The sequence below is a fragment of the Theropithecus gelada genome, chromosome 20 (genome assembly GCF_003255815.1).
Source record: "Theropithecus gelada isolate Dixy chromosome 20, Tgel_1.0, whole genome shotgun sequence".
Classification (NCBI taxonomy): Eukaryota; Metazoa; Chordata; class Mammalia; order Primates; family Cercopithecidae; genus Theropithecus; species Theropithecus gelada.
The window spans coordinates 18,844,009-18,988,187 of NC_037688.1; positions in this window are offsets into that span (position 1 = coordinate 18,844,009).

The following is a 144,179-nucleotide window of genomic DNA, read 5'->3' on the forward strand; positions in this document are numbered from 1 at the left end:
TCGGTGATCTTAAATACAGTGTTATGTGTGAGTAACCAAGTCCCATCCAGACACAAGCAGCCATAATCAGAAAGAGACCCTGGGAAAAAGGAACTGAGTACCAGTGGAATATCTGAGCCTGGAGTGAGAGAGGCACCAACAAAGCCGATCTGACAAAATTCTGTGGAAACATCAAGTGTCATCACGTTCTTTCAAGTTTACATTTCTGTGGTAGAATAACACCAACACGATACAATTAAAATCCATTAACATTTTTAAGAGAATATCTTATGATCCAGCGATTGTCTAGCCAGACTCAATTCTAACAATCTTTCTTACAATTTATGCTGTAGCAAACTTGGTCTGCGGCTTTCCCAAATGCAAGTTCTTTTTCTGTTTTTTTGTTTGTTTGTTTGTTTTGTTTTGTTTTGTTTTCTTGGTGATTTTGCATATATGGCTCCATACCTCCAATTCATGACCCCTACCTCCTATGTCTCTGCCTTCCAGAATCATTCGAAAGTTCTCTCTGATATGAAACCTTTCTTGGACTCTTCAAAGCAGATATGGGGATTTCTGTTCCATGTTCCCAAGACATATTGTATTAATTTATCATGACATGGTGTTGCACTGTGTCTAAGTATTACAGGACTATGTTTGGTCTACATGCATCATGTTGACATCATAGAAAGCACCATACTCTCTATAAAAAAAATTGTCTGTTGGTCCACTCATCAGGTCACAATTTAGTGTCAGCCAACACTGTGTTCTACCACTCCCATTCTTTTCCTAGTGGCAGGCGTCACTACTCTATCCCGCAGATTTCTACTGAGTCAGGACACACAGTTTCTGACTCCTTCACAATTTAGCACTAAAGACAGGACTATCAATCCATTTTAAATGGCCCACCAGTTAAGACTAAAATTACTACAATTAAAAAAAAAATAACAAACATATATCAAATACTATGTACTTTATGTTATTATATTTGAAGCTATTTGCTATAGCTGGAGAAATGCCAAATACCATTTTGTCTTTGATTGATTAAAGTGTGTAGTTGCTGAAATTATTGTTTAATCAATATTTAATCAACGTATCTTTCCTGAAGTTCTTTTTAACCTCTCTTCTTCCTACCTGCCTACAAAGCACATTGATTCTTAAACACCAGTGTTTTAAAGAAACTTTCTATAATATTTGTAGATATGAGACATCTTCTCTTTTTTAACATTTATTTTAAGTTCATAAGTATATGTAAAGTTTTGTCACATAGGTAAACTTGTGTCCTGAGAGGTTGCTTTACAGATTATTTCATCACCCAAATATTAAGCCTAGAACTTGTTATTTTTCCTGATCCTCTCCCTTCTCCTACCCTCCAGCCTCCAAAAGGCCCCAGTGTGTGTTGTTCCCCTCTGTGTGTCTCTGTGTTCTCATCATTTAGCTTCCACTTATAAGTGAGAACATATGGTATTTGGTTTTCTGTTCCTGCATTAGTTTGTTATCAATTTACTTACTGGTTATGTCGACTGTTAGGACCAGTGGGAAGCCCATGGAATTTCTAGAACCTCCTAGTACTAAAGGACCTTATAGGAAAATACAAGTGTGTTCAACTGACAGATTGCCTCCTTCAGGTGAGGTCTATGTTCATGCCATGTACAAGCTTAGCTTATTCTTAGAGGGTAATGCAAATCCTCTTCCAGACTCCATTTCTAAATAAATACTATGCCTAGCCAGCCTTAAGACGACATCTCTGAATCCATGCATTTTAGCATACAGATACATGGCCTGGCAATGTCGCCTACAAGAAGGGTTCCTCTGCTTATGGATAGTATTGATGTAGGATTGAGGTGAATTGTCCCTAGACCACATGCCTTTTGTTATTTCGACCGTGGGGGTGCATTTGTCCATGACTCCATATCTGTCCTAGTTTAAGGTAGCTAGCAACCACAAAATAGCTAAGAAATTCATTTGTGCTCAAATAATGACCACCAACAAAAGCCCTTCAGAGAACTGATTTTAGGTATAATGTGGGTCCATTGCTTATACTAATTGGTGAACCAATAATTCCTATAATTCCTTCTTGTGTTTTAAAGGCAAGGAAAAAAGGATTACATTCACTACAGATGAGGTATAAAATCTCTGGAGACTACCCCTTGCAGAAAGTGGAGAGTTTTATTATTTTTCTTAAAAAGAAGATAATTTTTAAAAATCTGAATCAGGAATATTGCCTGTCTCTACTGAGTAAAATCATTGGATAATTGTCCAACCTGTAATACTAAATAGTTTTTACTTTTAACTAAACATTATGTATAATTATTTTTATATATAGGAATATATAACATGGTAATATATACAAATTCTGAAAACTTGTGTTTTGAATTACTTAAGCACTTAGGAAAGAGTTTGAATATGTTCCTTGAAAAGTAGAATTCATGGAGTTTATTTTTGGCCTTTTATGACTATATTTTCCATTGATGTGTTCTCTAAAACTGCTTTGTTATGCAATAGATAGAAAGCACATTCTGTTGCCAGGGGGAAAATGTAATTATTGGACAATAACGCGAAGAAACACAATTCAAAATGTAACGTAAGAAGGTTCTTTATTTCTGTCAATGTATTCCTAATGGAATCAACTACACATTAATTCATACGAACATTGTAGACCCCTTCTGCCAGGACTCGTGTCTTGTTTCTTGTCAGTCCCCTCCTACTCCATCCACCATGTGCCTTTTTGGCATCACTTTTTGCATCACTTTGCACCCTCAGCCATGGGTTTTTATTTTCAGTCCGTTGGTTTCATCTGGTTTTCTCTTTGATAGAGTTTAAAAGAAGGGTTTCTAGCTCCTCCAGTTTCTTCCAATGTGATTTTTTGTAAGAAAAACAGTTCTCTTTTGATAAAATTGTCCCCTTTTATAGCATAAATCTGGTATAAGCATTTCTATAATCCAAGATGTGTATGATCCCAAAATTGAAGTAAGGAGAGGGAAGATGAGATGAATACCTCAGAAGAATGTAAAAGAACCCTACCCTCTACATGAAGTTAATGTTAACACTGATTACAGTGACACATCCAGTATGATTGAGAGGCTAGAAATGGTTTCTCTCCAACATCAATTATAGTATATTAATTGTTTCTATAATTACATTATTTCAACTGCCTAAGAATATAACTATGTTAAACAGTTTCTGAGATAATCCAACATACTTTTTGATAAAACTGCCAGTTTATAAGCAGTTGGTATCCAGCAGGCATCTCCCAAGCTTTCTGGCACAAAAGTGAGTATCTATTGAATGTCATCACTGTCGTGGTAGGTAGTAGAACATTGATTGAAAGATTTCTGGAATTGTCTTTCCCTCTGCTCTTAAGGGTGGTCCAGTGGTCAAGAATAAAGATGAGTCTGAAGCAGTACTTATTCTAGAACACAAGCTGATCCAAACTAGCCAAGCACTGAATTTAGTAAAGGCCTAATATATAATATTTTTATAAAATGCTTATCACAAAGAAATTCATGGTAAAGCATGTGTGAAGGACATTGATACCTTTTTTGAAAACACAAGGAAATAGAAGAGAGAGGCAGTGATTCACCCTGTCTGCATGGAGAAGGAAAGCCACCTGAAAAAAAATAAGTGACAAATTCATTATTACCTAGGTTCAGAAGCATACACAGAAGTCATCTGGGTATACAAAGCAATAGAAGATGTGTGCATTTGCACTCTATAGGTAATGGGAATACTGGCTTCAAAGGTACAGATGGGAAAAACATTAACCTGTGTCCTGGGAATTCTAAGTTGTTTAGAAATGAAGTAACAGGTTGGGCATGGAGCCTCACGCCTGTCATTCCAGCACTTTGGGAGGCTGAGGTGGGTGGGTCACGAGGTCAAGAGATCGAGACCATCCTGGCCAACATGGTGAAACCCGGTCTCTACTAAAACTAAAAAAATTAGTTGGGCGTGGTGGTGTGTGCCTGTAGTCCCAGATATTTGGGAGGCTGAGGCAGGAGAATGGCTTGAACCCAGGAGGCAGAGGTTGCAGTCGACCAAGATCACGCCACTGCACTCCAGCCTGGCAACAGAGCAAGACTCTGTCTGAAAGAAAGAGAAAAAGAAAAACAGTACCAAATGCATATGGAGCATTGGGGAGTATGTGTTGAAGAAAGAACTGTGGTCCCCTCTCCTCCTACTTAATAAAGAGAGAGAGCTTGAAAATCAGGAATAAGAACAGAATTAAAAAAGAAAAAGAACCCTTCCACTTTATTTTTAGATTATTGATGATGATAGTGATAATTGCTTGCTATAGAATCATTTGCTCAAAAAATTTTTCATGGGGAAATAAAATGGTAGGGCTGTCGTTGATGTTGAGTGGAGACAGTTACATCTCTCCTCTGAAAGTCTGTCATCTCCTTCCCACTTCCAACATCACCACTATATGAAAACTCCCTCTGACTGCCAGAAGCATCTTCTTCAACCTCTTGGGCTTCTCCAGAGCACAGTTTTACATACACCCTTCAGAACAAAACCATGTTCAGACTCACTTTTCACATTGGGGAAATGGATTAAGAAAAAGAACTTTAAGGAATAAAAATCCAGGCATTGTGTGAGAGAAGCCCCAAGGAAAGTTATTGAAAACTTAAAGCATAAAACTAGTAGTGCCAGGGTAGGAAGAAAAAAGTAGATAGTAAGCAAAATGTACTGGATTTGTGATATTTAGTGAAGTTTAACTTTTTGTAGTGGTGAACAAGAACTAAATAGAAGAATCTAGGCTATCTTTGCAGTTCCTGGCTTGAGGCAAATGGTAGTGTAATTAACCTACTTGCTTGGCCAATAAGAAATGGGCATTTCCTTTTGTTATTTTTTTTCTGCCAAGAAAATTTAAAATTCTCTTTAGTGAATGCAATCAAATTTGCATATTGATTTATTTTATTTTTTGGGGTTACATTAAACGGTTTCTTCCTGTTGAGCAGGCACCGTTGCTCACCACAGACTCTGAAAAGACTGCCAAGAGGCATTTGCGTATTTAATGTTCCTTCAGTTCAAACATACTTAGTCATAATTAAACTCGGTTGAATGGCTTTTAAAAGAAGTTAGTTGTTAATATGATTGGCAGTTTTCTGTGCCTTTGACAAGATCTAATGAAATATGCCTGTGTGGTGTGCAACACTGACAAATGCGGAGATTTATCTTCTGTGATCTCTATCTAATGTAAATGTGATTATGTTGAATCCTTTGTTTTCAAGAGGTACGTTATTACTTCCCATTATCTAAGTAAGAATGATAAATGTTCAAGATTTTCCTTAAATATAAACAATCTCGAAATTAGTATTCTTCAACTACTTTTAAAAAAGTAGTTGAATATTAAAGTGAGTATTGTTTTGTAGGAGGAAATAAAACAGACAGACATCATTTTGTTTCTTCAAAAGAAGCATTAAACCATTATATAACAGTGGTTTCAAATTCATGAAGAGGAGAAAGAAGAGACTGAGAAACTGACACTACAGGCATTACTTTAGGGTAACAAGCATTTAGCTTGCTTGCCACCACTAAATGACAACCTTGTATGTTTGGGAGGTACTAGCTTTCCAGTTCTCTTCTGATGAGTGGGTCACAGGACTGAAAGCTATATGCCATATTCTCCAGCACTTCTAAAAATACATGAAAATAGCTGGGCCCACTGGCTCACACCTGTAATCCCAGCACTTTGGGACGCCGAGGCAGGCAGATTGCCTGAGGTCAGAGTTTGAGATCAGTCTGGTCAAGGTGAAACACCACCTCTACTGAAAATACAAAAAAATTAGCCAGGTGTGGTGGCATGTGCCTGTAATCCCCTTAGCTACTCGGGAGGCTGAGGCAGGGGAATTGCTAGAACCAGGGAGGTGGAGGTTGTTATGTAACACGGCTATTATAAAAGGAAAGAGACCAGCTGGGCATGGTGGCTCATGCCTGTAATCTCAACACTTTGGGAAGCTGAGGTGAGCAGATTATCTGACGTCAGAAGTTTGAGACCAACCTGGCCAACGTGGTGAAATCCATCTTCTAGTAAAACTACAAAACTTAACCGGGCATGGTGGCAGGCGCCTGTAATCCCAGCTACTCGGGAGGCCAAGGAAGGAGTTTTCTTGAACCCAGGATGTAGAGGTTGCAGTGAGCCAAGATCGCACCACTGCACTCCAGGCTGGTGACAGATCGAGACTCCATCTCAAAAACAAACAAAAAAACCAACAAACAAACAAACCATGAAAACATATACATCTTCGAAATAAACTTGCAACATGATTATAAATTGTTCTTTATTGTCAATGGTATTACTTGCATGAAATAGAAATATCTCTTCAAAATATCAGTATAGTTAATGCATTCTACGATTTTGAACAATTTAATTCATCTTCTTTTCTTGTCTCAACAAATTTGCTACTGGATTTCTATGCTTTTACCTTGCTCTGTTGTCTGTCAGCTTAGCTATGGCCAGTTGCCTCCTGCTCTGTGGCAAGAAAGGTGACTGACAAGACATTACTGAACCTAAATATCCAACTTTCTGCTAAGTTTGAGTTAAAATGGCAGACATTGATTAATTATAGAAGTAATGGCACGGCTGTTCACCCAACACCCAACATAAAACCTGGTCCAGGATTTTGTATGCCTCATTCTAACTAGGCTTTGGATTTAAAAGAATTGACAAGACAAAAAACATGAAGCAAGTGGTCATGTTCATTTCTTTTCTATTTCTTTAATTTAATTTAATTTAATTTAAAGTTCTGGGATACATATGCAGGACATACAGATTTGTTTGTTACATAAGTCAATGTGTGCCATGGTGGTTTGCTGAACCTATCAACCCATCACCTAGGTATTAAGCCCCACCTGCATTAGCTATTTATCCTAATGCTCTCCTTCCTCCCACCCCCCCGATAGGCCCAGTGTATGTTGTTCTCCTCCCTGTGTCCATGTGCTCTCATTGTTCAGCTCCCACTTATAAGTGAGAACATGTGGTATATGATTTTTTGTTCCTGTATTAGTTTGCTGAAAAGAATGACTTCCAGCTCCACCTATGTCACTGAAAAGACATAATCTTGTTCCTTTTTATGGCTGTGTAGTATTCCATGGTGTATATTACCACATTTTCTTTATCCAGTATATCACTGATGGGCATCTGGGTTGATTGCATGTCTTTGGTATTATGAAGAGTGCTGCAATGATTTTCTTTCTTTTCATAAGGAGCACCAGCGCATATATTGAATTGCTTCTTTATTCATCTATTTATTAAGCCATGTTCAATCAAAGCAGAAACCAAAACAAAACACTTAAGGTTCTTCTATAGCAATGGTCTTTAACTGGGGAGGATTCTACACCCAACCATTCCCCACTCCCCCAATAAGACAACTGGCAATGTCTGCAGACAACTTTGATTATCACAACTGGGGAAGGGAGTGATACTGGCATCTGGTGGGGAAAAGCCAAGGATGCTGTTAAACATCCTATAATGCACAGCACAGCTTCCCACAACAATCATCCAACTCAAAATGTCAGCACAGCCATGACTGTGCAACCTGGCTCTCTGGGTCTATCTGTTTCAACTTTCCACTCCCAAAGAAGTTGTGGTGTCAATGAGATATGTAGTTTTTGAAGAAAGGCATAGGGAAGATTCAGCAGGTTTTCTTTTCAATCATCTTGTACCCTTGGTCTTTTTCTTTTTCCTTTTTTTTTTTTTTTTGGTGGTGGGGAATGTGTGTGTGTGTGAGATAGAGACATTTTCTCTATACTCTATTTCTGGGCAGTTTTTGTACAGTTTAAGTGATAAAAAGATTTAAAATATTTATAAGAGTACTTGTCATGTGTTTTAGGTATTTTGCCTCTACATATCATTGCAATTATTAGCTATTAAGATGGTCTTCACTGTCCTCCAATACATGGGTTACAATGCAGCATTTACTTATTTTTATAGAAATTTATTGTAGTTGTATGATTCAATATTTGATTTCAGTCTCTCCTGTATTAAATAATAAGCTCCAATAGGATAGGAACCATTCCTGTTTTTGCTATTTTGTCTCATGTATCTTGCACAGTTCCTATATAACAGGCACCTAATAAATATTCACTGACTTAGAGTGTCAGTAAATCAACAATAAATTATGAAAACCACTGAATAAGGGAAAGAAGGAAAGAATTTGAAAGGCAATGAAGATCAGGAAGAAAGAATGTAGAAATATTAATCAACAATAAATATATTTTAAAGATTTAGGTAGTGTGAAAATGACCCTAGTCAAGGCACCTTGGTGCTTGAATTTGATTTCCAGTTTGAACCTGTAATAATTTCATAACTAAGGGCAAATTTTATAGCACAGAAAATTGTGTTTTCACATTTGAGACTTTGCATATTAACCCATGGTTTTTGAGAATCAAACAGCACAGTAGATATAAATATTCTTTTTAAATTGTCAAATGCATAGAAATATTGACTGTTCCAGTGTCATATTATTTGAAATTATGCAAGACACTGCAAGCTCCTCAAATTACAGATGAGGATGCTAAAATACAGAGAAATGGGCTGGAATATCTTTAGAATCCCTGAATCTAACATTCTGTAATCTTTTACTAAATAATACTAACATTGGTATAATACCAGAGTTTTTCAAATCTCTTAATGGAACACACTTACATAAAATGTACTATTTAAAAAGAACACTCCAATGGAAAACCTTAAATTTCCAACAAATTTTTAAAAATGTATTTTATTTTACATAAGATACTGCTTTGTTAGAGATGTACAGCAAGAAAATAGCTTGATAAATTAATAATTTCTCTTTATTTGCTTATGGGCAGCCCTTGACCTAGTCAGAATTAGGAATGAAAGAGAAAGAACTAGAAAATGTTAACATGTTGTGACTTCCAAATTAGGCTTTTGAAAAACAAAATGGAATACTTTTAGTGTAATTATGATATAGAATTTATTCCATTTATAAGATCAGTTTAGAAGGGGAAAAAAGAACCAGGCTGTCCTTCTTTTAGGCCTTGGGAGAGACTTGATGAGGGTAAATTTAGTTTGCATTGGAAATTTTCTAGAAAAGGATGGGGAAATACAAAGACTGTGGAGACAGCAGCACGAAGTGCTGAGCACAATTACCTGAGCTGAGTTCTAAGAAAGCCGAAGTTATGCCTTCAGTCTCCATTCCAGGAGGTCATCATGGCCCCGGAGGTGGGGATCAAAGCCAGCATGCCTCCTGAGGCTAGGATTCTTTATTTCAGTGCAGCCTCATCCTCAGTTGCCTACGTATTGCTAGTGGATGGTCCAGATGAAGTGACATCATGCATTCTTCAAGATTTCCATGCCCATCAGAAACAATCCTGTTCCAACTGTTCTGTGTGAATACACACCTGCTCATGTCCTAGGGCACTTGTAAAACCATTTCTATGGTCACGGCATCCATAAGACAGTGGCTGAGACAAAGGAAAGCCCCACCATTCTATGTGGGTGGCACTGAACATCACAGGAAACTCATCCTTTGTAAATACTACTCGATATGATTTCAGCTTTCTGAGACGTTCTTGTTTCAATGTGGGCATGTCTATGCAAACCTACCCAAAGTCTGAGATAGCTGAGAGGTCCAAGAGGCTGATAAACAGTTTCTCAGCAAGAAACATGTAAGAGAGAGTTAAGAACAGAAGCCATGTTGTGACTTGGGCAACAGTGAGACAAGATGGTGGATTCCTATGTCCTTAATCTGCCAGAACCAGGGATTATATACCTTAGAGGAGGGGCACACGTGCTTCAGAGGGAATGGGTAAGATTTTGCCCTAAGGGCACGATTTAGGGCAAGTAAAGTGTCCATACAAAAAGAACAATAAACTGCAAATTTCAGAGGCATTCCTGGAACTCAATTAATCAGAAATCAATATGGCGGATTAAAATTCAAGATGGAGTTGCTTTAACCTTCAGTGTCCTATAACCCTCCAAAAAAAACCTAATTAAATATGGTTAGCATGTTTACAAACTTATTTTCTGTCTCAGAGCAATTCTTCAAAGAACCCTCCTACAGAAATACTTTTCCTCAGAAATACTTTTCCTGTTTGGAAAAATGTGGAACAAAATAGTTCCCTCAGCAATTGGAGCCATCAGTTCCTGATGCTGGTTGCCAGTACTACCGTTGATATCTCAGTACTCTCGCTTGTCCAGCTCTCTGTTCCTGATGCTTTTCTTCCTTACATCTTTACTGAAATGTGTATTGTTTTGTCTTTAAAGCCACATGCCACAGTTTTGTGAAAAAGGACCCTGCTCCATTTACCCATATGTTGGAATCCTAAGAACAGTATTTTCCAAACTGGAATCAGGAGGCCATGGATATTAGCAATGAAATTGAGGACTCAACAAACAATCTTCTGTATTCCACAGCCCAAATTAAAAAAAAAAAAAATTATCATAGCTACTAGAGGATCGTTCCATCTTCGGGGCTATATTCCAGAGTGTTTTAGGGTATATATGAGAGTTTTATAGAGAAGTGCCACATTTTCTGTTTTAGCTGAAGGACGCAGTTATTTTGGAGAGAGCTAGAACTTTGTAACACCGAATTTGAGATTAAAATTGAGATTCTTGTATCCTGGATGCAGATGAATAGTCTGTTTCATCTCATCTATTGAAGCATATCAGTGACTACAGATCTCAGAGCCAAAACAAGGCGGTTGGAGGGACAATAATTAGAAACTCTCTTTAGCAAAAATATCACTTGGATTTTTGGTTTATTATTCCAACATATACTGTGATAGATAGAATAACATGCTCATGATATTTTATGGCTCATCTATCAAGAGGAGCTCATCTATTTTCCTAGGCCTTGACTATGAGCTGGTCATAGAAGTTGTTTTGACCAATAGAATGTGGTAGAAGTGATATCTTTCGACTTTTGAAGCTAGACTTGAAGATCCTTACAGCTGTGGTTTTCATCTCTTCAAACCATGATCCTCATATTGTGCTGTGAATAAGACTAAGATGGAAGTCCATGTAGAGAGGGAGGCCCAGTAATTCCAGCCATTCTGTCTGCCCCAGCTAAGATCTCAGACTTGTGAGAGAGGCCCCTCAGACCATCCCTCTCCCTCTGAGTCACCAGCTGGCTGAATACCATGAATGAGCACAGGTGAGACCAGCAAGAGAACTGCCCAAGCAACTTTAGAATGATGAAAACAATGGGTTGTTGTTTTAACCCATTTAGTTTTGAGGTGAATTTTATACAGCACTGGCGAATAGAAAATTGTTTGCAAAATTAATCTTATTAATAAAAGAAATATTTTTAAACATGGGCAAAAGAGATGGGGAATTTAAAAAGACATTTTGAAGAGACAAATGCTGATGATCCCTGTTTCACAAGCCACTTAAATATTAGAAGAGGAAAAAGTGTACATCATCAAAATGCAACTTGGGACAAGATTTTGGCAGAAAGTCTAGACTGAAAAGGAAATGTACAATTACACTGAGCATGCATATTCATATGCTTGCCATAACATAAATGTATATAGATAGCTATTTTCTAACATATATAAATACAGGGTGTTTTGACAGATTTGACAGATATGCATACCTGTATATCTATTGCTATCAGTGTTTTTAAAACTAGTATGATGGATGTTCATTTACTGCATTTCATTATTTTTTAGTCATAGTATACCCAAAGAACAACCGCATCTCGTTTTTAAAATAAGCAAACAAGTTTTGCTTTCCTGTTAACCTCTGACAGTGCAAAGTAAAATGATTCATTAAATACATACTCTATGATTATTTATGAGATGCTAACTAGATGTGTGATGTGCTAATTATTAAGAAAATGCACATTTGGAACATCTCCAGGTGTCTCTCTAATTTCCCTTTTTTCCCCAGGTGTAGTTGCTCTCCCTCTGAAAGAACTTTAGGGTATTATACAATTTCTGCAGTGCACTAAAAGAAGTTCAAGAATAAAACTCGAAAAGCCATTATACATTTTAGTTAAGATAATAGTGACTGAGTTAACAAAATAAAAATAAAATAATATTTGCTGTGATGGGGAATGAATGCTCATAACATTCTTTAAATAAAAAAAGTTTATCACACAGTGTGAACAGTATGACCCCAATGTTGAAAAAAGACAGCGTAAAAAGCTCAGCAAAAACATAAGATTACATGTTAAAACAGCACTTCAAATATAGAAATTAATTGTTTTAAGTATCTTTCTCTCTGTTTTTGTAATATTTCCAAATTTTAAACATAATTGTAGGTTGAATATCCCTTTTTCTGGTCTATTTTCACTTCCTTTGGGTAAATACCAAACATTGTAATTGCTGGGTCATATGGAGTTTGTTTAGTTTAGTAGGAAACTGTCAAACTGTCTTCCATAGTGGCTGTGCCAGTTTTTACTCCTACCAGAAAGGAATGAGTGTTCTTGTTGCTCCAAATCTTCACCAGCGTTTGTTGTCAGTGTTCCAGATTAGAGCCATTGTAATAGGTGTGTACAGGTATTCCATTGCTGTTTTAATTTGCATTTCCTTCATTATATATGATGTAAAACAAAATTTAATGTGCTATTTGTATGTGTATATCTTCTTTGGTAAGAAATCGAGTAAGATTTGTAGCTCTTTTAAGAATTGTGTTGTTTTTGTCTTTTTATTGTTGAGTTTTAAGAGTTCTTTATGTATTTTGAATAATAATCCCTTATCACCTTTTTCTGCAAATATTTTCAACCAGTCTGTCATTTTTCATTTTATTCTCTTAACAGTACCTTTCACAGAGCAGGAGCAGGATTTTTTATTTTAATGAAGTCTAGCTTATCCATCCTTTTTTTCATAGATCATGCTCTTGAAAGATAAAGTTACCGCCAAACCCAAGACCATCTAGGTTTTCTTTTTTTGTTGTTATCTTCTGAAAGTTATATAGTTTTGTGCTTTACATTTTGCTCTATGATTTATCTTGAGGAACTTTTGTGAAGAGAAATGCTAGGTCTGTGACTAAGTATTTTATTTATATGTTTTGCATGTGCATGTCCGGTGATTCTAGCATCAGTTGTTGAAAGAACTGTCTTTGCTCCATTTTATTACCTTTGCTCATTTGTCAAAGATCAGTTTACTGTATTTATGTGGTTCTATTTCTGGGCTTTCTATTTATTTCTGTTGATTTATTTGTCTTTTTTTTTTTTTTTTTTTTGCCAATGCTACACTGTCTTGGCTACTGTAGCTTTATACTGATCCCTACCCTGAAATTGGGTAGTGTCAATGCCTCAGTTTTGTTCTTTTTCAGTATTGTGCTGACTATTTTTAGCCTTTTGCATCTCCATATACACTTTAGAATTATTTTGTCAATATCCACAAAATAACTTGGTGGTACTTTGATTGGGATTGCATTAAAAGTATATATCAAGCAGGGAAGAACTGGTCTCTTGACAAGATTGAGTCTTCCTATCCATACACATGGAATAACTCTATTTGGTTCTCTTTTTATTTCTTTCATCAGAGTTTTATAGTTTTTCTAATGTAGAGCCTGTACATATTTTCTTAGATTTAAACCTAAATATTTCATTTTAGAGAGTGCTAATGTAAATAATATTGTCTTATTAATTTTTAATTTCATTTGTTCATTGCCAGTACATAGAAAAGCAATTGACTTTTGTATATTAACCTTGAGTCTTTCAACGTTGCTATAAACTCTTAATAGTTCTAGGAATTATATTGGTTGGTTCTTTTGGATTTTCTACATAGAGGATCATTTTGCCTTTAAACAAAGAAAGTTTCACTTCTTCTTTTCCAGTTAAATATATATATGTTTTCTTATCTTGTCTTACTGCATTAGCCACAACTTTCAGTACAATGTTGAAAAGCAGGGGCAGGAGGGGTTATGCTTCCCTTGTTCTTAAATTTAGTGTAAAAGTTTTTAGTTTCTCATCATTGAGTATGATGTTAGCTAAACGTTTTTTGTTGATAAACTTTACTAAGTTGAGAAAGGTTCTATCTAGCCATAGTTTACTTAGATTTTGTCTTGAATACGTATTAAGTTTTGTCAAATGATTTTTTGCATCTATTGATGCAATTTTTCATATTTAGCCTGTTGATGTGATAGATTACACTAATTGGTTTCTGTAATGCAAGGTTTAATTCTAATAATTTTGGAAACTTTAAGTTTGTTTCTGTAATTACCTAACTAATGTATGACGACTATTAGTGCATTGACTGTAAGTTCCATGAAGTCAGGACAATGTTACTTTCTGCTCATGATTTGTCACCAGTGGCAAGCAAAAAATTTGAAAGGTGATAGATAATCAATAAATAGTTGTTGAATAAATGTATAGGTTTTAAAATGAGTTAATTAATGAGGCATATTTATGACTTGCTAGTAGTACATTTACAATAGGTATTATGAATGTTCTCACCCTTGTCTTTTAACAAAGTAGAATGTAAATGGCATCTATTTGAAAGATAAATTGTTAACTGATATTGGTACTGAATTTTTTTATTAATAAAGAATTTGAATGAAGATGTTTGTTTGGAAAGTTGTTCAGAGTCATAGTAAAAGTATATGTGGTAAATACAAGTTAAAGCAGAAAAGAAAGGATCAATATATGTTTTTTGATATAAAAATGCAGGCTAATCAGAGCTTAGATTTATCTAGATAATGAGATATGAAACAAAGGAGGGTTTGGAATAAAAATTTGAAGCAAGTGTACTGACAGCAGGTTTTATTGAGAAATACGGTATTTTATATTGAGGGTTTACCATTCCCTAGATTGTAAATATGAGACATTGTTCTATTGGGTAATAAGGAGCTAGGGTCCTGCTAAGATTGTACTAGAAAAATTGCAAACCAAGCTCATGGATAGGACACACAGTACCATTTTTCCCTGGGGCTTGAACCTTCAAAATATCAGTAAAGCCTTTTGGAAGAACAAGACTAACCACTGCACCGTGATGGTGTTTACAAACCTCTCTAACAATTTTATTGATTTGATTGATCATTAACTGAAACAACTCATTATTTAATAACACTGACTTGTTAGTTTAGTCAACAATTGAGGCCTTAATAGCATGTATTTCTCTAGCCAAATATTTCATGGTCAAGGAGAGGACAGAAAATTCTGGGCTAGAAAACACTTTGAAGAGCAGTCACCATTGGCTTTAAACGGCAACAAAATCCAGGAAGAAAGAAGTTTTCTTCCTAAACTTTTTATGCTTAATTTCTCCATCTTTCCCCTAGATTATCTTAGATATTCTGCTTTGATGCTTTCCACCCAAAGTGTAAGTTACCTGGAATGTAACAAAGAGAATGACTGTTGGTTCCAACTAAGAGAAAATAAGGCCACCACAAGTACTGCGTAGGAGAAAAGAAGATGAAATATAAAATCATAATTCAGGGATCCATGTAAGCCAATTGAGATGAGGTAATTATTTTTAAAAAGAAAATAAAATACTAAGAAATAGAAAAGGATTCACAAAAGTAAATATTTGAAGGTAGTGTGACTGATTCCCAAGGGAGTATTCAGTAAGCATGAAAGATTGAGAGCTGTAATTAGACATGAACTGTGGGAGAAAAATGACAAGTTATTGGAAACAGGTACATCTACACAGGGATGGAATGATTACATATTTGAGAGACTTCATCGATCTTAGATTACCAACCAGATAACAATTGTCAGGTGTTTTTTGAAAGCATGAACTCTGAGGTCAGAATGCCAAATCAGTTCCACTATTTCTTGCCCATTGCTTTGGGAAATTATTATATACCTCTCTTTGCATCAATTTCATCATCTGTTAAGTAGAATAATAATAGTATAATAATAGTTTCTAACTCATAGGACTGTTGAGAAGGATCCGTTAAATGCAGTTTGTAAAATATGTATACATGCTTATAATAGTTGGATGCTAAGTTCCATCCGTTTACACTTAGCTCTTGTTACTGAACACAATTATATGCAAGACTCTTTGCTAAGATCTTTCTCTGTCCCCAGAGAATGACTAGCTTTGGAGAACAGTCGACTGATGTCTTGATGGGAATTACTAGTTAACCCCTTTCATTTTCCCCTCAAGTCAGCTACTATGATGTCTCTTAGAGGTCCCCAGTAGGGCTGAACTCCAGTTGTGATAGTAGTTATCTTCCCATTAATACAACCTATGTTGGTTTCCTGCCTCTTCTAATGTCACTTTTACATGCCTTCACTAGTATGCCCTGAAGTCATTTTCCAAATAAACTGCTTGATCTCAACTACTTGTCTTAGGGTCTGATTCTGAGGGGACCCAAAGTAAGACACTGATTAGTAAATGTTAGTGACTATTATTACCTATTGGAATACATTTGATTCATGTTGAATTATGTTCTGTGCAAATTTTCTGGAAAACGTATTGCTCAGACAAAGTGTTGATTACTTTTCTTCTTTCTGCCCTTAAGGACTCAAGGATTGATATAATAACATAGGTATTTTCAACTTTTTTCTTAATATTCTGGATTATTTCCCAACTTCTCTACGGGAGACTTTGTGATATGATTCAGAGACAAACCAGGTAGGTATGCCAGCTGCACATTTTTCCAGGAGTCTTTTATTTAAATCTTCCTTTTGTTTCTGTCTTAGCCTGTATTCCCATGAAAGATGGCTCCAGACACTTCAGAAGGATTGCTGGTTATTTCGCCATACAAACCATACTCTCCCTGTCTCCGTGAACCTCCACTGTAGTTAGTGACCACGAGCATTTCTGAAAATTATATCAGACAGATAATCACTCATTCAATGGGTGGCTCTAGAGGCACTATTAAAGCACATGAAATCAGGAGTAACATGACAAGAAATCCAGGTGCTAAGATTTATCTGTTTGTTTATCTAAACAGCCAAACAGGTATATACCTGATGTTGATAGGTAAAAACACTGTAAGAGTTCAGGAAGGATAACTAACTCTGACTTGGAGGTACTGAAAGAACAAAGAGATTGGACAGGTGCAGTTGGCTCACGCCTGTATTCCCAGCACTTTGGGAAGCTGAGGTGGGTGGATCACTTGAGGTCAGGAGTTTGAGAAGAGCCTGCCCAACATGACAAAACTCCATCTCTACTAAAAATAAAAAATGAAAAATAAAAATAACCAGGCATGGCAGCTCATACCTGTATTCCCAGCTACTCGGGTGGCTGAGGCATGAGAATTGCTTGAACCTAGGGAGCAGAGGCTGCAGTGAGCAAAGATGGCGCCACTGCACTCTAGCCTGAATGACAGAGCAAGACTCTGTCTTAAAAAAAAAAAAAAGAGTTTGCGTGTCAAAGATTGAATAGGAGTTTGCCAATGAATAAACATCGAAAATTGAGACTCAAAATAGAGTTAACAGGTATATAAAGGCCCGGGATTTTGAACACTTGTGGAGAATTTCAGTGAGGCAGAATCACAATCACATGTGTTGTGGTAGAAAATCATTCTTGAGAGAAGGAGAAGGTGTTCTAGGCTAAGGCCATGGATCTCAAAGATTAATACACATGAGAAAACCTCAGGACATGGTAGATCACAGATTACTGGGCCTTACCGAGACTGTTTCAGTAAATTAATAACTTACGTTTTTAACAAATCTCCATTTGATGCTGTTGCTTCTGGTCCAAGGAAGAAGACACTTTGAAAGCAACTGTCCTAAAGCAATGTTGTGCATTTTATCCTGTAGGTATTGATACTGGCAGATATTAATTTTAATCATGCTTTCCAGAAGCATATAGATTAATTCTAATCCCTCTTTTACCACATCTTCAAGATTTTGAAAACCGCTTTCCTATAGCAGCTAAGTCCACTTCCATCCGGAATAAATTTAGCTTGTTCCATGAAATATTCTTACCTCCCATGGCTATCAGAACACTTACTATCCTGAGAATGCCCTAGTTTGTTTTAAAACATAACTAAATATAGTGCCAAAAACATCACATGGTATTTTGCATGTGATATGGCCAGGAAAGATTGCAAGGAGATGAAGTTTGCCTTTAGACAGACCATATGCTCTTACTGATGTCGTCTAAACATGGTGTATTATCTGATTTAGCAAGAACAAACTACTATTTAACATTGTGCTTGTTTCATCAAAAGCCCTGGGGATTTCCTTCTGCAGGAGTGTACTTGATGACAATTAGGAGGTGAAAAAGTGTCTTTTCTATTTATGATAACAAATGGTTTTGTTTACTTCTGTATTTTCAACATCGAGAGAAATGCCTGGCACATAAGAAGTGCTCAGGAAATATTTGCTAAGTAAATTATGAAATGAATGTCAGGCCTTAGCTCATGTGTTTGCAAATCTCACCAGAGTATTTAAACAGTATATCCAAATTAGACTTTTTTTCTCCATTCACTAAGTGTTGCCGTGAGAAATGGCTTCATTGAAAGCCTCATTACCTCCTTCCCCTTTTCTTATCTGCCCACTCACACAGATGCTTACATGAAGTACTTAAAAAGATTTCTGTCTTCATGCTTCTTCTATGATATCTTGAGAGTCATACAAATAACAGTATTTGGCAACGATGTCAAGTATTCTGTTAAATATGTTGAAATACTGATTATTTAAGTCAGTGACCCACCTTTCGTATATTTTTCTCCTTGGTTCTAAATATAGTTCCTGAGTAAAATGAATAAGATAAGAATTTGAAAGTAAAGGCGCAGGCCGGGCGCGGTGGCTCATGCCTGTAATCCCAGCACTTTGGGAGGCCGAGACGGGTGGATCACGAGGAGATGGAGACCATCCTGGCTAACACGGTGAAACCCCGTCTCTACTGAAAATACAAAAAATTAGCCGGGCGTGGTAGCGGCGCCTGTAGTCCCAGCTACTCGGGAGGCTGAGGCAGGAGAATGGCGTGAACCCGGGAGGCGGAGCTTGCAGTGAGCCGAGATCGCGCCGCTGCACTCCAGCCTGGGCGACAGAGTGAGACTCCGTCTCAAAAAAAAAAAAAAAAAAAAGAAAGAAAGTAAAGGCACCAGCATCATGTGTGTTTATGTTATATACATTTTAAAAGTTGTCTTTACTTCTTCTAAGAATCTAGTAAGGAAATTATTTCTATTCCCATCATATTAATAAGGAAATTCAGGCTGAGAGGCATTCGGTAGATTACAGTTATATGGCTATGAAGTGGAGGATTTAAATGGAAAGGATAAGTAGATTATAGATACATTCACATCGTTTATGTCTTGACTAGTATTGATAGATAGAACTTCTACCTAAGGATGACTATAAAAATAAGCAAATGGAGATAAGAACACTTTTTTTTTTTTTCCTAAGACAGAGTCCGGCTTTGTTGCCCAAACTGGAGTGCAGTAGTGCAATCTCGGCTCACTGCAACCTCTGCCTCCTGGGTTCAAGTGATTCTCCCGCCTCAGCCTCTCAAGTAGCTGGGATTACACGTGCCTACCACCACGCCCGGCTAATTTTTGTATTTTTAGTAGAGATGGGAATTCGCCATGTTAGCCATGCTGGCCTGGAACTGCTGACTTCGGGTGATCCGCCTGCCTCGGCCTCCCAAAGTGTTGGGATTACCGGTGTGAACCACCACACCTGGCCCAAGAACACTATATTAAATGAATCTGTTGGTGGAAGACCCTCTACCTTCATTAGAAATGCTCTGAGTAGAGACAATTATTAAAATTTGGGGAACAATGCTTTTTAAACCTTATCACACATTTAGTACTCTGTTAGAGACTCAGAAAAGGAAGAATAAAATGTTGTTGAGATATTAGGTTGTTGCAAAAGTAAAGTTCTTGTCATTGAAAGTAATGGCAAAAACTGCAATTACTTTTGCACCAACTGAACAGATGAGTGGAGAGACACTCCCCATAAAAGGAATAGTTGTAAATAAAATACAAGGCAAAAATACAACTGGAAGGGGTAAATGAAAGAGCATGAAGAAAGACAATACGTTATAAATCTTAGAAATTGTTGTATATGTACTATATATAGATACATATATATGATTTTACATGTAATTGGTTATATGTGTGTGTAAGATTTGTAATTCCAAACTGAAGAGTAAAGGAGAAAAATAGTGATGTTAAAAAGAGTAGTGAGAAATGCATAAAAAACTCAGCCCAAAAAGGTAAAAAAATATATTTTTAAATGAAACATTTGGAGCAATGGAAAACAGATTGAACGTTGCAATTCTATCTTGCAGGTGGTGTTTCACAACGGGAAAATGGAGGGAAAGGTGTAGAAGCAGCATTTAAAAAGGAATTTAAGTTTATGTTTCCACAAATGAGGAAAGGCATTGTTTTCTAGCTCAAAGAGTTTCACTGAATCCCATGCAGCATAAACACACAAAAAAGTTTAGCCTAGACACATCCGAGTGAAACTATGGATTAGAGGAAATCTTATGATTTGCAGTAAATAAGGAATGATTATTGACACGGTGCAGTCGACTAACAGCTGACTTCTCATCATCAGTAATAGATACCAGAGCATGGTATGATAATATCTCTAAGTGAGCTCAGGAAAAACAAGAGATATATTAGTAGTTTATTCTGTCTTTCATTTTGACAGTTAAATGTATTTTTGAGAGTTAAGTAAATGACATCCATTCAGGAATCCTCAAAAAGAGAAATATAAAGAATGCACTTGAGTAAGAATAAGAGGAAATCCAGAAGGAAGTGAGACAAGATAGGAAAAAGCTGAGCAGAGCTAAAGGGGCTAATATTTTTTATGATTAAAAAAAGTAAAACTAAAGTTTCAAACAACAATAACAAACTATTACAGAAATTCCTAGTGCTGAAAATATGCTAAAATGTTTACCATGCTTCGGTCAAGGTTAGAAATACCAAATGGCTAGTTTTGTTGAGAGACTTTTTTTTTCAGTGTAGTGTTTTTAAAGCAACATATTCACTAAAGAATAGAAATTCAAACTTATAGAACATAGAAATGAAGAAGAACACTAAAATTTTTAAATCAACAAATGATATAGGAGAAAAAAAGTGAAGACAAAGAATGATCAACAGGCATCCCTAGTATGTGTGTTACATCAAAATATACAAATAATTATAATTAGAATAGTATCACGAATTAGAACCAGAAATGTTCTGATTAGATTTTCAAAGAATTCAACTATATTATGTTTCTAAGACACATAATATTTCAGATTACACAAGGCAGTAAAAATGAAGAGCTGGAAAAGACAGTATTCATATAAACATTAACTAAATATATCTACAGAGACAATATTAATATCATAAAGACTGAAGTTTAGAAAACAGCATTAATAGAGATAAAAGATGTGAAACTTCTATGTTCTCCACTGTAAATTTGTAATTGAACTGTTGTATATTTATAAAATAGAAATACTATTAATCAGTAAAAACGAATAAAATATATCAACACGGATAAATATCCAATATAATTCCGTGCAGGAAGAAAAAGAGATTAATGCTATGTACAGTATTATATAAAGTTAACAGCATTCAAAATACTGGTAATATGCATGTGCATACTTGAGAATGGTAAACACAAATTTAGTACAATGGTTACCCTGCAGACAGGGACTCTGATAAGAGTTTAATTACAAAATCTTTGAAACAAATAAAAACTCTAACAAAGTAGAGATAAGATAGTAAAATGTATTTTAATATATCAACACTTTGTGTGTATATGCATGCACGTATGTGTGTTTGTGTGTGTGTGTTGGATGGAGTAAGGACAAACTTCCTATTTGAATCTTCAACATATGTCTCTCCTGAGACTAGGATACCAAGCCATAATTAGCAATCCAGGCCACTAGGCAGAGGAATGAGGAAATCAATATGCGAAACCCCTTTCTGTAGGGGTTTCAACTCTCAGAGGCAACGACTTGAGCTTTGCCGAGCTTGTTCGGCCCTTTACTAACCTCCCTTCTGCTCTGATTATTCTAGGCAGCTCATTCCCATCAGTCCCCCTCCACACAGAGCTTCTCAGCAATAACACAAACCCAGTTTGCATCTGTCAGGCTCTGCCTGAAAAAGTCTAAATTCATACAAATGTCACTTCTCAGTCTGTAAAACCCAAAGAAAGGTTCTTTCATTCAACAGATGGGCCACAGGCAAATAGTGAAAGAAGGGGGCCTGATGCTTTCCTGTTTCAGTAAGGTAATTTCAGTAATTTACTCTTACCTCCAAAACATTTGTTTTTCTTTTCTTTTCCCTTAATATTGGTGCTTACTTTCCCTCACGTGGCTTATAAATAGAACAATGACAACCTTATTCAGATGGTATCAATAGAAAGACAAGATGGTGTATTAGAAAAAGCTCAGACTTCGGTATTAAGTCTAGCTTTAAATCCTGGATCATCCGCTTGACAGCTGGGCGTTTGGGAAGTTGTTTTTCTCCCAAGCTAAAGAGTCTTCAAGTCTTACTGGTTCTGCATGGTCTGACTGTTCCACTACCTAAGACGCGTCTCGCTCCAGATTGCCCCTTGATTTTCAGTTTTTCTGCCACAACCATTTACATTTCCTTTTATGCTTCTCCTTGCCACAGTGACTTTGTGCAAGCTCCAGCTCTGCTTGGAATCACACCCATCTCAAATCTCACTCCACTTCACGAAGGTAACCCTTACTCTTTCTTCAGACTGTGCCCAATCACCATTTTCTCAAGAGCACCTTCTGCACCTGGGTACATTTCTTCTGTAACATATTTTCAGAACCACGTATCCATTAAAATATTACCAAACCAGTTTTTCAGTGCTTATTTTATTAAATTCTGTCTGTACCAAATAATGATGTGAAACTAGGAGTGGAGGAACCATTTTTATTTCATGCTTCCAGCACTTCACTGTTCTTCAGAACTAGTCCTTCACTCAAAACTTAACTGTCACTTGAAAGCACAATGTACTACCTGCCTCTTACAGGTTCTTCCAGGCTGAGTGTGTTGGAATAGTGAAGAATCAAGAGTTAATTCCTGTTTCCAGAGCTCAGAAAAAGTCCAGAAATAATAGTGTGAATGCTTTCACTAACGAAAACACCCAGTTTGCTTTTTAAAAAATTAAACTTTATTTTCAAGTAGTTTTAGATATCTAGAAAAGTTACAAATATAGCATATGCATTCCCATATGTCCTACACCCAGGTTCCCTTGTTGTTAACAACTTACATTGCTATGGTACATTCGTCATAACTAATGAATCAACATTAATATGCCGGTGTTAAAGTACATGCTTTATTAATATTTGCTTTGTTTATGGCTATGTATTTTTTTGTTGTTCCTGGATCCCATCCAAGATATCACATTACTTTTTTTTTTTTTTTTTTTTTTGAGACAGAGTCTCTCCCTGTCACCCAGGCTGGAATGCTGTGGCATGATCTCAGCTCACTGCAACCTCTGCCTCCCTGGTTCAAATGATTCTCCTGCCTCAGCCTTGCAAGTAGCTGGGACTACAGGTGCCTGCCACTACGCCTGGCTAATTTTTTGTATTTTTAGTAGAGAAGGGCTTTCACCATGTTGACCAGGCTGATTTCGAACTCCTGACCTCAAGTGATCTGCTCACCTTGGCCTTCCAAAGTGCTGGGATTTGTTACAAGCGTGAGCCACCGCGCCTGACCTCACATTACATTTAGTTCTCATGTTTCTTAAGGCTCCGCTAGGCAGTGACAGTTTCTCAGTTATCGTTTTTGATGACACTGACAGTTTTGAGGAGTACTGGTTAAGTATTCTGAAGGATGCTTTTCAATTTGAGTTTGATAGTTTCCTCAATCAAACTGGAATAATGGGGTTTTGGGGGAGGAAAACCACATAGAGGAAGTGTATTTTTATCACATTACATCAAAGCTACATGCTGTTGATAAGTTGACACTGATCATCTGGCTGCTTCTTGACTAAAACGTTACTCCTTTCTCCCTTTTCCAGACTGTACTTTTGAGCAGGAAGTTGCTGTGCAGTACACAGCAGTACTGATACTGAAAAGTGGGGAATTCAGCTTCACCTAGTTGAGGGTCAATAATATATCTAAATTATGTTCCATTCTTCTGCCTGGAAGGTTTGTCTCTTTTTCTTTAATTATTTATTTATTTAGTCATGTATTTATATTGGTATAAACTCATGGATATTTATTTGTTTTCCATATTGAAAACTCTGGTTAATTTGTACTAATCGATACAGCTTAAGAGCACTGAGATATTTTTACGCGTACCCAGAGCCAACATTCCACATAACTCCGTAGTCCACAGTATCACAGCACATCAAATCTGCTCAAGATAACTTTACATCATAGCGCACTGAAACATACCAAGGTATACTGGCCTGACTTCAGAAAATATTTATAATTCTTCCTTCCCCCCGTATTAGACGGATAAATTTTTCATCCTCCTCTTTCCTTTTTCTCTGACTTTTTATTGCTGCACAACAAATTACCCCAAAACTTAGTGGCATAGTTCTGGCACTTGTTGCGTTCCTGAAATGGGATTCTGTGAATCTGGAATTCCAGCTGGGCACAGCAGAGATGACTTATTTCTGTCTCCCTGTATCTGCAACCTCAGCTGGAAGACTCAAACCCTGGGCGGGGAGACTTTTACGTATACAGGTTGGAATTACCTTCAGCCTTGTTCACTTAGGTGTCTCACAATTCATGCTGGTTGTTAGCTGGGAACTCAGCTGAGTCTGTCATTTAGAACAACTATATCTACCCTCTCTACATGGTCTGGGATTCCTCATAATGACAACTAGTTTGCAAAGATGAGCTTATCAGAGAGAGAGACAGACAGACAGACAGGCAGACAGGCAGACAGGTGGGAGAGGTGTCTCCTTTCATAACCTAGCTGAGTTGTCACATAGTGTCATTGATTTCCATGATACCTGATTAATTAAAGCAGTAACAAAAGTATACCCAGGTTCTGGGGGAGGAGACATAGATTTCACCTTTTGATGGACATAGGAAAGTATGTGGATTTAAAATAGTTTTATAGCCATTTTCAGAAAATAAAATCTAGCACTCCCTCTTAGAATTGCTTGCTAGAACCATTTGGGTTCACTAGATGCTATAATTCTGATTTTATGGTGCCTATTGGCCAAAATGTCCAAATGCTTAACTCTTATCCAACACCCATTCCTTAGACTTGTGTTATTTTGTTTAATCCACTACCACACTTAACTAATCATGCACCCTCCAAGTCTTCCTTCAGTTTCCACCTGTATTACCCTACTGCATTGATGCCCCAGAGGGCTTCTTATCCAAGAACATCATCACAGCAAAAAAAAACCAAAAAAAAGTCATTAGCAATAATTTAATAATTTTTAAATGTAGCCAAAAATAAATGAGGGAATAGACTTTTATAAGTAGTTTTTAAGTGGAAAAATATTACCAACAAGTGGGAAAAAAAGTCTCTTACTGACCAGAGAGGCACAATAGGCATGCAGTATTGGAGGATGACAAAGGAAACTTAACTGACCTTCACCCAGAAAACCCTACTGTGAGAAAATGAGCTATTTAACTTATTGGCAAGAAGACGGCAATCTTGACACTGTAATATTAATGGCTGTGTAAAATAAAATTGGAGTGAAACCGTGAACATACATAATCCAGACCAGTGAATTAATGCCAGTAAGAGGTTAGAATGCAAATCATTGGTTTCCCCCAAAACCTCTAGCAAGTATATCACAAATAAAACTTATTTTACATGGCTAGAGAATTAACAGTAAACTGCTTATATAAATCACAGGAGAAATGTCACTTTGTAAACGAAAGATATTTAGCTGTATGGATATTCCTCTTGCCCGATTTCTTTGCTTCCTACTGAAACTGAAAACACATGAAAAGCTTCCTGCTTCAACAGTGATGCTCAATATTGCTAATGCTCCTATTAAAGTCAATTTTACTTTGAAGAATTTTAGAGATCTTCCAAATACTGAATCTTCAAACTGCTTGAATGAGGACACATACACGAATCTGAAATAAACTCTGAAGCTTTCACACATTAAAGACCTTCCTTCTTAATTTAGACTTACCTTACACCTCTGGATTCACTTTACTATGGCTGTTCCAAAATATATTTATTCTGTAATTTTCTACTAGTGGTTGGCATTTCTTCAAAGTGTTTGTTAAAACTTTAAATTGTATACTTGTATATTTAAGCAATTGAAAAATAGTCTTCCCGAAGTTGTTATAGCCTGTAACAATTCCACCATGAGATATACACGCACAGGCATGCACGTGTATGCAGGCAAGTACGAGTGTATGAGAGACTAAATATGTTTGTGTGTATTTATACATACACTCCCTTTATGTTTATATGTACACATACAAAGAAATATAATACACGTACATATGTGTGTGTGTGTGTGAGAGACAGTAAGAGACACAGATAGAGTGAAGCTGGTAGAAAAGTAAAATAGCTTTGCTGGAGTTTTGTTCAGTATTGTTTTCTAGCTCGTAGAATAATTCACAATGTAAGTATTAATATAGCCAACAAATTATTTAAGTTTTTTATTTCTAGAATATAATTTGTTCTTTATTGCATTGTATGAATAAAGATTAATTTTAATAAAATATATGAAACTCCTTATAAATGAGGATATTGGCATAACATTGCCATAGATTCATGAAAAATGTCAAATTTGGGCTGTATTATTGTTGCCAAAATTTTAAAAATAATTTTTATAGAATTGATTTGAGATTCATTGTTGGTATATTCTGTCTCATTATTCAACCAAAACGCATTCAATTTTTAAAATTCAGAGAACAACCATCTGGCATGTTTTATTTCATAGTATTTAAATCCTTTCATTATCCAATGAAATAAAATTCCTGTGTAACAGTTGCAAAGTCTTTAAAGTGTATATTTTACAATCATTGATAGATTGTTTTTAACCTATCAAAATGTTATTATCTAATCTCAACTCATATTAAATATAGCAAACAACCATTTTCTTTAACATTCTTGTGTTCTAAATAATTTATATATTAAGTTGGTGCAAATGTAATTGTGGTTTTTCCCATTACATTCAATGGCAAAAAATGCAATTACATTTGCACTAACCTAATAGATATTTTAAAACATGTGTACGTATGAATATAAATGTATACCATGTTTTAGAATTGTTTGTATAAGAAAATCTAGTTAGGATTGAAAATATCTAGTTAGGATTGACAATGCATTACATATGGTATATGTATTGATATACATTTTTAAAATATTTTAAGCCTGGAAGTGTTTTGTGAAAAACAAATTGAGCTTCTGGAAGTTTCTCAGTCCACTGAACTTTTCCTCATCCTCTAGGCAACATTTTAATTTGAAATATTTAGTAAGTTCAGTTTTATGACTGTGCCACAACACGAGCAATTTTATTGAAATAGAAAGTGAAGAATAAAAATATTCAATAATTATTTTATTGATGTGGAGGGAATGAATTATTCATGGTTTCAAAGTATCTGTGTATAATTCTAATTACCTGCTTTTAAAGGATATGAGATCCGCTGAAAGTACATTAACAATTTTGATTGAACACCTGCTATCTGGTAGAATATAGCAGGCATTAGAACCAAACTCCACTGTTTCAGTGTGTATGAATGTGTGCAAATGTGTGCGTGTGTGTGTTTCTGATTTTCGGGGTGATCACTATATACTGTGCTTTGTTGGCATCTGATATCATGCTTTGATAGTTGCAAAAATAGGTCATTCAAGGTGATATAGCCAAATTATTCCTGACTCAAATGCATTATGCATTTTCTAACTATCTCTATTCATTTGTAGCTGTGACATATATTTTGAAGCATTAGAAATGCTTCCTGAGAAGGTTTCCTGAGACAAGGACTTGCTTATACACTTCTGCATTATTTTCAGTGACTACTGGATAGAATTATAGTCCTATGTCTGCTATTATCCAGGTGTGAACCGAGAATTTTGGACTCAATGTCCTCACCCCCATCTACATCTGTAGGTCAGCTGCTATCACAGTGGTAGCACTACCATCCGCCTAGTTAATTGACCAAATTATTTAACTCAAAAATTTCAGGATCAAAGTTGGCTTAAGGAAGCTGGCAACACTGAATTAGGTGACAGTTCTAGGCAATCCTACTGCCTTTATTATTTTTAAAATTTCTTCCCTTTCTTCATATCCCTCTGCTGGTAGCCTAATTCATTGGTATTTTCATGGGAATTTTACTGAAATTGCAGCCCGTCTTGCTATTCATGTTTCTTATCTGTCACTTCTTTTTCATGTCCTATTCAGGGTGGTAAATTTGGTATAGTGGGCGCTTTTCATGCCATCCTCCTTTCTGAACCCTTGACATTGCAGAGTCCTGGCTTTAGGACAGTCTCTTAATGTGACTTACAATGTCTACAATGTCTTCTCTGATTTTTTTTTCTATGTCTCTGCCTTATTTCTCAGCACGTTTTCCCATGAATTCTATGATCTCATTTTATCAAACATCTAGTTTTCCTGAGTGACCATACTTTCTTTTCGCTAGGCCCTTATACTGTTACTTCTTTCACTGTGAATACCTTACTTCTTACTCTCAACTAAAAAAAACCAAAAATGTATTTGTCCAAATAGTAACTTGTCTGCACATTTGAATGATATCTAATAAATTAAATAAGAATTATGTGAAATTCAGATTCGGTTAAGTTTTAATTAAAAAAAAGATTACCAGTTTATCGTAGTTTATGTTTCTTGAATTTTCTCATAAATTATGTTTGTCCATATTTATAAACATAAGTGAATTCTTAAAAAAAAAAACTCCTCACTCTGCTTTTCTATCATGACAATATATCAGAACTATAATGAGACAGGTTGTCTAGTATTTTAGACACAGTTTTTACTGCTTAACTCTGAAAACAATAAAGATCCATCACTTTTCTCTAGGATAAAGCCACAAATGTTTCTTTCTCATAATTGGTAAAAAAAATAATTAATGAAAAACGTTTTAAAAAATACTCAGACTTTTAAGGAGAAGAAAACTTATGGGGGTAGGAGAAGGAAAGAAAGAAAGTCACGAACACATCTGATGTTTACTCTATGAGTTGAAATAAAAAGAAACAAGTCAATATTTGGATCAACCTTTGGGGATATGAGACAAGGATAATATTGCACTCTTTGGTAAGGAAATGTGCTTGTAAAATTTTATCTGACAGTTCAACAATAGTGCTTCAGTAACAAAAACCTAGTCTTAGCATCTGCAACATTTGTGTAGACACTTTATATTTTTTTTCTATAATTTTCACAACCATTTGACAATTTAGAGGTGCATCTCCTTTTCCAGCTGTGAATCTGAGATTTTGCTTTATTAAGTCCCAAAGCCATGTGACAGAACTTAAATGTGAACCCAAGAAATGTTTTCTTCCCTATTGCTCCATACAGCATTTTACTTGACTGACCATATTACGCGATCACACACACACACACACACACACAGAGTAAATAAGACATTGAATGATGAAATATTCAGAGGCAATATGTTAAATACTCTCTCAAAATAACCAATAAACAGTTTAAAAAGGCAACCACTAACATATTCATCATACCCTATATTAATATTTTATGTGTCTACAATTCAGTTAAATAAATTATTAGTAAATTTCGATTAGCTACCGGGTGCTTTTCATGTGAGAAAACAGGTGCTCAATAATCCTATTAATATTCTGGCATAGGTTCATCAGTATCGATATGCGTAGGTGTTTACCTGTTTTTTGTGGACTTTCTGAACTAAGTAGGCTTAAATCACTACTTGTTTGTTGTAACTAGAATCAAATGTAATTATCCCTCTTCTGGTAGATACAAATAACACTGGGGGGAGGAAACAGGGATCACGGCGGCAGCAGGACTACATCGCACCTCTGACTGGAACAAAGCAGCATATGGAGGCTCGCATTACGAATTTTTGCTTCAGAATAACTGTAGGAATAAATCAGGAAAACTGAGAGGAGTCACAGACCTCATGAAGGAAGCATACTGCTCCTGCAGGACCAGGGAACACCTCAAATACCGTGGATGCCCACACTGTGAAGGTGGGAGAGGGAGATCATCCACACTTGAACACATACCCTCACTGGGGAAACTGAAGGCCTAGATTATGGGAGAAGATTTTGACCCTACCAGGAGCTGAGTCAGTTTAGAGAGCTGAGTGAAATACAAGCGTAGAGAAAGCAGCGGGAAAAACCCTGGTAGCTCACTGGGTTCCTTAGCAACCCGTTTCTGCCTGGCGTTACAGGGGTCCTCTGGGAGGGCTCCAGAGATGCTGGGCAATGCCCAAAGGGAGAAAGAAATCTCCAGCTGAACTTTGCAACAATTTGAACTTATCAAGAAGCCTCCTGGCCAGAACTCGGGGGAGGGCATGAATATGGTGTGCAGACTCCACAGGCTGGGCAAGAAGGAAAGCCATACTTGCTTTCACAGCTGGGAGGTGGGTATCCTGGTGCAAACTCTCAGCCCTGCTTGCCCACCGCCTGGAAACAGACTCAGTGCTATTGTGGGGAATGTGGTGGGAGTGACACCAGCCCTTAGGATTGTGTGGGAGCTGGGTGAGGCCTGTGACTACTGGCTTTCCCCCACTTCCGTGACAACGTGCATGACAAAGCAGAGTCAGCCATAATCCTCCTAGGAACATAGCTCCATTTACCTGAGAATCTCAACCTCATCCCCCATGGAAGCCACAGCAAGACCAACCCAAGGACAGTCTGAGCTCAGACATGCCTAGCCCTGCCCCCACCCAGTGGTCCTTCCCTACCCACCCTGGTAACTGAAGACAAAGGTCAGATACTCTTGGGTATTCTAGGGACCTGCCCACCACCTGTTCCTCCCCATACCACCACAGCTGATGCTCTCTGGAAAGCGCCACCTCCTGGCAGGAGGCCAACCAGCCCAAAAATAGTGCATTAAACCATCAAAGCTAAGAAACCTCAGAGTCCATTTCACCCCCCGCCACCTCCACTGAAACAGGAGCTGGAATCCATGCCTGAGAGACCCACAGGGTGTTCACATCACAGGACTCTGTACAGACAACCCCCAATACTGGCCCAGAGCCTGGTAGACCTGCTGGATGGCTAGATCCAGAAGACAGACAACAATCGCTACAACTCAATTCCCATGAAACCACATCCATAGGAAAAGAGGGAGAGTACTACATCAAGGGAATACCACGTGGGACAAAAGAATCTGAACAACAGCCTTCAGCCTTAGACCATCCCTCTGACAGAGCCTACCCAAATGGGAAGGACCCGGAAAACCAACGCTGATAATATGATAAAACAAGGTTCTTTAACACCCCCCAAAAATTACACAGGCTCACCAGCAATGGACCCAAACCAAGAAGAAATTCCAGATTTACCTGAAAAAAGAATTCAGGAGGTTAGTTGTTAAGCCAACCAGGAGGCATCAGAGAAAGGTGAAGTCCAATGTATGGAAATCCAAACATTGATACAAGAAGTGAAGGGATAAATATTCAAGGAAATAGATAGCATACATAAAAAACCAACAAAGTTGAGGAAACAATGGACACACTTATAGAAATGCAAAATATTCTGGAAAGTCTCAGCAATTTCAAATAAAGGAATGTTTAAGTACATTATGGTCTACTCACATATAAAGCATATCTTATACTGATGCTAGTGAAGAGCTCATAAAAATCCACTTTATTATTTTGCATTTAAAAACATAAATATATGTATACTTTCATTGGTAAATATTGTAAAACATTAGCTAGTATGTCATTGTATGATGGACTTACGGACTTTTAAAAATTATTTTTAAACAATCGAAGTAGAGTTTTTAGTAAATATCCACTTTTAATTAATAAAGAATATTTTATTACTTAAATATAAATTTAAAATTTTCAATTAGAATTTGAGAGCTCAAGGCTACAATGAGAAAATTTTATTGTATGATACAAATAATCATAAAAATTAAAACAAACACAAATTTTAAGGATTTTCATAGAAAGGTATCTTTATTCATGTTGTCATAATCATTGTAATTTCCTGGAATTATATATTATCTCATGGATGATATGGCCCTAAAGTTAAAGCTCTTAGGCTTCAGGCTTCAAAATAGTATTGAGAGTATCACGAAGGCCAGGGCAAATCATGGAGACTTCTTAATTAAAGTGATTAAAAATCCAGTTAATAAGCAGCTTCTTATTACAAAAACATGGAAAATAGATGATCTCTTATAGCCACTATTTCTATTTCTATGTCACTCTATCTCTTTGAAGCTATTTATATATAAAATTGAAAATTTGTTACTTATCATTCCACATCTCCAGAGCATAGCTATTCTACTGCTTCGGGAAGTAAAGTTGGATGAAATTCAATTTGAGTTTTTCTGTATTCACATTTATAATAACGTCTTTTTCATATGGAAGAAAATTCTAAGTATAAAACAGAGTTTTAATTTTATTTTAAATGTTTTAATTCTGAAGCATTTCAAATTAAAAAAAAAATGTAACAGAGATAACCAGAAGAAATATTATGCAAGTTACATATGTGCTTTCAAATTTTCAAATAGTCACACTTTTTATTTTCTTAATAAAAAGAAACAAGTAAAATTACCTTTAATAAAATACTTTATTGATCCAGTGTTAAAAAATTATAATTTTGACATTTTGACTTTTCAACCATCTCCATCAATGTAAAACTATTAAGATGTGTCACATTTTTTGTACTAAGTCTTTGAAATCTGATGTGCATTTTACTCATACAATTTATCTCACTTTGGACTTGTCACATTTCATGTACTCAATAGTCGCACGTGGCTCATGACTACAATATTCACCAGCACAGAATAATACAAACTCATAGTCTTCATCCATCGCATAGATTTTAAAAACAAATAAATAAATTATTATATAACAAATACATAATTTCATAGATATAATGTAACACAAATATATATAATATATAAATATATTTCTTGAGAGAGAGAGGTTCTTGCTCTGTCACCCAAGCTGGAGTTCAATGTTGATCATAGCTCACTGCAGCCTTGAAACCCTGTGCTCAGGCTCACTGTAGCACTGAATACCTGTGATCAAGTATTCCTCCCATCTCAGCCTCCTGAGTAGCTGGGACTACAGGTGTGTGTCACTACACCGGGCTAATTTTTGTTATTTTTATTTTTCTTGTATAGAGGGAGTGCCTCACTATGTTGTTCAAGTTGGTCTTGAACTCCTGGCCTCAAGCGATGCTCCCACCTCAGCCTCCTAACATGTGAAATTATAGGTGTGAACTACCAAGCTCAGCCTAAGCCTAAAATATTTTAATTCTTTGAAGAAAAATACGTGAAGAAAGAAATGGCAAAATGTTAACACACTGCAAATAAAAAGGAAGCCATCAACCACCTGGCTCTGGCAAATACAACAAACTGCATTTTTATCTCATCTTTTTAGTAGTTAATAAGTACCTTGACATTCATGTATCCTTTCATTTTTCAAAAATATTCAGAATGTATTGTGGTCTTGTTTTAAATTTTAAGCGATATTGACATTGTTATACTTGTGGTGTTTCAGTAAGAATAATTTCACCTGTAAGGCTCAGAAAAGCTAAACTCTAGTTGGCTATTCCAATCAGAGATTCTTCCCTCTGAAAAACTGTTCACATGGCTTGAAGTCCTAAGGTAAGGCAAGTTTAAGTAGGTTTATTTAACAGCTCACTTTCATTTACAGAATCACATTTTGTTTTCTCTTCTTTGAAATCTAAAACTTTGATGATGTCTAAAGTGTTGCCAGCTGTGTCCTGAGTGAAGAAAGTATGATGGGTGGTGGCAGCTGAGCCTACAGCATCCCTTGTGAAGGTCTGACAGTTGAGGAAAGACAGCTTTTGGGACTTTCTCTCGGCAGAGCAAGAACTCTTCCAGAATACTGCGGCACACCCTAGCTCTCATTTCATTTGCCATGATTTGTTCACATCAGCTTTCTGAGCATATCATTGCCAAGCAGAAATATTACACCCTTAGGTTGATCAGGTTCTTTTTTGAGGCTGACAGACACAAAAACAGGCACATTGTTATTAATCGGGAGAGTGATGAAAGCGTTTCTGAGGAGGTCATGGTGATGTCCACCACTATGTAATGAGAGTCCGGACTTTCTACTTTTCAACCACCTCCATCAAAACAATGGTGTATACTCATTCTCCAGTTGTTAAAACAACAACCAAAATAAGCATTGTTTTCATCCAACTCCCAGAAAAGAGACAGTGCTAATTCTTGTGAATCTATTCTCTAATTACAAAGTAACCAAAATTTTACATAATAACAATGTAACATTTGGGTTATCACACTTGATTAGGTTTAAAAAAGACTTTAAAGAATGAATGCTTAACTACAGAGTCTTCTACAATTTATCTTTTCAATCATTTTGTCTGAATCTATGCATTTCCATCTTTATGGCTTTGCTTATGCTATTTTCACCCTCGGTATCATTTCTGTTTGGTTTTATCAGAATTTTGTAAGTATTTTGAGATCCAGGTAGAACGACAGCTCCCTTAGGAAGATTTTTCAGTTGTAAACAATGGAATTTTTCTCCCAGAACACATTGTTAATACTTCTTTTTTAATGGTTTACTATAATTTTGGGCAGAATGTGAAGTTGGGTATTTGAACTTTGAATATTTTTTTAACTTTCGTACTAGAGAAATTGTCTCTTTTCTCAAGTTGCTACCTGTGAGATTATTCATATTTCAATCCACCATGTCTACTCAAACATGGTAAACTTCTACTAAATATCTTCTGAATAAATGGGGTTCAACATGAAGATGTAATGATCAATGGGAAAAAATGACACTTCTCTCTCTCTCCCTCTCTCTTTCTCTCTTTTCCCTTCTGTCTCTCTCTCACAAATGACAAGTAATCCCAGCAAAATCATGAGACCCAGATGCGAACTGAGAGTTCCAGTTGCATTTGAATTTAGTGATACTTCTTATGGGTTATTTTCAGGAATTATTGAAAGTCATATTATTGCAAGAAAAGTGCAAGTAAGATCTAGTTTAATAAAGTCCCGTGCATAATTTCTGAACTGGTTAGTCAGTTAATTCGCTTTTGAAATTTGGGAACCAGTGATAAAGTCCTGATAACTGATCACTTGAAGACTGAACTTTGAAATTTGGATTTATTTCACTCTTTAAGAGGGGAACCAACGAGCAAGGTAATTAAAGAAGAAGGCAATATGTTGAAGGTAATGTGTCGCTGCTCATTTTATCCCAAATGGCTTTAAAATAGAGGTAGAAAATGGTGTTATAAATACTTTATTGGCTTTCCATACCCTAAAAGCCCAATTCATATCAATCATTTCATTAATTAAGGCTGTGATAGAAAAAAAGTCATTTAAAGAGATAATTGTCTAATTTTGTTCTCTTGTCACAGAATTTACAAAATATAATATTTAAATAACACCATCTACATTGCCCTTAGTCTATCAAGTAATCATTATATAAAATATAAACTGGCAGAAAATAAAATTTGAATAATGCAATGTTTAAAATTTAAGGCATACATCAAAAAAAGTAGCATACATTTTCAAAATAGTAACTAGCTTTTTAAAAACACGTGAGCAAAGAGCAAGTGGGAATGGGAGTGGATAACCAGCATTGAACCTTCTTTTTGGCCTATGCCTTGGGCTGGCATGATAGGCAAAGGCTTTCTTATCAGAAAGATAGCAAGAATTGCTGGCTTCTATCCAAACCACTCTGCTCTGTTTACATTCTTCATTCTCCAGACCTCCCGTTGTCAATGTTTACCATTTTGTTTTCCCCAGTCTGCGATTAACCTCTTTGACACGTAATTGGTGTTTCCCAGTTCCTGGGACCACAATTGGCTCACCAGAATTAGTGAAAGTTGCCCTTCCTTACCCCACCTGGAAACAGCACGATGAGTACATGCTTAGTGCAAATTAGATAACAGACACCCCTTCCTCCAAGTGAACCTAGCCCTGCTGTAACCCGTGTTTGACCCATTTCCAAGGGTCCTTAGATAACGAACCATCTAAACATGTATATAACAACCTTACTAGTTCCTGATCCTTATCTATATAATCTTTGCTGTACGATGTTAATTGTTCCTTTCGGAAAAGACACGTTCATAGATGAAATGTCTTCAGCTGCTGTTCTAGGCTAGCTATTGCACAGATACGCACATTTATTTTTCCTAAATCATTTTTCCAAATCTAGCTCTCAAATGTTCTTCCTTCCTGCTTACATTCCCTAAATACAAAATTATATCCTCTAATTTCTCTATTTGTTCCATCTGTTGAGTAAACAAGAATATTTCCTATTGATATCTTTATACAGAAAAAAATTTATAGCAATACTTATACCAAAAAGTTAACAGTGTTTCTTTTGTTGGTGGCTTTTCTTATTAATTGTTTTTAAAATTTTTTTCTTTAATGGACATGTGCAAATTGTGTAATGCATTTACAAAAACTCTTCTCAGTTTAAGAAAGTAAATAAATAATAATCATTTTTAAATGCTTACTGCTCTCTTTGAACTCCAAACAGTTTTATTATTATTATTATTTTAATTGTAAGACTCCAAAATTTAGAAGTAGAGGTACAGTTGTTAAAATTACAGGTATGGCCAGGCGCAGTGGCTCACGCCTGTAATTCCAGCACTTTGGGAGGCCGAGGCGGGCGGATCACGAGGTCAGGAGATCGAGACCATCCTGGCTAACACAGTGAAACCCCGTCTCTACTAAAGAATACAAAAAATTAGCCGGGTGTAGTGGCGAGCGCCTATAGTCCCAGCTACTCAGGAGGCTGAGGCAGGAGAATGGCGTGAACCCAGGAGGTGGAGGTTGCAGTAAGCCGCGACTGTGCCACTGCACCCCAGCCTGGGCGACAGACCAAGACTCCGTCTCAAAAAAAAAAAAAATTACAGGTATGACCTCAGGCTACATCAACCTGAGCATGGAGTTGAGGTGCACTCCAATAAAGGCATGGAAAAGGAGGTTTAAAAAACATATTATCCCAATCAGAATTGGGGGAGTCACATAACCTGAGAAGAAAGAGAGGAATTATTTCTTTTTTGGCAGAAAATTTGTGTCTGCTGATATAAGTTGGCCATTATCTAAACTACCACTCTGGTATTACACTGGACAAAAATTAATAAAATACTTTTCTTATTACAACAGTCTGTTGACAAAAAAAATAATTAACAACAAAGAACCTGTCTTACCTGCCCCCCCAATACTGAATTGCATTTTTTTTCCTCCACTAGCTCTTGAAAATTAGAGATACTGAGGGGGAACAAATTCTCATAGATGGGTGCCACTCTTAATCAGAGTCAAACCTTGGAAGCTGTTTCAAATTAACCATTTTCACAGTTTTCAGCAGTTTTGTGCTTTGTCTAAGATTTTTATACATAATGTTGTGTGGTCCTTTATCTTGGAACACCACTTATTAAATACCTATGGTTTGCTGGATAATGTGGTGACTAACATTTCTGGAGGACCTCATAGGATAGTGGAGAAACAGACATGTAACAATGCCAGTCATATTAACCACAGTAAATACCCGTGACAGAGGAAATGAATAGGTCACATTGGGAGTTGAGAAAATGGAAGTCACAGTTCTTTTCTTAATACCACTTAAGCACTTGTGGGGAAGACGGGGATTAGACACATGAAAGCACAATCAGCTTCTGCATCTTTTGTGCTGAGATTACAGTGCAGTGCCATTGTTTCCTTGTATCCTCATCCAAAGGCTCATGGCTAATTTATATGCTTGATTGAAAGGCAGCAAAAGCTTGTGCATGCATGCAATGGATAAAAGCCTAGTGTTGCCAAAAACAAAACGAAACGAAAAACACCAAACCAAATAAAGTAAAATAAGAAAGAAAAGAAGGAAGAAAGGAAGAAGGAAATCAGAGCCTTACAGTAGGCACAAAAGCTTAGCTCTGCAAGAATGTTAAACCCTATTTCATTTCTCTGTCACTGAATTTAAAATGAGATTGGAGAAGGACTGTAAGTGTTGAGAAGAGTGAAGCAATTTCAAGTGACAGAGTTCAAAAGAGGTGGTTATGCATTTCTAAATGGGTACTGAATCTCCTTTAGAGATAGTTTGCACTTAGAAATAAAGAGTTCAGTTGAGACGGTCACCTAACTTTCTGGAAAAAATGGCCTATGCAAATTGACCATATCTTTTACTGAAAGCCATGATCATAGTAATTCTAGGTTTCATTCATTTAACATTCCACAAATATTTATGGAATGTCTACAGTGTGCTAGGGGCAAGGAGAGCAAAGCATAATATTTCAATATCTCTGTGTAATTAATACCCCCAAATTGTATATGTTAATGAATAACTCTCAACAGCTATAGACAAAAATGCTAATACTGATTTTAAATGTATATTTCATATATGTGTGTGTATATATATGTACATATAATGTGTTATGTATTTATATGTTATATATATCAGATAAAAGACTGGCCATATGATTTTATAAGCAATAATTTCCAGTAGAAAATGACAAAAATGACTTATAGAAGGGTATCTAAAGAAAATCATGTGTTCTTTTGCCAACATCCCAAAACAGATGTTGTTTTGTACTATGACTTAATAACCTATTTAATAATTGTGAGAGATATATAGAAAAAAATGCCACGACTATGAAAGTAAATATACAGAATTAACCTACAACTAAGTCCTCAATTATTAATCCCATTAAATTTTTTTGCCAACTGCAGTTGTCTACTAAGTTTTACTTTCATTTTACTCTCAAAATAGTGTAGGGGTTAGGAAGAGTAAACATTCTTATCAATATTTTACATACATTTTGAGTTCCGAATGGTAAGACGTTTATCATTATTTCTAACTAGCATTCTTGCCTCTTTGGGCTGGTACAAAAATCATCATTTTTACTTTGGGATATCACCCCTACCTCATTCCTTTCCACCATCCTTTCACTCATATATTATCTCTGTCCAAATGGTCCTTGTTTCATTACCTTGTTTCAATTTTTGTCCTACCCAGACACTGAAGCCATTTACTTATTGATGAATTAGAATATTTTATTCCCTGTCAACAATGATTGTGTCAGAGATAGGCACATGATGGAGCACTCATGGTATTCCATCACATTTATTACAGAAATACTGTGAAAGAGGTCTTTATTTCAGGAATTGCAAGCTCTGAGAACTAGATAAGTCAAAACCTGCCAACAGAACACAATATCTGCAGAATGAATTTATACCAGTTGCAAGTGATACAACTGGTACTATTTCAAACGTAGAGAGATAATGCTTGCAAGTGGATCAGAACATGATATATGAACACAATTTTGTACTGTTCATCTCTTAACTCTGCTTTTCTTTGTGTTGGATCTATTGTCAAGCAACTCTCCCTTTCTCCTTGGTGGCAAAATCACTGTCATCGGTTTTACACTTTTTATCCCATTTTCTCAGCATCCCTCAAAGAAAGAACATGTATCTTCCTAGCATTTTCAAGTTGGACCTCAAAATGGAATCTCATAGCCCTGCCTTAGAAAGCATTTTTATTCCAGAACCAATCACTGTGGGTGAAGGCTTGAAATAACATATAGATTTACCATATTCAGATTAGGTGTCCACTCTTGATTCTGGAGTTTGAGCTCAACCTCACTCAAACCACATGGATAGTGGTAATTTCCAGAATCTAAAAATGGTGCCCTTTCCAGATAAAGGGAAAAGGGGTAGTGTCCTGACAGAAATAACTTAAGTCCATGTCAGAAATCAATTCAAAACAGAAATATGTAGAAAGAGACTCTGGATTTTGCAACAGGTGACCCTGGATTCAACTATATTTAAATTGTTTATGTGTCAATGATTTGATTTTCTTTGAGCTGATTTGAATCAGGTTTTTATCATCAGAAATCTAGAAGCTTCTTTGATGTAGGGCTGAAAAGGAGATACACGCCAATAGGGTACTTAGGTTGAGAGATGTAATTTATTTGTTTTTATTCATATAGAAAAGCTGTGCTGTGGTTAGCCTTTGTTTTGCAATTTACTTTTGCTGCTCAATGTGCATCCTGCAGCTGCCTCTAATTGTATTTTTACAAGTACTTTATATAACATTATATTATATATATTCAGTTTTTATTACATAGACTTATATGATTTACTCTCATTTTTTTCCTTTTTGAAATGATATCTGCCCCAATAAACTCATGTTACCCTCTCTTCTGACTCATTTGACAGTAATATTCCAAACTCAAACCCTAAAAAATGGAGATAGTGAAGGAAAAGGGAAGAGACTTTAAAAAAAAAAAACACTTTATTTGTTACATCAAAATTGCTACTTGGAAACATTGCATTTTTCTTCTTAGTGAATATTCTTTCCATAGGTCTTAGGTAGGGTTTTCTAGAAGAAGACACTGAGATGAGAATTAGTGTTCAAAGAACATGTTAAGAAAATGCCTCTGGCCGGATGCAGTGGCTTACCTCTGTAATCCCAGCACTTTGGGAGGCTGAGACGGGAGGATCACCTGAGGTCGGGAGTTCGAGACCAGCCTGACCAACATGGAGAAGCCAGGTCTCTATTAAAAATACAAAAATTAGCTGGGTGTGGTGGCACATGCTTGTAATCCCAGCTACTCAGGGGGCTGAGGCAGGAGAATAGCTTGAACCTGGGAGGTAGAGGTTGCAGTCAGCTGAGATCGTGCCACTGCACTCCAGTCTGGGCAACAAGAGCAAAACTCTGACTCAAAAAAAAAAAAAAAGAAAAAGAAAAAAAGAGGAAGAAAATGTTCCCTAGAAAAACCAGTAAAGAAATAAGTAAAACAGGACAGGGAAAGGAATAAAGCCAAGAAGAGATTCAATTCAGGCAGTCCCAGTCCCAGCCGGATCCTTCAGGGAAGCTCTGAAGGATAAATTGTATCTCAGAATTATCCCAACTGGAAGAAAGGGAGCTGGGTGTCAGTAGTACTTTTGTATCAACCAGTCATTGACTAAGAACAATGCCTCACTGGGATGCTTTGTGATATGTAAATTTCCAGACAGGTCTACCTTTGTGGATGAGGATGACAGATTGCCTCCAGTCATTCCAAGGATACCCTCTGAATAGCCAGACACAGACATCAGAAGCAAAAGTACCTATAAGCTAGAGGAGAGGACCACAAAACCAATAAAGTATTTCATATATATATATATATGAAAAACTTTAAACAAATTCTGAAGACACTACCTCAGTGTACAATGTCAGAAGGCCACACAACTCCTCTTGCTTTATTCAGGGCACAAAGCTTTTGGATACGTGAAATGAGTCAACCTTTCAGAGAGATTGCTGATGAAGGATATCTCAAATAAAGGTGTTTTCAGAGCTTCAACCATACCCTTGGATCCTTTACTGAGCTCAGCTTGCATGAGTTCCCTGGAAGAGTGGTGGGGCAATTCTAATTCCCACCTTCAGAACATTCCTATAGATGTCACTTCATGTGGATTCAAGTTAAGAGCCCAGGGAAGGCTCTCGAAGATCCAAAGATTAAATGCACAACCCTCTCCATTAAGAAACACACACACACACACACACACACACACACACACACATAAATGTTACTGGGTTTCCATTTTCTCTGGTCATCTTTCTACTGCCATCTCCATCCGCTACTTCTTGTAGCTCTCTTTTTAATCCTAAAATTTATCTTTAAGCTTGCCTTGGCTTTTTTCCCCTGAGTCTTCCTAGAGCCTCTAAATTCTCTGTGACACATGTTTATACAATACGGTGCATGTATTTACATTTATAGGTATTAAAACGATATATTTTACCAAGGAAAATGTTGGCATGCATAAGAGTGATATAAATGAGAAAAAGTCGTATCAAATCTAGGCTTGTGGGAAGGGAGGAACACAAAGATTGGAAAAAGAAGATGACAGTCATAATACACTTTTTTTTGTTTTGAGATGGGGTCTCACTGCATTGCCCAGGCTGGAATGCAGTGGCATGACCTTGGCTCACGGCAACTTCAACCTCCTGAGCTCAAGTAATCCTCCCACCTCAACCTCCTGTGTAGCTGGGACTACAGGTGCATGCCACCATGCCTACTTAATTATATCTATAGGTATATCTATCTATCTCTATCAATTTATATCTCTCTATACAGATAGAGATTTTGTTTTTTGTTTTTGTAGAGATAGTGTTTTTTCATGTTGTTCAGGCTGTTCTTGAACTCCTGAACTCAAGCCATCTGCCTGCCTCAGCTTCTCAAATTGCTGGGATTACAGGCAGGAGTCACCACGTCCAGCCCTGATACACTGTTTTTAAAATAAATCTTAAGTGTGGATTTGAGAGGATTATCACAAATCTGACGTAGCCATTTAGGCAAAAAATGCTATTAAAAGAAAAAATATTAGCATCACTAAAGTCCTTCTTATGATCCTCTTCATTATTTTCTCTTCTCTTTAACAGTGTTGTTTAAAGTATTATATTATGTATTTTATATACAGTACAATATTAGTTTACAGAGAGGTACATGTATACTTACATACTTTATACATACAAACATCATGTGCACATATATGTACACAAATACCTGTATTTTTGTTTGAGAAATCAATATCAGTTTGTTAGACATTTGAAGATATTAACTACATTGCTATCTAATTCCCTTTATCTTGAATGAGAAGAAAAAATCCATTTTACTGTCATTCTTTGAAGGTTACCCTTATGATTTTTTCATTGTCTTTTATTTTCCTAAAGATGCTATAATCTTGTAGTGCACTCAGATGACTTAGAATTAGTAAGAGTACTTGAATATAGATGTGAATATCTTTTATCAGTTTTGGAAACCCGATAACCACTATCTCATATGCCCTTTCCCCAATTTTCCACTATTCATTCTCATTTTGTGCTTGAGTTTGGTCTTTTTCTGGCACTTTTAAATATCACTAACTTTCTCTGCAGGATTACCTATATGTTTTCAAATTATTTAAGTCATTTTAATTTTTATTCCATGGACATTTATTTTGGATTTTAAAATTTTTTGGATTTTTCATTTTTTTTAGTATATTCATTAAAAGTATTTTATTATCTTGATCAACTGTGGTTTCATTCTTATTGTCTATTTTTTCTCCAGAATGTGGTAATATATTTTAATATGTCTGGTGATCATTTTAATTTAATTTTAAGTTCCAAGTTACACGTGCAGGATGTACAGGTTTGTCACACAGGTAAACACGGGCCATGGTGGTTTGCTACACCTATCAACTCATCACCTAGCTATTGAGTCCAGCATGCATTAGCCATTTTTCCTGATATTCTCCCTTTCCCCATCCCACCTGCAGGGCCCAGTGAGTGTTGTTCCCCTCCCTGTGTTTCCCTCCATGTGTTCTCATTGTTCAGCTCTCACTTCTAAGTGAAAACATGGGGTGTTTGGTTTTCTGTTCCTGCATGAGTTTGCTTAGGATAATGGCTTCCAGCTCCATCCATGTCCCTGCACAGGTCATGATCTCATTCCTTTTTATGGCTGTGTAGTATTCCATGGTGTATATGTACCACAATTTCTGAATGCAGAGTTTATCTATCTTCAATCTTTGAGGCTACTGACCTTTGGATGGGTTTTTTTGTGGGAACTCTTTTGATGCTGTTGTTGTGTACTGTTTGTTTGTTTTTCTTTTAACAGTCAGGCTCCTCTTCCGTAGGGCTGCTGCAGTTCGCTGGGGGTCCACTCCAGACCCTGTTTTCCTGGGTCCCTCCCACCCCTGGAGGCATCACTAGTGGAGGCTGCAAAACAGCAAAGATGGTTGCCTCCTCCTTCCTCTGGGAGCTCCATCCCAGAGGGGCACTGACCTGATGCCAGTGGGAATGCTCCCGTATAAGGTGTTTGGTGACCCGTGTTTGGGGGTTTTGTCCAGTCAGGAGGCACGGGATCAGGGACCAGCTTAATGAAGCACTCTGGCTGCCTCTTGGTGGAGGGGGTGCACTGCACTCAGGGGAATCACATTCATCTGGACTGCTGGGATTCCTCAGAGCCAGCAGGGGAAAAGACTAAGTCCACTGATCCGCACAGACCGTGGTCATCCCTCCCCCAGGGGTTTTATCCCAGGGAGAACAGAGTTCTGTCCATAACCCCCTGGCTGGAGTTGGTGAAATTCCTTCAGGGACGCCCTACCCAGTGAGGAGGGATGGGGCCGGGGCCAGCCTAAAGAGGGAGTCTGACCACCATCTGCCACAGTCTCTGTTGCATTGTGAGGAATTTCTTCTGGGTCCAAACCACCCAGTTTTCTCCGGCACCAGCAGGGGAAAACAGCAGACTGGAACCGCAGTGATGGTGGCCACCCCTTCCTCCGGGAGTTCAGTGGTCTTAGGCAGTAGGTAGCCAAAGGGATGGCAGCTGCCCCTCCCCCCAGGAATTTGGTAGTCTTAGGCAGTCTCCAGCTGAGTGTCCACTGAGATTCTGCACAGCACGGTGCTTGGGACTCAACACCCTGGTGGCGTGGGCTCACGAAGGGATCTCCTTGTCCACAGGTTGCACAGATCTGTGGATAAAGCATGGCTTTCCAAGTGGGTTAGCACAACCACTCACCGCCTCCCCTTGCTGGGGGTAGGAGCTCCCCTTTCCCCATGTGGCTACCAGGTGAGCTGTTGCTCCGCTCTACTTTTACTCACTCTCCATGGGTGACACCAACTTCCTAGTCAGTCTTAAGGAGAGAACCTGAATACCTTAGTTGCCAGGGCAGGATTCACTGGCTGTTTTTGTTCTCGGTGGGAGCCTCTGACTGCACCTGTTTCTAGTCGACCATCTTGGCCCCTGCCTGCCTGGAATTGAGACTGTTTATTTAAAATGTACAGACAAGTTGAATCTCTGTATATTATTTTCTTCCAATGTGTTTTCATTTTTCTTCTGGTATGTATCTAGGCTTCCGTGTACAAGTTATTCTAGAATTTTGATCAAATCATAGTTTTAGTGATTAGGATGATAGTATATAAAGCTTCTATGGGCAACAAAAAATGTAAAAACCTTTTCTTATTTTTGGTCTCTAATCTCTTATCCTTGTTCCATGGCTGTATGAGTCTAGCAAAAGTTTTGCTTAACCTTAAAGCTTCTTACCTGCCACCTTTACACTTAGCAATTGCCTGGAGAGGAAGTGTGGTGATAATACATCAGTTTCACCTTTCTTGCTCTGCTCTTTTTCCGGAAGAAAATTCCCTACAAATTCTCATTGCCTCGGTAGCTGTCTTATATCTTCAAGTTAATTAAAAATATATTTGTCTAGATTTTCACAGTGGAAAGATTGTTCTGAAAGATACTAGCCTACTATTGTCCAAGGGAACTCTTAATATGTTTCTGTAAAAGGAACACATTTTGGAGGCCTGGGAGAGGTCTAAGGAAGTGGGAAATCCACAGAACCTCTTTTTTTCAATTATCTAGAATCCACGTATGACTTCAATTTATTCTACATGATTGGAAATTAACATATATAGAGAAATATATTTTGTTTTGTGTGTCTAAAGCAACGTAGAGAAAGCAATCTTCTAAAAAATATGGTATACGCACTTATAAGTGGGAGCCGAATGATGAGAATACATGGACACATAGAGGGGACAACACACACTGGGGCCTACTGGAGGGTGGAGGGTGGGAGGAGAAAGAGGATCAGGAAAAATAACTAATGGGTACTAAGCTTAATACCTGGGTAATGAAATAATCTGTTCAACAAATTGCCATGACACGAGCTAACCTATGTAACAAACCTGCACATGTACCCCTGAACTTAAAATAAAAGTACAAAGAAAATGTTATATTGGACAAGACTCAAATAGCTATAAAGGCATTAATCCTTACTTTCTCTTTCTTAGGAATCTGTCAAAAGAAATGGAGATTTATGGTGCCCTTTTGGTGAAATTTAAAATAAATCGCTAAAATAATATAAATGATTATATTAAATGCATGAATTTTGACAATATTGTGAATTAATTTATTCAGCAAATATTTGCTGATATTTTCCAGGGACCATTTAAGCAGTAGGAATACACCTGTATTAATAGTGATTTTTATTTTCTATATTTTGTAATTCTTTGACATCCAGAGGCCTCATGAAACAAATGGACAGTGCCCTTCGGGATTAACTAATTTGTAGAGATAACAAACAACTTGCCTGTAAGCTCATCTTTGATATGCAAACCAGAAAATTCTGAGTCCATAGCCCAACCTGCCTCCTTTATTCAGGCTCCTGCAGTCTAGAACACTATCCTCCTGCCCTGGATTACCCCAGCATTCGATAATAGACAGGTAGAGAGCACCCTTACAGCACAGAGCCTGCCTAAATTATTCAAACTGTCTAACCCTGGATCTGCTCAGCAGCTTACCCTGCTTGGCCCATTTTTCCCCAAGAAAACCACAATAAAACCTTTTTCCCACATTTCTTGCTCCTTCTGCCTTCTGACCCGACCCTGGTGCTTCCCTGTGTAGCCCTGTGCACCTTGGCACGCCTTCTTCTCTTGGGAACGCTGACTAACAGTCTTTTCAGTGACTGTTCTCTCTTGATCTGTTGGTCTTACAATACTGAATAAAAATGAAATCCTGGATGCATTTTAAAACAACTGCTACAAACAATGCCTGTGTTCTCTTAGAGGATAGAGACACTAAATGAATGAACAAATAATGTTAAAAGGTTATAAAGTCTCTGAAGAAAAATAAAATAGTGTTGTGAGAGCAGCTGGTGATAGGGCTAATTTAGAATGGAGAAGGAAGGGTTCAGTGGGGACATGGTGACTTTTGAAAGGACGTCAACATGTAGGAGACACTTGGCTCTGAGAATGCTGTAGGTGGCGAGGATTCTGGGTTTCTGGGTGTGAACTTAGACATTCTTGTCTACTAGAATCTGTGTGCCAGCTAATCTTTTTTTTTTTTTTTTTTTTTTTTTTAGAAAGTCTCACTCTGTCACCCAGGCTGGAGTGTGCAGTGGTGCAATCTTGGCTCATTGCAACCTCCACCTCCTGGGCTCAAGCGATCCTCCTGTTTCAGCCTCCCAAGTAGCTGGGACTACAGGCGTGCACCACTATGCCCAGCTAATTTTTATATTTTTAATAGAGGCAGGGTTTTGACATGTTGACTAGGCTGATCTCAAACCCCTGACCTCAGGTAATCCTCCCGCCTCAACCTACCAAAGTGCTAGGATTACAAGCGTGAGCCACCTCACCTGGCCCAGATTGAATTTAATTGATAGGTACTTGGTAACAATAATTCCATTTTCACCCACATAGATGCCCATCTCCCATTTTGCTACGTCTCAGATTCTAAAACCTAGGATTGATAGAGGAATAAATACAACTTTAGATATATTAGTACTAACTATGAGCTAAAATTAATCATGTATGGCTGAAATAAAATGTATTAATACCTTTATTTGCCTGAGAAAAATTAAAAGCTGACACCAACCGTTAAACTAAAAATGTTTCTGAGACGTGGTCACAATTGCCTTGATAGGCAATCCTGCCTGATTACCATTTTTATTCTCTTTGAATAAAATGAACTAAGATAACAGAGAAAGGTAAGCGATTTTTTTCTCTTTTGATTTTAACAAAACCGATTAATTTTATCCTGATCCTCTTACAAAAGAAAATCAGAGGTTGGCATTACTGCCTGTGGGAGAAAGGCAACACCTTTACCTAATAAAATACCTTTTTGATAGGTATGAATAACACTATATTTTACTGGCCTGAATTTTAAGTTCTGAAGAGCAACAGACGAGTTCAGCATAGAGAATTCAGAACTGATCACAGCTGCTCCAGCCAGAGAGTCATTTTAACTCATAATGGGAGTGACATAATGTTACAGAAGAATCCGAACACAGTTATGCACGAGCAAGTGTTTTGAACCAGAATTAAAATTAAGGCATTTACCCAGAAAATGTAGAAAACACAAACTTCGAAGCACATGTCACCCAAATCATAAAGTTTTGAAGGAAAAAGCTGATTCATTGCTGAAAGCTAGTTAATCTGGTGACTTGTTCTATTACAGCATATTTGGTCTGAAATTTTTGAGAACTTTTTTAAAGAACACTCATGACTAGAATTCCACCTCTGACATGACCAGTTTCTAAAGAATGTCAGGCACCATATGAGCTCATTTCCATTCATTATTTCTAGTAATGCTTAAAACTCTGCAAGATATTTGAAAATGTTAAGTACAGGCCACCAGCTATTTCCATCTCAGTTATTTACCCAAGTGAAATAAAAACGTGTTCAAACGAAAACTTGTACATGTATTTATTTATGTAGCAACTTTATTCATTGCAGCCAGAACCTGGGGTGAGTGGGGGGAACAAAATCATTCCATCAACAGGTAAATAGATAAACAAAATAAAATATATCCATACAACGGAGTACTACTCAGCAATAACAAGGAAAAAACAGAAAACCAGAGCTACTGCCACACACTCAATATGAGTGAAAGAACTCAAGATAACAGATCTCCTTGATAGGAAATACGAACCAATCTATGATGACAAAGTGTAGATGAATGGCTGTTACAGAGGAATAAGAAGACATAGATGACCAGGGGGTATGAGTAACCCTTGTTAGTGATGAAAATGTTCTGTATGATTCTAGTGGAGGTCTTATTGCCATGTCGAACTGTCGGATTACATCAAATGAGTGCACTTTAAATGGGGGTAATTTATTACAGACTTGATAAAGTAAGGAAAACTACAAAAGAAATGAGGGAACCAAAGCTGAGAGGAATTACGGAACCTATCCAAAGTCATGCCACTCCTAAGTAGCAGGAACAAAAACAGGATTACTTTTCAGTTTTTTCTGGCCCTAAATCTTGAGTACTTTTCACTGCATCACATGTAGGAAAAAATAATTCTTGAAGGCATTTTCTTCTTTATGCTTTCAGAATTGTAACTATTTCATGTTAGCATTTATTATGCTATTAATTTTAATATTCAGAAGTCTTCCGAGTTACTTATAGTACTATAACTTTTAGGTATGAGATATAAAAATAAGATTTTTATTTGGAAAATGTATCTATGACAGGAAGTCTTGAAAATGTGTGAATTTTTAGAAGAAGCTATTTGGAGAGGGTCATATTATATAAATAAAATATGTCTTTACTTCATATTTTGCTGCTAAAATTATATTAAATACAGTATGTAGTTTTTAGGACACTTAAATGGGAGGTTGGAAATTAAATATGTGTTTTTCATGTTTAGCTCAGTGGTGAATTTGAAGATGCTTTGTTCCATTCTCAGTACACGTGCCTATATAGAGGTTCAGAGTATCCTTTTAATGCTTTTCTCTATTGCACAGTTAAAGAAATTCAGACCGCACAATTTTTGGCAGCATGTATGAGAATATTAAATAGAAAACACTCAATAATGTTTAAGGAACAGATGAGTGAATAAATATGGAAAAGATATTTTTGAAGTTTCTTTAATCAGTAAGAACTTATTAACTCATCATCACCATATAAATGGGAGGTGGTTTTTGAGACAATCTTTATGCTGTTAGTATTTCTTTCTAATTTGCATGTATGTTATGTAGACAAGATAGTTCATTTATCAGCTTATTCTGATATGATGAACCAATGCATGGGTGACAATTTCCTAGTAAGACATTCTTACAATTCTCAGTTACAGTGTATAGCGGAATAACATCAGGTTGGTAAAGCAGATAAAAGTGGCTGAAAGATAGTTGTGAATGGGATCAAACTGAAAGGAAGTACTAACCATCAAAGCAAAGATTCACCCCAACATGACCTGTTTGCCACAATGTAAAATTCTGTCATATTATCTTATTCCAGCCAAATGAAAAAGAAGTTGGGAGCAAAAAAATAAGTGACTTTATATTTTGCTTTAGTATTAGCAAAACCATCTGCTGAATTTAATCTTGATCATACAAATGCAAATCAAGGAATGAAGGCCTAGACGCTACAGTTGCATGAGAAATTTAGCAAAAGCAAAACTAAACTAAAATACCAAAAAAAAAATGCTTTTATGTAGGTATGACCCTAGGTTTAATCACATGGTTTGTTCCAGGTTAGGAGATATTTTGTATCTATCTCCCTCACCCTGTTTAGGGTAGAGATAAAAGTTTTCCCTCTTGTCATCAAAGTATACCCGTTGTTTCCAATAAATATAAGAAAACATAAATAATATCTTAAAACCATGGTATTAGATAATTATCATCATTGCTCTATTGTAAAGATACTGAAATAATTAATGTCACTGTCTCAAATACTGACTCTATAGTACAAATGCTGATTCTGAGAATATTTGTGTTAAAGCACGCAGACATTGCTGAACACAGGATGAAAATTAACACAGGAAGTTTTTCTTTCCTCTCCAAGATACTCAGTTTTGTTAATGTTTAGGCTACACTGTTCTTTATATGTATTGTATTTAACCTGTTGTAGTTATAGAGGGCAGCTGTAGAACTAGACTCTTGAAGTGCAGAGTGAAGTTAGTGTAAAAGGAAGCTAGCAGCCTTTAGTTATAGTTATTGCTTTCCCCTACACTAGAAAAACGCTGCATCAGAGCTCAGAGGTCTAAGGAAATATTTAGGGCTACCATCATGGCAAAAGTCAAGGTAAGAGGTCACTCAGTGTAGGAGGGAAGTGTGAGTTTTGCAATAAATTAGTCTCTTGTTTAAATTTCTGGTTATACACTTACTAGATGCAAATCATTATGGCATCAGTGTAGGTAACTAAACTATCTGAGGCTTTTCTTTTCCTCGCACATGCAATACTAATAGTAATAGTACTTAGCTTCCTGAACTGTTGTGAGTACACCCTAATAGCCATAACAGGGCCATTGAAATGTATCTACAATATGAATAGCCTTCTGATACTTTATTCATTGCCAATAAACGTACCATTTTTATTTAAAACCTTTATATTTTGTAGCTGTTGTTAGCATCACTAATGATAAAAATAGCTGAGATTTCTCTAATGCTTTGCAGAATAAAATATGTTTTTAAACGTTCTTCAAAGAACTTTGATATTATACCAATTTTAGACTTGAAAATATTGAGATCTAGAGACCATAGACTGCATTACCCACGGATGAACAAGCTACTAAATGGTGTATATGGATCTTAACAATTACTCAATCCAAAGTAAATGTTGATCCACTATCTACACAGTCTAACACCCATATTTCAGACCAAAGCTCTGCAGCTACCTTGATTATTATAAGATCTAGGACTTAAATTTAAGTCTGATACTTATTGATCTTGTGACACTGGACAGTAATTAAACCCCCTAAGCTAATTTTACACATCTATAAAATTGGGACTATATTTGACCCCTGTGATATGCTTTCTGTGAATATCAATAATGTCAAATATGTGTTATTGGCAGGGATTGTTTCAGGACCTTTGATGCAAAATCTCCTTATTCATTGGACTAAATTGAAATTTAGCTATAAGTGCCCATTTGCCAAATTTGACAAGAAACATAATAGTAGCAACTTTGTGGCTTTTTCTACCTACCTCATATTGTATCAGGAAACCCAGTCAGTCACCACGCTTGATCCTTTCCCAAGTTATCTGCTATAAGATGTGTAGACTTCCTGTTGACTCTACTCCTTCCATGCCAGGCTGGTCATAAGGACCACAGCTCTCTAAAGCCATTGTGTCCGGTGTCCAATTTGCTCATGCACTTAGGCAGTACCAGTGCTCTTCCACACCCATCTCTAGTCCATGCTTTTACAACTATGGAGATGCTAGATGTAATTCTTAGAGAACAGATCTCTTCAATGCCTAGAAGTCACAGCCACCCCGCTTTCTCCCTGCTCTACTTTAATATTTCCATGGATCAGTTGTTGAGACCACAGAGTGAAAGATCTGCAGGCCAGCCGTAGCCTGAAGACTTTTGTTCTTAGGGTCATAAAATTTACGTCACACTGTGATTAAAAATAATAAGGGATTCTCATTCATGAAAAAGCAGAAAATGTCACAATTTTCAGTTTCTTTTCGAGAAGTCATGAGATTCAGGATCACCAGGCTGGTATTCTTGTAAGGCAAAAGCAGACTGAAGCTGAAAGGAATGGCTTTCACCTTCCATTTGCCAAAGCTCTACCATTGTCCTCTTGACACTGAGGCTATAGCTCAGTGACTATTTGTCATCCTACTTTTCCCATTGTATTTCTGAACATTTGTTCTGGATCTTTCACTCTTTTAAATTACCTGTACACTCCCTGGGATCTGTTTGTGACTGCTGAAATTTATAAAAATAAAGTAATATAGCACTGTTTCTTTTTCCTTAATAAAACATATCTCAGTATATAATCATACATTATGGTTGTCATTCTCTCCCATCAGACCACAGTTTCCAAAAGCTGGGACCCTGCCTTATTTTATTCACTGTTTTGCTCCTAGAATGGACATAGAAAGTCCCCAATAACTATTGGAGTGGATGAATAAAATATAACCTTATAACTGTTTCTTGGGATTAAGAACACAAATTGCTAACATCACTCTCGTTCTTTAGCAATAAATAAATTATCATAAAATTTAAAATCAGGCCATCTTACATCAGAACAAATGTTAATAAGTAACCAAGCTTCACATCTTCACATGCTACATGGATGGTGTTTATTAATTTTGTTATCAGTAACATGATACAGTTTGATAGAGTTTTCTATTTACAATATATGTGTATGCGTGTGTGTGTGTGCGTGTGTATAGTACATGTGTTAAAACAGCAACAATTAAACTCCCCCCAAAATAAAGACAACAAAATAAAGTTAATAATGCAGTATAACTTATTGTTTGTTTTCAGAGAACATGGATCCTAGAATAAGGAAGAAATGAAATATTCAATCCATAGTTTTTGTAGTCAGATCTAATCCCTAAGTGCCCCTCACAGAATGAGCCCCTCACTTTGCTTTTGAGAATCTAACAGGGACCTGTTGTTTAATGGGTATAAAATTTCCTTTACATAAGATGATTAAGTTTGAGAGATCTACTGCATAACATTGTTAAGAGTTCATGTTATACGTTCAGATCAAAAATTTAAAAATATTAAATTGTGTCAAAATACATACATTTTATAATCCAGCCCCAAATCTAGTAGTAGGTCTTGGTGGCAGTGGCAATAGCAATAGTACTATTTGAAATATTATGGTGTTGTGCATAATAAGAATAACAATCAAAATAATAATATTTCAGTGCCGCAAAAAAAAAAAAAAGATGGTTTGGACTAATGAAAAAATGATTCTAAACTTTCAGTTTCATGCATTATCTGTGTTTTTTTTTTCCAATTTTGTAGCCTAACTAAATTTTGTCACTGCTCCAAAATATTAAGGCACAGTTTCTGTTCTTAAAGAGCTTATGATATAGAAATGAAAGACAAATATGTAAACAACCTACCTTAACACAACATGATGCATGGTGTTCTGCTGAAAACAAAGGATGATTGGAAGCAGCAGAGCAATCTTGATCAGGTCTACTTGGAGAATGGGAAAATTTTCAAAGAAAATAAACACTACACTTATACACACAGAGAGGTATTAAGTATTCACATAAGTACACTTGTATGGATATATACAAATGCATATATATATTTACATGCATATATGTATATGAATATTTAGAATGCCATTACGAATACATGCAAATGCTACATTTATTTTCACTACCTATGGTTGCACAATGGGTTGCTATGACAACAGAGTTTAATTACAGGCCTTTCTATTACAAACCTTAACTTTTCAGAACTTGAAGGTTTCAGCCATCCTATACATGTACATTTTGTCTTGAAAAATATAATCCTGGCCGGGCGCGGTGGCTCATGCCTGTAATCCCAGCACTTTGTGAGGCTGAGGTGGGTGGATCACTTGAGGTCAGGAGTTCAAGACCAGCCTGACCAACATGATCAAAACCCATCTCTACTAAAAATACAAAATTATCCAGGCATAGTGGCGCATGCTTGTAATCCCAGCTATTCGGGAGACTGAGGGAGGAGAATCTCTTGAACCCGTGAGATGAGTTTGCAGTGAGCCAAGATCTTGCCACTGCATCCCAGCCTGGGTGACAGAGCAAGACTCCATCTCTCTCTGTCTCTGTCTCTGATTCTCTCTCGATAGATAGATAGATAGATAGATAGATAGATAGATAGATAGATAGATAGATATAGATATAGATATAGATATAGATATAGATATCTTTATCTGCATTTCCAACTAAGATATACTTTGATTTTAAGAAACTCTTTTTACCTTCAACTTCTTTCTCGGTGTAAAAATATAAATAATCACTTGCATTTTTTTTTCAAAATAAACTAAGAAAATACAGTATTAATTAGGTGAAAGGAAATAATGGTACTTTATTCCTTATTTGTTAATGCAAATCCCATGGCTATTATTGTATCATTAGAAGGAAATAGAAAATTTTAGTTTTTCTTTTTGTAGCTATTATTATGTTAGTTTTGATTGAAGACAGAGATGAAAGATTTCTTGTCAGAAAAACAGTGTTTCCAATGTCAGTAGTGCTGCCATTATTCTTGTGATTGTTAATACTGAGTGTCAACTTGATTGGCTTGAAGGATACAAAGTATTGATCCTGGGTGTGTCTGCCATGGTATTGCCAAAAGAGATTAACATTTGGGTCAGTGGGTTGGGAAAGTTAGACTCCCCCTTAATCTGGGTGGGTACAATCTAATTAGCCTTCCTCCCAGCTAGAATATAAGCAGGCAGAAAAATGTGAAAAGAGAAACTGGCCTAGCCTCCCAGCCTACATCTTTCTCCCCACTGGATGCTTTCGCTTTTGAACATCGGACTCCAAGTTCTTCAGTTTTGGAACTTGGACTGGCTCTCCTTGCTCCTCAGCCTGCTGAGGGACCATTGTGTGACCTTGTGATCAAGTGAGTTAATACTTAATAAACCCCCCTTTATATGTGTGTGTGTGTGTGTGTGTGTGTGTATTTATAAAAACACATCCTTTTCAGAATATGTATATCTATTCTGAATATATATATTATACTGATATATATATATATATATATCATTCATCTGTCCCTCTAGAGAAACCTAATAGATTTCTCAGTGAATTTAGAATCTATAAAGATTATATTGGATTTTGATACTATTATGACATTTATTTTCCTCTATAGTGTCATTCACAATGCCTACCATTCTACCACGTCTTGGGCTCTTAATTATATGCTAAACAATTGTTGAAAAAAAAAAAAGCTTAACAATCAAATTTGGAGAATACCTACTTATTTAGCCAATTAAAATAGGACAATTTCATCATTAATAGAGACCTCATCATTAGTACCTTCAAAAAACATTTTAAAACAATATTTTACCCATTGAGGGATTTGGATTTGAACATGCCTTAGATACCTAATAATTTCCTTTGCCTAGCATGTTAAATTAAAAGCAGAAGTACAAACTAACTCCTCAATAGCAGGAGGAGTCTGTAAACTTATGTACAAATACATTTTAGGTTGTAAAAACATTTTCTTTATGATTTGAAAATAATATTATTTTTCCTAATTCTGACCCTGCAGCCTACTTAATAAGCAACCATGCATTTAATTCCTACTATATTTCGCTACAAAGCTATTACTCAATATAATTGTCCATGAAATATGACTCCTGTCCTCAGAGGGCTTCTGTTCTTTGTTTTGGTTTCCCTGAAAGCAGAGCCTGAGACACGTGTTTGGAATGTAGGTAGTTTATGTTGAGTTAATTCTGAGAATGCCAGGTAAGGGAAATGGGATAGTGAAACAGGGACAGAAAAAAGTTAATAAAGAGTGAGTTATTTAACTGATTACTGTTGGTTACTACAGAAGGCTTTTGGATCTCAATCCAAGCACAGTCTCTCTAAAGCAGGTGTATAGAATGCATGTTGAAATCCTTCCAAGGGATAGGAAAATGACAGTACATATCCTTGGGCTCCTATCCCCATTATGTACGAACTACCTGCAACAGCGGGCTTTCATAGCTTCTGGAAAAAACAGAAGCAGACAAGCCTCACTCAAGTGGGAACCTGGGCTGAGGACACAGAGCTGTCCAGCGTGAGAGTGCTGAAGTGGGCAGAGAAGGGAAAGCTACACAGCTTTTGGCATGAATGTTACATGCTCTTTTAAGACAGCAAATAGAGTACAATTTTTGCTCAACTTATTTGTTCATACAGTGACTTTTAAAACGTATGGTGAAGAGATTAGATGCAGCTGGGATATGGTGAAAGTTCCTAGGAATGTATGCAAGACAATCTGAGCCTGAATTCCTCTAGTTAAAACTCTACAGCAGAAAAATAGCAAAGCTCCCAAAATAGCATTACAGGTTGTCAACTGCCTCCTACTTATCTACTCTAATGGTTTAATCTCTTTTGCCTTCTCATGGACATTTATCCTCCCCTAGGAATATCAAACTATTAACAATTCCATGAAGATGTAAACCCTGAACATATTTGCAAAGGTTGATCTCTTTTACCAGAAAGACCTTTCTTTAAGGGTCTAATGGAATAATATTACATATGTTTGAAGACTCAAATTAACAGAGGTAACATGAAGCCTCATGTCTTCTTCAGGGAACTAAAACTGTTTCTCCCAAAACAGTTGTACACAACCCCCCACCACAAATTGACATCTTTATATGGTAACAGGTACACGCCTTTGCAGCAGTTGCAAGTTATTGTATTATTTATTAATGTACTGGTCTCTTGAACTCCTAAGGGCTCCAAAAATGTCTACTATTTATAATGTAAATAGTAATCAAAATGTATGCTTGACAAATGCAGTCCATTAAGGTGATATAACTTCTCCTGTATTCTGTCAGGCCTTATTCTTTTATTGCAGAACATATGAGAGAGATGTGTTTTTCCAGTTTGAATTCTTCAGAATTTATGTAACATATTTTTAATGAAATTTAAGAATATCAATAAGAATGCAGAGCCATTCCTGTAAGTTTGACCTGATAACGCACACTTTTGCGCATTGCTTTTATATAACATTTTTCTTCAGAGTCATGTCCAGTTTTAAGAATGCTCTATAAGCATTGTTCCACATATTTGAAATTTTCTGGTCTCTGCAAGTCTTTCTCTAAATACGAACAAGGATAAAGACCAAACACAGAAACAGACACTGACTTACAATTCATAGATCTGACATTCATATTTGAATACTCTTTTTATATATCCATCTATTTACTTTTTGACGTCTCAAGGATACCTTAATACAGAGCATTGATACATTTATATAGAGGGTAATCTTGTTTGGTTCATCTTGGACATGATTAGAATAAAGGACTAGTTTAATCAGTGTAAGAGCGGCAATTGACTAGCCTCACTTAAGAAAAAGCCTCATCACCAATCTGACTAAAGCACTCTATCATACTTTTATGACTCTACTGAATTTCATCTGTGTCATTGGCAAAGCAAGGCTCTTATATTGATTATCTGCAATGGAGCATTGAAAAGAAACTGTGATGTTAGCGGAACTGAACCAGGAGTTAGTACCAAATGTGAATCTGGGTCATAGAAGAGGCAAACATTATGTACCCATAGACAAATCACTGGCTTTCAGCATACTTGTTTGATAAATATGAAGGATGAATTAAATTAATTGTATCTTTGACAAGGTGGTCCAAAGGCTTTTATGAGAACGTCCCCAGAGGTAACCTGTAATCTGAATTATAATGCATCTTTTACTAATTCCTGAAATCTAATAACTCATGGTAACAACAATAACAACAACAAAATATGAATTTCACTACATTTAGAGATCAGTGTAGAAATCTATGGTAAATTCTCTTGAAATGATAGCATATTAAAATGAACTGAACACAGAAAGGATACCATCATCTTCCAGGTTCTAATATCTCTCTCCCGTCTTGCCTCCCTTCATTTATTTTCTTAGTATTCTCTTCATTCTTTCTCTACTTTATCCTCATAAACAGAAATCTGGTATCAAATTTTGCCATTCTCTGTATACCTCAGCACAACTAAGGTCTGAAACCTTCCAGATAAATTTAAAATTCTATCTCTTGGACATTTTGTGAAGATGAAAGACAGCTTTCTTTAGCATTTGTCTCATTTCATTTCAGGTGCATGAATGCAGGTGACATGTGCATGAGTGCACATGTGCACACACGTGCACAAAGCATAGGGATCAATCTCAAGAGATTCATATATAATGTGAAATTCACATATGGTTTGCCTCCTTACTGATAAATCATGAGATAGTTCCAGAAAAATAGCTTCTACTGGATAAATACGAACTCAAATTTTTTAATGTTTGGAATTAAGAGATATTTTCCAGGTTGCTATTTATATTCTACACTAGATTTTTCATATCTTGAAATATCATGAGAGAACTAGTAGGCACAATATTCTTTTTGAGAACTTATACATCTTTCTTTTTGATAGTTTTTGAAATGAATTTAACATAGCTATAGACTAAAAGGCTATTTGAGTAAAGTTAAAACTAAATGTAGAGATTTTAACATCTCTGTCTCATACTATTACCATACTGTTGAGGAAAAGTAAAGTCCTGAACAAATATTAAACATTCATCAGATATACATGGTAATTGTCTATAGGGCAATGTACTACATTGAAGGGAAAATGGTATTTATAGCAGAACAGAAGAAGGACTTAATCCTGTGTTACCCATTGTTATGTGACTTTATTTAACTTGTTTTACCTATTTAACCTGGAGATAATTATGTTATATGAAATAACATAATCGTGCTAGGTAAAGATAGGAAAATTAAGAAGAAAAAATGACGATCTATACGAATGTTGTGGCACAGTTAGTGAGTGACACATAATACACATTCAAATTGTATTATTCCTCCCTATTTTCAAGAGGTTTGTTTTCAAACATCCAAGATTTGAAAATCTTATTCTAATTAATAAAAGATAACTTTTATTTTCTATGCTAGATTGTATTTTAACATCTATTGCTTTATGTGTAAAGGACAAAGTGAAGGCCACCTCACTTTAGAGACAGCAGTATGTTATTTTGAGAGTTTTGGGAGAAACACTTTTAGTTCCCTGAGGAAGACATGACTTTTGGAAACAAAGATTTTCCATGGGGTGCTGTGTCTGTAGAAGTGATGAATGATCAAGCTGGGACCTACAAGCTTGAAGTAAAAGGTAATGAAAACCATCTCAGAGAGAAGTTCTAGAAATATTCGGAACAAATTAAGAGTCATTTGAAAACATGGGTAGTCTCCGAAGCTAATGATAGCAACTATTATCATGTGATCTTTCCTCAAACCACTTTAGAAATAATTGACAGATTACATATGCTGCATCTCAGGTATTTTCTATCAATTCCAGGAACACTGCCCTTTCCCCAGTAGTTATTGTTTCCTGGAATTCTACGATTTAAAAGAATCCAGTCCATTTTGGTCGTATTTCTTTGCTGGTCTGCAGCTTTGACCAATTTGCTCTGACTTTCTATGAAAGAAATCACATATTCTCATGTTTAAGTTCATCTCTCACATTCTGGCTTTCAACAAATGTCTGAGTTCAATTACGTAAGTTACAAAGCGGGATTTCCTCTCCAGGGTCCAGTGACACTAAGAGGGTTTGTTCAGGTCCAGTTCAAACTTCTTCATCCCTCAAATTCAGAACCGCTGTCACTTCCTCTCCCAGTAGGTGGTACACTCTTTTTTATGCCGTATCAAAATTTGAAAGATATTTATCTTTGTTAATATAAAGAGAAGGGCTTGCAGAAACCAGATAATTACTGTGAACTCTTTTAATTCAATACCATTTTATTGGGAGGTATTTTTTGTTTCTGAGACAGAGTCTTGTTCTGTCACCCATGCTGGAGTGCAATGGTGTGATCTCGGCTCTCTGCAACCTCCACCTGTTGGGAGATTTTAACATGAAGGGGTATTGAATTTTACAGGAAGCCTTTTTTGCATCTATTGAGACAATCATGTGGGTATTTTTTTCCTTTAGTTATGTTTATGTAATTAATCACATTTATTAATTTGCATATGTTGAACCAACCTTGTATCCCAGAAATAAAGCCTTCTTGATTGTGGTGAATAAGCTTTTCTATGTGCTGCTGGATTTAGTTTGCCAGTACTTTGTGGAGGATTTTTGCATTGATGTTCATTAAGAATACTGGCCTAAAGTTTTATTGTTATTGTGTCTCCACCAGGTTTGGGTATCAGGATGATGCTGGCACCACAGAATGAATTAAGAAGGCATCCCTCCTCCTCAATTTTTTTGGAATGGTTTTAGCAGGAATGCTGTCAGCTCTTTTTTGTATGTCTGGTAGAATTTAGCTGTGAATCTGTCTGGTCCTGTGCTTTTTTACAGTTGATAGGGTATTTATTACTTTTTCAATTTCGGAGCTCATTATTGGTCTATTCAGGAATTCAATGTCTTCCTGATTCAGTCTTGGGAATGTGTATGTGTCCAGGAATTTATCCATTTCTTCTAGATTTTCTAGTTTTTGTACATAAAGTTGTTCATAATATTCCCTGATGGTTGTTTGTATTTCTGTGGGTCACTCAAAATAATATACTGCAGTCTTTGAAGTGAACTGGCCTTCATTTTGTCCTTTACATACAAAGCAATAGATGCTAAAATGAAAGCAAGTGTTATCTTTTATTGATTACAATAAGATTTTCAAATCTTGGATCTTTAAAAACAAACCTCTCTGTCATTTCTAATTGTGTTTATTTGGATCTTTTCTCTTCTTTATTAGTCTAGCTAGTGGTCTATTTCAATATTTTTTAACTCCTGGATTTGTTAATCATTGGAATGGTATTTTTGTGTCTCAGTCTCCTTCAGTTCAGCTCTGATTTTGATTATTTCTTTCTTTGTGTGTGTGTGTGTGCAATACAGAGTCTGTTGCCCCGGCTGGAGTGCAGTGGCAAGATCTCAGCTCATCCAACTTCCACCTCCCGGGTTCAAGCAATTCTCATGCCTCAGCCTCCTGAGTAGCTGGGACTACAGGTGTGGACCACCACACCCAGCTAATTTTTGTATTTTCTGGTAGAGATGTGGTTTCACCATGTTGGCCAAAGTGCTGGGATTGCAGGCATGAGCCACTACACCTGGCCTGATTTTGGTTATTTATTTATTTATTTATTTCTAACTTGGGATTTGTTTGCTCTGGGTTCTGTAGTTATTTCTGTTGTGATCTTAGGTTGTTAAGTTGAGCTCATTCTAACTTTTGGATGTGAACATTTACTTCTATAAGTTTACCTCTTAACACTGTCTTAGCTGTGTTCCAGGGATTCTGGCATGTTTTGTCTTTGTTCTCATTAGCTTGAAAGAACTTCTTGATTTCTGCATTAATTTCATTATTTACCAAAAAGTCATTCAGGAGCAGGTTATTCAATTTCCATTTAATTGTATAGTTTTGAGCGATTTTCTGTGACTTAATTTCTAATTTTATTGTGCTGTGGCCCAAAAGAGTGGTTGTTAGAGCTTCAGTTCTTTCGCATGTTTTGAGCATGGTTTTATGTCTGATCGTGTGGTAGATTTTAGAATACGTGCCATGTGACAATGAAAAGAATGTTCCTTCTATTTCAGCGGGGGTCGAGGGACGGTGGAGAGTTCTGTAGATGTCCATTCAGTTCATTTGATCCAGTGCTGAGTTCTAATCCTAAATATCTTTGTTAAGTTTCTGCCTCAATGATCTGTCTCATACTGTCAGTGGGGTTTTGAAGTTTCCAACTACTATTGTGTCAGAGTCTAAGTCTCTTTTAAGGTCTCTGTGATCGTTCTTTATGAATCTGGATGCTTCTGTGTTGGGTGCATATATATTTAGAATAGTTAGTTCTTCTTGTTTAATTAATCTCTTTACCATTACGTAATTCTCTTGTTTGTCTTAATTTATCTTTGTTGGTTTAACGTCTGTTTTGTCTGAAATTATAATTGCAACTTCTGCATTTTGTTTTCCATTTGCCTGATAGATTTTTATCCACCCCTTTACTTCGAGCCTATGTGTGCCACTGCATGCAAGATTGGTCTCTTGAAGACAGTGTATCATTCGGGTCTTGCTTCTTTATCCAGCTTGCCATTCTGTGCCTTTTAATTGGGGCATTTAGCCCATTTACACTCAAGGTTAGTATGCATATGTGTGGATTTTATCCCATCATCATGATGTTAGTTCATTATTATGGAGACTTATTTGTGTGGTTGCTTTATAGTGTAACTGATTTGCCCACTTAAGTGTGTTTTTATAATGGCTGGTAATAGTCTTTCCTTTCCATATTTAGCGATTTCTTCATGAGCTTTTCTAAGGTAGATCTGGTGGTAACAAATTCCCTTAGCATTTGTTTGTCTGAAAAGGATTTTATTTCTCCTTTGTTTATGAAGCTTAGTAATGGCCAGATATAAGTTTTTTTCCTCATTTTAAAAAAAATTTTAATAAGTTTTTGGAGGAACAGGTGGTGTTTGGTTGCATGGATAAGTTCTTTAGTGGTGATTTCTGAGATTTTAGTGCACCCATCACCCAAGCAGTGTACACTGTACTCAATGTATAGTCTTTAAGATATGAAATTTTTGGTTGAAATTTCTTTAAGAATGTCAAATGTTGGTCCCCAATCTCTTTTGGCTTGTAGGGTTTCTGTTGAGAGGTCTGCTAGTAGTCTGACAGGCTTTCATTTGTAGGTGACCTGACTTTTCTCTTTAGATTCTTTTAACCTTTTTTTTTTTTTTTCTCGTTTTGACCTTGGAGAATTGGATGATCTTCTTGTGAAGTATCTTATTGGGGTTCTCCACATTTCCTAAATTTGAATGTTGACCTCTCTAGCTAGGTTGGAGAAGTTCTCATGAATGATACCCTGAAATATGTTTTCCAAGTTGCTTTCATTCTCCCAGTCTCTTTCAGGAACATCAGTGAGTCACACACTTGATCTCTTTGCATAATCCCATATTTCTTGGAGGTTTTGTTCATTCCTTTTCATTCTTTTTAATCTATTATTGCCTGACTGTCTTATTTCAGAAAGTCAGTCTTTAAGCTCTAAGATTCTTTTCCCAGGTTGGTCTATTTGCTGTTGATACTGGCGATTGCATTAACAAATTCTTAGAGTGTGTTTTTCAGGTCTTTCGGGTTAGTTACATCCTTTTCTATACTGACTGTTTTGTCTGTCAGCTCCTGTTTCATTTTAATGTGAGTCTTAGCTTCCTTGGATTGGGTTTCAGCATATTCCTGCATGTCAATGATCTTCATTCCTATCCATATTCTGAATTCTATTTCTGTCATTTCAGCCTTCTCAGCCGGGTTCAGAACTCTTGCTGGAGAACTGGTGTAGTTGTTCAGAGAAAAGAAGGCACTCTTGCTTTTTTGGGTTGTCAGAGTTTTTGTGCTGGTTCTTTCTCACATTTTGGGGCTGGTGTCCCTTCAGTCTTTCATGTTGCTGTCATTTGGATTTTTTTTTTTTTTTTTTGATGTTGTTGTTCAACATATTTGCTAACCTTGAGGGTTTGATTGTGGTATAAGTGGGTTCAGTCAACTGGCTTCATTTCTGGAGAATTAAAGAGGGTCCAGGCTCAGCTCAGGACTCCTGGACTGCATGCTGTAACTCTGGGGAACTGATACTAGTGGACTTTGTTCTCTGGCTCCTTGAAATTAGGAACCTGCCGCAGTAGAAAGGCAGAGGGACTCCCAGACCTCTGGTCCCAGCACTCCAATGGATTTTGGCAGCCAGAACATTTCATAGGGTGGTGTTAGTAGAATCCATCCTTGTTCACACATGCCAGCAGCAGCGCCGGCTGCAGTACAGCAGGGTGCACACTCATCAGCTATGGCACAGTGCCAGTGGGTGGCAGGGTACTGGCCTCGGCGCAGGTGTTTGCAGTAGCAGCAGCAGAGGCAGCACAGCTCCGTGGGGCAGTGGGTCTCTACTGGTTACTGTGGGCATGGCTGTGCTGGTGGTAGGATCACAGGGGGGTAGGTTGCTGGTGGACAGAGGACTATATTTGCTTTCTGTGCATGTTCACACAGACAGATGTGACTGCTCAGTGTAGGGAGCAAGGAGAGTCTGCTGTTATCTGGGTCTAGTTTCGCTCCAGTGGGCAGTGTTGGTTCAGGGGCTGGGTACTGGCAGAGACGGGCACCAAAGTGCCTTTGTCAATCGATTGTGTGTGCTGTTCTTTGTACAGCAGCTATACAGTGCCTGTCTCATATCCACACTCATTAAATACTTCCTGGGGTCATTTGAGGGAGTTTCAATTCTCTTCGGTCATTATACTGGATTTGATTTGGAAAAAAAAAATTACAGAGGAATTTTTATCAAGCACTTTGAAGTAAACAACAATGGAGTGGAGATAGGTACAGCATAAAATCATAAAGAGAGATACAAAAGTGTTTATGGTATCCCCTATGACGTTTGTAGTGTTCAGAACATTTTAGATTCATTGCTTGTAGTTTAGTGTAGAGGATTCAGAACGTTTTTTCAGAACATTTGGACTAAATATTTATCGAGTGAATTAAAATGGATTTGAATTCTAATTCTGCACTTGCTAGCTTTGTAGCTGGCAGTTTAAATTTCAGAGACAGAACTTCGTCTTCAGTAAAAAGAGGTTTGTTTATATCACATGTCTCACAGGGTTGGTGTTATGCTTATTTTACATGATTTGTCTAACAACGTGAAGGAAAACAAGTGGTCAATAACCTTTAGTTAACTTTTCTGTTACATAATAAGCAGTTTGGCAAAGGTTTGACTTTATAGTACAAAGAGTACAGCAAAAGTGACATTTCAGGTCCATCCTAGAAATAGCATCTCTCTTTCAAATCAAGATAAATGATAACAGACTTTGGATGTTTTATTGGCTATCCTTGTGCACATAGCAAATAGTTCTGAGCCCACAGCTGAGCAGAGATTCGCTATTGTATGGTACAGGATAAAAAATAAAGGCATTCACTGGTCTATGTCCCGCCCTACTGAGAAGGACAAACGATTTTCCTAAACAACGTTAGTACAATATCCAATATAAAGTGAAATCAACCTGATCAGGTCATGTTGATGGAATACAGTGCCACTGTCACCTGTCTTTAGAGGGAATTTGAGTAGTATGCCAACAAAAACTGATTCCAACATCTGAAGGATAAGCACTTATAAGGTGATTCTCTCTTACTCCTTGAACAGCTTGGATTTTTCATGATGACTGACTTTTAACAAAAATGCAAACAATGATTAACATTGAGCAACAAGCATTCAAGAACGTTTTATATACATTTGGTGGTTATTTATAATAATGAAATGTTAGAATACATCTAAATAATTATCTTACAACAGAGGAATAGTTATCAACCACGGCTCAAACACTTGATTGAAGGTGATGTATGCATTAAAAATAGTGGCAATCAAGTACATCTAGCAACACCAGAACTATATGTTAGAAAAAAATGTTTAATGAGTTTATAAATAGTTTACCTTAGAAGCATAACCATGTGCAAAAGCAGTTATAGGGCCTAAGAAGATAAGATGGATAAGGTGCAAATTTAGTAACATCGCCGTTAGAATGATTGCTATGTTCTTAACATCATTATCGTGGTATATTGCTTTTATAATTCAAGATTAAAAATGACTGTCACAGTCAACTCTCAGAAAAAAAGAACAACTCTTCTGAAAAACTAATTATAGCTGCGTAAATCTATGTGTTTCACAAGGGTACTTATCACAGTGTTGTTTTTTCTATTAATAAAAAATCAGGAACATCTTAAATGTTCAACAATACATGATTAGTTTAACAAATTAATACATATTCAATAGAAGGAATACTATGTAGGCTGTAAGTGTTGTATTTTCAAAGATTATTTAATTATGCTAGAAAAGAATGTTAAGTGAGAAAAAAGCAGATGTGAAATTATATAAGACATCATTATATGCACATGCACTGAAAAATTCCTGAAAGTTTGTAACATAACAACCAAAGTATTAAGAGAAGTAATACAAACAGTCTGTGGACAATTTAATAACTTTTCTTTATGTACTTATTTAGTTTTCTTTAATAATTTTAATCTCCATTAAAATAATGACAGTAAGAAGTACTCTTTGGAGAGCTTATTCACTTTGATAATGTGTTTCTTAGGTTAGGTCAATGTCAGCTACAATAAATATCCAACCCCCTGACTCGGAGTACTTTTGCAATCCATTCAATGCTTCATACAGTGGTAGGCATATAATAGGTACAAGAATCATTTTCTCTTGGTTGATTCGTAAGTAACTCAAGGGAAAGGGTGTCAATCTCTGAGAAACATCATCACCAGCCTTTGTAAAATTATTTTGATTATAAGTGATCCCAACACATTTATGTTTCTGAATCTTCCTCATCTCCTATTTCTCATTTATCTAAATTCATCCCAAAGGAAGTTCACTCCCTGCAATTTAAGGTGCATCATCTGGCTCCAGTAGCTACTTGAGATAACAGATCCCAGGCTTCACAACGTGATATTTCACCCAAATACTGAACTGACAGGAGAAGCAGACACTTAGGAATGCGTGACTAGTCAGCTTTTCTGCAAAGAAGTGGCAAAAGGAGAGGACCCCTTCTCGATAGCCTGAGTCACTCCCAGGGAGAGCAATCAGTGGAGGTCCTGGTGAACATGGAACCAGGAGACTTTCAGGAGGATTATATGATATGTCCAATGCAGTAGAGAAGATAAAGACCATGCCCAGAAGAGGGGTTCTCTGGGGTTAGGTTATCCTAGAAACAGGCTTTCAAACAAAGATTTGGGTGCGAGCAATTTGTTAAGATAGGGTTCCAGGAGGCATCTATGGGAGACTGGAGAAATGAGACAGGGTAATAAAATCCATAAAGGGTGACATAGTTTACAGGTTATTGCTTTTGTGCCACAGGGCTCCCTAGATAAACTATTGTCTCATTCAGAAGATGGGACCTGGATTATTTATTGACCAGCTCTATCTGTGCTTGGCTAAGGGCTGTTCCTTTGCACTTCCCACTTGCCAAGAACATGGGGTGAGCAACTACTAACGGTCAGAAGTCTCTTTTGACAAAGCTATCTCTGGTCGGGTGCAGTGGCTCACGTTTGTAATCCCAGCACTTTGGGAGGCCAGGGTGGGTGGATCACCTGAGGTCAGCAGTTCGAGACCAGCCTGGCTAACATGGTGGAACCCTGTTTCTACTAAAAATACAAAAATTAGCCAGGCATGGTAGTGGGTGTCTGTAATCCCAGCTACTCAGGAGGCTGAGGCAGGAGAATCACTTGAACCCACGAGGTGGAGGTTGCAGTGAGTTGAGATTGTGCCATTGCACTCCAGCCTGGGCAACAGAGCAAGAATACAAAACAAACAAACAAACAAACAACAAAAAACAAGAAAGAAAAAGAAAAAGCCATCAGTGCTTGCATCTGGAAGCCATTGAGTGAGCATTGAGTGATGCTCTCTGAGGACACGTGGTGAACACCAGCAGCATACACTCCAATGAGAAATTTAAGCAAGAGTCAGAAGATGACAATTGAATTGTGATCAATTCCCCTAATCAATCGGAAGTAAAAAGGGAGTGCTATAAGTTCTTGACAAGTATCTGGTAAAGGTTAATCTAAAGAGAGTCTCCAGAATGGATTGCAGGGGAAAGCATAGAATAAGGCAGACCACTGAGAAATAAAGTCAACAATTTAAAGGTTTGTATTGCCTGCAGAAAGTAACCACTCTCTGTCCTACACCCTGAAAAAAAATCAGGAGTGTAAAAAAATCTAAAGGCAAAGTAACAGACAAAAAATTTCCTGAAAGGACTTAGTAGAGAGGGAACACATTCTGTTTAATACAGAATGACACTGACACTTTGTATTTAAAAAAAGAAAACCTGTAATCCCAGTACTTTAGGAGGCCGAGGCAGGTGGATCACCCGAGGTCAGGAGTTCAAGAACAGCACAACCAACATGGTGAAACCACGTATCTATTAGAAATCCAAAAAATTAGCCAGGCATGGTAGTGGGCACCTGTAATCCCAGCTACTAGGGAGGCTGAGGCAGGAGAATCGCCTGAACCCAGGAGGTGGAGGTTGTAGTGAGCCAAGATCGCGCCATTGCACTCCAGCCTGGGCAACAAGAGTGAAACTCCTTCTCAAAAATAAACAAATAAACAAATAAATAAATAAATAAAACACTTCTATATATGAAAATAACCAAAATATTAATTAAAAACAATTAGGAAACCTATGAGTTCCATATAAATTATGAGGTTGGTAGCTTCTCAATCTACAGAACTCCTTTATTATATGAAAAGCTTGGTTAAACCACCTAATTTAGATAAATAAGTTTCTTTTGGAATCAGTTTACATTCTTTTAATTGGCATAAAAATAGTGCCCAGCACAAATGATTATGTAAGTGTTAAAGAAGGTAATAGATGTTAAGATCTTAACACACGGTGAGACCTGAGTTAGTAGTAGCTCATATGACCTACTACTATTACTTGTACCATCAACGTCAGGCATCACCACTGTTCTACTACTGCCATTAATGTCATAATTACTACAAAGACTCTATCACACAAAAGGGTGAAGCTGAGTAAAAGCTCAGTATCTTACTCCCTCTCATTGTCTCTTGTCTTGTATGCGTCTAGGCACAAAAGTCCCCAGATTATGTTAAAGACTCCTTACAAGTTTTTGAAAGATGAGTTATGTAAACAAGATACTATACTCAATTATTGAACACTTTAAAGCAAAATGGTATCATATTATAGTACATGGTGGGGAGAGTATGTTTCTGTACTTTTGGCAAGTAGTAAATAGCAAAATCTTTCTTAGTAATTGGCTCTATGTATCAGTTCCAGAATGTTCTAAAAAATTGTGGACATTCATTTCTAAGATTATTTATCACAGCAATAATTGTGATAGATAAAGTTTGGAAACAATATAAATACCCATCAAGAAAGATTTGGTTAAAATTATCTGTTCATATAACATAATACTAAGCAAACATTGAAATGATATTTTGGAAAGATATTTAAGGAGATCGAAAAAAATCTTCACAGTATATTTTTGGTAAAAAATTTGATGGATAAAAATATCCAATCTCTGTATAAAAAGTATCCATAATAATAAATGATCATGATCATATTTAAAATGTATTCAACATCTGATTTTTTGGGGGGCTCTCTGCTAAGTGTATTATGTGAGTTTTTAAATTTAATTATCATAAAAATCCTATAAAAAAATACTCTTACCCTCTTTGTTATACAGCTTTGACTACTGTAGCCAAAAGAACGAAGGTTGCATAGTCAGTAGGTTAAATACAAAAAAAGAAAAAAAATGGAGAGAGAAAACTCATGTTTACAATGATTGTCGAAGGTGGTGGTGGTGGTGGTGTGTGCATATGGATGTGACAGAGTTTATGTCTGATATATTGGGAAACTGGTATTTTTTTCACATTATCATTGAAATTTTCTCCAAAGAATGTATTTTTCTTTGCTATATTAAGTTAGGTTTTTTGATGAATGATAATGGTTATGTTACAATTATAGATTTTGGTTTCCTTTTAATAACTCAAATTTAACAAAGTAGCATATGGAGTGTGCTTAGTACCTAGCACAGATCATAAAAATCTGTGGTCCTGGTAAGCATCTGGACTAGTAGATGAGTTATGCTGTTTCTTCAAATTGTGGAAATATATAGAGGAGGGAGAGCATTTATGTTATGGGAGACTTGGCTAGCACACCTATAGCTTTAAGATATAAACAGAAATTTATAAACTGACTATTTTAATATCATGAAGAGTCCAAATTTGTGCTAATGATAATATTAGTAGACCTTTTTTTTTTTTTTTTAAGAGTTCAAGTCTAAATTTTATTCCACATACCAACACCAACTAGTGTTAGAATTTGGGTTATTAATGAGTAGTGATGGCCCTGGGTAGGCTTCTACTATCATGGAAAGCAAGTATCTGCCAAGGTACTCACTGGCAACATCTGACCTCTACTCATTAAATTACTTTATATGTATTTATTGAGTTCCAATCATATTCAAAACATGTTGGTAAGTACTGGAGCATGTTCATGAGCAAGACACAGGTAAACCAAGAAAACCATTTTCTCCCCTCATAGAACATCAATCTTTCAATTCATGAAGTTGGTTCCAATGACAGTAAATTGTAGGAAATGTTTAAATACAATGAATGGTTTCAATGCAGCATCAACCTAACTATTTTATAAAGAGGACATACAGACAGAACTGAACTTATTATTCAAAAGTGTACATCTAACTATAACATTTGTTGTTGTGCCTTGTTTTCTCCTTTACTTTCATCCTTCAGTGTTAGGAGCTAGATGTATACTTTCAAATAATAATGTTGCACATTAATTCTGTAATGTTGTGCAAATTGAAACATAGATGAATACGGAAGGTTTTCTTCAGTTTTGAATATATGATTATAAAGCACAGTCCTAGATGAATGTAATTAGTTTTCTTTCTACTCTAGAAAGAAATGTTCAAGAACACTTGAAAAACAAAAGCTATCTTATATATTTGTCCTCACAGATACTCTACAAGTATCTTAACTCAAGATGAGGAAGAGAGAAAAAAGTTGTGATGATGATAGACCCGCGGCTCCAGGCAACCACACAGTACAGCATAGGTTTAGTAGAAATCGATCATACTCAGATTGATTAGAAAAATAACAAACTGCTCTGTATTTCATTCACAATAAACCAATACCACTTCAATTCTACAGAATTGGCTCCCAAATTAAGTATATATGTAATACATATATTACATATATGTATAATTATATAATTCTAAAACTGCCTCCTAGAAACTATATATTAATTGAGAGTAGTCTATTTGTGGTTTGATGATATTTGTAAATAGTTTTATATTTTAATAAGTATCAAGTAAGATATTTCACTTATAAAACCTATTAGAGATTTAGACTCCTTTGCAAGCTATCAGATATAAGATAACAGTGATCTCATAGGCAGAGGGCAATGAAAGCTAAAATGTCTCATGAGGTTTCAATCGAGTAATAAATTTAAAGGAATTTAATCAGGCTTTAGAATGTGATGTATCAATTTAGAAAGAATTTATGATCTAGTTGAGAAATGCAAAACTCTCTGTCCAGTAAGAATGCAGTAGCTGTCTTCTGTAATAAGTAAGGCTTCACTGGGAAAGAAACAGTACTATGTATAAGTCTGTGGGCATGTGGATTTGAAGGTGTAATGTCTTTTCCAAACTCTGAAAATACTACTAATGGTATCAACAGATACACATTTACACATAGATTTTTTAGAGCTTTAAACTAAACTTCCTCTAAAACAACTAGTTGTTTTAGAGGAACTGGTTGACCTTTCCTCCCTTTTTTCTTCTCCCTCTTTCTCTCCTGTCCTAATCTAGTCTGTCTTCCATCCCTAACAGTTTCCTTGTGTCTTCTATTATTTCAACTTGAAATTACAACTTAAATTCAACAAGGGTCAAGCAGATAACATGAAAGAATACAGTGTGCCAGTGGGGGGCTGTGGCAAATTGGAGAGTGTGTGCTATATCTGAAGGGGGCAAAATTAGCATACGGTTTAAGAACTTGACCTCTAGTTATATGCTAATCCATCTCTCCACTTACCAGGTATATGGTCTTGGCTAAGCAAAGCACAGTACTTATCTATTTGTGTCTCATTATCCACATTTGTAAATTTTGAGAGTAATAGTGCCTACCTCATAAAATGGTGATTTGCTCATTCAAAATACATGAATAAAGTGCCTACTCTGTGAAAGACTTTATTTTAAGGTCTGCAGATACAGCAATGATCAAAAAGACAAAGTCCTGGTTCTCTGCAGCTCATATTCAAAGCATGAATTATATAATCAATAAACTAAAAAAAAACATATAATGTTCAGGTGCCAGTATGCATTATTCAAAAGGCTATAAGAGCATAGATATGGGTAGGGGTTTACTCTCTTAATAGAATGTAGAAATGGATGAATGTTTGCATTTTATATAGGCTGTATTTATACAGGCTGTTCTCTCTGTGAAGGAGGCATTTGAGAGGATAAGTGATTAAAGTTAGGGATCAGGTTGTGAGAAGACCAGACTAGAAGGGCCTTATAGGTGACAGCATCCACAGCAAAGCCTTTGGAACTGGAATGCATTTAGTGTGTTTGAAAAGAGCATGGAATCCAGAAACTCTAGAACAGGTGGAGAAAGATAGAGTTGCAGGTGAAATTTTAAGTAATTTCAAGGATCAAAATTTTTTACTCTGAAAAAAATGAGGAGCTAGGGGACAGTATTGAACTGAAGAAAAACATGATATCACTTGAGATTTCAGTGAGTCACTGTGGCTGTGGCTGTTTCGGAGAAAACAGGTTTTAATGGATTAGGAATGGCACTGACAGGACAGGAAGACCAGGTTGCAACTGATAGTTGCTTGAGCCAAGGAGGTAATGGTGAGGGAGATGAGAAGCGGTCAGTCGCAAAATATAATTGAAACCTAGGGCCAACATTACTTACCCACCTCAGGTATGGGATGAGTTGAAGGTGAAACTAAGATTTTTTGTCCTGACCATTGTGATTGGAGCAGATAGTTACTAAGATAGGGAAGATGGGGAAATTCAGATTTTGAGGTTGGGAAATAAGTGCATTTGTAAAGATTAGGTAGAAAACACAGATCGAGGGCTTAAACTAGTACCTGGCAGATAGTAGGTGCATAGTAAGGATTAGCTATAATTATTATCACCATTCTCATTTCTACTATTACATTAATTTAAGCATGATACTGTCATACCTTTTGCTTTTTCAAGCAAAGCTCTCAATTTAACTTCATAAAATAGTCTCATTTTCAACGTCAAAAGTCATAAATCTCTGATGTTATCTGATGCTGCTGAAGTGGACAGTCCTCTGTTCACGTTGATGACATGTTGCCTAAGCATCTGTCAGGTCTCAGCTTTGCTGCCTTAGATCTTTCTTTGAAGCCATGGAAATTTGTTCAGTTCTCAATCAGGCAAAGCCTGGATGTATAGGAAATTTAACTCCTCAGGGGTGTTCCTCAACCAGTGGAGTCCAGGCTTTAAATTCAACCAGACCTTGATGGAAAATCAGAAGAAAATGTTGATTGCTTCTCTGTAGTTCTTCAGAGGATACCCAGAAGGAATGAATCCGGTTGTCCCAAGTAGCTGCCAGCTTCAAACACACACATTTGGAGCCTTGGTCCTTGTCTGACTCGGTCTGCTCCTTCACTCTGAGTTTCTGTGATTGCGTCTAAAACAAACAAACAAGCAAAAAATCAAAACAAACAAACAAACAAAAAACAAACAAAATACAACCAAAAATTATCTGAACCCAAATCCTATCTTAGGCTTTGCTTTCAATGGAATTCATACGAAGATAAAAGCTAACAAAAAGAAAGTAATCTGGCCAGATTCCGTGGCTCACACCTGGAATTTCAGCATTTTGGGAGGCTGGATGGGAGGATCGCTTGAGGCCAGGAGTTTGAGACAAGCCTGGGCAATAAAGCAAGACCCTGTCTCTACAAAAAAAGTTTTAAAATTAAAAGAAAAAGAAAACAATGTGAAAGCCAAAATTCACATCATAGGACCAGTTTGCTACCAATACTCATGCCGTTACGTTATTATATATGTCATTTCTTCCACGAATTGAGGAACACTGTGTGAATTAGTGTCCCACCCAAAATTCAAGCCAGGGTAAAATCCTAGCTTTTTTCTTTTTTTTTTCAGGAGGGCATACATGATCATAAAGCATTCTTAATGCCCTTTTTACTTGAATAGATACTTAAGTGGCATTCTGGAAGAAAGAGAAATAGTCAAATTTGGTTCTATTCAAATCTCCAGAAGAGAAAGTGGGGAGTAATATTCAAGAAGTATCCCCTTATGTGTAAGACATTGGGTTAGATTTCATACAGTGTTTAGGCAGATCTTCACTTTTGACCTAGATAGAAGGCAAACCTCTATTTTAGATGATAAATAAGGACATACAAAATGTAAACCGCCTGATGCCACATAGCTAGTTTGTAACAATCCTAAGATACAAAACAAGATCTCCAAAATATCTTAGCCTGTACCCTTCTAAGTCCATAAGGCTACTGACTCTATGCGATTTAGTTACTATCTTATGCTTCCTTACTATGATCAAGTACCTGTTAATTTAATTAAGCCTATAGGGAGAGATTTAGATTTCATAGGATAAAAAAAATTCTAGAATTCCTAAAGTAAAATTGTATCTCTTGTGGGAAAAAAAAAAAAAAAAAGATGATGGAATAAAAAAGGAAATGAGAAGTAGGTGAAAATATTGTGTGTCCTACTTTTAGAATTTTGCCTTCTAAGGGGTTGTAATACATTCAAGAGAAATTTTATAACTGAATCTTCAGAGTATTTTTTCCAAGTACTATAGAAATTCAACTCTTAAAATACTTTGAATCTATTGAATCTGATTTAAACTTTATATCAGTTTACAGCCACCCTTTTCTTCTTACATATAAATTTAAAGGAAACATGTGCAAAAGCATCTGGAAAGACACGAGTATCTCTATGAAACAACAATTTATGTTTTTAAATGAAGATTTTTAATACAAATATATACTCAGACACCATCCTATCCATTTCCATTGACTTTTATTAGTTTTAGTATTGCCCAATTAAATCCCGATTAAATGAAATTTATTTGGATTATTTGATCAATCCTTGTAACAATCAATAGTTTCCATTACTTTAGTTACTTTCAATAAACTTTTGATTGAATCACCTTATGGTTAATTATTTTCTATAAATTTCAATTGGTGTTCAGTTTATTAAATCTATAAACTTAAAATCAATATTGTTTACATACCCAGTATCAGGGTGGGAGTGGGGATGGCCTTTACACTTAATTGACGTAATTGTTCTGAGATGGGAGCTAATCTGTCTCATTTAAACCAGTGTGACAGAGTGCAGTGCACATAAAAGCCAATACTTCAATGATAAGCATCACTGCTGGCTTGCAACTGCTAAAACTGTTAAAAGAATTGTAATTCAGCAAGATTCCGTGTTTCCACATGATGCTGCCAAGTTTCAGAACCTGTTACAAACACTTGTCTTTGGAGTTACCCATTGCCCATGTTTGCTAACTTTCCAAGCATGAGGAGAGGTGCTGAGTCATAGCAACAAGCAAAGGGCTCTGGAGCCAGACTGTCTAACCTTCAATCCTGCTTCCGTCTTTTTTCACAATGTTACATTGGTTGTGCAAATTGTCTAACCTGTCAGTGCCCCGGGTTTCTCCTGCAAGAAACAGTATCTGCCATATAGAATTACCACATGAATTAAAACATTTACACGTGTCTGACCCATAGAGATTTCTGAGTCTTAACTGCTATTCACTCTGATTTATGGTTATAAATACTAACATATATATTAAGCACTGACCATGTGACAGACTCATTTCTCTGTGATTTATACCGTTATGTCATTTGTTATTCACAGAAACCTTGGAGAGTAGGTATGATTTTTTTTTTTTTTTTGGTTTGCTGATGAATCAAGGTTCAGAAGATCAGTTGATACAGTCTTTAATGTTATTCAGTGATAGAGATGCATTTGAGGCAGGCCCATTTAAATAAAAACCAACCCTAATTTTGTAGTGTTGTGCTGCTTTCTCATAATGGAATTTTCCTCTATGTGTCAGATTTTAATTGTAAAAGGTTACCGTTATAATCACTTGTTCCTGGGCTAGATATATAGATATGTACATATATGGTATTGTTTTCACTATAGTGAGGAAGTAGGGGTCTTGGAAGAAGGATAAGATAACTTCATAGAATTCTTTTCATCCTTAAGACTAGGGGGACAGACTGGGCATGGTGGCTCCAGCATATAATCCCAGCACTTTGGGAGTCCTAAGTGAGCAGATCACTTGAGCCCAGATGTTTGAGGCCAGCCTGGGCAGCATAGCAAAACCCTGTCTCTATAAAAAATATAAAAATTTGCGGGGCGTGATGGCACATGCCTGTAATCTCAGCTACTTGGGAGGCTAAGTCAGGAGGATCTCTTGAGCCCCAAAGGTTGAGGCTGCAGTGAACCATGATTATGCGACTGCTCTCCAGCCTGGGTGATAGAGTGAGATCCTCTCTCAGGAGAAAAAAAAAAAAAAAAAAAAAAAAAAAACTAAGGGGACATGATGATTTGCTAACAACTTCACAGTCAGCAGTCAACAATGTCATTAGGAAAGTTCAAGCTGTATAAATAAAGTATGACAAAATGTTTTGTCTGAACCAAATATATATTAAGTTTTATTTAAAAAATAAATAGAGATCTACCAGTGCTCTTTCTGTGAGTTGTCAAGGATGTATGGAGCACATAAATGATTTCCTACAAGTATCTCTGCTTTTGCCAGTGGTTAAAATACAATTATAATCTAGAGACAGCAGTTGAAGCCAATGATGAAAAATTGAATGAAATATTCTAGCAAGTTAGTCTGGAACAGGAATATCAAAGATTTAATTAGAGTTCAAAGGCCTCAAGAAAAGTGGGGTTAGAACCAAGATGGCAAAGTGCAAGCAACAAATCTAAGTCAGGGTGAAGGACAGTGAGTAGGTTATGTAGCCAGTCACTGAATTCCAAGCAGAAATGAGCATGAAATGGGAACAAGCTGGGAATCAAGGGAGGAAAAGCCTGGGGTTGGTTTGTAATAATTATATTGGTCCTGTAGTTTTCTGCCACTTCTTGTCAAGCAAGAATGTGAAGGGAAGATATTCTCTGGCATCTTAAAATTAAAATCCATGTGATCATGGAGAAATGAAGGCAGCTCCCTTGTCTCAACAAAATTGAATGCATATCCAAATAAACTATATTGTCTATATGAAGAACTTGAGGGTTCACTGGCTCCTGCAGTGAGGGCATATAAATGGACAATGATATGTTCTTGCCCCTATTAAGTACACTCAGAGAAGGAAGGGAGCTTTGGTCCCTGCCTTTAAAGAACTAAAAACTCAGCTTCCTCACATTATATGTGAGTAGCAATACACAAGAGTGAATACGCATCTTTTGACAACTTCTCTGAAATATATATGTGTGTGTGTGTGTGTGTGTGTGTGTGTGTATAAATGCTTACATTGCATATGGAACGCTAAGATTTTTTAAAATTGTTTTTCCCTTTGTGGATTGGTAGTAGTAGTGTTCATTAATCAACAGTTGTTCAACCCAAATGCCCATAATGGTGGACTGGATAAAGAAAATGTGGCACATATACACCATGGAATTCTGTGCAGCCATAGAAAAGAAAGAGTTCATGTCCTCTGCAGGGACATGGATGAAGTTGGAAACCATCATCCTCAGCAAAATAACACAGGAACAGAAAACCAAACACTGCATGTTCTCACTCATAAATGGGAGTTGAACAATGAGAACACATGGACACAGGAAGGGGAACATCACACACTGGGGCCTGTTGGGGATGGGGAGCAAGGGGAGGGAGAACATTAGGACTAATACCTAATGCATATGGGACTTAAAACCTACACGATGGGTTGACACGTGCAGCAAAGCACCATGGCACATGCATACCTATGTAACAAACCTGCATGTTCTGCACATGTATCCCAGAACTTAAAGTAAAAAAAAAGAAAAAAAAAAAAGAAAAAAAAATCATTATTTGCACATCTAGAATGGTTTTAGGAAAACTTGTTAGGAATTTCAAAGAAAATCACACATTTTTATGTGGAAAGAATAGTAACTACAATTTTCTATGATAATTTTAGTTTTGAAGTGTTTGTAATTATGGGAAAATGCCCAGTCAAGTAAAAAAATAAACAAACTGGCCGGTCACGGTGGCTCACTCCTATAATCCCAGCTCTTTGAGAGGCCGAGGCAGGTGGATCACCTGAGGTTGGGAGTTCAAGACTAGCCTGACCAACATGGAGAAACCCCATCTCTACTAAAAATACAAAATTAGCTGAGCAGGGTGGTGCATGCCTATAATCCCAGCTACTCAGGGGCCTGAGGCAGGAGAATCGCTCGACTCTGGGAGGTGGAGGTTGTGATGAGCCGAGACTGCGCCATTGCACTCCAGCCTGGGCAACAGGAGCAAACCTCTGTCTCCAAATAATAAATAAATAAACAAACAAATCTAAAATAGTAAGAACAACACAAAATCCAAAAGCCTGATGTAAAAATCTGTAGCATGACATAAACATGATCCTTTTAAGGGCAGACTCTAGGCTTTGTTTCCTTAATAGCAAGTACAAATACATTGTAATTTTTCCTTAAACATTACCTTTTGCTTGTTTAGAACTATAAAATGGCTGGAGAAACATTAAAATACAAAACAAGAAATGAGTAAATCTGAAGAAGATCATCCTTTGCTGACATCATATCAGATAGAGTCAGACTAGCTTTTTAATGAAGAGTAGTTTATGCAAACCACAACTATAGCCTAAATCAGAATGGGGAATTTTAAAATATCCTTATTCAAAACTTGAATTGCATTCAAAATGGCTTTATTTTCTTTGTGTATGAAGAAAACTATAAATGATCTGATGTTTTTCTCAGTTTCCCTCCACTTACATCTCTGAGAACTTTTTTATTCCTCCAAAATTCCATGATTTTGTCTATTGTAATATAGCAGTGGTATAAGAATGTGAGAGCCTTTAAATTGAAAGAAACAAAAAAAACAGTTACCCTTGGATAGGAAAAACAGACTTCTGTTGTCTTCTAAAGGAATCAAGTTTGTATTCTTAAAATCATACAAAAGTACCTTCTGCACCAATTTCAAGACAAGGCTAATCAAAGTGGAGCAGGGAGAATCAAGAGAAGGGGTTAGTCGAGGGCAGAGGTTTGAGTCAGCTTACTAATGAAGTCTCCTGTGGGACACTCGCTAACATGGTTCTTGGTAGATGTTGTAGAGTCAGGCCAGTGACTTATAGGAGTTACCAACTCTGCTACACTAATTGCAGCCATGAAAGAAAAAAAGAATAATGCAATGGTTTGAAATGAAGGAGAAGGAGAGCAAGAATGGGAGGTAGCTATGCAAAGAAGAAATTTAAGATAGTCATGGAAGAGCGAACTGTTGTGAATTCATTTCTTATCCCTCTTCTACATATGCTAGCAGTAATACCTTCAGTGAGATTAATTCTTACACCTCTGCTGAGATTTACTAATCTTGTACCGCTCTGGTATTTTAAAGCCAGGTTTCTTTGCAAAAAGATTTTGGCTCAGTTGCTAAATGCATACTATTTTACATTAGGAACAGTGTAAATAATTCAAGTGTCTTTAGTGCACCTGTCAGGAAAATGAGGAAAGCTTGAAGTTTACATGTGCATAAAAGAGCAAGGGTGATAGATAGAAAGACAAGGTCTGTGATCTCTCGATTCTGTCTTGGCATGTGATAGCTGTGTAGGGCCAGTATTTCCCATTATAAGACAAAAATGAATCCATATTGATCTCTAATCTCTCTTGAGCATCCTTTGGAAAAATGATATTTATTCACAGAGGAGGTACCAATCACTGCAAAACTCTAATAATTTGTTTCAGATGAAAAATGAGTGTGGAGTCAAATAATACTGAGCTCTGAGGCAATGCATTTGTTTTATTTTCTCTTGTTTCTCAGCCAGGGCGAATATTGTTATTTAAAACTCTATTACTGCCTATATTTAGATAAAATGTATGCCATGTTATTATACAAAGTAGTGACAAGCAGTACAAATATAATTTGTATATCTGCTGTCTGTTTATCCGAAGAAATTATATGTGCTTAAAAGGCAGGAGTTTTGTTATTTATGTAGTGCCCCCCAACTCCAGTGCATAGCAGGATTTAGTACACAAAGTAAGGTAACAATCAATATTTGTTTAATACATGTTTGAAAAATCTGTGTGCAAGTATAGGAAAACAGGTGTTCTTGCACTAATTCTACTGGCTTAATTGAGTGCAATTGCATATATATTTTATTGTGAGCCACTTCAAAACTCTTTTGGATGAAGGCAGATTATAAATTATAAATTAATGAAAATTATAATGATTTATGGATTCATGTTCTCACAGAAGACCAAATGTTCTACATTTTCAGTCATCTCCAAAATCCTAAGAACTAATATTCCTGACCTTCTGTTGGTATTCAGTGTTCACTTACTGAGGTGGTGAAGATTAAAAATGACATTAAAGTCATGGTCACTAACACCAACTGTCTTGTCTGACTATAAGTTTCCTTTGGTTCCCATTAAACTTTTGAACTCCTAGTGAACAATCTGGAAACTTTTTAGTATAATATAAGCACATACTCCTAATTCGGATCTGAGGAATTAAAACTGACTGCAATTTATATTAGATTACATTCAAACATTTTTACTAGCTAATTCAACAAAATGTAGATATGTTTTCCAAATACTGAGTAATTTTTAACTTCACATCAAGTTTACGGAGACATTTAATCCATATGCTTCTTACTGTAACTCATCATTTTGTAGGCGAGAATAGGTCTAAGTTCAGGACTATTTTTTGACTAAGACTCTTTGAGTGTTTTTAATTAACATTTAAAACTTTTTTAAGGCAGGAAGTTATGTTTGACAAAGTTAAGGCCAAACACCAAAAGGTTAGTGTTTTGTCTAGAACTCGGCATACATGAATCTTAAATGAATTTTAAACTTGGCTAAAATAAGCTGCCTCACCCTTTGAGAAAATTGATGGAAAATAAGAATATTTGCCATTAAGAAGCTTATGACGGGGTGTTTAATAATAGCCAGAGATGAAGGGAAGGTAGAAGGAAAGGAATCAGTCTTTTAAGGAAAATAAATTCTTAGATGTTGACTAATGACCATGCACACCTGAATACTTTCTTTTAAGTTGTTGAGGAATTCTGAAATCCTGGCCCATGGTTTTTCTCACTTGCTTAGAATTAAATGTAAAATTTATTTCTAAAACTGTTTATCTAAAACAAGTCAGATACCCTCTAGTTAGGGGTGTCCGCGTGTGTGTATGAGAAAGAGAGAGAGAGAGAGAAACAGAGAAAGAGAGAGAAGACGAAATGGTAGGAAGTAGGTAGGAGTTTGGGACTTTTTTGGTCATGCCTAATGTTAGGGATACTCGATGGACTTTTGGTCTGATGATATTTTGAAAAAATAAAGAATGTTACGCAAGGTATGAAAACACATCTGGATTGTTTATCTCAAGGAGGAGAGAACAGATGTTAAGGGTGGAGTTGGAAAGATAAGGAAGGCAGTGAGTATTCAGACAAAAGAGGAAGAGACTAGAAGAGAATGGCACCCGGGTTCCAATAGGTCTCCAGTGATTCTCATTTCCTGGTATACACGCTCTTGGGTAGTGTCCTCACCCATTCGATAAGGACTGGCCTGGTGACAAATAACATGACAGAAATGATGATGTGTAACTGCCAAGGATATGTCATGAAAGGCATAGCAGCTTCTGCCCTGGTCTCTTGAATATAATTCCCTCTGAGTGAATGTAGCCACCATGCCATGAGGACACTCAAGCAGTTCCTTGTCAAAACATGCTGTCATTCTGTCCACAAGCCAGAACGATCTTGTCAGTCCTGTGAATGAACCGTCTTAGAAGCAGAATATCCCATCCCAGGAAAGCCTTCAGGTGACCAGCCCCAGCCGACATCTGACTTTAACCTCATACAGCAAAAACTACTTAGCCAAGCTCCTGAATTCCTGCCCACAGAAATCATAATAAATAATTAATCCTTATTGTTGTTTTAAACTATCAAGTTTTGAGTGGTTTGTTAAATATCTGTAGATAAATAACATGGCAGAAAGGGTTGACTCAGAAATAAACTATGCTCATTTATTCAAACATCAAATATACATCGAGGGCCAGTTACTTTAAGGTTTTAATGCAAAAAAAGATTGATACAGTTCGGACTTAGTGAATTTATATTCTAATAAGGGTGGACCCTTTATCGAATGTTAACAGATTAATACTACAGTAATTACAAATGAAGACATTCCCATGAAGAACGTAATATAGGGCTGAAATGAAGAAAATTGGGGGTTACTTGTGAAGAGTTTTCAGAAAACGTATTCATGACCGTTTCTCTGAGGAGGTGAAATTTACATAGGGATAAGAAGACTGAGAAGAAGCGAGTTTATCACATATTGAGGGAAACATAGACTCATGTATGCAAAATCCTGAGCTGAGGAAGGGCTTAGTATGTCTGCAAGAAGGAAAAAGAATGTAGAGCAGAGTGAGTGATGATTACGCACAGGGAAGGTAGGACAGGAGGAAGGGCTAGATTTCGAAGGCTTCCATAAGCCATAGCAAGGAGTTAGGCCATTCAACGGCCATCCACAGAAGGATTTCAGCATAGGAAGTAATATTGTAATCAAATTCAATCTACGGGTGCACAGAAGCTTTCCTTCATCAGAACAAAGACAGGTATCTTAAGGGGTTGGAAATTTCTCATGATCAATCAGGGCTTCATGCCTTAGTGAAAGTTCCTGCTAAATGAAAATATTTCTACTTATTTTTAGTATATTTGTGCAGAACTGTGAGGTGATAACTTGGGCAAACATTTGGAAAAGAATTCCTGGTACAGGAACTTGTTATTGTCTATTTTTAGAGAATTTAATATCCTGAAAAATAAGCATCTTTGGGTTAGGTTTGTATTCAGAATTTAGCGATATGAAGGCATAGAAATAAAGAACAGAATCATTTCTATGAAGCACTTGGGTCTAAGAATCTTCAGGATAAAGATCTGCAGAATTATAGTTTACAAAAGTGCCGCACTATAATCACGAAAACTTTTTGTACCTATATCCTCAGCTTAGTATTCCGAAAGAATTATCATAAGCAGTAAGTATAATAACCTTTTACTAGTTTAAAGAATCCTAATTGTGCTGAATCATGTGCAGACATGATTTGACAAAATGTAATAATGCAGGTAACATTTTTAAAAAGAACACATTAATTTTGAATTTGCAATTTGCTGCAATTTGAATAGCTCTATTGCTTTAATAGTGGATATTAAATTTTAATTTTGCAAATTTTTTCTGAAAGGGTTGAGTATCAACTCAAATTCAGTAATTTGCATTTTTTTAAAAATATATTTCTCATCAGTGTAAAGTACTGTTTGTCACCTGGCAGGTAATAATTTCCTCTCCCAACTCTTAGTTCTGGTGAATATTTTCCTTTTCAAAGAATATATTAAATCAAAAGAACACAACATTTTATGCTAATGCAATCTTTGTAAAGGCTGAGACAAAATTTCAAGTACTGATAATTATGAAAACCTTACAAGAGGGTTCTAGAAATATTAGTGTTCTTTAATCCTAGAAATGCCGTTCTGTAAAAAGAAAACGATTTTATACATTTATTTTCAAAAGACTAACTCCAGGTAATATATTTCCAGGAAGTGTATTTCTCAAACAGGCCATTTGATTCACCCATTGAAGAATATGCATTTCATATTATGCATTTGTGAAAGTCACCAGCACATATCACACATATCATTTGTCATCAGAATGATCATTTTGATTTTAAAGTATGTATCAGCTCCAAATGGCATATATTTTGAATAATCAAATGCATTAAATAGTTCAATAATTCCAGGAATATTTATTTAGCACATACATTGTTTAGAAATTTTGCTAAGGGTTGGGAATCCTAAGAAGAAAAAAAGAATCTCTTTCTTCAATCAATTATTAATGCAGTTCAAGAGAAGAAGTATTTCGTATTATGTTACTGCTGTAATACATATATTAACATATTATAAAGGAAGAAATTAAAATTAAAAGACAACCACCACAGTGAGTGTGAGAGGAGGGCAAAATGAAGGAAGGCTTCCTGGAGAAAGTGATGCTTGAGCTAGGTTTGAAGACTGAGTTAGAGAAACATGGAAAAGTACCACAGGAGGAACGGCCAACATGTCCAGAGACACAAAGTGAGAAACAGGAGAGGCTGCTTGCTATAGCTGGAGACTTTTATATATATATGCATATATATATATATATTTGCAGTGTGGGCAAAAAGGAAAAAAATAATAAACGAGGAATATGATTAAAAAGGACCTTCTTTGCTATGCTATGGATATGGGGACTTTGTAAGGCAGAATAAAACCATAGGGATATTATTACTGAAATCTTAAATCTACTTTAGAAAAACTTAAACAAAAACTAGTTTCTGGATTCTTAAAAAAATCATCTTCAGTTGCGTTTGCCATGCTGATCTTAACTCTAAATGTTTGAAAGAGAAACTCAATACTCTAATAATCATGAAGGTGGCTGCCATGTCAACCTTAGAGAGCAAAATCTTTAATTAAGGCTCAGATCAGCCACAGCGAAGCAGCAATCTTTCCCATATTGATCTGGATAAACTGCTTAGGAGAGTGAAAATGCCACTGTCTCTGTTTATTTTCCTTACACAGCCAGAAGTTGAATTTCCACTGTATGGGCTTCAGCAAAATAAACTGATGATGCTTGACTCTGCATATTGACCATCCAATCACCCTCACTCTTTATTTCCTGAAGTTGAAGAAGGCAACGGACACCCATCACATCCAGCCAGTCTTACCCTGGCCAATGTCTCTGGGGACCTTGGCCTCAGAACACTGATGTGAAGGTACCCTTGAGAACAATGTGGAAGACAATCAAGTCCTGGCTAGAGCACTTCAAGAAATAAACCATGTGACTGCTTTGAATCATAAAAGTCATCAATCTAAGCGGAAAAAATAAACCCTCCTACACCCACATCCACACTTTGCTTCCGTCTGTTTATTGTGTAGCAATCTAGCCAATCATAACTCATATCAAATGCTTTTTGTGTTTGTGAAAAAAATCAGGAAAACCACTTATTGTTATGCAGTTAAGTCAATTAAACTGCTTTTAACCAAATTGCAGGGACTTTATAATTAGATTGCAGATTTTTAAAAATACAACTTTCGGTGTGAGTTCCCATGCCCAGGGATATATTTGTGCTAAAATATTCACAAAAGTTGAGGTATGATTATTAGTTGTAGATACGATATAAATTACCCACATTTAGTGTCTTAGGGTAGGTTTATAGCTGCAGAACCTGAGATGAGATCCATGTGAAGTTGATTCATCAAGGAAGACCTAGGGCAAACTGCTTGATATCAAGCCCTTTGTCATTTGTCTCCCAGTTCCTCCTCTGCTTTCCCAATTCTATTCCCAATCCCACAGAGGGTGCCTTCACTCTGATCCCACGGGAGAGGTCTGTAGAGTAAGTTATGCCTCAGTATGCCCTAAACGAAATCGTAAGTTTTGAAACTTTCCAACACCCGTCAGTCATTGGTTCAGAATTGCAAAGGGACTTATGTTCAATACCACTTTTAACTCGTTACAAGCTGTCTCCAATAGCTTGAGATGACTATACTGAACGAACCATAGAGGCCAACTTTTTTTTAGTGTCATGAAGCTGGGAAAAGCATAAAAACAGTCAATAGATAAATAAATAAATAAGAGTGTCCAGAGGCATCTGGTGGTAGCGGAGACACTATGTCCTCTTGGTCAGTGATTTGATTGGATAGTGGTACACAAACACAGGTTGAAGAGAAGTTATAGAGACCGTGGGAAAGGTGATTTGCATTCAGGGCTATCCTGAGAATTCATGACAAGTAGACCATCTCGGTGTAATACAGGCATCACCCTTCCAAGCAGTTGATTTACTGAAATGCCAAAAGAAAGTTAGGTGAGGTGGTTATTTTCATTACAAACAGATTCTAGCAAATGTTGGGCATGCATTGAATGATCATTGAGATAATCGTCAGAATATACTTCTAATCACAAATTTGTTTCATGTCAGTAAGCTAGGACATAGGAATTTTAAAAGTACTTCTGCCTTATATGCTGGAGTGAATATGGTGGTGCACCACTAAGACCCTCCCTCTCAGGGCTGACACACGTCTTTTTACAGCTGCTAATAATGTTGAATGCTGATGTTTCACAGTTGAATCCTTTCTCAATAAATTGCTTTTGGCTACAGTGTGCAGCTTCTCCCAAGGCTAGGCTCTCTCTCTGGGAACAGCCTGCATCTGGTAGAGTTTGAATATGAAGATCTGAGCACTTGTCTTAATTTTGAAATACCGAAGGGCTCTCCCACCTCCACAGTTATTTGTAAGATTGGCTGAGTCTTCCTTTACAACCAAATTACAGTTTAATTTCTCTTACAGTTCTCAGTAGCTCTCTTTGATAAACTTTCAGAAGGTGTATCTGTGCCTTAGAGTCCCTTTTCTGAGTAATATGGTAATAAGGATGATACACTGGTCCCAGGAAGCAAAATCTAGAATGAAATTTTTACTGTGGAAAAACACATCTAACATAAAACTTACAGTTTTAATCATGTTAAAATGTACAATTTAGTTGCATTAAATGCCTTCACAATATTGTGCAACCATCACCCCAACCTAGTTCCAGAATTTTTTTCACTACCCTGAATGGAAGCCTTGTTATCTATTAAGCTGAGATTTCCCATTCTCCCCTCCTTCCAGCCTTGAAACAGCACTAATCTGTTTTCTGTCTGTATGGGTTTACTATAAATTGAATTGTAGAATATGTGACTTTTTGTGTCTGGCTTCTTTGACTTAATATGAAGTTTTGTAATATTATAAGTACTTCATTCCTTTTTATGGCTAAATAATATTCCATTGTATGGATATACCACATTGTGTTTACCCATTTATCTGTTGATAGGCATTTGACCATTTCTACTTTTTGGCTGCTATGACTACGGTTCTTGTGAAAATTCATATACAACTTTCTATTTGAACATCTGGTTTTAATTCTTTTAGGTATATACCTAGGTGTGGGCTGGAATCATAAGGTAATTCTATCTTTAACTTGCTGAGGAACTGCCAAACTGTTCTCCACAGTGGCTGGACCATTTCACATTCCCATGAGCAATGTGTAAGGATCCTAACTTCTCTTTCCTTCTCCCCAACACCTGTTATTTTCTGTATTTTTTTATTATGACCCTTCTAGTAGGTGTCAAGGGGTATCTCACTGTGGTTTTCATTTGCATTTCCCTAGTGACTAATGATGTTTAATAACTTTTCACATGATCTTTAACCATTTGTAGTCCTTTGCCCATTTTCAACTGGGGTGCATGCCTTTTAGTTCTTGAATTATAAGATTCCTGTATGTATTTAAATAAGATTTTGGTGGTAGATTGCATGCTATCCAGCTGTTAATGTCAACTGCATAATTGGTGGTGTTCTGACATCATTTGGCATGCTATAGAGGTACAAATGTAAATAATTTTACTTAAAACCAACTGAGATGTGATACAAGAGAAAGGAAATGCTCTGCCAGATGCAATATCTTAGTCTTCTGAGAAGTTCTAAGAATCTCAAAAATAACAACTATTATGTAATCATATGTCTCTTGCTGGGAGTTATCAACGTATTAGATAAAGACAATGAAAGTATGTGAGAAATTACGGGTGTTCCTACACTCCAGTCCTAGTCATGGATGGTTATGAATTACTCTGGTGTGAAGAAATCCTTTCAATGTCCCAGTTTTGCACTGTGTACCTGGTCATCCATTTCATGAAGAAAGAAAAGTAACCCAAGACAGAGAGATATATATATACACACTCATGGGTTGATAACAGCACGTAATGTTAGTCTGAGGCCTAGAAGGTAAAGAATTGAAAAATTAGAAACAAGGAGGTCTGCAGAAGTAGGATGTGATTAGACCTATAGGACTGAGATGCTACCACAAATGCTGATTAAAGTAAATGACTTGGTAGTAACGGTGGAGATGAAACAAGTTGCTAATTCTAGATATAGCTTGAAGGTAGAGTGAAAAAGATGTTTTTGTGATTAGACAAGGTTTGTGGAAAACAGCAAGAAGTCAAGATTTCCAAGCTTTTGTGCCTGAAACACACACATACATATACACACATACACAGAGGACTCTTTGAATCCAGATACTAGAGATAAAATATGCTAGTAATAGTAATGTTACTAATTTTTATATCATTTAATTTACTTACAACTTTCTTTCTTGTCATATAGTATTTATAATATAATTTTGATAGCAACATAATACTTACTGGTTTACTTTCATCATTTCTCTGCAGTTGAAAAAATAAATTGTTTACCAGTTTTTTGCCATAATCAATAATACTGCAAAAAGCATGTTAACACATAGGAGTTTAAATTTAGGCTTTATTCTTTGAAATGAGACCACTGGCATTAACTCTTTAGGAAATATTTTGGTTTTCTCAGTTATACTTGCCAGTATTAGTTACATATGTATATCTTTATCAGCACATAAATGGTGAATATTCTATATAATAAAAATACAATATATAAGAATATATTTTTATATATAATATTTTCCAGTCATTGGGATACATTGTAACTTACTTTAAATATTTTCATTTATTTCATTATTACTGAGATAGAAAATTTTCTACATTTACTTGATAACTGTCTAGTATTTGCTCTTTGCAAATGATATATTCAGGTCTTTTTGTATTCAGGTCTTTTTCAGTGGCACTTTTTAAATTCTTGATATTTTCTTACTGATTTATAAAACTTTTCTATATTAATAAATACATTGTCAATTTGTTGTAATTTCTGGAAATACATTCAGCAGCTTTTTTTGAAATAGACTTTTTATAGCTTTTTGTTGATATGTTGCTTTGTAATTGCTTTTTTGTGTCTAAATTTAAAACTGTAGCCACATGTCAGAAATTTTTCTCTACGGTGTATTTCATTTTCCAGTATTTATCTGTGCTTTCTCTTAATAGTGAATTTGTCTTGTCTCCTGAAATCCCCCTTTGTGCGGAGTAACATCATCATTATATATTTTAGGAAACTAAGGGAGAGGAAGAGAGAGAAAATAAATGTTACCGAAGTCCTTCTCTAACCCCATCTCCCCCCAGCTTAGTTGGTAAGGGATAAAATTCAAAATAGAAGCTATTTAAAATGTTAGTGCGACCTCAAAAACTTGATATTTCACAAAAATGTTATAGCTGGTGTTTTTCAGTTAATCAATTAATAGTTATATCATAGGATATCGAGAAAAAGAATAGCTTCCTAGATACAGACAAATACAGGAAGCTTATTGCTATTAGCTCCAGTAATTAGCTGCCCCTTTTCCTTTCCACATTCAGCTCATCGTGCTTATCAAATAAATGCACCTACATTTTTAGTGGCTCTATGATTCTAATACAATCACTGGCCAAGTCAAAGAATATTTCCTCTTTAAGTGTCCAGATTAGTCTTCATACCAATCTTGGTCAAAAGAGATAAACTGCAGACTCAGTGGAACCCAACAATAGTTTCAATAATATTTTAATGGGGGAAATAGGAATAAATCAGAGGGAAAGAAAAATAAGAAAGAAAGCTGTGATATTTTTTAATACCCTGGATGGCAAATAGCATTTCTTACACCATTATCAACCCAATTTGAAGTGACTCAAATGGAGTCTTATTTGCTTGAGAAGAACCAGCAGGTTTGCTAACAGCTGCTAGGACCCCTATCTATGTTCTTTTTGAAGACTTTGAATTCAGCATCATGTTCTCTGCCAAGACTTCAATGCTTGCAGGATAAACAAGTAAAACCTGAAGATGGCAGGATGTCTTAAAGAGAAAAATGATTGGCCAATCCAGGTGTCAGACCCTTTGCCGCATGACTCTACTTGGTAGAAATGCAATAGGTTGGAAATATAAAGACTTGAATGTTAGAACATGAAGTCCTATTCACAGATCCTGCTGCAAGTCACTGGATTACTTAAGAGAAGAAATACGGGGAGCATCTACTGACCTTACTCAGCTCAGCACAGCCCCCATTTATATTCTCTTCCTGCTCCAACTGCCCTCCTAAGGAAAGGAATTCCAAGTCCTAGGTGTGGATTTCTCTAAGTTTCCTCTATCACTGTCAATGCTGAATAGAAAATAAATAAATACATAAATAAAAATTCATTTTTCTTTTCCTGTGCAGACTGCAAATTTTTCCTTTTCCTAATCAATATTATGATACCTCAAAAAAAAAAAAACACACACAATCTACCATTGTTTCTTTCCTTTTATTGGTCTATATCTTTTATTGTCTGCACATATTGTATAATAGTCAATATTTTTTATATTGTAAGAGTTTTTTTCTAACTTTATTGAAGTATTTAAAACCAGAAGTAGTGCAATTTACAAATGAGAAACCCAAGATATTAGAACCTTCTCAAAAAAATATTAAAACTCTGTCTGTCTTACAAAACCAACCACCCACTCTAAAAATAAATGACACAAGAATTTACTTCGTTATTTTTTTAAAAATTGATAGGTATTTTGAAGTAAGTTGCACTACTGGAAGTATAGTGATCTAAATTATTGGCTAACTTGTATGTTATACTTATTATCAAATCAAAGTTAATACAATCATGGTCAATATATTTGTGTCTTAGAATGTAGATGTGTCATTAATATGTCATTAAAACAAAATGAAACAAAATAGATCAATAATGAATTTCTCACTTATTTACCAAAAGTTAAATAATTCATATTAAGTCAAACAAATCATAATACCGTTATAAATATTAAAAGCACAAAGAATATTATTTTAATTTTCAAAAGGGATTTATTTTTATAACACTTCATATTATAATGCAACTGTTTTTTACAATAGTTTTAAAAATTTTTAGATAAATTTAAATAGTTTCATTGTTTTCATTCTACTAACCGTGTGACTACCATGCTGACTATTTAACCTACAACTTTGATTATTTTCACTAGGTACTAACTTCTAGTATACATAAAACTCAACATTAACTTTTTCTCTTTGCACTAGAAAAAACTACCAATATACCACCTTCCATGAATATGTTTTGTACCTTAGAAGACTTTCAAAACTATGAACTTATTTCGGTAAACATAGAAATATATTTTTGATGGCATGTGAATATACCAATGTAGCTTTTATACATTTGTAATGAAGAATACAAGGTCAGCATGAGACGTGTTTATTTTCTTCAGAATATTGCCAGAGTGAGAAGGTGTTTATTTTCTCTAGGAAAGATGCAAGTGAAAATGGAATCAGAATACATTGAAAAACATTCACATCAGACACATAGTGATGTGTTCATTATTAATAAAGTATCTATCTAAGTATTTGCTTTCAAAGGTATTATAAACACCAATTTTTAACATGTTTAAGTTAAATTTGGAAGGATAAATTAAACATCTTATATGTCTTGAATGTAATCCACACACACACACACACACACACACACACACAGGCAGACACATAAAATCCATTCTCATAGCTTGAGATTTAATTTGTTTTGTTTGATATATTTCCACGATATATGAGTCAAGGTTGAACACTTTATTCTCTAATTCATTGAGAGGAATTCTGTATCAAACATGTTCTTGCATAGATCAATAGTAACGTACAAGTCTATTGATGATAATGTTGATGGAAAAAATACTAACATGTGTTTCCAGGTACATTGTATACTTTCTGCGATTTTTACAATATTCCTGTAGGGTAGTTTAAGCTATTGTAGTGGGTTGAATGGTGGACCCCCCAAATATGCCCATATTCTAAGCCCTGGAACCTGTGAATATTACCTTATATGGCATAAGAGTGAACCTTATTTAATTTGGGAAAAAGGGTCTTCATAGAGCTAACGAACTTACAGATCTTCAGATGAGGCAATTACCCTGTACTGATTGATTCAACCCAGACAGAAGGGGAGAAGACGTAGACAAAAAGGACATACGAAGAAAGAGGCCAAAATTGGACTTCTGTAGCCGCAAGCCAAGGAACATCTGCAGTCACCAGGAGCTAACATCAGAGCCACTAGAAGCTGGAAGAAGCAAAAGATTCTCCTCTAGAGTCATCAGAGGGAATGAGACTCTGTTGAGGTTTTGGTTTTAAACTTCCGGCCTCCAGAACTAAAAGAAAATAGATTTCCATTGTTTTAAACTACCAACTTTCTATCCATTGGTTAGGGCTGCCACAAGAAACTAATGCAAGTATCAATTCCATTCAACAGATAACAAAACTGGCAGTTGGAGAAGTAAAATTGATCACCCGAGGTCATGAAGTTAGAGAGAGGCAAAGCTGGGACTGAAACCTGGGCCTGTCAGAATCCAAAGACCTTATTCTTAGCCACATTGCCGGTAAATACATACCATGTTGGTCATTCATTTCTGTGTCTCTGCCTAATGTGGTTAAGGCTTACGTAATGATGTAAGTTGTTAGTTTACCTAAAAGCTATTGAGGACTTGTTCTGTGACTTTGGACTCTGAACAGCACAATTTCAGGAAAAAGAGTAGTTTCGTTATCTATTGCTATGTAACAAACTACCCCACAATGTAATGGCTTGAAGAAACTCTTTTGGTTTGCCTCACTATTTTATGGCTCAGGAATTTAGGAGACAAGTGATAGAACATTTTTCTGCCTAATAGGGGTACTGACCTGGATTCACGTGCAGTCTGTTCTGGGCTGGGGCTGGGTTTCTGGTGCCCAGGTGCTTCTCCTGGTACCTTCTTCTCGCAATATATGGAGCAATTCTCCAGGGCCTCTCCTTATGACTTAGGCTTCTCATAACATGGTTATCTCATGGTAGTCAAACTTCCTATATTGGGCTGGCTTACACTGTTGGTGGGAATGTAAAATAAATTAGTTCAACCATTGTAGAAAATGGTGTGGCAATTCCTCAGAGATCTAGAACCAGAAATATGATTTGACCCAGCAATCACATTACTGGGTATATACCTAAAGAAATATAAATCATTCTATAACAATAGCAAAGACATGGAATTAACCCAAATGCCCATCAATCATAGACTGGAATAAGAAAATGTGTTACATATACACCATGGAATACTATGCAGCCATAAAAAGGAATGAGATCATTTCCTTTGCAGGGACATGGAGGGAACTGGAAGCCATTATCCTCAGCAAAGTAACTCAGGAACATAACTCAGGAACAGAAAAACAAACACCTCCTGTTCTTTCTTATAAGTGACAGCTGAACAATGAGAACACAGGGAGGGGATACAGGGAGGGGAACAACACATACTGGGACCTGTTAGGGGTGAGGTATTGGGAGGGAAAGAATTAGGAAAAATAACTAATGCATGCTGGGATTAATACCTAGGTGATGGGTTGACAGGTACAGCAAACCACCATGGCACAGGTTTACCTATGTAACATAAGTGAACATCCTGCATATGTAACCCAGAACTTATAATAAAAATAAAAATTTTGGGCTGGGCGCGGTGGCTCAAGCCTGTAATCCCAGCACTTTGGGAGGCCGAGACGGGCGGATCACGAGGTCAGGAGATCGAGACCATCCTGGCTAACATGGTGAAACCCCGTCTCTACTAAAAAAATGCAAAAAACTAGCCGGGTGAGGTGGCGGGCGCCTGTAGTCCCAGCTACTCGAGAGGCTGAGGCAGGAGAATGGCGTAAACCCGGGAGGCAGAGCTTGCAGTGAGCTGAGATCGAGCCACTGCACTCCAGCCTGGGCGACAGAGCGAGACTCCGTCTCAATCAATCAATCAATCAATCAATAAAAATTTTGAAAAGGCTAAGCCTGGAATTGGCATAGTATTACTTCTGCTCTATAACATTTATCAAATCAGTCATAAGTCTGCCTAGAATCAAGGAGCTGGACAAATCAGATTCTAACACTTACTATGTGAGTGGCATATATCTACATAGAAAAAAGCTAACAAAAGTGAAAACGAGGATTTCCTCATTTCAGAAGACTTTTTCAAAATACAAATATCACTGGGAAAGTTTATACCATAAACTCATATTACTTAATATTTTACAGATATCACATTTATAAAAATTAGTTTGTTCCATGTGAGTTCAGCCCATTAGAACATAGAAAAATGGGTTAAAGCCCAAAGCTAAGGCAGAAAGCCAGTAAGTAATTGCCCTGTTTTGGAGCATTCAGCTGGCCATTGCTAATTATAAGCCTGGCAATGACCATCTCATAGGCTCTCTTGCAGAAGTACGTTGCAGTATTACCACCTGTGGTAGAGTTCAACTTGTATTACCACCTTGATACATGTGCACATTTTCCATCAGAGTTCCATCTTAGAATTTACTTAGCTAAACTCAAAAAGAGTAATTGTGAAGATGAGCAAGTGGTGATCCAAGGTCCCTGTGTACCTACTGATGCTGCAGAGTTTTTCAAGTATGTTTGAAATATTTCAAATTAACTAAGTACAACCTATGTGCCTTTTTAATCATTTCATATAAGCTCTTGATATCAAGCAGAAGATCCCATCAAAGAAAAAATTCAATGGAAAGAATTCACATTCTGAATACTCTTTTCTTACTACTTCTGATAAATATGTATCTGCATGGTCAAAGTCATATTATAATAAGTGATAATAGTCATAGATAAACAAATTAGTCTCACCCCCAAGTTAGCTATTGTCTCGCTGTTAGGTTTCCATGTTACCAGAAACCACAAATGTTAGGGTTCTTCTGTCTTTTTTTTTTTTTTTTTGGTACAGAGTCTCACTCTGTCACCCAGGCTGGGGTGCAGTGGTGAGATCTCTGCCCACTGTAACCTCTGCCTCCTGGGTTCAAGTGATTCTCCTGCCTCAGCCTTCTGAGTAGCTGAGATGACAGGAGCTCACCACCACACCCAGCTAATTTTTGTATTTTCAGTAGAAATGTGGTTTTACCTTGCTGGCCAGGCTGGTCTCGAACTCCTGACCTCAGGTGATCTGCCCGCCTTGGCCTCCCTAAGTGCTGAGATTACAGGCGTGAGCCACCGTGCCTGGCCTGGTTCTTCTTTCTTGACCAGATCCAAGCCTGTCCATCTTCCAACCATTGTACTTAACTCACAAAAGAATGTGTCATGGTTAAAAGCCAGACATATTTAGACTTGCAACTCAGCTTGTATTTCTACCCCAAAGAAGCTTTTCCTTGGACATCCTGAACATCCCAGAGAGTCTGGTTAGAACTTATTTTCACGTAAGACTACACTAGAGCCTGTACTGCTCTTCTGTGTGTTTCACTTCTGGCCCTTACAAGGCTGCCTATCAGACTCAACATGTGGCATTAACAACTCCCTCTGTTTCCAGAAAGAACAGCAACATGTGTAGCCTCTAGGAAGAAGCTTTAGACAGCTTCTTACCAAGCCTCTTCCCCACTAGATTTCCCAGCTCTAATCTCAGTTCTACAAATGCCTTTCTAATTAATTTCATACTCAGTTTTGTCCCTTTTGTTAATTCCTTTAAATTGACTACTTAACTCATCTTGAAAATCTCTCTGACTTTCGATTATTTATCTCCAATTTGCTTCTTTGTAGACCACTCCTCAGTTCTATGCAGTGAAACTCTCAGAGTCTTATACCTGAGTTTCCTTCCAATATATCACTTAGAGATTGTAACTATCACCTACAACAAACTCCATCTCCTTCCTAAAGAAGGCATGTTTGGCACATTGTATCAATCTGGGGCAACAAGAATAATGGAAATAGAATGCAATAGAATGTCTCTCATCCTTTCTCCCATCCAAATCCCAAATCCAAATCCTGGGAAGTAGCCCATTGTAAATCACGTATGCTTTCTTTCTGTTTTGATGTATAGCACAGTCTGGCCTAAGAGTCGGAAAAATTATGATGTAGGCCCTCAGTAAACATTTTTCTCATATACCAAAATTTGCATACACTTACTTCTTTCTGTTGTATATGCATTATATGTATTTGTATATATATTGATTTAGTAAATACAATGTATATTATAAGTATATTAAATATAATTACTATTCATTTATGTAATATTTATAAAATATCTTACAAGGATTTGGATGCAAGTAATTTATTCATTTTGTAATCCCAGGAAGTATGGTGAGGAAGTAAAAAATAAGACAAGGAAGATAGGAAAGTCAATAAAAGAGCATTAAATTAATGAGCAGTATAATGTGATGGATAACTGAGTTTAATCCTACTGGCTGCCATCTGATAGACTGCATAAAAGCACCTCAGAACAGTTTCCTGAAAGCTGAGCTCTGATTCCTCATTGGTCTGGGTTTGTCTTGGAAGCATTAACTCACTAACACTGGTAACTTGCTTGACTTAGAGATGAAACATGCTCCTGTGGCCAGAGAAAGCATTCAGAGGGATGTAAGCAGATGAGGTAAGAAGTAATAAGTGTGTGTGGGAATTGTCCACTAAGCTGTACCTGACCTGGGGGTTGGGGAGAGCCTGATAAGCAGAGTCCTAAGAGTGTCTGCAACACTATTTTGGCTTGTTCTATTGTCTTTCTGCATTCAAACAGATTGTTGTGCAGAACTCTTAGAGTGCATGCACCCACGATTGAAAACTGTAATAAAAGATTCTGAGATGCCCGTGGGCAAAGATTAATTTTAGTAATCTCCATATTCACCCTCGCTGTGCCCAGCAGTATTCAGTTCTCATTATAGATGCTCAACCAATTCAATTTGGTGTCCAGATGGAATGTCTCATGTTTAAACAGTGATACTCTTTTTAGTTAGTCATAACTTAATTCACTCAAATCCCTTGGCTTGTGGTCTGGCATCACTATGGAATTAGCTATCATTCATTTTCAATTTAAATTAATTTTCAATAGCAAACCAATGACATTTGGAGACTAGAAAACCAAAGAATACATTTCCAAAGTTTCTATTTAAGTCTTCTGAAAAGACTGTATAATTGAATGCATTAACGTTTTAACAGTCCACATTGCATACCAAAGCCCTCTATAATCAAGTGCCTGGTGAATAAATTCTTGGCACTTCCATCTAGCTTACTGTAACCAATCGAATAGACTTCTTTCAGGAATAAACCTTGACGACTCAAGCTAATGGGAATCCAGTTAGGTTTTTGCCAACCTCAGGAAACATCCATTATCAATAGATGCTGAGAAAATTATATTAGAAATAAGTGTCTTAGAGAGAAAATAGAAAGTGCCTCAAAGTTGACAGAAAACAGAATCTGTGATGGTATTATGATTGATTTTGGAGAGAAATAGCTGTGGATGTTTAAATATATGAATTGCTTTAAGATATTTCAGGCTTGTAAGAAGGAAGATTATTGACCTAAAAGACACTAAAGTATCTTAGTGAGTTGTGATTTATATATAAATACATATTAAAAGATAACTTAAAATTCATGTTATTGATCTCATTGATTGCAGTGGCTCCAAGGGAGTCATTGAGCACTTTGTAAATAATATATCTGGAAAAGATTGGGTTGGTGTTCTCAAATTCACGCAGACATTTCTCAATTTGATTCTAATGGTAATTGAAATGTTACATAAAGAAGAAAAATATAACCAGGTGATAAGAGCTAATTACAAGCATCCATGTTTTGTGTAGCCAAAAACTTCTACTGGTAAGTTTTCCATGCAATATTGTCATGAGCTACTAAATTGTCTAAGATAGAAGAATATTATGCACTTAAAACAGTATTTTCTCTAGTCTCTATAAATTGTGGTGGGTAGATTTAGGGTCAAATCCTGTCTTTACTCAACTTCTATTATTATCCTATTATGTGAGCAGAGGAGAAAATAGGTGTCAGTTCTTAGTACCCCACTTAAAATATTTAGGAATTGCTATTCCAAAGGAAACAGCAGAATGCATATTTTATTTATTAAATGTCTCTTAATTATTGGGCATAATTTACAATCTCAGCTCAGATCAAGATCAATGAAAGGAATAACATTTCAGATCTTCTAAGAAGTTAAAGCATGTAGAACACATCTTTACTTCCAGAAGTTATTTGACGTCTAAGATTCGTATTTTCAACTTTTAAAAATAAATGCGTGATAGTAATCCCATCCTCCTCCTATGCGCCAAAAATATGGAAACAAACTAAGTCAAACTTGCATTACACGGTCCCATGTAAAAAAGTACCATTAGCATTATAAAAGCAAATGACTTAAAAGAGAATAGTTGTCAACTAGAATGACTCTTGGTTTGTAACCTTGAGCTTCAAACACACTATAAAAACACACCACATTTGTAAATGAAACCTGGAAAAAATGGTTTCCAAGGCATCCTGTACATGGGAATACCATCTGTCTTCATTAGTAAATGACAGGAACCAACACCTGAGGAGCAAGTTCAATCTATTCTTACTTAAGAAAGCTGGCTTTCTTAAAAACAAACAAACCAACCAAAAAAACTTGAGACTAGTTAGGTGCTAGCTGATTAAAAACTTAACTGTGACTCACGTGCCTCAGACCAGTGACCTCAGTGGTAAAATCAAAGGTTTAGATTGGATCAGGGATATAAATAAGTGTTTTTGTTGTTTGTTACTTTTGTTTTCTTAATTACATTCTCTTTGATCTAGTGACCAAAGGCGGCCAGCATAATTTTGAGGCCACATCCAGTCACATCCAGGAAGAGTGAAATGAAGAAATGTCAGTCATGGTCCTGGGATGTGATATTTAAGTCTCATCCCTTCCTGCAGTCTATGAATCTATTGTGCTAACTCTAAAAATTCCTTTTGCAAAGAGTTGTAAGGCTTTAAAAAAAAAAAAGTAAAATAGGCTTAATTTTAACAAATTATACTTCTGCTTTAAGTAAATTCCTTAACCTTAATTTTAACAAGTTATCTTCTTTCTTAATTTTATCATTACCTCTAAGTTAATAAATACATTTGTTTTGAGTGTTTGCCTGTGATCGGAAACAATAGATTTGAGAATTTTGAGGTTCTGTGCATTGTATAGGGAAGGTGGGGTGTGATTCACACAAAATTGAAGTATGTTTGATATCTTTACAAATACCAATTTCCCCTGTCTAAAAACTTCATAACCCTCAGTTCTATGCGTTTAGAGGAAATAAAATCTTGAATGGTTTATAGATGTATTCGTTAAAATCAATTTCAAGGATAATTAGTAACAACTCAAGACTGCTTGTAATGGCAGCTGACAATCAGTCATACAATGGTAGCAGCAGCCTGGGGGTTAAATCCTCCCTGCCCATTGTCTTACTGTAGCTGAGGACATGGTATCCCACATCAGATTGCTCTGGTTCAAATGTGGGTCCATCACTTACCATTTGTAAGAGTTTTGGCAAAGTCCCTATTTTCCGAAATAAGAATATTGATAATGCTCATTTTATCAGACTGTTGTGGAGATATAAGTAATTAACCTATGTAAAACATTTAGGAGTGCTCCTGCCAAAATGCCTTAAATATTAGATATTGTTGCTGTTATTATTGGTATTACTAATAAGAATATTATTAGTAATGATTTTGATTTTTCTGGTAATGAAATATCATTAAAGAAAAAGAGAGAGGGATTACTAAAGAATGAACAAATATGCTAAAATGTTGAGTGAGGATGGGTGAATATGGGTGAAAGACATGGCATTGTTCTTTGTGTTATTTTCTTTCTTGCAAATTCTCTGGCAATTTGACATTATGTTCAAAGGAAAAACGAAAGAGAAGCACAGAAGAAAATAATTGGTAAGACCAATTTTGGCTATAAGATCAAAATGCTATTTTACCACCATTAAAAATACTATCATCTGACATTTAATAGGAATTTTCAGCATGCCAGGCACCACGCTAAGCACAGTGTATTCACAGTTATGCCTCATGTAACACTCACAGCAACTTTTAATGTACTGACGATTCCTGTTTTATAGATAGAGCTATTCTGAATTTGAAGTTTACAAACCTTGCACAGTCTAGCTCCCAATGTACACACAGTGCAATTTTACAAAAACCTGCTACCTTAGACCTATTCAGATTTAATTTAAAGAGATGGTGTCTGAAAATTGGAAATCTACTGGATTTGCTTCTGAATTCAGGCTTTGCCATTTACTAGTTTTGTGACATCGCCCAAATTCTTCATGAACCTCAGTTTCTCCCTCTATCAAAACAGAAAGCATTTACTTGTAGCTGTCAAGAAGCAAATAAGTTTAACTACAAATACTTTTTTTTTTTTTTTTGCAAAATTACTGGCATAAAATATGAGCTCAATAAATGACAGTTGTTGTCACACTGCCTGTAATCCCAGCACTTTGGGAGGCCGAGGCGGGTGGATCACGAGATCAGGAGACGGAGATCTTCCTGGCTAACACGTTGAAACCCTGTCTCTACTAAAAACACAAAAAAATTAGATGGAGACCATTCTGGCTAACACGGTGAAACCCTGTCTCTACTAAGAACGCAAAAAAAAATTAGCCGGGCGTGGTGGAGGCGCCTGTAGTCCCAGCTACTGGGGAGGCTGAGGCAGCAGAATGACGTGAACCCGGGAGGCGGAGCTTGCAGTGAGCCGAGATCGCGCCACTGAGCTCCAGCCTGGGCGACAGAGCGAGACTCCACCTCAAAAAAAAAAAAAAAGAAAAGAAAAAAGAAAAACTATACGGTTAAAAATAAGTAAAACCACCTTAGATCATCGAATTAATTGTATATATAAACTTAGAAATAGAATCTGGGGTGATACATCTATACTTCTACAAATGTAAGATGAACCAGACATAGAAATCATTCAGAAAAATACATGTAGGTACAAATGCATTTAAGAGTTAGTTCTAAGAGGATGAGAATCTTGCCTCCTTTATTTATTTTGTAAAGTGTATTTTTCACAGAGGATATGAAATGAACATTTAGACAGAATTTGGTACAATCTTTAAAGAGTAACAGAAACTGCAAAATTCATAAGATAACTTGACATTCGCTATTGCTGGGAAAAAAATGTGCTGCTCCTGGAGGATGGAGTAGTTTGGGAGTGTAGTATTTTACCTTAATTACGCCAACTGGTTCAGTTTTCCTTTAGGAAAACCTATTTTCATTCCCTTTTAAGAAATAGTTCTGGTAAATTATTCAAGTATTTTCAAGTCAAAACTCTGAATTCCATTTTTTTTTATTCTAACTCTAGTCCGAATAGTAAACATTTCTGAATTTTTCTTTTAAAGCCATTTAGGTAAGAACCTTTAAAATAAAAATCTGAGTTAGAAGGTGTCCCATGGAGGGAGAACCATCTCCTGTATAAATTTTATTGTATCCAAGAAATTCACTAGTATCTCTGGTTTCCAGCATCTCTCCAGTGCAGTTATCATGAAGCTAACAGATATGTTAAGTATAAAACTCTTCCTAATCAGGCATAATTCCTAGGTGTTCATTGTCAGTGTATTTGATGCCTGCATCGATATTAATTGCACAAATTTCAGGCAGGATTATGCAGAATACAAGAAAATTCAGACAGACCAGGAGGAAAAGGTTTCTTAAGCTATTTTAGCAGCTTAGAAGTAAATCATAAAATGTCAAGCTACAGAAATTGGCTCCGATAAATATGATTTTTCTCCTGAATTAGTTCACTAAGCTTTTATCCTTTCTGAACACTTTCAGTCAATCCTAAATACTTTAAATGCCAAGCTTAATATTGAATAGTTATGCTACAGCACATATAGAAGATTGAAAGCAGCAGTTACTCTAGATGAGAATAAGTTATTTTATCTTCATTTAGAACCAAAAAAGGAAAACCATCATGTGAAAACACATAAGTAAATGAATACTTCTAAAGAAGCTAGGTCATGTTTATCAAATAAGAAAATATAAATTACTTATAAAAATTCATAATCAGATCAATCAAGTTAGGTCTGCACAATATGCCTCCTATTTCATCACTTTTACCCCTGTATCCACCCTCTGAGAGTTAATATGTCTGAATTTCTGTAAGGGAATAGGTGGTTCTAATTGTAATTTAATTTTACATTTTTATTTAGCGGGAATTTAGATTTGGCAATGACTCTAAAAATTGCACACCAGCTGTCACTTGGCTTCCATTCTAGTGTGGTCTTCGCTTGATGCACATGAGTAAGTCCCAATAATGCTGAAGGAATTTGTGCAGGGAATGATATTTTCCATTGCTAGAGCTTCTATTAGAAATATTCTCTTTTGTTGAAACACACACAGGCACATGCACGCACAAAAGCATTATCATTCATTTTCCAGCTTTCCCAAAGAAAGGCTACTTTGTGTCATTTGACTCCCAAACTGTGATTTTGCAAGTATTAGACAATATCACTTGGGATGTTAGAAAGGGCATACATTTGGAAGTCAGAAGACAAGAGTTTAAGTCACAGAACACAGCACTTATTAGCTGGGTAGCTTTGGACAAATCAGGTAATGCTGCATAGATTAATTTACAATTCACTTCCATTTCAAGTGACTTGATTTGACTTTAAGCTTTCTAAGATCAGGGGTCATATGATATTTACTACTCTATTTTACAGTGTTTGATGCAAAATTCGTGAATAAAATATTTCTTGAATGAATCAATGTATGTTGCTGCACAATTTATCAGAATGAGTCATTATTTTTTCCTAAGCTGAAGAGGGATATGTAGGATATCATAAAGTTTCAGTGCACCTTTTATTAAAGGACACTCTCAGTTTATTTTATTGGCATAAAATACAGCTTAAGGCAGAAATTCAAACCTTGTTTAGAAATATGAAGAAATCAAATGGGTTATTCTTTGTTTAATGTTCATAGAAGTCTACCAAATGGTGCTGTTTGTAATCAAGCAGCTGCTGTTTATTCCCAATGACAAGATAATGCTTCAATGGTTTGTTAAGAAAGAGCCCATTTATTGCTTACTTCTGTATTTTTCCAGAACTTGTGTCAATATGTATCAGTAAAGGGAAAATCAGGGAATCAGGGTTGTTTTACCTACTGTAGTCAGAGCTCCTAAAAGATGTCTTCTCTGAATCCTCACCCTCTGCCTTGATGCCTGGGACCCAGCAGGTGCTAAATAGCATTTGAATAAATAAATACCATAAAGATAAAGGAATGACAGAAAGAAGATTACTCCCAAACAGCAATTTTTTTTTTTTTTTTTTTTTGTAAGAGAAACAAACTGTGGGCTTCTTTGTGTAGTGACTCTGCAACCTCAACAAAAACTTGAGATTCTTGGCTTTTTAATATGTTTGAGATCTGAATTCGACACAGAAGGTGACTAGCAAGATGGCCATTTGGGAACAGCTCTAGTCTGCAGCTCCAGGGAGATAATGCAGGAGGTGGGTGATTTCTGCATTTCCAACTAAGGTACCTGACTTATCTCATTGGAACTGGTTAGACAGTGGGTGGAGCCCACGGAGGGTGAGCAGAAGCAGGGTGGGGTGTCACCTCACCCGGGAAGTGCAAGAGGTCAGGGAACTCCCTCCCCTAGCCAAGGAAAGCTGTGAGAGACTATGCTGTGAGGAATGGTGCCCTCCAGCCCAGTCACTAAGCTTTTCCCACTGTCTTCGCAACCCACAAAACCAGGAGATTCCCTCGGGTGCCTACAGCGCCAGGGCCCTGGGTTTCAAGTACAAAACTGGGCAGCTGTTTCGGCAGACATGGAGCTAACTGCAGGAGCTTTTTTTTCATACAGAGTGGTGCCTGAAATGCCAGCAAGACAGAACCATTCACTCCCCTGGAAAGGGGGTTGAAGCCAGGGAGCCAAGTGGTCTAGCTCAGCAGATCCCACCCCCATGGAACCCAGGAAGCTAAGATCCACTGGCTTGAAATTCTCACTGACAACACAGCAGTCTGAAATCAACCTGGGATGTTCGAGCTTGGCGGGAGGAGAGGCCTCTGCCATTACTGAGGCTTGAGTAGGTGGTTTCCCCCACACAATGCAAACAAAGCCACTGGGAAGTTTGAATCAGGCAGAGCCCACCACAGCTTGACAAAGCCACTGTAGCCAGACTGCCTCTCTAGATTCCTCTTCTCTGGCCAGGGCATCTCTGAAAGAAAGGCAGCAGCCTCAGCCAGGGGCTTATAGATAAAACTCCCATCTCCCTGGGACAGAGCACCTGAGGGAAGGGGCAGCTGTGGATGCAGCTTCAGCAGACTTAAATGTTCCTGCCTGCTGGCTCTGAAGAGAGCAGTGGATCTCCCAGCACAACGCTTGAGCTCTGCTAAGGGACAGACTGCCTCCTTAAGTGGGTCCCTGACCCCCATGCCTCCTGACTGGCAGAAACCTCCCAGCAGGCATCAACAGACACCTCATACAGGCGAGTTTCAGTTGGCATCTGGCAGGTGCCCCTCTGAGACAAAGCTTCCAGAGGAAGGAACAGGCAACAATCTTTGCTGTTCTGCAGCCTCCACTGGTGATTCCTAGGCAAACGGGGTCTGGAGTGGACCTCCAGCGAACTCCAGTCGACCTGCCGCAGAGGGACCTGACTGTTAGAAGGAAAACTAACAAACAGAAAGGAATAGCATCAACATCAACAAAAAGGATATCCACACAAAAACCCCATCCGAAGGTCACCAACATCAAAGATCAAAGGTAGATAAATCCACAAAGATGAGGAAAAACGAGCACAAAAAGGCTGAAAATTCCGAAAACAAGAATGTCTCTTCTCCTCCAAAGGATCACAACTCTTCAACAGCAAGAGAACAAAACGGGATGGAGAATGAGTTAGATGAATTGACAGAAGTAGGCTTCAGATGGTGGGTAGCAACAAACTGCTCTGAGCTAAAGAGCATATTCTAACCCAATGCAAGGAAGCTAAGAACCTTGAAAAATGGTTAGAGGAATTGCTAACTAGAATAACCAGTTTAGAGAACATAAATGACCTGAAGGAGCTGGAAAAACACAGCACGAGAATTTCGTGAAGCATACACAAGTATCAAAATCTGAATCAATCAAGTGGAAGAAAAGATATCACAGATTGAAGATCAACTTAATGAAAGAAAGCATGAAGACAAGATTAGAGAAAAAAGAATAAGAAGAACAAAGCCTCCAAGAGATATGGGACTATGTGAAAAGACTAAACCTATGTTTGATTGGTGTACCTGAAAGTGATGGGGAGAATGGAATCAAGTTGGAAAATACTCTTCAGGATGTTATTCAGGAGAACTTCCTCAACGTAGCAAGAAAGGCTAACATTCAAACTCAGGAAATACAGAGAACACCACAAAGATACTCCTCGAGAAGAGCAACCCCAAGACATATAATGGTCAGATACACCATGGTTGAAATGAAAGAAAAAAAATATCAAGGGCAGCCAGAGAGAAAGGTCGGATTACCCACAAAAAGAAGCCCATCAGAATAACAGTGGATCTCTCTGCAGAAACCCTATAAGCCAGAAGAGAGTGGAGGCCAATATTCAACATGCTTAAAGAAAAGAATTCTCAACCCAGAATTTCATATCCAGCCAAACTAAGCTTCATAAGTGAAGGAGAAATAAAATCCTTTACAGACAAGCAAATGCTGAGAGGTTTTGTCACCACCAGGCTTGCTTTATAAGAGCTCCCAAAGGAAGCACTGGTACCACCCACTGCAAAAACATACCAAATTGTAAAGACCACTGACACTATGAAGAAACTGCATCAACTAATGGGCAAAATAACCAGCTAGCATCATAATGACAGGATTAAATTTACACAGAACAATATTAACCTTAAATGTAAACAGGCTAAATGCCCCAATTAAAAGACACAGACTGGCAAATTGGATAAAGAGTCAAGATCCGTCAGTGTGCTGTATTTAGGAGACCCATCTCACTTGCAAAGACACACATAGACTCAAAGTAAAGGGATGGAGGAATATTTACCAAGCAAATGGAAAGCAATAAAACAGCAACAAAGATTAAAAAAAAAAAAAAAAAAAGAAAGAAAAAGAAGGGCATTACATAATGTAAAGGGATCAATGCAACAAGAGGAGCTAACTATCCTAAATATACATGCATGCAATACAGTAGCACCTAGATTCATATAGCAGTTTATCAGAGACCTACAAAGAGAATTAGACTCCCACACAATAATAATGGGAGAGTTTAGCACCTCACTGTCAATATTAGACAGATCAATGAGACAGAAAATTAACAAGGATATTCAAGCCTTGGAACTCAGCTCTGGACCAAGCAGACCTAATAGACATCTATAGAACTCTCCACACCAAGTCAACAGAATATACATTCTTCTCAGCACCACATCACACTTATTCTAAAATTGACCACATAATTGGAAGTAAAACACTCCTTAACAAATGCAAAGAGCAGAAATCACAACAAACAGTCTCTCAGACCACAGTGCAATCAAATTAGAATTCAGGATTAAGTAACTCACTCAAAACCGCACAACTACATGGCAACTTAACAACTTGCTCCTGAATGACTACTGGCTAAACAATGAAATTAAGGCAGAAATAAATAAGGTCTTTGAAACCAATGAGAACAAATACACAATGTACCAGAATCTCTCAGACACAACTAAAGCAGTGTTTGGAGGGAAATTTATAGCACTAAATCCCCACAGGAGAAAGCAGAAAAGATCTAAAATCAACACCCTAACATCATAGTTAAAAGAACTAGAGGAGCAAGAGGAAACAAAGTCAAAAGCTAGCAGAAGACAAGAAATAACTACGATGAGAGCAGAACTGAAGGAGATAGAGACAGGAAAAACACTTCAAAAAATTGATGAATCCAGGACTGTTTTTTTTTTTTTTGAAAAGATTAACAAAACAGATAGATCACTAGCCAGACTAATAAAGAAGAAAAGAGAGAAGAATCAAATAGACACAATAGAAAATGATAAAGGAGATATCACCACTGATTGTACAGAAATACAAACTACCATCAGAGAATACTATAAACACCTCTATGCAAATAAGTTATAAAATCTAGAAGAAATGGATAAATTCCTGGACACATACACCCTCCCAAGACTCAACCAGGAAAAATTCAAATCCCTGAATAGACCAATAACATTTTCTGAAATTGAAGCAGTAATTAATAGCCTACCAACCAAAAAAAGCCCAGGACCAGACAGATTCATGCTGAATTCTACCAGAGGTAAAAAGAAGAGCTGGTACTATTCCTTCTAAAACTATTTCAAACTGTAGAAAAAGAGAAACTCCTCCCTAACTTATTTTATGAGGCCAGCATCATCATGATACCAAAACCCATCAGAGACACAGCAACAACAAAAAAAATTCAAGCCAATATCCCTCATGAACATCGATGTGAAAATCCTCAATAAAATACTGGAAAACTGAATCCAGCAGCACATCAAAAAGCTTTTCCACCATGATCTAGTTGGCTTCATCCCTGAGATGCAAAACTGGTTCAACATATGCAAATCAATAAACAAAATTCACCACATAAATATAACAAAAGACAAAAACCACATGATTATGTCAATAGATGCAGAAAAAGCCTTCAATACAATTCAACACCCCTTCATGCTAAAAACTCTCAACAAACTACAAAGCATACAAAATCAATGTGTGAAAATCACAAGAATTCCTATACATTCATAATAGGCAAACAGAGAGCCAAATAGTGAGTGAATTCCCATTCACAATTGCTACAAATAGAATAAAATACCTAGGAAAACAATCCACAAGAGATGGAAAGAACCTCTTCAAAGAGAACTACAAACCACTGCTCAAGGAAATAAGAGAGAGAACACAAACAAATAGAAAAATATTCCATGCTTATGAATAGGAAGAAACAATATCGTGAAAATGGCCATACTGCCCAAAGTAATTTATAGATTAAATGCTATTCCCATCAAGCTACCTTTGACTTATTTCAAATAACTAGAAAAAACTATGTTAAATTTAATATGGAACCAAAAAGAGCCCATATAACCAAGACAATCATAAGCAAAAAGAACAAAGCTGGAGGCATCATACTATCTGACTTCAAACTATACTACAAGGCTACAGTAACCAAAACAGCATGGTCCTGGTACCAAAACAGATATATAGACCAATGGAACAGAACAGAGGTCTCAGAAGTAACATCACACATCTACAACCACCTGTGCTCTGACCAACCTGATGAAAACAAGCAATGGGAAAGGATTCCATATTTAATAAATGATGTTGGGAAAACTGGCTGGCCATATGCAGAAAACTGAAACTGGACCCCTCTCTTACACCTTATACAAAAATTAACTCAAGATGGATTAAGGACCTAAATGTAAGACTTAAATAAAAACGCTAGAAGAAAACCTAGGCAATACCATTAGGAGGTAGGCATGGGCGAAGATTTCATAACTAAAACACCAAAAGCAATGGCAACAAAAGCTGAAATTGACAAATGGGATCTAATTAAACCAAAGAGCTTCTGCACAGCAAAATAAACTATCATCAGCGTGAACAGGCAACCTACAGAATGGGAGAAAATTTTTGCAATCTATCTCTCTGACAAAGGGCTAATATCCAGAATCTACAAGGAACTTAAACAAATTTAAAAGAAAAAAAAACCCTATCAAAAAGTGGGTGAAGGATATGAACAGACACTTCTCAAAACAAGACACCTGTGCAGCCAACAAACACATGAAAAAAACCTCATCATCACTGGTATTAGAGAAACGCAAATCAAAGCCACAATGAGATACCATCTCACACCAGTTAGAATGGCAATTATTAAAAAGTCAGGAAAAAACAGATGCTGGAGAGGAGAAATAGGAACACTTTTACACTGTTGGTGGGACCGTAAATTAGTTCAACCATTGTGGAAGACACTGTGGCAATTCCTCAAGGATCATACTCCTTTAAAGACAAATCATACTCCTTTAAGACACATGCACATGTATGTTTATTGCAGAATTATCAACAGTAGCAAAGACTTGGAACCAACCCAAATGCCCATCAATGATTGACTTGTTAAAGAAAATGTAGCACATATACACCATGGAATACTATGCAGCCATAAAAAAGGATGAGTTCGTACCCTTTGCAGGGACATGGATGAAGATGGAAACCATCATTCTCAGCAAAGTAACACAGGAGCAGACAACCAAACACCTCATGTTCTCACTCATAAGTGGGAGTTGAACAATGAGAACACATGGACATGGGGAGAGGGAGGGGAATCACACACCAGGGCCTGTCAGGGGGTGGGGGGCAAGGGGAGGAATAGCATTAAGAAATATACCTAATGTAGATAACAGGTTGATGGGTGCAACAAACCACCATGACACATGTATATCTATGTAACAAACCTGCATGTTCTGTACATGTAACGCAGAACTTAAAGTATAATAAAAAGTGAATACATATATAAATACAATTTGAAAAAGAATTCTACATAGGAGACAGGGAGAGAAAATTAAAATAATAGCTATGTCATTTTCTATTTGTGTATAATTTTATTATATTGCTTAAGTTTTTGAATCCTTATTCCATTTGTTAAATGTGTATATAAACTATAATCCACAGAGCTATTTTGAGGATTTAGTAAGTACATGTAAATATCCAAGCACATATTCCTATTTAATACAAACGTATTGTTTTAATTCTTTTTCCAGACTTCCGATACAAATGAATGAGTTAATCCTTGTTTTTTTTTTTTTTTGTCAGGAGACTGGGGACAGGGTAGCATGGTTCTTTGCTCATGTCTCAAAAGGTGAACTCACAGTTGGCCATTACTGTCATCTCAAATGAGGATTGAAATTCTCTTCTAACCTCACGAGTTGTTGGCAGAATCCAGTTTTTTATGGTTGTAGGGTTGAAATCCCCATTTGCTACCTGTCTGTTTTCTGGAAGCCACTCTCAGCAACTAGATAATTCTTCCTTGATGCAAGCAGTACAGAGCTTGTCTCTGGAACTTCACCTTCTTTTAAAGGGTTAACTTAAACCACAATGAGATACCATCTCACACCAGTTAGAATGGCAATCATTAAAAAGTCAGGAAACAACAGGTGCTGGAGAGGATGTGGAGAAATAGGAACACTTTTACACTGTTGGTGGGATTGTAAACTAGTTCAACCATTATGGAAAACAGTATGGCGATTCCTCAAGGATCTAGAACTAGATGTACCATATGACCCAGCCATCCCATTACTGGGTATATACCCAAAGGATTATAAATCATGCTGCTATAAAGACACATGCACACGTATGTTTATTGCGGCACTATTCACAATAGCAAAGACTTGGAATCAACCCAAATGTCCATCAGTGACAGACTGGATTAAGAAAATGTGGCACATATACACCATGGAATACTATGCAGCCATAAAAAAGGATGAGTTGGTGTCCTTTGTAGGGACATGGATGCAGCTGGAAACCATCATTCTTAGCAAACTATCACAAGAACAGAAAACCAAACACCGCATGTTCTCACTCATAGGTGGGAACTGAACAATGTGATCACTTGGACTCGGGAAGGGGAACATCACACACCGGGGCCTATCATGGGGAGGGGGTAGGGGGGAGGGATTGCATTGGGAGTTATACCCGATGTAAATGACGAGTTGATGGGTGCTGACGAGTTGATGGGTGCAGCACAGCAACATGGCACAAGTATACATATGTAACAAACCTGCACGTTATGCACATGTACCCTAGAACTTAAAGTATAAAAAAAAAAAAAAAGGGTTAACTTGATTAATTCAGGCCTGCCTAGGATAATTTTCCTTTTGATTAACTCAAAGTCCACATATTAGGGACCTTAATTACATTTTCAAAAAAACCATATCTTCCATAAAATATAAGAGTAGGAGTGGTATCCCATTATATTCATTCAAGAGGATGGGATTCTACAGGGTGTTTTCACCAGGATTGGAATCTTGGGCCCCAAATATGAAAGTGTCTCTCAGCAGAACAGGCTTTCCAAGTTCCTGAAGTTTTTGTTTTTGTAACCTGTTAAAACAAGACCCTGAAATGGAATGAGAGATAGTCCTTTCCTTTCCTCCTTCCTGTGTGGCAACCCTGGCTTTCTGTTTCTACTTTGCAGCATCAGACTTAGTTAGCTTGCTGTTTTATTGCACTACAGTGGACAGAAAACAAAGGCAAACTCTACCAGACCTATGTACCCTATTATCTCCCTGTTGCATCTACCATGCACTTGATCTGCTCCCTCCAGCCCGCTCTTTCAGTTCCTTAGGCTTTTCCTTATTATTCATTAACAAACCATAATTGTATGCATTTATGGAGTACAAAGTCATGTTGTGATATACATCTACTATGTAGAATTACTGAATAAAGCAAGTTAACCTATCTGTCACCTTACTTCCTTGTTTCTTTGTGGTGAGACATTTGGGATTTACTCTCTTAGTTATTTTGAAATGTACAATACATTATTATTGACTATAGTCATCCAGCTGTGCAGTAGGTCCCAAAACATATTCCTCCTGTCCGTCTAACTAAATTTTTTTCCCTTTGACCAACAACCCTTTATTCCCCTCCCAATCCAGCCTCTGGTAAGAACCATTCTACTTTCTACTTATAAAATGCTGACTTTTTTTAGATTCCATATATAAGTGAGATAATGTGGATTTGTTTCTCTGTGCCTGACTTGCTTTGCTTAGAATGGGGTCCTCCAGACTCACTCCTGGGGTAGCAAATGACAGAATTTCCTTTTTTAAAGTTTCATAGTATTCCATGTGTATATATGTCATATTTTCTTTATCCAGCCATCTTTCGATGGACACTTCAGTTGACTACCTATCGTGGATATTGAAAATAATACCACATTGAACATGGGAGTACAGATCTCTCTTTGTGATACTCGTTTCATTTTCTGTGAATATATACCCAGAAGTGGGATTCTTGGATTATATGTTCTACTTTTATTTTTTTTTCGGGACTCTCCATACAGTTGTACATGGTGGTTTTAGTAATTTGCATTCCCAACAGCAGTGTACAAGGGTTGCCTGTTATCAATATCCTGGCCAACCCTGAGCTTCACCCTGACAGGCGTGAGGTGATATCTCACTGTGGTTTTGGTTTGCATTTCTCTAAGGATTAGTGATGTTGAACATCTTCTTGTAAACCTGTTAACTATCTGTATGGTTATTTTTGAAAGTGACTGTTCCAATCCTTGGCCCATTTTTAATGAAATCTTTTTTGCTGTGCAAAACAGAAGAAGAGGAAGAAGAAGAGGAGGAGGAGGAGGGAGGCTGCATTAAAAAACTCATGGAATCCTTAACATATATTTACTACAGGTAATTCAAATTTTTAAAATATTCAAGTTAGAACTGAAAAGTATATATAAGAGAATCATGACAATTATCCAATTATAAATTGCTTGCCAAAGTAATATAATTTATTATCACTGTATAATATTGTATAGTTAAACATCTAATGATTTCAAGTTTTGTTTGCCGTTGCTGAACACAGTCTCCTCATTGACCACCATAATATAAATATTTGATTAGCCAATGATAAAAGTGAAAAGTACCCAAGTTCCCTCATCTTGTGAAATCAATGAAATTTAAAAAAATTGGCTAAGACCATCAGTAAAGTCAGTAGTAAAGGTGGTAAAGGTGAATTTAGAACACAGGCCTTCTAATTATTGGTTCTACTTTATTCAACAATTAAACACTCTTTAGCAAATGTTTTCATAAAATATATGCTTGAACTTTCTGAGAAACTACTACTCTCTCTGACCTTCTTAAACATAAGATTTCTTCCTGATTGAAAATTTTAAATGGCCAATAATTTTCTCTATTTCAGAACAAACTCAGATTTTTTTAGCCAAGCATCCCTTATTTTACTAGGGAAATTACTTAAAGATTGGACTTTTTTTTCCATAGCTTCTTGTTTATCTTGATTTGCATATAATTTCAATATCCTATGTAGCTTTAATGTAATAATTTAGATCATTACTTTTAAAAAGAATTAAATCCAAATACTTTTCTCAGTAAAAATGTGTGAGGTTTGTTATACCAAAGTTTGTTTCTCTGAGTTATGTGAAATATATTATCCTTGTTCAGTGATGTTTAGCAATGTTTTTAAAACACTCAGCTATTGATGGTTTCATCAAGAGCAGAATTATTTAATAAACTTTGCAATTCTTGATTTCAGTGTTAGAATTGTTTACCCTGAAGCATTTCTCAAGGTAAAACCAGTTTGCATTCTCATTATTCTCCAGCTCATCTTATTGCAGTAAAAAAAGCAAATATTATTGAATTGGAAAGGGGACTGAAAATAAACAGTGAGAAAATATTTGTTTCTCCAGATGTTCTAGAAACACAACTTTCTCCCATGTTTCTCCACTAAGCACTTAAAATCTGGCATTTTCTAAGTCAACAAATGCCTTCTGTGAATTAGGGAAAAATCAAGTATAGTATATGAATGGCACACTCAAACTCATTAAAGTAATATTATTTGTGATTTTTGAGACAACAAGCGTTCAGCATTCCTCAGGATGAAGACAGGCCTCTCTAAGTTGCTGCGAACATGTGGCAGCATTTGCGACACATTAATAAGAGATTGGTAAGACAATGGATTTAGCTAAGCTAAACTCCATAAAAAAAGACAGGGCTCAAATGTGAGGGTCACTTAGGGTGATGAACCACCTTGATTAGCCTGGGACTGATGAAGCTCCCGGGACACAGAATTTTATGTTTTAAAACCAGGACAATCTCTGACGAGCTATGTTGATTTTCCTGAGACTTGAGGGGTACCTAGATCACAGTACTTTCAATACTAAACCCAGGACAGGCCCAGGCAAACTGAGATGAGTCCATCACCCTAGAACAAACATTAAGTCAAGGGACACCAGACATTCTATAAAGTTCAGGACTGCAGAGGCAAAAATGTAGATGCTGTAAATCAGGGAATACATGACAAGATAATAAAAAGGGTGTAAGGTAAGATGATAGTCTTGAGTTAATTTCCACCATTTCTAGCTGATTTATTGTCTAGTTATATGTATTGGAAAATAAATGAACGAATCAGGATATAGCAGTACGTCTGGATTCCTAGCCCAACTGTACCACCTATTAGCTTTGAAGGTTAGGGCAAGTAACTTCAGTTATCTTAGCCTCAAACTTCTGTTTATGAAATGGGGCTAAAACATCTGTTGTGGAGATTTTTTGATGAGCATCAAAACAGATTTCTTTGAAATGGAGCTGTTATTGTTATTTTTATTTATCTGACTTAGGGCTAAGAACTAGAACAGAATATAGAAAGGACATCAGCATGTCAGTATACCTAGCTTTTAAACAAAATTGTCAATTTTCCTTTTTATTTAGTTACTCGGTTTAAATTATTTGATGCCTTATTCTTAAATTAACATATCAGTGAGTGCCTTCAGAGGTCTCTTAAAACATCAAATATTGATTAAAGTATTCAGATATTCTGATTATCTTATGCAAATAAGAAGGTAAATATTGCCGAGTACATAGAGCTTCATGAAAAAATTAGAGATACTATGGCAATTAAACATATGTATTCAATATGGGAACTTCAATCCAAAATATCTTCCAAAATATCTCTCTTTTCTTCTTGGAACTTTTCATATTTTAGAGACAAAATGCAAACATTGATGTTTAAAGCTTTTTCAAAGATATGCTACCAATTAAAGCAGGAAAGCAGTAGGTAATTGATTGCTTTTTGACCTTTGAGAACTAATTTAGGAGATAAATATGGCTGCCAATTAAAGGCTCAAATCCAAATAAAACAGTTTTTAAAAATCCTCTATTTTCAAAAGTTTTAAAAGAAAATCATACTGGTAATCATAGGGGAGAGGGGTTGTTTTCAGAAGTAATAGGGGATTTAGAGACTGTCTTGTCCATTTTATTATACAGACAGGGAAAGGATGCACAGACTAGAGAAATGTCATACCCTAAATCACTTAGGTATTTTCTCTGAGTTTTAGAACTTAAATCAAGTTTGGCAACAAAAAATAATAGTTCACTTTTAGTATTGTGAAAAAAATACTGTCTTAAAAAAATTATACTGAATTGAATTACTTTGACTAACATATAGGTAATAAACAAATGGAAGATCTATGTAGAATGGAAAAGATAAATGTTTATTGTTTTTTAATACTTGTTAATATAGAGCATATTAATATTGCCTGTTATTTATTTTTTCCTTCACATATCACCCACAATTAAAAAAGGAAATTATCATTCAATGTATAGAGATTATTTCCTGTTTGAAGGTGACATTTCCCAATGGGAAGTAGTGCTATATAAGCTGCCTAAATAGAAAACTACTGTTTTCAGCAAGGGTTTGAGATTCATAATGTAAATAGTATGTGTGTTGGGGGATGGGGGTGAAGGAAAGAGGGGGGAGTTCTTCTTAGAGGAGATATGGTCCTGTGAGAGATTAGTATTAGCATCCAATGAGTGAGGAGATGGTTGCTAATTATTTTCCAGATAACTAGTAATTTCACTTGGAAAAACTGGTTGAGGAAATACAGTGTTGATATAAGGAAAACGCAAACCACTGAGAAGTAAATCAAAAGATAACAATAAAAAATAACTAGGAACTTGGGAATTTATCCCATAAAATAAACAGTTTTGACATTACTTACCAGATTGAACTGATTAAATGATGGTATGTTGAAGAAAAATACAAAAACAAAACAAACAAACAAACAAACCCCATAGAATCTTTATTTGTGAAATCTACCATGTTATGGTTAGAGTTTGTGGTGAGATAGAGAAAGTGGGCCAAATTTGCAGTCCCATTCATTCCAATGTCCTTATATCTTCTTATGTTTTTACGAATTTCCAATCTCGTTGCAGTAACCAATTATCACTTTCACTCTATTGCTTTTTCAAAATAGAATGCTAGTGTTTTATTCTATAGGTCATGATGGTGATTCAGAAAAGGTGTTAGAGCAATGATTGACTTCAGACCTGTGATTAAACACAGCACAGTGACAGATGGTTGAAGTACAAAAGCCACTCCATGATCCTCACAGTCTTTTCCATCTAAGTCTTGCCCTCCTTTGCCAAGTTCACCTCCTCACATCCATATACTTGTGCTCTATTCCAGCCACTGTGTATTCTTAGCTACACAGAGCATGTCTCTATCCTTTGTTTATGCCAGTTCCTCAACTTGAAATATCTCTCAATCACCTGTCAATTTAACCCTTAAGGCACAGCTCAAGTGTATTTTTTTTAAATCTATACATATGTATTGTTCCCTGTGGTAGAGATGTATTCAATAAATCTATTATAATAATTTTATAAATTTTATAAATCTATTATAATACCTTCTGTAATTTTCCTAACATTATAGATAGGCATGAACCTGTTGGCCTTCCCAGATTGTGAGTTCCTTGGGCATTAGGACCATAGTCCTAAACTTGTCTGCTGTATGTTTCATAATGTTTGACCTAGATTTAAGTTTAATACATATTTATTGACTTTGAATGTTAACTAAGCAGGCTTTAAAGCAGACCTTGCAGTGTAGGTGGAGGAAACATAAGGCATTTGAAAATACATATTCTGAGAAAGTTTTGTACCAAGAATGTTGTCCTAATTTTGAATACAAATCAGGAAAAGTCATACTTCACTTTGTCATTTCTGTGAACACAAATTAAATTTATTATATATAGTTACAAAGTTAGAGCCACTTTTAGAATTACTGCACATTACCATGCTTCTGCAAAAATGTATCTTTTCAATTTAAAAAAAAAAACAAAATACAAGGTCACTCTTATACTATGTGTTGAACAGAAGCATTAGAAGCCATATATGATTTTAAATATTATCTTCTATGTAACTGATGGGGTATTTGAAAAGCCTCACTTGATTGTCTGTCAAATAAAGATATGTTTTCCTCTTTCTCTATTAAATGGTATTTTGTCCTGGCAACATTTTTCTATAAGGCATTAGCTTTCAGCAGTTGTCTCTTATCAAAGGAGACAAAGCTTTCAACTTAATTGAATTTGAAAAGTACGAATATTGAGCTGACTTACCAAAATGTATGTGATGGCTTTAAAAACATAAACAAAAATGGATGAAATTGACATGCTGGCTAAAGTATACCTGTTGATAAAAAGGCATAATAAAAGGACAATTTAATCAAAGATAAAAAGTCAATAAAAATGAAATTATATACACAATAAAACTTATGATAATGAATTTGGCATTTTCAGATCTTAAAATACCCAGTTACACACACAATCTCTAAAACATTTTAAAATAAAATGTACATTAGAGAGTCCATCAATGTAGATATTTTTATGTAGAAGCATTTATTAACGTGAAACTCCCCCGAAAACATTGCAAATCAATGGAAGTAAAAATTTAAAAAGTAGTTTAACTAAAGGAGAGAATGGGGAAAACAACTATTAAACATGGTAGCTGAACTGTCCTGATTGCTACCCACCTGTTTTGTACCAATTACGACGTAATGTGCATGACTTTGACTAAGTTATTTCAAATTCCTAGACCTCGCAATTTCTTAACAACTAAATTAAATGTCTTTCCAGGCCAAAGTGTCTATGTTCTCCATTCCATAAATTCAATTCTCATGGAAATTAATGAAAGGCTTAGGGAGAGTAGAGTCTGTTTCTTTCTTTTTTTCCCCCCGCTATTGGGGTTCAGGGGGAAAAGCAGCAACAACACATAAAAGGAATGTTGTCAATCATGCAATAATTAGTGAGTTTTTGGCTGGGCGCGGTGGCTCACGCCTGTAATGCTAGCACTTTGGGAGGCCAAGGCGGGTGAATCACCTGAGGTCAGGAGTTTGAGACCAGCCTGGCCAATATGGTGAAACCCCGTCTCTACTAAAAATACAAAGAAATTAGCTGGCATGGTGGTGGGCGCCTGTAATCCCAGCTACTCGGAAGGCTGAGACAGGAGAATCGCTTGAACCTGGGAGACAAACGTTGCCGTAAGCCAAGAATGCTCCACTGCACTCCAGCCTGGGCAACAGAAGGAGACTCCATCTCAAACAAAAATAAAAAAAAAATAATAATTAATGAGTTTTCCAGGTATGGCCATAGCTGTCATAAAGTTACTATTCCACTCCTATAAAAATCTTTGTATTGACATTTTCTTCGTTTTTTTCTCCAATAAACAGTTAGAAATGGGATGGCTGCAACATACGGTAGGTGGATGTTTACTTTTTAAGAAAGCACAACTACTTTTCAAGTGGTAATATTATTTTACATGGCCACCAGTAGCATATACAGTTTCAATTGTTCCGCATACTTGCCAGCACTTGGTATGGTTAGCTTTTTAAAAGTTAGCATTTTAATGGGTATGAAATGGTATCGCATTACAGTTTTAATTTATTTTGCCCTAAAGATTAATAATATCAAACATCATTTCATAGGCTTCTTTGCCATTAATATATCTTCTTTGGTTGCATTTATTCAAAATTTTAATTGGGTTTTTGTCTATCTGTACTTGAGTTGTATGAGCTATTTTTATACACTGGATTCAAGCACTCTCTAGAATAAATATTTTGCAGGTATTTTATGCCATATTATGGCTTGCATTTTCATGTTCTTAGCAGTGCTTTTCAAAGAACTGAAGTCGAATTTATGAATGTTATATTTTTCTTTTTTCTTTTTTTGCCTATTTATAAAACCTTTCTCTAAGCAAATGTCACTATGATTTTTTCTCCCATGTTATCTTCTATAAGTTTTACAGCATAGTATGAATGGCCAAGTTTCATATTTTTTCACATGGATATGCAATTGTTCTAGCACCATTTGTTGACAAGTTTATCATTCCCTATTAAATTACTTTGGTATATTTGTTAGAATCAATGTACAATGTATGCCAGGGTTTAGTTAATGTCTCCGTGTTCTATTTCTTTGATCATTATGCATAGTTTTTCAACAATACAGACTGTTTAGATAGTTTTACTTGGTAAATCTTGAAAGCAGGTAGTGTACATTCTCCAGCTTTGCTGTTCCTTTTCAAAACTGTGTTGGCTGTATCCATTTTCTATTACTGTATGAAATGGTCAAATCCGTCGTGGTTTAAAATACCTGTTATTTAACATTTTCCTTAGAGTAAGACTCTGAGCAGAGTATGATTGAATTCACTGCTTAGGATCTCAAGGGTGAAATCAAGAGGTCTGCTGGGGCTCTGTTCTTATCTGGGGCTCAGGGTCCCTTTCCAAGATCATCTACGCTACTGGAAGAATTCTAACCCTTCTGACTGAAGAGCTAAAATCTCTGTTTTCTTGCTGGTTGTCTGGCCATGACTCATTGGCAGCTTCCAGAGGCTCCTGTCAGGTTCTTGCCACATGCAGCTCTCTCTGGATCCACACACTCCCATGCTTCATATCTCATTCTGCAGGAAGAGTCGAGTTCCTTGGAAGGTCTCACCCGACAAGGTCAGGCCCACCTGGGATAATCTCTCTTGATTTACTCAGATTGAACAGGTATGGGACCTGAATCACACCTGCATAATCCCTAATCTTTTCCCATATAAAATGATATAATCCAAACTATGAAATCTGTCTTGGCTTGGATTATATCCAAGGGATTATCTAGAACAAGTCCACCAAGACATGGAAATTTGGAGGACCACCTTATAATTCTGCTCATCACAGCTCTTCTATGTCCTTTCTATTTTCTTGTAAATTTTAGAATCACCTTGTCCATTTCTTCAAAAAAATGTGTTGAGCACTTGAACTTTTGTTGAATCTATAGATCTATTTCAAGAGAAAAGATTTGTTAAGAATATTGAGTCTTTGAATTCATTGGCATCTGATAAGTCTCTGTTTACATTTCTTTAATTTCTCTCAGTAATGTTTTAGTTCACACTGTAAAGTTCTCACATGTCCATTGTCAAATTTATTTGCATATTTTGATACATTCATCAAATTCACAAACATTTCTAAATGATTCCTGAAGTGAAAAAGCATGCATATTTAGATGCACTGTGAATTCTGTAGAAGGATTAATACTACTCAGAATATAGGCACATATAAGGAGGTTTAGGGATTACTAAAGGCTATGAATGAACTGCTTGCAGTGAGCTAAAATTTAGGTCATTTTTTTCCCCCCTGATGATCTAGCATGATTTTGTTTTTGCTTATACTGACCATGATCAGAAAATCTTGAAACCATATCTCTGAATGTTCATACATACCTCATTTTGCACAAAGTAACTGCTTTATTGTTTAACATTATGTCTGCTGAATTGAACAACGTTTATCTCAGGCATAGTACCAGATTTTACTCAGGGAAATTTTGTTTGTGTGTGTTGTGTGTTGGTGTGTGCATGTGTGTGTTCCTGTTGATAAGGTGGTAGTAAGATATTCCAAATCAATCTTGGCCTTATGTAAAGAGCTACTGTTATTGGTAGAGTTGTCCTAAGACAGGCAGCTGTACTACTCCAGATAGGATAATCCTATCTCATTAACCAAGGTCTGTGTAGTTTCAAAGTAGAAATAATTTAGCATGTCAGAAAAAGCAATGATACTGGAGAAGGTAAAAATCCTGAAAGAAATGGCAAAGATCTAAACCATATAGACAGAGCTAAAACCAAGACTACAGATTCAGAGCCGAATCAAGAAGTACTACTATTAACAAAAGCTGATCCAATATGGAGGTCTCCTGGATTACTCGAATTTTTGCTAACTTAGGGTTGGGTTTCCAAAGTGCTTGAACCTGGGCAAAAATTGTTATCCCGGTGGGAACATCAATAAAACTAAATCAATGAAATAAAAAGAGCCATTTTTTTTCTTTTCTTCCCTCATCAGTGTTATTGTATGTTTTGCACATTGACTCAGTACAAAAGGTAATTGGAGATGGTGGAAATAGAGCTGCCTAGGATAAAGCACAGACAAAATAGCACTGGAATACCAAAGCTGAAATCAGTAGAAAACAAGGTCAGAATGATGAAAGCATTTAGGTAAAGGCAGAAACCTTAAAAACCTTTAAGTCACAGCAAGGTTGGTGTGAGCCACAAGATAGATATCAGGCTAAGAGATTCTCCAAGCAAAATGAGGAAATGTAGCATTTATAGTCCATAGTGTAAAAATCAGATATTCCAAGATCCACAGGAAAATTTCCTTTCTTTTTTCATTTGAAGTCTTAAAGTCATCCTCTGTTGTAATGAGGACTCTATGAAGACCCAGACTGATCATTAGAAACATTTGGGTCTTCACACTTTGCACAAAACAAATGCAACCCTCACATTAGGTGTTCCTGAAACCACTTTCACTTTTTCATATGCATTACAGTGGCATGTCATTGTGCATTTTTGTTGGAATTGCCTGACAACAAAGAGGGCAATGCATTTTCTTGTGAGAGTTTCCATAGTCTCCTGGTCTTGCTGCGTACTGCATGTTTGTCATTAGTGGTTTGTTCCTGAACCTTATTTCATCTAAACAAAAAGACCTGCCTCATAGGTTTATTATGAGAAGTAAATAGGAGAATACCCATGACATTAGCATAGGCCATTGTCCATTTTGAGCACTCAATATATTTCAATTATGCTCAATGGGGGCTTAATGGCCAAAATGTGGATTACATCTCTAAAAGCTCCTTTCCCTCTTGACTATTGAATATATATGTTCTAATATGTTTCTGTGAACCATAAAGTATTGTTTTTCTAGATTTTTGGAATTTTATACTTTTAAATTAAATGAAGATCACATGATCTCAAAAGCACACATTTTCTTTGTTTTCTTCTACCTTTCCTCTGGATAGTACTAATCTAAAGCAAATAAGCATGAGTCTTTTATACTGGTCTTCCTGAATTCAGGCTCTGTTTATCTACACATATGTTTTTGTTGTTGCTGTTGCTCTTTAAGAAGTTTTTTTTATAACTGAGTCTTTAGAATGGATGGAGACATGCATTTGAGGTCTAAAATAATTTCAGTTCATCTGTGACAGTATTATGTGGTAATTTTTAAAATTTATTATTTTTTTAGAGCTACACAATAGGAGAATGGTAAATTTTGGGAACAGTGGAGCAGCACTGAAGTTGGGTTTAAGATAATTGAATTTTAGATTCAAATATGTCATTGATTAGATTTTCCACATGACATCAACTTCAATGGATTTGTTACCCTCTATTAAATTAAATTTGCCCCTGTATAGTAGTGAACTGCAACCTAACTTAAAATGTAAACATGCTGCAACCTAACTTGAGAGCATATTCTTGTAACAAGTATCTGAATCTCAGCCAAACACAGCAGTCAAGCTTTCAGCCAATCATAGACTGCAAATTGCCAAACATGTCCTAATAAGGCAAACTTCAAACTGGTAACCAATCATTTTCCTATGTCACTTTTGTTTTCCAGCTATAAATATTGCCTGCTAACTTTGTGAAGGAGAGCTCTCTGACATGCTTTTTGTCCTGAGGGCTATCATGTTCATAAATCTTTTTGTTTCCTACTCAGTTAAACTCAGGTAAATTTAATTTTTCAAAGGTTTTTCTGTTTAAAACCTCTAATGGATAGAAAAAAAAATACAACCAAAACCAAAAGTTTATAAAACTTCTATTTACAAATATACTGAGAAAGTCAATGAATTCCCATTTTGCTGTCATGTAATTATTGTAAATATATAAGTATCCATGCCCCATAACCCCATCCCCACAGACTTCTTTCTCTTTTTCTGGGAAGAAGCTAATCCTCAGTTTCACTCATCCACTGGCAATGAGGAACCCCTAAAATGTTATTACTGGTCATTATTGGTTTTGCAATCATTTCATTTTTTAAAAAGTGGGTACCACTAGTGCGTTATATATTTTTACAATGTTGTTAATAGTTAAATACAATATTGCTCTTTTTGCTTAAGTGAAAAACAGATTTATATTTAGATTTGGGATTTTGTGCATGGTATTTGATTTTACTAAATGGAAACACAAGCTCTGGACTATCTTCATTTGATGAGGAGAAACAAGAAATACTCTTTCAAATCTGTAACAAGGTTGTAACGGGGTAAATTCTGGTTTTGTTTCCTTACAGGGATTTTTCAGAACATCTTCAGTTCTTTGAGACCTTTGTGTTTGAATACACATATTTGACAAAATGATGCATGCAAATTGTGTATTCAAAGAGACAGAGAGGGAGAGAGATCCTTCATGTCAGTTCCAGGTTCCCCAGGAGTGAAAAGACAAAGGTACGAATCTCACTGAAGCTTTGTGGTAGTGTAAATTATACAAGGGGAACACAAAACTAATTTATACCACTTTCTTTTTTTTTTTTTTCCCTGTGTTGTTTGTAAGTTTAATCTGTGCAATAGTCTCTCCTTATCCTTGGTTTTACTTTCTGAGATTTCAGCTACCTGCAATCAACTGTGATCTAAAAATGAAACCAGTCAATTGTTTCATAAAATTGATATTTATGGTTTCTTTGCAGTAAAACTAGAAATTGACCATTCCAGTCTTAAAACTTGAGAAACTTACATTTGTCTTACTGATTTCCTTTCTCAAGAAACCTACCATCAGTCCTCCCAGAAAGTATCAAGCACCCGAATCTTACCAGAACACCACATCTGAACAGTGGGACACCAGACCTCTCACCCATCATGAATGCCTAACTGACCAGCTGCTGCCTGTTGACCACCTCCACTTCCTTACCTCTCCATAATTTCTATTTTCCCATCTATAGTTACATTTTTTTCCTGCTATGTAAGTCCCCAAGTTTAGCTAGTTGAGGAGCTGGATTTGAGACTGATCTCCCATCTCCTTGGCTGCAGCAGCTGAGTAAAGCCTTCTTCCCTGGCAATATGCATTGTCTCAGTGATTGGCTTTTTGTGTTGCAAGCACCAGAACCTAGACCAAAGCCCTGGTGTTTCAATAACAAAGAAATTATATTTATATGGTTCAGTATAATCCTCAGTTTCAGTCATCCACTGGGGGTCTTGGACCCCATCCTCCATGGATAAGGGGGGTACTACTGTACTTTGCCTTTTTCCCCCCTTCCATGAAATACAGACCTTTGCCAGATAAAATTTTTTAAAAGAAGAGATGCATCTTAAAGACTTTAAAAAAGTGGAATCAGGTATTTGTCTTCTGTTCTAATATTGAACACCAAGTTGAATATTCTAACTCAGATCTTTTTGGTTCTTCTTTCTTTAGAGGATGTCAACATTCTTTAAACTACAATAGACATTTCCAATACATGCAGTCTTTTTCCCCTAAGTATATATTAAAAAAAGAGATCCCAAAGAATTCTTTTTAATCTATTTCAACAATACAGTCTTTGTAGATAATAACGGTTCTGATGGCAACACGGTGTCTTTTATCTTCAAGAATTCTCAAATGAAATAAAAATACTTTTATTCATTTAAAAATGTTTTATACAAGTTCATGTTATTTTTAAAATTTTGCACCATGGAAAATACTTTTCTCTAAACAGGGATAAAGAGAAAAGTGTTACAGATCCACTGAAAGGAGAAACTGAAAATATTATTTACATAATTAATTTTTAAAAGGAAAATATAAGATGGTATTTTTTATTTAAAATAATTTCATCTAAGAATTTTTCATAATATTTTTCACCTTCTAACCACTAATATATTAGTTATAATTATTCTATAAAAACTCAAATGAAATTATTAAAAAATAAAAGATAAAATAAAATATATTTAGTATTACATATGAATGTAAATGAATGGAATGGAATGATTTTTTCCATTGATGTGCTAAGGTAGAGACTTAAAATATTTATAAATCATAAACCAGTGATATTTTCTGATTAAATAAAAATATATAAAAGTTATCATACATGTTAATTATTTTTATATACGTAATTGTAATTTGTAAATTGCTTGTAAGGCTATGATTATTATTATATCATTTAATTTTGTCAAGATTACACATATTCATATAATTGTCACAAAGTTATTAATAAGCCAAGTGCAAGAAAGCACAAAAAATCATTTAACAATCTTCATATCCAAACAAAAGTTTGATAAAAATAGGTTTATAATTTTTACTTGCTATATTGTACATTTTCTTATTTTGAAACGTGAAACAGTGCTAATTTACTATTAAATAGCTATCATGAGTTTCTCAATTTTATAAGAATTCTTTGTATCACTTAAATTATTTATAAATATTTTTATTGGTCATTTATAATCTTTAAGATGCCAAGGCCATAATTCAACTTATTCAATTATTATAAAATCTTTAGTATATTTTCTATTTTAAATATTATAGCTAGCACAATGATTATCATCATTATTCTTGCATCATTTTCTACATTTTTCATAATTATTGTAATAAATTCAAGGTATTTCTCAGAAGAATGGCAAAAGCAAATTGTATGTAAAATTATTCATTAATACTGCAATTTTTAGCCAATGCTTTTACTACCAACAGTGATAAATAAGAGCATATTTTACTACACCCTTGTCAGTATTGGCGCTTCTTATGTATTTGTTTTATTATTGTTGTTGATGTTTAAACAGATTGAATAGAAATGTCATCCTTAATCATCATTTAGTACCTTCTTCATAAGATTTTTAGTCCTCTCAATCAGTTGCCTTTCTCTTCTCCTTTGGCCAATCTACTGCAAAAGAAATACAGACTTTTATTATTGATGATACAGTTTAACATATAGTCTGATGGATAGGCTATTTATCTTTATTGACATTTTAATATTTACACTGATCTTGAACTCTGAGCCATATTTACCAGGCTGCGAAAAACATCTAAGCCATAATAAATATTTGATTTTCAAATTAATAAGGAATTAATCATACCATATTTGGATATTTAAGAAAATTGCTTCTCCTTTTTCTACTTACTATTGACTTATAGCTAAGTAGAAAGCTAAACAAATTGTTTATTATATCCATAAATATATAAAGGAAAAATAGAAACATATTTGTCAGAACAACTAATTAGAACAATTAAAAGTCAGAGGTAAGGAAAAAAGAGTAAGAAAGAGATGATATCACCTTCTCTCCAGATCTTTGCATAAAGTTTGGTGACAGATTATTGAAGTCTCTAATTCCAATGTCTCCATCACATCTCCATCCTCTACTTCACTCGACAGTCTATATAATAGGCATTTATGAGCCACTGAACATTTACAACAAGTTACAAAGACGATTAAAGCTATTATTCAAGGAGATGAGAGTCCTAACTAGACATACCCAGGCCCACAGTCATCTGACTGATACTTATATGGATTTTTATTTTTATGTGTATTTTCTCCACTAAATGAATACCATGGTAATTAGGCTTATGTCTTTTGCTGGCCATACTCTTCACTTTGCCAAACATATATATGTCTTGTTTTTGTTTTGTTTTTTCCTTCCTTCTTACGTGCTTTCCTTTTACATTCATATTAAAACCATACCTGGCTTTGAAGATCTCATACCATTGTCTTCCTGATCCATTTGCCTTGACTTAATGCAGTCTTCCCTTTCTCTATGATTTGTTATCATTTCAGATGTATTCATCTCAATTTATAAAACAAGAAATGCATAATAAATTGCTTTGAGAATTACCAGCTCTAGGATCACTTGGGTCCTATATAGTTATCAAAAATGGGTCTCGTGGAAGATATCATGGCTGAAGACTCTTCAGCATCATCGTTGTACCAGAAGTGAAGAAGAAGGAAAACCTCTCAGAAACAAGGTGGCGAGATATCTGTATGGGAGCTCTGGAAAGTTTATCAGTTGTGCAAGATGTTTACACATTTCTGAATGCAAAAGGTAAAGTTGAAAAAGAGACGTAGTTTTGTCTTCTGTCATTCAACAAACATGAGTTAAGCACTATGTGCCAAACAGGTGGTTAGGCTCCAGTTTCTTGGAGGTGAGCAAAATATCTTCAATGCATTTTGAAGAGGCAAGCAAGAAAGTAGTAGTAGGACAATTTTAGACAATGGTAAATGATATATAAAAAATAAAACTGAGTGATGTGTTCATGTCTGAGATTACATAGTCAGGGAAGATTTCACTGAGAAGGTGACAGTTGAGTTAAGACCCTCATGACAAATAGAGGATAGCCCAAACCACGACTGAGACTGGGGGAAGAGAGAGGGCAGTGTTCCCAGAAGAGGAAAGTGCATGTGCAAAGGCCTTGGGGTGACAACATGCTTGGTGTGTTTGAGGGTATGGAAGGAGAGCAGGGGTATTCATGAACATGCGCTGGAACTTTACAAAATATTATGTGAGAGATAGGCGGAGACTGCATGTTATGAAGTATTCACAGCCATAAGGAAAACTAATTATGTTTTAACTCTAATGACAATGAGAAGCCACTAGAATATTAAACAACATTCTATTGTGACTAGTAGTTTTCTCTCTTTTTTAAAAAGTGATTTCTCTCCTCTCGTTCTTATTCTCCAAACTTCCCAGCACAGACACAGATACTTTTTGGCTATAGATGTGACTCATCTTTTGCTCTCTGTCTCTCCCTTTTTCTCTCCTTCTGCATTATGTTTGTGTGTATATACATAGGCATAATATTTTATTTATGTCTTATGAGATACTTCGGTGAACGTGTTGCAGGCTCTACAAATATACAAACTAAAATTTTTAAATAAGTTCAAGCAGTAAAATGTAGTTTATAGTCAGCTGAGATAATAATAAAACACCATCCAAATGGTGAGAGATGTTGGTAGAATAAACACCAACACTACAGGTAAAAATTCAAAACAAAGCAAAACAAACAAACAAACAAAAGTCCCCAGAAATTGCAATCTATGTTTTTTCGTTGTTGTTTTGTTTTGTTTTGTTAATGCTACAGTTTCAGTTCCTGGGAAAGAAGATTGGGCAGCAACATATTCTCAGCAAGACTCATATGATTCCTTGGGAGTTCTGAAGATGCGATGACCCTTTAGATCTGTGTCAAGTTGGAACAAGAGGGTCTGGATTCTGTATCTCCACATGAACTAGTCATTGGATTGGGCAAATCAATTATTGAGGAGGGTTTACAGGTGGGAACTCCCTGTCTGCAACATCAGCTGCAGCTGAGAATACAAGCTCCTCATTCCCGAATGGGGATCTGGGTAATAGATCATGGCCTTCACTCTACTCCACTTAGTCTTCATATATTTCTCAAACATTTTAACTGATCTCCAAATTATTTCTGAAACCACCTAAGATTTTCCAGGTGGTAAGCATGGAAAATGACCCACCAAGGATGTCCACATCCTAATTCTAGGGACCTACATTAATTTATATGGCAAAAGGGAATTTACAAAAGTAATTAAGTGAAAAGATTATCCTGGATTATAAAGACAAAATTTCTTGTATTTGGTTTCCTATATGACTGAAAGTGATATGGGTGACTTGAAATCAGAAAAGGAGATGTAACCACAGAAGCAGAGATCAGAATGATGCTATTGCTGGCCTTGAAGATGGAAGGAGGTCATGAGTCAAGCAATGTAATCAGTCTCCAGGATCTCGAAAGGACAAGGGAATTGATTATTTCCTGGAAGCTCCAGAAGGGAATACAGCCCCGGCAACACTTTGATTTTAGCTCTGTGAGACCCACTGTGGACTTTGGATCTCTAAGATAAGACCCTTGTATTGACTTAGCCCACCAAATTTGTGGTAATTCGTTACAGCCACAATAGGAACTTAATATACACCCCAAGACTAGCTTTTCATCTTTCGGGGCTCTGTTTTTGCATCATGTCCTACTTATTAATCTTATGTTCCATTCTTCCCAGTCCAATCTAAATCAACCCTGTTTACTCATGTTAGCAAAACATCCAGCTTGGGCCTTTGAAAAATAGGTGAGGGAAGGATAAGATATTTGGGGTACTTTTGTCAAAATCTCACAACTTTTATGCAGGTATCTCGCAGATGTGAACTACATCCATAATATATATTGTTGGGGGGCAAATAAGGTGTTATTTAATACATTCATCCATTCAAGAGAAATTTGTTCTATCTATACTATATGCCAGGATCTCTACCAGACACAGAAGATACAAATTAGGCCAAATAGAAACATAATTACAGCTTTAGTATCTATTGGAGAAACCAAGAATCTTTTAAATGCCTGTCATAGTACAAGAATAACAAATGTTATATATAGAAGTAGATCATGCTATGAATATCAATAACAAGGGAATTTGTCACAAAAAGCAGGACAGCTTCAAAGAGAAAATGAGGATTAAACAAAGATCTGCCGGAAAATGAGGAGTTCGATAGGTAATGAAGTAATAAGAGAGTGTTCCAAGGAAGAGACACGTTAAAGATTCTGGTCTTTATTCTAATGCTAATAAGAAAATATTGATGTCTTTAAAATAGGGAGGAGCATGATTATACACGCATTGTGAAAAGTTCATTCTAGTCTAGCTGGAGGGATCAGAATAATAAGAGACTAATTAGGAAACAACTTTAAAAATCAAAAATTACATTATAATAGTTGTACTAGGATGGTGGTTGTATTCAGGAAGATAGGAGGAGGTTTGCGGGTTGAATACAGATATTTGCAAGCTCTGGTGGTAGAGAGAAGATACCCAGCCCCACGCTTGTTCCGTTTGCTCGCTGGGATCCACTTCCCTGTCTTCTCTACCCTCCCCTCATCCGTGACAGGCTGACCTGTGCAGATCACATCAATGACTGTCTTGTCTTTTGTTTTTGACTGGGTGCAGTTAATAGAAAGCATCAATAGGAAAACTGAGGATTTAAGATAATCGGGTATGGCTATTTATTCCTCTGGTTACTGCCCTTCAGGGTCACATTGGAAGGCTGCATTCTCAACCAAAATTACTGCTCCTCTCAAGACAGCAGGTCTGCAAGACTGTCCATATGGATTCCAGAGACTTTTTTGTGGTAGAGGTCATGAAGAGCCCACAATACTGTCTTATTGCTCATGGTGGTACTGCACCCTGTCCAGCCCTCATAAAGACTCCCATAATTAATATGTTTTAGAATCATTTTAAATATGAGTGCCATCTGTTTCCAGCTGGTACCCTGACTAATTGAATGGCTAAGGGAGATTAAATATCAAGAATGACTCATAGGGTTCTGACTATATAAGAGGATTGATCATGGTGTAATTCACTGAAGTTAGAAATACAGAAAGAGTAACATTGAAGAGAAACATCATGACTGAATGAATGTATTCTGGAAATGTTGAGTTATGGCTTCCTTTTACACATCCAAGTGGATATGCTAAGTGAACCATTGGTCATATAAGACCAAAGCTAGTCAAGAAAGTAGCATAGGACTTCCTGTTAACTATCAACCATGCTAGAAGAGGTCCAGAAAGGAAATGGAGGCAGAATGCTAGTAGGAAATGGGCTTAAATAACCCAATAAAACAATATTTGCCTTCAAAGAGGTGATTATTCCTTCTGCTCGACTAACATTAAAGCTTTCTGTGGGACAGAAGTATGTCTATTTTATCCTAGTGCTCATCTTTCAATCATGTACATTTGCTGTATCCATGCTACTTATGACATAGAAGCAATCCCCTAACACCATGTCTAACATAAAGTACTTGCTGTGTAAGTGTCATCTGAGTAAATGAATTTTGTACTATGTGTGGATTTTAATTATCCACAATGCAAGTGAACATGGAAAACATGGAGAAAGCATTCCAAATAACACCCAACAGACTTAGCAACAACTTTAAATGTGCCTTTAGCGTTCTGTTGGAGAACATTAGCTTGCTTTTTTGCCTACACTGCCATTGCAGTTGGAACAATCACATAAAGGCATTGAATCCTAGTCCAAGGTTTTAGTCCTCAGCTGAAAGTTGTAAGTCCTTAAAGTTCAAATTTCCTAATTTCACATTAAGAAATTAAATAGAAGAGCTTTGAAGTGACTTGTCCACAGAAATACAATGAGTTACCAGAAGAGGTAAGTAACATTAAGAACGTAAATCTCTGAACATTCAATCTAGGCAATCTTTTCATTTAAATTTATTTCTGTCTTCTTTTTTTTTCTTTTTTATCCATGTAATACTGTGTTTTATTTTGATAAAATGGAAAGACAGAGAAGTACAAAAATAAATTTAAAATCACCCTTAAACACACTAACAAACTCAAGAAATTGTGAAAGGCAGAATAATGCCCTTCCACGAAAGACGTTCATGACGTAATCCTAGAGGCCTCTGCGTATATTACCTTAGATGGCAGAAACGACTTTAAAGGTGTGATTAAAATTAAGGACCTTGAGATAGATAGTGCTGAATTATCAGGATGGGCTCAATAGAATAACAGACATCATTTAAACTGGAAGAAACATGTGGAAGAGAAGTCAAGGTTAGAGAAAGATTTGAAGATCATAAGATGCTGCCTTTGAAGATTTCCTTCATGTTCCCAAGACCCAGGAAGATAGATGGTCTTTAGAAGCTGGAAAAGGTGAAGAAACAGAATTTTCCATAGAGCCCTGAACAGGAAGGTAACCCTGCTGACACCTTTGATTTCAGGCTCCGCACCTCCAGAATGGTCAGATAACTAATCTATGCTGTTTTATGCCATGAAATCTGTAGTCATTTCTTAGGGCAGCAACAAAAAAATATATAGTTATCCACCATGTAATCTAATCATACAAATATTTAAAAGTGGAGAAACTTCCCTGGCTGCAGAGAATCAGAGAGATGTTATAAGAAAGAGAAAAACAGCTACTGTTTAATTACTTGGTGTATAGCTTTCTATTCTTTTTAAATTAAAAAACATTTTTCAAAACTAGAAATATTTGTCAGTTTTACTTTTATAAGAACTATTTATATGTGTAAACCATTTATGTAACTATTACTTTTGTAATTTTTTCATTTCAGTTGAATTTCATTATATTTCTAGATTTATACATATTTTAGTTATTTATGCTAACACATAACACATTAAAATAACTTCTTGATTTTTCCAGTAAGTTGATAACCGAACCTAAATATCAAGTAAATGTTTGTTTACAATGAGAAGAAATTTTTATTTGTATTTTATTCTTTAAACTTTTAAACCATCTGAAATATACATAAAAGAGGCAAGATATTTGTTTTTCCAAATTTTCAGAAATATTTTCTTGTGTAATCTGTCCTTTCTTTATTAATTACAGTGCCACTTTCATAATATATTAAACAGATACACCTGGGTATTGTTAAAAGGATTTATATTCTGCTGTATTAATATATCTTTTTCTATTTTAGACAGTGTTATATTGTTTACAAGTACTTATCTTCATTATGCCTTTTTACATTTGCCAATGTAACATTTAGCTTTCATGTTCTTTTTTGTTCAAATTTTTGCTGTTCTCACATCTTTATGAATTTATATATACACGACTATATTATGCAACAGCAATAAAGACTTCAATGTATTATTTTAGAAATAAAAAATGATTTAACTTAATTTAGAGAATTGCCATTTTAATAACATGGCATTTTCCTGTTCATGAACTAGGAATATTTCTCCATTTATTTGTCTTTTATATCCCTTAATAATGCTTTATAGTTTTTTCAGAAAAAATTTGCACATGCCTTATTGAATTTATCCCAGGATGTATTTTATGTTTAGATCTATTATGTGTGGTAGCGTATCCTCCCTGTTATGATAGTTATTACAGAATATAGACAGTGTAATGATACTATATACTGACTTTTTAACAACTCCCCAGTTGAACTCTCTTGTTACCTCTAATAACGTTCTGTTGGGTATCATGGGTTTTGGGCATTATTCCAAATTTTTGTACAAATATGTTCATATGCTTTATGTAGTCATAAGCAATTAAATATTTTGAAAATTGTACTTTTGGTGGCAATAGGACCAGAATACCCTGACCTGTGATATTTGTCAGGCATCCACTGTAAGTATGGAATATTATTATAGTCAATGAGTAATAAATGTTTGGTGTGTGACTGAATGTATTCCACAGTTATTTTCAAGGTTATCGTACATGTTTTGGTACTGTAAACCGTTTCCAAATTAAAGCAAGTGTTATTTCTGAATGCTAGACTAAATGTGAAAGCAAAATATTGTCTTATATACAGTAATTTTGATTCACATCAACATATTTTTGCCTGTTGATTCATTTGTCAGTACTGTAATATGAGGTTCAATCAAGCTTAATGCTTGTAGGAGTCATAGAAACTAAAAGTAAGCAATAATTTTGTGTCTAAATCTGAAGAGTCATAAATAGTGCTGAATCTCTTCTCACACTAGCAATGCTAGTATTTTTTATTTAAAATGGTAACAGTCTCTTCTAGCTGACTTGTACAATAGAGCAATATCAATAAGATAGATTTTTAATTTTTTTCACAGCACAGTTATCATATAATGAGTTAATCTAATTGCTACCTTCATTTGTTACCACAAGGTCTTAAGTGGAAATTTATATTAAATCACCCACGCCCATGTACCTGTATTATTTCATCCACATGAGAATTTTTCACAGTTTCACATACATTAATTACATACGTAATTCCAGCTTGCTTCTTTTACTATTTGATTAAACTCAGATTTTGAAACTGTTGTCTATTTACAGTCATATAATCAGGACCATAATATAACATTTGTCTGCCAGCTGTCATACTCTTTCTTTATTTACCCAAACACATTCTTTTTGGTCAATGTGGGCTTAGGAACAACGTGATGAACAAGAGAAGATGCTGCTCTTACTTTGAAATGTTGGTTGACAACCAAGCTTCTTAGCTTAAAACTGCATACAAGTTGGTGTTATTAATATCAGATAGGGAGGACAGGAGGAGAAACATATGTTTCAGAGCTCTTTTAGTTCCTTTATATTTCTAGATAACTTGCCTTTTGTTTACATTGTATTATTTCATAGAAAAATACATGTATGTGAATAAAAATGTTGACTAAATACAAATCACTTATGACATATTCAGAGGATATATTGACATGCTATGTCCATTTCTGAATGATTGTGAAGATAAAATGCTAAATATGTGTGGGCTACTCCTTTTTCTGTCTCCTAAACTGATGGCCTCACCTTACTGGTAGGATTAAAGAAAAGAAAGAAATATTTTCTTACAGTAGTAGCTGACCATGGTTGCTAGAATCCCAATTTAATGCCAGACTTCAAACTCTACTACCACTGGTTTATTTCTGCAGGGGAATGAGAAAGAAAAATAATAAAAAAACAACTTTGCAGACTCCCAGAACTTCTCAAGAACCTATCCTTGGACTTAAATATGTATTCCTACTGCATACTATTCTTACTTTTACTCACTTTTCTAACTTCATCAGGGTTTTCCAATCAGTCATTTTTCTAGCAGGCTGTAGTACCCTCCTAGATAATCCTACAATACTTCCTACATCCATGTCAAAACTTAAGCTTGTATATCCATAATACTGTAAAATTATCTTATAATACACAGAGCATTTTGTTTTCCTAAGTTGTTAGGTGTCAGAGAAAAATTTCTTTAGTGGTAATTTTAACACTAGTTGGTTATCTTTTAAATGTAATGAAACTATATTATGTTTATGTGAACATTTTGCCAAGAGTCAGATGTTTACTTTTTGTGAGAGTTTATGGGCACAAGTATGTATTGAAATAACCACTTTATTCTTTCTTCTTTGTACTTTTAATTTTGTTTCTATACAAGTGTATGAGTTGGTGTGTGTGCATGCGTGCTAAGACTAATTTTATTCAGCTATGCTTATTTATAAAAGTAGATTCAATGACACTTCTAAAATATGAGGAATTCCAGGACTTTATTTTCACAATTTTTATCCGTTATGCATTTCTTCTATTGTTGCACAAATCAGTCATATGTAAAGAAGAATCTAGAGAGAAGCATGGGAAATTTTGATATGTATATTGGACCTATGTCTCAAGCATCATTTCAGATTTTCTCATACAACTCCTGTCTTTCTTTCCTCTCCCTATCCTTTTCTCCCTCTTTCCTCCCTCTGTCAGGACTCTACACTAACACAGCACCTACACTCATTATAAAAGCATCAGGGCATGGGATTTGGCCCCCGATAGGCTGTTGAGTGGTTAGAGGCTATAACCTAGAGGAGTACAAATTTTAGTATCCGTTGGCATGACATATTGAGCAATAGAAAACAGGAAATAAAATGAAGCTTACCAGATTGAATCATATTTGTTTCTACCATATTTGGATTACTCTAAGATGATACTGTTTCATGCAACTCTTTCAGGCAGTATCCCAGATGCTGAGCAAAAATGCCTACTTCATGCCTGTGTCAGAGCTGGCCGGTGTGATGATGCATCCTATACCATCACATTTGCATCTTGCCTTGCCTTGGTTCCCTTTACAAATTCATCTTTACTTCACTGGAATTCCACCACTGAAACACAGGGATAGCATTTTAATATTAGTCCAAGTCCTCTTCTTGGAAAGCTGAGTCTGATGAATGAAAGAGAAATACATAGAACAGAGCAAACAAGGTTTTCAGGAAAAGGTGCAGTGGTGTGGTAATGATGCGGCGGGGCAAGAATCCATAAAGCCTAAATGACTAGGATGCAAAGGCCAGAAGCAATAAACAAGACACTAGGATCAAAGGCAGGGTCATAGGGAATAAACAGGAGGAAACTGATGGATAGAAAAGAGCCTGGAGACTGAGGCTTTGAGAGAAAATGGAAAGGACTTTGATCATATCATTTGGATTGAGAGATTTGGAAAGAAAAGCTGATGGAAAGCAGACTGAGGCTAAGTACATTATGATCAGTAGGTTGGAGTAGAGGAAAAATTACTGAGGACAGAGAAAGCAGAACTGTCAGATGGAAACAATATAAATGTTTGAGGATAAGGTATAAAAAGTTCAGGTGAGAGTTGCTGAGAAGTAGCTATATAGAAGCAAGGACAAGAAAAGTATCATACCTGAGACATGTCAGGTGAACAGAGTTAAAAGAGTAATAATATTGACAGCAGGGAAAAGAAGAGGGAGAGGTGGAAGACAAGAAAGAAGAGAAAGCAAATGAGGAGAAAGAGAAGGAGAAGGAAATATTGCAGGTTTTTTTTTTTTTCTTTCTGGAAGTCTGACCTCTCCTTTGAAAATTGGAAAAGGGTTTATTACTTTCCATTGGAATGATAGCCTTCAGTTTCTTGTCTTCCAAACTTCATTTTTTTCGATTGTATAAGTTAAGCTACACTCTTTTTGTATGTCCATCTATCATCTTGCCCCTAGAGAAGCTATGCTCTGTTAAACATATAGATAACACACTGTGAATTTGGTTCTTCTGGCTACCTCGAGGGCCATGGTATACATTATGATAATTTTGAAACCCAGCTTCTGCCTATTAGTTAAGTAAATACATCTAGTCTCTATATCTGTTTTTGTAGATTCTCTTGTTCTATTGGAATAGGTCATGAAAGTTTTCTGATAGCAGCTTCTATTTTTCATCCTTGGCCTCAAAAGAGTCTACCTCTAAGTTTTTCAATGATACTGACACTTCAGTCTGTTGCTGATCACAAAGGTAAAGTGTCTTCTAGGACCTTAATTCAGGAATCTGATTGGATCCCCTCCTTTATGTAGTAGGTACTGTCTAGCATGTGTACTTCTCTGAGTCTTTTTTGTCTTTTATTTTCTGTCACAGCCGTTCTGGCAGTCCTTTTCTGTAAGCTAACAGGACTCATCCTAGGAGCCTGTTAGTACGACCTTCCAGTGCCTTTGCCAGCATGTCCAACCCTGTATCATGGAAAAGTTTTCCCATCTTGATAATGATTTCTGTTTTAACTGGAACCCTCAGGATCTGGTACCCAATCATTTTTTACAATCTCGTTCAGTATATGTTTTTGGTGGCGGGGGCGGGGCGGTCCTGAAGAAACAGTGCATTTCTGCCTCAGTTATGTTGAGACTTAAGCTTAGTTAGTTGTTTTGTGACCTGGGTGGGTAGCAGTGGTAGATCCTAAGGAAGTATATGTCACTGTGTGTGGCAGAAGGTGCTTCATAATCAAAAAGCGAAGCCAAGAAGTAGGGCCTTCAAGATTTACAGCTAGATGACCTCCATAGACCCAGAAGGTTCTGTGAAGTCTGGGGATTTTAAGATCTTTGGGTGCATTGATTGCACGGATTTGTGTATCCCTTCTCAGTCTCAGAATCTCAGTTCTTCCTTATCAGGGCTCTGACTTTGGCATAGCAAACCTGCTGGGATTGAGAATTCAGCCTTCTCTGGAGCTCTACTTATCCTGTCATTAAGTTTTATACCTGATTCTCAACTTTCATGAGACTCTGGCTGCAGGAAAGAAGAGTGTCTTTGTATGAAACCAAAGGAGTCCTCTGGAATTTACACTTAATGTTTATTTGTTGAATTTTCACCAATAATCTTTCATTGTTCATCACCAATTAATTGGCTACTTCCAGAAATTTTCGTCAAATTTATTCATTCTTAATTACTGTTTTCCTTCTACTTCTACAACACCTGAATTATTGCACTTACCACTGTATTTCCTTCTACTGGCAACCCATCTGAACGTGACCTGGTGAATGTTTTGATGGGTTTGCTGCTCCCACATGACAGAGGTTGACGGTACTCCTTCCACCTTCTAGCAAGGATTGGGGTTCAGAGTGTCAGCCTGCCAGCCAAGGAGCCATCGTCAACATTTCATTTTAGACACTGCTCCTCAAACCCTATGCAAATGTCAGGTATGAGAAAACAGGTTCTAAGACAAAAATATTTGTATGGAGAAATTTTATTGGTGAATGGGTTTAGCATCAACATCTGTGGTGAGGTGAAGGAAAGAGGACTGTAGAGGGAAAAGCAGTATTCTTGTTGAAATGGTAAAAGAAATGCTTTGTCTAAACCCATAAGGAGCTCAAAAGCTGGAGAAACTTTTCAAAGTATCCAAAATGAAGAGATGCTATTCAAGCCTTTATATTCTCGCATTGAATAATCATTTCATATCGGTTGCCTTTGAAGGAGGTATAGACTTGGGGTAAAGTGACTCTCCTTGACCACTGGAAATTTCTAGAGAGTGATTTAAGCAATATATTTCAGTCATCAATAACCCAGAAGTTTGCGAGACTGAATGATTTTGTCCTGAGAAAGTGGATCTGGAAAATACCTTTATTTATATATTCAAGATATAAGGTAAATTCTTTAAAACAAACTTTTATGGTAAAGCCAACATTATAAAATATCTCTGCTTTTTTGTTGCTGTTGAGCTGCAGTTTTTTCTTTCAGATTTTTACCAGCCTGAGTGGAGAGATGATGTTGATCAATAAAAAGATTAATATTATCCATAAAAACAAACCAGTGGCCAGTTCTCTTGGACATTAGGACCCAAGAAGGATTTTTTTTCTGAACTCTCATAAGTAGGACACTATGCAATTAATGTAAAATATTTTAAATAACAACTTTATAGTAAGCAATATGGAGTTTCATGTAAGCGTATCTATAATAGCTCACAATAAGAATCAGTATCTCAACTCAGCATCAAATCCATTAAAAGTCATCAGTCAGTATAAGGTATAATGAGAGCACGACTCTCCAATGACCTGGTTTTAGCTATTGATAAATTTTTGAGTACCTCAAACTGTGCATCCATCCAGTATTTCTCTCCAAGTATTGTTCCTCTCAGCATAGCTTGCTTTTAAATACTCCGTAAACTAGAATAAACTTCATCATTTTAAGAACAGAATTTCTGGTGAGTTTCCTTGTCAATCCAAATTAGGTACTTTTTTTTTTTCTTTTTCACACAGGTAGTATTGACTATATTTGTCACCAACTAGAATGAAAAAGAAAAGAAATTTCTATGAGAATATAAGCAAGTACATGCCCATAGACTCATGAATGCAAATACACACATAATGAGTTTACCTTAAAATCTCACATGTAACAAGTATTTATAAATTTACTGGGGTCAGGGAGAAGAGCAGACCATGACAAACATTGGTCTGTGTCAATAATGTTTCTGATCTAAGAATTATTTTTCCACAATATATTAAAACTTGCAAAAAGAAACCTTGTTTTATTTATAGGAACACAGAGATATTTAATTATTTGAGAAATTGAAGTCATACTTCACTAGTTAAAAATAAACATCCATGTAAATTTAAGTTAAAAATAAAATCAATGTAAATAAAGTATCGTGTCCTTTTTTGCTTTTGCACACAGAAAACTTAGCTCTAGTTAGTAGCTCTTAGCTCTTCAAGGGACGTAACCACATCTTCCTTAATTGTTGTAGGAGTGTTTTGATGTATCTGATTTATTTGATGCTGGTACCAGATTATATTTTACATAATTTCAAAAGTAGCTGGTAAAGTTCCATCAGATAGAGCAAACTGGATTTACCATTTGGTCTGAAAAAAACAAAACAGACAAACAAAATAATATTTTTGTTGTATGATTAATGAGTAAACTTTATTGTTAGAACAATATTAGGTTCACAGCAAAATTGAACAGAAAATACAAAGAGTTCCCTTATACCTCCTGTCCTCCCCCACACACATTACCTCCTCTACCATCCACATCCTATACCACAGTGGTACACTTATTACAATAAATGAACCTACATTGGCATATTATCACACAAGTCCATAGTTTACATTTAAGGTTCACTCTTGGTGTTGTATATTCTTTGGCTTTGGACAACTTTATAATTTCATACATCTACCATTATAGTATCCTAAAGAATATTTTCCCTGACTTAAGAATTTCCTGTCTTCTGTGCATTCATCCCTACTTCTCTCCTAACCCCTTGCCAACCACTGATCTTTCTACTACCTCATAGTTTTGCCTTTTCCAGAATGTCACATATTGCAATCCTACAGTATTCGCCTTTTCATATTGCTTCTTTCAAGTAGTAGTAGGCGTTTAAGTTTCCTCCATGCCTTTTCATGGTTTGCTAGCCCTATTTTTCTTTCCCTGCCCCTTTATTAAGGGTTCAATAATATTGTGTTGTCTGTATGTGCCAAAGTTTATTTATCCATTTACCTACTGAAGGTTATGTTGGTTTCTTTCAACTTTGGCCCGTCACGAATAAAGCTGCTACAAAAATTCTTATATAAGTTTTATGTGAACCTATGTTTTGAATTCATTTGTAAGAACACCAGGGAACACAATTTGGGGTTTTCCAGCTACCTTTCTACTACTGATTTCTAGTTTAATTCCATTGTGGTCGGAGAGCAGACACCATGTGATTTCTATTGTTTTAAACATTTAATAAGATGTGTTTTATGGCCCAGAAAGTGGTGTATTTTAGTGACTAGTTCATGTAAGCTTAAGAAGAATGTGTATTCTGCTGTTGTTGAATGAAGTAGTCTATCTATAGATGTCAATACTATCCCACTGATTAATAGGACTGTTGAGTTCAAATGTGTCCTTACTGATTTACTGCCCAGTGGATCTGTCCATTTCTAATAGAGAGGTATTAAAGTCCTCAACTATAATAGTTGATTTATCTATTTTTCTTTGAAGTTTTATACATGTTTGCCTTAAGATTTTGATCTTTTATTATTAGGCACATATACACTAAGATTTTTTATGTCTTCTTGAACTATTAACCCCTTTATTATTATATGATGCTCATCTTTATCACTGATAACGTTTCTTGCTCTGAAGTTTGCTATGTATAAAATTAATTCAGCTACTTCCATTTTCTTTTGATCAGTGTCACCATAGTTTTCCTTTCTCCCTCTATTTACTTTTAATCTACATGTCTTTATATTTAAAGTGGCTATTTTGTAGACAATATAGATTTGAGTTTTATGTTTTGCCTTATTCTAACAATCTCTGTTTTAATTGGAATATCTAAACAATTAATGTTTAAAGTAATTACTGATATAGTTGGATTAATGTATTTGTTACTGTTTTCTATTTGTCGATCTTGTTTTTATTTCTATTTTTCTTTCTATACTGTTTTTGCTTTTTGTGGTTTTAATTGGGCATTCTGTATCCTTTTATTTTCCCTCCTTTCTTGGCATATCAACTATATATATATATATTAGTTTTTGCACCACAGCTTGGATATTTTCAACTAATCCAAGTCCACTTCCAAGTAATACTACAATAGTCCCACCTTATTCGCAGGGATTGATATATTTCAAGACCCATAGGTATTGGCTGAAATCACAGATAGTAGTAGCAAACCCTATATGAACTATGTGCAGCAGTCGGTGCAATAACTGAGACAGAATCTAAGGAAAATCAGGGTCTGGCAGGTGCCCCGGACAGCATGGATGTGCTTGATGGAGGGATAATTCACATCCAGAGCAGCAAAGAGTAGAATGGTGCAAGATTTCATCATACTACTCAGAACAGAATGCAATTAAAAACTGATGAATTGTTTATTTTTGGAATTCTCCTTTTAATATTTCTAGGCAGTGGATGACAGCAGGTAACTAATACCACAGAAACTGAAAACAGAGATAAAGGGAGACTACTGTCTATCAGTTCAAGGTCAGTGTAATTACATTATAATAAAATATTCTCATTTCCTTTCTCTAATCCCTTATATAAATGATTCATTGGTATCATTAATTTCATTTTTACATAAGAAAATATATATGTACATAAGCTTATATACACATACATCATTGAATGCATTGTTTCTACTATAATTTGAATAAACCATGATCTGGTAGGTAAACTAAGAATAAGAAAAATATATGAGATTTTATTTTACCTTCAGGCATTCATTCTCTAATGCCCTTCCTTTCTTTATATAGATCTTATTTTCTGACCTATGTCATTTTCCTTCTCTCTGAAAAATTCATTTAAACATTTCTAGCAAGACACATTTACCAGTAACAGATTCCCTCATTTTTTTTTGTTTTTATGAGAAAGTCTTCATTTCTCCTTTCTTTTGATGGATAGTTTTCCAGACAAAATTTTAGTCTTGTGGATTTTATTTTTATTGTTGTTGTTCTTCTTTTTCTCTATGGTTTAATTAACTCTCTCAAATCTCATTTTGTTTGCATGGTTTGGTAGGATAAGTAAGATGTAATTTTTATCTTTGTCCCTTGTCAGATAAGGGTTTTTTAAAATTATTATTATACTTTAAGTTCTATGTGCACAGCATACAGGTTTGTTACATATGTATACATGTACCATGTTGGTGTGCTGCACCCATTAACTCATCATTTACATTAGGTATATCTCCTAATGCTATCCCTGCTCCCTCCTCCCACCCCACAACAGGCCCCAGTGTGTGATGTTCCCCTTCCTGTGTCTAAGTGATCTCATTGTTCAATTCCCACCTATAAGTGAGAACATGCAGTGTTTGGTTTTCTGTTCTTGTGATAGTTTGCTGAGAATGATGGTTTCCAGCTGCATCCATGTGCCTACAAAGGACATTAACTCATCCTTTTTTATGGCTGCATAGTATTCCATGGTATATATATGCCACATTTTCTTAATCTAGTCTGTCATTGATGGACATTTGGGCTGGTTCCATGTCTTTGCTATTGTGAATAGTGCTGCAATACACATACATGTGCATGTGTCATTATAGCAGCATGATTTATAATCCTTTGGGTATATACCCAGTAATAGGATGACTGGGTCAAATGGTATTTCTAGTTCTAGATCCTTGAGGAATTGCCACACTGTCTTCCACAATGGTTGAACTAGTTTACAATCCCACCAACAGTGTAAAACTGTTCCTATTTCTCCACATCCTCTCCAGCACCTGTTGTTTCCTGATTTTTTAATGATTGCCATTCTAACTGGTGAGATGGTATCTCATTGTGGTTTTGATTTGCATTTCTCTGATGGCTAGTGATGATGAGCATTTTTTCATGTGTCTGTTGGCTGCATAAATGTCTTCTTTTGAGAAGTGTCTGTCCATATCCTTTGCCCACTTTTTGATGGGGTTGTTTGTTTTTTTTCTTGTAAATTTGTTTGAGTTCCTTGTAGGTTCTGGATATTAGCCCTTTGTCAGATGAGTAGATTGCAAAAATGTTCTCCCATTCTGTAGGTTGCCTGTTCACTCTGATGGTAGTTTCTTTTGCTGTGCAGAAGCTCTTTAGTTCAATTAGATCCCATTTGTCAATTTTGGCTTTTGTTGCCATTGTTTTTGGTGTTTTAGACATGAAGTCCTTGCCCATGCCTGTGTCCTGAATGGTATTGCCCAGGTTTTCTTCTAGGTTTTTTATGGTTTTAGGTCTAACATTTAAGTCTCTAATCCATCTTGAATTAATTTTTGTATAAGGAGTAAGGAAGGGATCCAGTTTCAGCTTTCTACTTATGGCTAGCCAGTTTTCCCAGCACCATTTATAAAACAGGGAATCCTTTCCCCATTTCTTTTTTTTCCCCCATTTTTTTCCCTCCGCTGGCTTCTTTCAAAATTTTGTTTTATTTTTCATGAATATGATATGACTAGTTGTAGGTTGTTTGTTTTATATTCATCTCATTTGGTGTTCTCTGAGATTTCTGAATGTGTGGTTGTTGACATTAATTTTGGGAAATTCATATTTACTTCAAATATTGCTTCCATTTATCTCTTCCTGTCTTCCTCTTCTGGTATTCCAATTATGTGTTAGGGTTCTCTCAGCGACACTTTTTGTCGTTGGCCCACAGTTCTTGGATATACTGTTCCTCATTTTTCAGTCTTTCTTTTTCTCTTTGCCTTTCAGTTTTGGAAATTTCTATTGTCATATTCTCAATCTCAGAGATTATTTTCATCAATCATACCCAGTCTTCTAATTAGCTCATCAAAGGCGAATTTCTTTATTTCTATTACAATATTTTTGGTCCCTAGCACATTTTTTATTTCATTTCCCTGCGTATGCTTTCCGTCTGTTTTTTCATGTTGTCTACTTTTTCCATTTGAGCATTTAGCATTTTAATTACAGTTGTTTTAAATTTCTGACCTAATAATTCCAACATCATGGCCATTTCTTATTCTGGCTTTGATTCTTGTTCAGTTTCTTCAAACTGTGCGTGGTTTTTTTTGTTTTTTTTGTGGTTTTTTTTGCCTTTTATTATGCCTTGTAATTTTTTCTTAAAATCTGCACATAATGTACTACATGAAAGAAATTTGAAAATAACTCTTTAATAATGTGGTATAAGGTATGGAAAGAGGGAAAGTGTTCTATGTTCCTATAATTAGGTCTGAACTTTTCAGTGAGCCGATGTCCCTGGATTGTGAATGTTAATAGTGCTCCTCAGTCACCACCTCCCTTTAGATGGGACAGAATGGCTAAAAGGGGCTGGAGTTCGCTATTATACTTACCACACATGGAAGGCTAGAGACTGCTATAGCTGGCTATTTCTCTTCACTCAGGTAGGTTAGGCTCTAATAAAACTCTAGCAGGTTGGACACTGGAAAATAATTTCTCCTGAGGCCAGAGCTTGTTAAGAAGAGCAGAATGCTCAGAAATATTTTAACATGATTAATTTCTTTTTTTCCTGTTGAAAACATGACTTTTTTTTTTTTTTCATATTCATTGTGAGAACCTAGTAGAGCTCCCAGAGGTAAAAACTTAAGAAAGTGTGGAACCTCTCTGTGACTAGGGCTCCTTGGAGGTTTAACTCTCAGATTTGTTGACATTGATTCTCTAGAAATTTGTTCATTACAGTTAGACATTCCCAGCTGTTTCCCATGGAAATTTTTGCTCATGGATTTCTGCTTCAATAAGTTATGATTGTCTGTATCGGCACATACATATGATTGTCTGTATCTGTCTAATGGTGGTTTGTCTTATGACCTTGCTTCTCTAATGGATTTAAGGAAAGTTGCTACTTTAAAAAAATTTGCTCAGCATTTTCCTTGTTGGTAGATTGGAGTGGTGACTTCTAAGCGCCTTTCCAGACCGGAAACTGGAAGCCCAATGATTTGAACAAACATTTCCATGAACTGGATACCAGGCAATAAAGGACTGTAATCCCTGAGAGACAAGAAGCAATCAAATTGTGCTCTATGATTGCCCCAGCTTAGTGTTTTAAGAGCGTTTACAGGCACTAGCAAAGAGGGGAAACCCAGCAGATCTCAGTGGGCTCCCTGAGGTGAGGGGACACAGCTGAGAGCTCAGAGCAGTCAGGGTAGCTAGCGTTCTCGGGACTATTAGATAGGAGAGAGCTGTGCACACATATACAGAGAGAAACTCTTAGGAACTGCAGAGGAGTGTCAGGAAGTACTCAGCTTAGTTCAAAGGAATGCATATGAGGCAACTACATAAGGCTAAGAGAGAATCACCACCTGAAAGGATTAGAGGCAAAAATGCCAGGTACTCCAACAGGACCAAGAT